The 118,564-nt window shown below is 42.0% G+C and overlaps 2 protein-coding genes across 3 annotated transcripts; both read right to left on the reverse strand.

Annotated features, from left to right (window-relative positions):
• Nucleotides 1-6,509: 6,509 nt before the first annotated feature.
• On the reverse strand, nt 6,510-26,892 carry LOC310924671 (SPARC-related modular calcium-binding protein 1-like; the record flags this gene model as incomplete). The annotated part of the gene is made up of 10 exons (XM_083886463.1): nt 6,510-6,849; nt 8,920-9,013; nt 9,192-9,271; nt 11,303-11,495; nt 11,603-11,662; nt 13,790-13,837; nt 14,076-14,111; nt 14,434-14,706; nt 16,618-16,792; nt 26,812-26,892. 10 exons carry the CDS (start codon nt 26,890-26,892, stop codon nt 6,510-6,512), a joined length of 1,380 nt encoding a protein of 459 aa, XP_083742589.1.
• Nucleotides 26,893-32,703: 5,811 nt separating this feature from the next.
• LOC310924897 (alpha-actinin-4-like) lies at nt 32,704-112,837 on the reverse strand. Of its 2 annotated transcripts, none has more exons than XM_083886746.1 (22): nt 112,492-112,837; nt 63,656-63,770; nt 62,918-63,037; nt 59,061-59,147; nt 56,192-56,279; nt 54,098-54,176; nt 53,911-53,992; nt 51,170-51,255; nt 49,335-49,427; nt 49,096-49,221; nt 48,905-49,009; nt 46,636-46,783; nt 46,390-46,540; nt 45,091-45,199; nt 44,242-44,382; nt 43,961-44,143; nt 41,247-41,381; nt 40,191-40,370; nt 38,699-38,845; nt 36,627-36,704; nt 33,852-34,010; nt 32,704-32,889 (listed from the first exon to the last, which is right to left on the reverse strand). In XM_083886746.1, exons 1-22 carry the CDS (start codon nt 112,615-112,617, stop codon nt 32,731-32,733), a joined length of 2,697 nt encoding a protein of 898 aa, XP_083742872.1. In that variant the 5' UTR covers nt 112,618-112,837; the 3' UTR covers nt 32,704-32,730. The 2 variants fall into 2 exon arrangements, with proteins under 2 accessions (XP_083742872.1, XP_083742873.1); XM_083886747.1 differs by lacking the exon at nt 51,170-51,255 and adding an exon at nt 51,821-51,906.
• Between the last annotated feature and the right edge of the window lie 5,727 nt (nt 112,838-118,564).

A 118,564-nucleotide genomic window follows, 5' to 3' on the forward strand; every position in this document is an offset into this window, starting at 1 on the left:
GATCTTGTTTAAAAAGTGCAGTGATGTGTGAACAAACAAACAGCACGAGAGTAAACTATCCTTCTTTCTATCTATATATATATATATATATACATATATATGTATATCTGTGGAAACAACATCCTGAGGATGTCACAGTTATCAAAGTTTAATGGAAAAAAAAAAAAACCTCCCTAAACTTTGAAGTTGTTTACTAATGTTTGTATTCATGAGATTATTTCACTTGATGATGAAACACAGATGAACGTGTCGGTCTAAACCAGGTCAATCTTCGGAAGCAGGAACGCGTCTCTCTTCCGTTTTTTTTTCCCTCCAGGCTTCGTTGTTTTGTTTGTTTTTTCTGTGCATAAATAAAAACAAGCAAACAAAGTGGAAAGGTTGCTTCGATTCCAACAGACCCATCTGTCGTATACGACCAGAAACATTCGGTGTTTAAACGCATATAACAACACAAGAAGGAGACACGTTCATTTAACTGAAACCATTTTTTTAATGAAACCATTTTGAGTGTTTGTCAGAATAATAACAACGGAAACCCCTGAAGTGTCTGGATAAAAAAAAAAAAGCACCGTAGACTGAAAACTGTGTCAAAAATAAAGAACTAAAGAAAACGATCAAATGTGAATGAAACAGAGAAGAAAGAAGGGATGACAAGGAGGAGGAGGAAGGGATTAAAGGAAGGAGGTGGGACAAAACCAGAGGAAATGGATAAAGAAAGAAAGAAAGACCAACAATCATCCTTGTGTTGAAAATGAGAAATAAATACTAAAAGCTTGTGTTTCTCACGTGGACAGGAAATGAACATTTTACATTTTTACTTCAGAATAAAAGGTGGATGAGTAAAAGTGTCCTGAGAGTCTGTCAGTGATGAGAAGAGGATCAGGTTTGGTCTCTGAATGAGACACTGACAGATAAACAGTGAAGGTGGTCGATGGAGACACGAGCTGGCGTCTGGTGGGTCTCGTCTCTGTGACCTTTGACCTTACAGAAAAACAGAAGAGAAGAGAAAAGCATTTAAAGGTCCAGTGTGTGTGTGTGTGTGTGTGTGTGTGAGAGAGAATGAGTGACATCTAATGGTGAGACTGCAGATTACTCCTCTCTTACCTAAGCATGCCAGGAAACTACGCTTTGAAATCCTTAGCATAGAAGAAAGAAAGGACGTTGTTGTTGTTCTTCTTCTCTGTGGCTGTTTTGTCCGTTTGAGCTGCTGCAGAAACACAACAGCGACACACGGTGTCTGCCCTAAAGCGAGAGTCGTTCTAAGTCCAAGAAACCGTTTTTATTTCACAGTGATCACAGACTGCTGTGGAGCATGTTCAGTTTCTGACAATAAACCTCTGAGATAAACAGCAGCTTCAGGTCCAGTGCGTTTTCTCTTGTGTTTTCATTTCATTTGTGTGTATTTGTCACAATTCTAATCATCCACAATTCTGAATCAATGCATTAACATTTTTTTATTTTCTATTTTGAAAAACCACACAAAACACCAGTTTGTGTTATTTGTGTACAGTTAAGCCTAAGCTTTTATTTATGCAAGTTATTTTTTACAGTAAGTAAGTTTTTATTTGTTTTGAACGAATAAATGTTAACTTTTGTCTTAAGTTTGCCTTTGTGTGATCACATTATCACATTATCTTATACAAACTGCATTGTTTTGATGCCATTATTTGCCTTAACACACTATGCATTGTATATCAATTTTTGAATTGAGAATCGTTTGAATCAAGAATCGTATGAATTGAATCTGTTGAATCGAGAATCGTGACCCTAAGAATCGGAATCGAATCCAATCGTGAGCCACCCAAACATTCACAAAATGAAAATTTTAGCGTAGTAACATTCTTACATGTGGTGCCTTTAAGTGACAAAAAGTCTGGAACTGTTGAGTCAAAGCAGACTTCTCTGATGTTTATTGTTGTTATTGTGCCACTGAAGAGCTGCGACATGAAATACGGACGTTTCAGTTTGCATCACGGCCAACATTATTAGTGTTCTCCGTCTCCTGCTCCACACTGCGACACTGTACAGTGTCTGAGTGCACGTCAGGACCCGAGCGGTGAAAACACTGCATTCTTTGTACGACCCAGATATTTTGTTTAGTGCAGGTCAACAGAAATATTATAAATACACAGAGAAAAAGCCTCTCTGTCGGGTCGGCGTGATTAGCGCGACGACGTCACGGCCGACCTGTGACCGATGGCTCGCTGACAAGGAGGCCGTTTTCACCGCTGAGCCCGCGTTTGTTTTGATTTCACGGAGGTAAACCAACGCTCAGACAGCTGTGGCTGTAATTTGTCTGGCAGCCGGCCTGAAACACAGCGCTCTCCTGGGATAGACGCGAGAGAAAAGAGGCTGTGAGAGCAGGCAGTGGACCAATGAGGACGCAGCGTGACACTGTGATGAGGAGAGGGTACTGTAGTACACACTGTGTGTGTGTGTGTGTGTGTGTGTGTGTGTGTTTACTTTGGTCATTACACAGACTTGTATTAATTTCCTGGAGACTAAACATGAACTCACCAACAACCACTGACCCAATAATCATGTTTTCCTTTCCCCCTAAAACGAGACTATTTTTCTCTTCATGTTGACAAAATGTTCCAAATTAACATACACACACACACACCGTACACACACACACATTCTTGTACTTGTTGCATACTGAGGACTGGGTTGCTGGCAAAGTAGGGACCATCATTTCCACTTTATAAATCAACATAATTACAATTATCTACAAAGAACTACTGGTTGCAGTACCATAAAATGTCTGCAGGTGGAGCCCCAGAGCAAAAAGGGCTGGACATTTTTTTTCGATTTTTAATTTTTGGTCCAAAATTTTGAACAAAAATGTTTAGTTCAAAATTTGACAAAAACGTCATACTATACTATGTTGTCCAAAAATTTTTTTTTTTAATACCATTTGAAAAAAATATTTGACCCAAAATTTGAAAAAAATATTTGACCCAAAATTTGAAAAAAATATTTGACCCAAAATTAGAAAAAAATATTTGACCCAAAATTTGAAAAAAAAAAATTGACCCAAAATTGTTGGCCAAAAATTTGACAAAAACGTCCTGTCGTCCAAAATTAGATTTTTTATTTTTTTTTTGACAAATTGAGTATAGCATGTTATAGCAACCTAAGGAAGTGATTTCAATGAAAACAAAGTGAGGACCGGACAAAATGTCCTCACTCTGTAAAAATGACCTCACTTTGTTGGTTAAAATCCCTCACTGGTCCTCAGGTCCTCCTTAGGTTTCGTTTTCAGACGTAACTGGCAACCCGTGGTTGATCCGCAGCTGAGATTCTACTGACTGCAATGATTGGTAGACAGTGGTAGGTGGCGCAACATGCCAAAACATGATTTCAAATCATAAACATGATTTCAAATCATAAACATGATTTGCAGTCTGCAAAATATTTTTTTTAATGCAAATATTTTGTCTGTACTGTTGTTGTTGGTGAGTTCAGTTTGTTATATGAACATTATTCCTGAGTCTCTGTGACATATTAGGAGGGTTTTATGGCCAGTCGCTTTAGATTTATTACATAATGCACCTATTATGTCAACTTATTGCCAAGACCCAATGCTAAACCTAAGCTAAATCTAACTCTTAAACTCTGAGCTTAAGCAGGAAACCTGAATTGTAAATGTTGACGTCAAATGTCTTTCTTTTACTTTTAATCACAAAACTTGACCACAAACTAACTCTGGCTGATTTGCTGATTCAAACATAACACGTCATTTATTTTATATTCAGTGTGAGACCACTGAAGCTCTGAGCACCAGCTGGAGGCAGAGCAGGGACTCGTGGGTTCTGCTGTTCATCCACCTGTAAGGGACCGGTGTACCAGTCTGTGGTTGTTGGCCAGCTTTATGTGGTGAAATGGCTCAGAACAGATGATACAGATGCAAACAGAGCGAGTAAGATCGTGTGCATGAGAGCAACACAATGAAAACATGCCAACTTTTATTATTTTTGTCTTGGCTTAGGTTTAAATTAGATTAGGGTTGTGAGCAGGTGTGAAGGCAGCACTGCCTGAGTTAGTGTAACATCATTCAATTTGGATTCAATTTATGTAGCTGGGACAAAATCAACTTTCTCTATGATGCACTAATGCATTAATGTTCCTTATTTTGTCAGAGAACAACTTTGAATCTATTTTAAAGCTGTAGAGCGTAACTTATAAACGTGAAAAACGAGCATCTCACACAGCGACATTCACAGGAACAAACTTAGGGGGTGTTTGGTTTCATGTCGAGACAGAGGCAACAGCAAGGTTGCACTAGCACAACGAGACAGATGACTGAAAACACAAGGAAGTGACGACTAAAAGTGTCAGAAGTTAGTTCTGCTGCTGAAAATACATGGTTGTTCAGCATTTTGACGAGATAAATGCTTCTCGTCTCCACCCGCCCCTGTGGTGCTGCTGTATACACACACAAACGCTCACTCTGTCAGGTCTGATAGTATTGCTTGACAGAGCCTGTTTTCAGATGAAGGACACAGCATGTAAAGAACAATATATCGTTTCATGAAAACAAAGCAAAGAAAAATAAGATAATCAAAAAAAAAAAATACACAAAACAAAAGTTGCGCACTAGAGCTTTAATTTACAATACTGTTCAAAAGTTTGGGCTCTCTTAGAAATGTCGTTATTTTTAAGGAAAAGCACTTTTTTTCCAATGAATATAACATTAAAATGAATCAGAAATACACTCTATAAATTGTTAATGTGGTATTTTGTAACTCTTTTGATGAATAAAAGTGTGACTTTTAACGGAAAGCACAATAAATTGTACAGTGAACCCAAACTTTTGAACGGTAATGTATGTGTTCAGGCCTCTTAATGAGACAGTTGATTTTAAATAAGGGATAAATAAAGGTGGAGTTTTCCCTCACTCGATGTGAGGATTCTAAGGATAGAGGGTGTCACTTGCTGTACGACTGTAAAGCCCTTTAAAGGTGAAGTAAGTAGTTTATAGTGCCATCTAGAGGAGAGGCTGCAATTTACAACAAAGAACTGCTCCTCTGCTCACCCCCTCCCTTCCCTGAGCGCTACGGTGTCCTCAGCAGGTCAAATGCCGTCCTTCTCCGTGTCAGCAGATGAGGTTCGTGAGGCGAGGGAGAGAGGGCGAGGGAGAGAGGGCGAGGGAGAGAGGGCGAGGGGGAGAGGGCGAGGGGGAGAGGGCGAGGGGGCAAGGGAGAGGGCGAGAGGGAGAGGGAGAGAGGGCGAGAGGAAAGGGAGAGGGAGAGAGGGCGAGGGAGAGAGGGCGAGGGGGCAAGGGACAGGGCGAGGGGGCAAGGGAGAGGGAGAGGGAGAGAGGGGGCGAGGGGGCAAGGGAGAGGGAGAGAGGGCGAGGGCGAGGGAGAGGGGGAGAGGGCGAGGGAGAGGGAGAGGGAGAGGGAGAGGGAGAGGGAGAGGGAGAGGGAGAGGGAGAGAGGGGGCGAGGGGGCAAGGGAGAGGGAGAGAGGGCGAGGGAGAGGGGGAGAGGGCGAGGGAGAGGGAGAGGGAGAGGGCGAGGGAGAGGGAGAGGGAGAGGGAGAGGGAGAGGGAGAGGGAGAGGGAGAGGGGGAGAGTGCGAGGGAGAGGGAGGGAGATAGGGAGAGGGAGAGAGGGCGAGGGCGAGGGAGAGAGGGAGAGGGAGAGGGAGAGAGGGCGAGGGGGCAACGGACAGGGCGAGGGGGCAAGGGACAGGGCGAGGGGGCAAGGGACAGGGCGAGGGGGCAAGGGACAGGGCGAGGGAGAGAGGGGGCGAGGGGGCAAGGGAGAGGGAGAGAGGGCGAAGGAGAGGGAGAGGGCGAGGGCGAGGGAGAGGGAGAGGGAGAGGGAGAGGGAGAGGGAGAGGGAGAGGGAGAGGGGGAGAGTGCGAGGGAGAGGGAGGGAGATAGGGCGAGGGAGAGAGGGAGAGGGAGAGAGGGCGAGGGCGAGGGAGAGAGGGAGAGGGAGAGGGAGAGGGAGAGAGGGCGAGTGAGAGGGAGAGAGGGCGAGGGGGAGAGGGCGAGGGAGAGAGCGAGGGAGAGGGTGAGGGCGAGGGAGAGAGGGCGAGGTAGAGAGGGAGAGGGAGGGGGCGAGGGAGAGGGAGGGGGCGAGGGAGAGGGAGGGGGCGAGGGAGAGGGAGAGGGCGAGCTACCACGCCCGTAGCAGATGAAGCGGAGAGAGTGGAGGCGGGGCTTCTGCTACAAGTAAAGAGACGCTTGATTAGTTCTCTCGCGTTTGTCCTTACAGGCTCCGGTAGAAACATGGCGTCTCTCTGCTAACAGTGGCTATGCAACCGCGGCCCGCGACCATGTTATTTTACATGACTTTTTGAAACACTACAAAAATGAAACAAAAACTATTATACAGCGACTAGACAATGCAGGAGCACATAATATGTATAAAAAAGTGGATTTTGGGTTATATAAACCCATAAATACTACATATTGTCCCTTTAAGGTAAATTGTGTGTGTGATGTTATGCTGTAAAAACTACATAAATTGACTTGAGTGTCTCTGCTTGACTCACCTCAGAGACCCAGACAGACCCTGAGCTCGTCCAGCGTCAGGCCTCGGTCTCCGTCCCTGTCGCAGTACTGAGCAAACTTTTTGGCGCAGCGTCGCGGCTTCAGCTTCCGCCGCAGGAACTGACGGAGCGGCCGAGCCTCGCGCTCGCTCAGCACGCCGCTGACGTCCACGTCCAGCTGACCGAAGTGCCACTGCAGCGCCTTCTCTGGGCTCGAGGAGTCTACGGCGCCGCCCTGAGCAGCAGAGGGAGCAGCATTCAGAGGTGAAGAAGAGGAGGAGGAGGAGGAGGATAAGGAAGGCGTCGTGGAGGAGGAGGAAGCGTTTGATGGTGTGTTTGAAGCCCTGGAGGAAAAAGATCAGACAATACATTTAGCTTCTTCTTTCAAATCACTTTCCATATTTTAAAAACTCAACGTTCTTTTCTGTTAGTTTCCGCCACATTGAGGATTTTTAGGTCAGCACTTTTGCCTGGTTTATTATTTACACCTCAGCATATATGTATATATATAACACCTGTATTCAGATTTCTGCTGACAACGTGTTCCTGAGTGTTGACAGTTTTAACGCTAAATTTAACGTCCTGAAGAACCCAATAAATATCCCATTTCACACGGACGTGGCGGCGGCACGCTGAAAAACCACATCACCATGGTGGATCCTGGGTTTCTTATCAATTATACAAAATGAAAAAAAAATAACATGGGTTAAATTTTTCTACACAAACTCAATTCCAAAGATATCAGGGAGGAAAACATGATGGAAACATTCCAGACCTTATGAGGACATTTTAAGGGCTTTTTAAGTGTTAAAACAGGTTCGAATAAGGCATTTAGTTGTGGTGTTTATTGTCAGGATAGTGAATTCATTATGTCCATGAGTGTCCTCACAAAAAATCCTGTGCAAGAATGTGTGTGTGTGTGTGTGTGTGTGTGTGTGTTTCTTGGATGTAACGGCACATTTTGGCTCAAAATTCTTGCTGTGAGTGGATTTTGGATGGTCCTCAAAGAGGCTTCTTTGAGGTTTAAGACATTAAGGTTTTAACACTGAAAAGGTTCAAGGGTTTAAATCCTGGTTCAACCCCCAGCACCATATTATGTGTGGAGTAGGCTTTCGTTTTCTCTGATATCAGTGTGTGTGTGTGTGTGTGTGGGGGGGGGGGTTTTCTCCACGTCCTGCTGCTTCCTCCCACCGTCCAAAAACATGCAAATTGGGGCTTAGGTAAAATTTGAGACTCTAAACTCACTATAGGTGTAAATGAGAGGCTGAACAGTTGTCAGTCTCTGACTGTTACATCCATACTGTTAAAGACGAACTGCATCCAGATGAGCTTTTAATGCGCCACGCGGCGTGTATGTAAATTCCCATGCTAGAAAAAGGCCCTGAACGCACCAGTGTAACTGCGGCTCCAACTGGTGTGTGGATCAACAACACGAGGAGAGAACGTGGAAACACGACAGAAAGGCAGCCTTTGGTTGAGAAGAAATGTAGGACAACATCTACATCTTTCTGCAGTGCTTTCAAACGCGTGCTCCTCATATCACCGATCCACACACACGCCACTCGCTAACCGCCGGCACATAACTGGTGCGTTCAAGGTGTCCCTCCAGCATAGGAATTTACATACACGATCAACAACAAAGGGCTTGTGAAGCTTGTGAACATTTTTTTCATAAATAAAATATATCCACTGGACACTAAAATCTTCTGAGGCTGGAAGTTTGTGTAAAACACTGTGCTCCGCTGTGCAGCCACTCTTCCTCCCTCGCCTGCAGTCTCGATTTCACAGGGACAAGGGGGAGCTACGGTGGAGCTGTGAAGTACTCTGTGAAGTACTCTGTGAAGTACTCTGTGAAGTACTCTGTGAAGAACTCTGTGAAGTACTCTGCCTGGCGGGGTGCCAACATTCACGGTGAAATATCCACACTGTCGTCATTTGGTCAGGAGGTGTAAACATCGCATGTTTTATCACCTATACTTACACAAAGTGGAACCACTAAAACATGACTTAGTCTTGTTTTTTCACATTTTGGGGACTGGTATGGCCCACTGAGTCCCAAATATAAGTACTAAAAGATTAAAAAGTTGTTTTTTCACAATAGGGGACCTTTAAACTCTGTGTGTGAAGGTGGGATTACATCAGGGATCAGCACTGAGCCCCTTTTTGTTTGCAGTGGTGATAAAGCGGTTGATGGATGAGGTCAGACAGGAGTCTCTGTGGACTATGATGTTTGCAGATGATCTGTGTAATCTGTAATCTATAGTGAGAGTAGAGAAGACTGTGAGAGGTGGAGGTCTGCACTGGAGACGAGAGGAATGAAGGAGATGAGGTCGAGAAAGTCTGAGAGTTTCACAGGTGTCTCTTAATCACTGCATTCCACAGAACCTGCTGTGATGTACAATAGATAGACTCACTGATAGAGACTCAGACTCCCAGCATGCTTTGCTTCCAGCTGCAGAGCTCTGACCAGAGTCTGTAGAAACTGCTCCTTACGAGCTCCAGGACATCCTGTGGACAGAGTAGAGAAGAATATGGAGACTGTTTGCTTCTATTCTCTTTTGAGACATTAAACTGGAGGTTTTTTTTTGTTTTGTTTTTTAAAGGATTTTTTTTCAAAATGACACATAAAACTTTAACTTTTCTATTTCGTCATTACATTTGCAAAGGTTTTTCTGATCATATTCACCAGGAAGAGGTTTTTCCATGAACTTCCTGTCTGGTCTGTCTGGATCGTCTTCTGCACCAGCGCAGTCTGGGATCCGATTCCTGCAAAGAGACACAAAAAAACAGCTAAAATGTCAAGAAATTTAACACAAAACACAACACACAGAGACAGAAAACACAGGAAATGTCAAAAATAAATAAATAAATAAAGATTAATTTTATATCCTATGAGACAATCACATGGCTTTACTACCAATGTCCTGCACAAAGTAAATTAAATCCAATGTGTAGCATTTAGGGAGAGTTTATTGGCATAAATTGAATATAGTGCTGGTATATAATCGCCTTAAAACACCATTCGTTTTGATTAGCCTTAGAACGACCCCTTAGAATTAAGTAACTAAGGCAGAGGCCTCGCTTCACATAGTCCGCGCTATCTCACACCGACATGTTTGTACAGCCAGAGCAGACGTGTGTTCTGAAGCAGAAACAGAACCAGCGAATAAACAAGATATGGCAGAGAAAGTGGAAGGAGTTGTTGGTACAGTGTGTGAGCAGAGGAGCGCTCCATTCTCAGACCATTAGATGTCACTAATTCTTACACAGTGGACCATTGAATAGTTCAGGGGTCTGCAACCTTTAGGATGAAAAGAGCCATTTTGTCGTCTCTCCACCCAAATAAAATTAATTTGGAGCCGCAAAAAAACCCCACAAGATGAAGATAATAACACATATAAAGGTTTTTATACAGACAAACTATATACAATAGTAATAGTCTCTTTCATTTATGACATTTAAGAACTACAACATGTTCAGTTTATACCCAACCTCTAGACCCTGTAGACCTGGTTCTTCCATTGGGACCGTATCTATGTTCCCCGGGTCCTATGTTCCCCGCTTTGTATGTGACTGGGGAACATAGGACCTTTTCTCTAACCCTAACCCTAACCCTACCCTTTTTCAAAAAAAGGGTCCCATGTTCCCCTGTCACATACAAAGTGGGGAACATAGGACCTTTTTTTGGGAAAACGGGGAACATAGGACCAGGGGAACATAGGTACGACCCCCTTCCATTGTTTCATTGTTTGTGGCAAATTAAAGAAATTAAAATGAACCCACTTTGAAATAAATGAAGCAAATATTTGGATTGTATGTTGTTCGTGCTCAAGAAAAACGGTATGTGGATCCAAAGATGGACAGGACGCATCCAAACATGTACTGAATATTGCATTTTACGTCGACATTGGATGTTGCACAAGATATTAAAAGACTTTTATTTGTCGCCTTGATCTCTAAAGCTACAAGGAGCCACTGCAGAGTGGCTGAAGAGCCACATGTGTCTCTAGAGCCGCAGGTTGCAGACCCCTGGAATAGTGGAAATAATCATCTAATAAACAAATAGATCTGGTCATAAAAAACTGTACTATCCACTAAGGAAGAAATACAGGAAATGTTTTATCTTATTTTAAAAATACAACTAGTGGGAGAGAGAGAAGGAGCATTATTATCATTATTATTATTATTATTATTATTATAATAAAGCTGCCCATCAGAAGGAAAAACTCAGATTTACAGCTTGAGGCCGCAGGGAGTTTTCCTCACACCACTGATCCGTAGAAAATCATCACATGAAAACATCCCAGACTTTCCTCTGAGGAGTGTGTGAGCAGCTGAGCGTCAACAACATTATTGAAACCTCCGGAGAACAAAAGAGTCTGAGAGTCCTCGCTTTGACGGGGAAACTCACTCAGGGAGCAGAAACAATAAGTGGTGCAAAACTATATAATTACCATTAAATGCCTTAGTGTGATTTACACCTGAGGTTATAGAAAACAGTCAGGTTTAAAGAGAGGGGGGGGGGGGGAAATAAAAGCAAAAGAAATTCAATTAAAGTAAAAGGTGGGAAAAGACTTACATAAAGCATTAGTATGTAACTTTTGACTAAAAACAAATGAGTCAAATGAGTTCGGCTCCACATTAACGCTCTGTTTTGTGTCTGTGGCGACATTACAGTGTTGTACATTGACCATTGCAGAGGTCACAGTGGTTTGGTATTTACCCAGAATTCCAAAGGCAGAGACAGCGCTTTAAAGTGAAAACATCACATGACCTGGACACCGGTGCAGCGATTACCTTGCAGAGGTGCCGGACAGTGGCCGGCCGCTGTCCACTCTCACGCACCAGCAGTAGCCCGTGGCCGTGTGACACTGCGCGGGGCTGTAGCGGCCGTCTGCGGTGCATTCTGGGATAAAACGCTCGTCCTGCCACACCGAGTGGACCCGTGAGAGGAGCGAGGCTCGCTCGCGCTCACACGTCTGAGGACTGTCTACACACGCAAACACAGTATTAATGTTTAGTTTGAAGAATATTGAAGAATATTGTTTCACAATCAAAAGTAAACATGACTTCAGCTTCACACCGGCGTTTGCTTACCAGTGGGTCGTCTGACGGAGTTCATGAGGATGGTCACCCAGATGGGTGGAGCTGTGAGCGCTGGACAAGAGAGTGTAACATTTAAGAGCTATGATGCACACACACAGACTGTAAAACACTAATACACATAGTTGTTGATATCTATCTATAAAGCAAGTTGCATCTGTCTGTCTGTGACAAGCATATCTCGCTGACCGTTATTCAGATCGCCCTAAGTCAGGGGTCTGCAACCTGCGGCTCTAGAGACACATGTGGCTCTTCAGCCACTCTGCAGTGGCTCCTTGTAGCTTTAGAGATCAAGGCGACAAATAAAAGTGTTTTAATATCTTGTGCAACATCCAATGTCGACGTAAAATGCAATATTCAGTACATGTTTGGATGCGTCCTGTCCATCTTTGGATCCACATACCGTTTTTTTTTAGCACGAACAACATACAATCCAAATATTTGCTTCATTTATTTCAAAGTGGGTTCATTTTAATTTCTTTAATTTGCCACAAACAATGAAACAATGGAAGGGGGTCGTACCTATGTTGCCCCGGGTCCTATGTTCCCCGTTTTCCCAAAAAAAGGTCCTATGTTCCCCACTTTGTATGTGACGGGGGAACATGGGACCCTTTTTTTGAAAAAGGGTAGGGTTAGGGTTAGGGTTAGAGAAAGGGTCCTATGTTCCCCAGTCACATACAAAGCGGGGAACATAGGACCCGGGGAACATACTGTAGATACGGTCCCAATGGAAGAACCAGGTCTACGGGGTCTAGAGGTTGGGTATAAACTGAACATGTTGTAGTTCTTAAATGTCATAAATGAAAGAGACTATTACTATTGTATATAGTTTGTCTGTATAAAAACCTTTATATGTGTTATTATCTTCATCTTGTGGGTTTTTTTGCGGCTCCAAATGAATTTTATTTGGGTGGAGAGACGACAAAAATGGCTCTTTTCATCCTAAAGGTTGCAGACCCCTGCCCTAAGTCTTTGGATATGGGTTGAGCATGGCCCGATGGTGTGCATCCTTGATTTTCACATTTTTTGGAGGAATTTTAATTTTTTGCTGATTTATCACGCTACACCAGGCGTTAGGCAGCGGCTCATCAGCAGCAGCTGCGCTGTCTGGAGGAGGGAGGTGGGTGAGACGTTGTCACACTGCGGTTCACCGCAGAACATGGTGTTATACTGAAACAACAAAGTCGGTGTGTCCACTCACCAATATGCGAGCACATATTTACTACCTGTTTCCAAAGGTAAGCTAGCGAGGCTACAATTAGCATTAGCGTAGGGCTAACATAATACAAACACTGTGCAACCTCATTTGGCACAATGCAAATGTTTTCATTTTTGATTAGCATTAGACAGTCACAAAACAGTTAGCTACGTTATTATGTTAAGGCCACATTATACTTCTCCGACTGCGTATGCGTTATCCGACTGCGTCACCACGGAGACGCCTCGAGCCTTTATACTTCTGCGTCGTGGTGACTGACACACGCTGCAATTTCCCGTCCGATCAGTAGGGGTCGCTGCGCAAGGTTGTTGTGCTTCAGGCTACAGTGAGCAATGGCGTCCGAGAAAGAAAGAGGGAGAAAGACTGTTGTTGTTGAAACAGTGGCCGTTTGTCACTTTTCTGTGTCACGGAACGCAGTTTTAAGATAATTTGAGGCGAGAAATTGGCCATTTAGAGTCTAAACATGTGCTGTGTGTGTTAAGATATGACGTATTTATAGTTTGGCAGCGACGTTCTCGGCGGGGATGAGCTCCGCGTCTGTGGACGCTCTGTGCTCACTGTGAGCCGGCACAGAGCAGCTTAGCTCGGCCTGTCCTGAGGACCAATCGCAGCTCTTGCCGTCTCCGTTGTCCCTTGACGGAGTGACGGACACTTAAAAAATATTTCGTGCAGTCGGAGACGACGCAGAGGCTCTTCGACAGGTTCTGCGTCGACGCAGATACGATGCGTAACCTACGCAGAGCACTTTGCGCAGAAGTATAAATTGGGCTTTAGCCTTTACGTTCCTTATCATGCATTACAATAACTGAAACATCTTCTTCAGCTCCCACTATAGGAATACATACTTCCTACGGGCACTGCACTAGTATTGATAAAATCATGAAGTCCCAGCCTCTTCAGTGCCATCACACAATATAATGATTTACACATTTTGATTGAATTATGTAAAAGATCTTCGTCACCTGCAGACTTTCTGGGCTCCACCGTCGCTGCAGGTTCACCAACTTCGTCTGGAACAAATGAGAAGACAGTGAACGCACCGTGAGTGAATGAGTGTCAGAGGAGACGACAGGGAAATTAGACGGACAGAGACGTTTCATCGGTGCGAAGTTGTCTGTGATGTTCGAGGACCTTCCCTCAGGCATACAGTATTTAAACGCAGATGCAGTATATTAAAGTTATGTTGCAGTATATGAAAATGTTAATCAGAGTAAAACAGACTGTATTTAGATAAAAAAACTGTCTCACCTTCGACTGGCGTCTGAGCAAACTTGGTGATATGATCTGTTCAGGATATTAAAACACACTCAGTCATTCGTGCAGATGAAGAGATTTAACAGAATCATGGCTTTGAATGTTTTCCCCAAAGATCACAGTGATTTTTACTGAGCAGAAACAATAGTCTACTCTGGACTCAGAGGAACAGTAATAATAATAATGACTTAATTTTAAAAAGTACAATAAAAGAAATCCTTGTTTGTTGATATTGTTGATAATATCATCATAAATGTAATCACCTTCATTAAAAACACACAATTTGACACTCAAGACCATTTAGATGCTACAGATGAAGTTAAATGGATGTATAGTTTAGTGAATGTCTGACCCGTGCAGCTGGGACTCAGGTGAAGGACTGACGTCCCACCGACAGGTTTACCGTCCGGTGTGGAGCACCAACAGTACCCGGTTTGGTTGTGGCACTGCACTGGAAGGAAGTGACCGTCTGGATGACACTCTGGCACAAACATGGCAGCTGCCGTGCTAAAATGGCTACCACCGCCGCCGCTGCTGCTGCTGCTGCTGCTGCTGCTGCTGCGGGCGTTAGCCTCCAGGGCCTGAGCCCGAGCCAGCTGACATTTGGACTGAGTCGGACTCAGATCTGAAACGACAGAGGAATCAGGGTTAATATGTACTTCCACTGATGGTGACGAGTATTTACTCACAGATAAACTCACAGTTATTGGTCTATTTTTCAAATGTTTCCATTAAAATGATCTACAAACAACTTTTGGTTGAGTCGTTTTCTTACACTAAATCCACAGGAATCTGTATTTCTATTCTATTCGTTTCATTGCGGTCAACTTTTCATGACATCATTCACATAATCTGTCTCTAAAAGCTAAAAGTTCCAGGGCACAAACTCCCTGTGAAACGTCAGAGTGAGGAAGGAAATATTAAGTCCCACTGGTTATTTGTCACCAATGGATCATGACTCATTGCCTTTTTCGCTGCATATTCTGTCACCAAAGTTCTCCCCTTAAAGCGCAAAAAAGACAAAGGTGAAGCCAATAAGCGTCAACAATGATGAACCCACGCTTCTTTCTGACATGATCAAACTCGGTCTTTTATTATTATATGGACTGAGAGACACCTAGTGGCAGAAATGACACAATCACAACAACATTGTAGAACTTTCTAGCAGTTGTTCAGCGCGTGCTGCGCGGAATCAGGGTGAGATTGTCATCAAAGCAGTCGCAATCAAAGCTCTAACATCAAGTCAATTCTTGTATATAGCTAATCCAGTGTTGCCAGGTGTACGATGTACGATCAATAATCCCAAAAAAGGCCAAATATACGATAATTTGACCATTCCGTGAATGTGTGGTTATAATCGGTTGTAATCAGCGTCGCAACTGTCTGTCGGAGTTTTTTTGTGAACCCTGAAGGCATCTGTTTCTGTTTCCATGTGACAAGTTTCCAGCCAATCGTGCTTTTCTAAATGTGAGCTACGAGTGACGTGCATTCGTTTGCCTCAGAACAACGGCCACGATTGGGCTGAATAGTCCGCTGCGCACGCCCCATGAGTGAGGAAAAGAAGAAAAAAAAAGAAATGAAGAAGAAGCAGAGTTGGTCTGGAAGAGGCGCGGAAAATGAGAGAACCTGTGGAAGGAGGAGGAGGAGGTGGAGAGGTTATGAAGACGGCGTGGCAGAGTCCAAGTAGGTTACATATGCACTTTATTTTAAGTTATAACCTGGTAGCAGGCACTTTTAAATTTGCATAAGTGCTGTTTTTGTTTATTTTATTAGTCGTTGTCGTTTTTGAGGACAGAGACGTGTTGTTGCTCTGAAAATAAAATGTTAATATGTGAAGCCAGATCTTTATTTTCTTGTCAGTTATCATGAATACTGTTTCTCTTGGTGCTATGTCTATTTCCTAACAGTAGGTGGCCTCCACCTCACGATTTGGTCTCATTAGATTACGGGGGACACTTTAGCCTAACGCAACTGTGGGGCTGCTGATGAATCCATTCTGTACCGACGCCACAAAGCTGTGAGTGCCTGTTAGACGCTATTCAACACTAGAGTGACTATAACGCATCAATAGATTTGTTATTTTGGTTATGACGGGTGTACGATAATTTTTCTCACTCAAAATACGATAATTTTATGTCTCTGGTACGATAATCCTACATTTCTCACCTGGCAACACTGAGCTAACCCCTTATTTGTTTGTCGTCTGGATCTGTAACTGATCATCAGAACCTGTACGCTTTGCCCGTTTACAACCTATTAGGTAGTGTATTGAGTTGTGTTTAGAATAAAACCTCTTAAAGACACTCGAGTTGTCCGCCATATTTGTTCTGGTCGACCCTTTCCAGAGGGAAGTTTATTGAGCTGTGAGAAGCAGCCGGTAAAAATCTGGACAAACATCCCAACACTGAAATGAAGGTAAAGCTGCTTTGACATCAATGTCACAAATAATATGTTTATATATATATATATACATATATACATATATGTATATATATGTTATTATATAGTAAATAGAGGTGTGTGTGTGTGTGTGTACCTGAGCAGTGTGCTCGTGGAGCGAGCCGTAGATGTGTGTTGATGCACTGAGCCCTCTGGAAGGCACACAGCGATTTGTACAACCTGCCGTTGCTGCCGCACACGGCTCTGTGGCGCCCCCTCTGGCAGTCCAGGACGCAGCCGCGAGGCCACATGTTCTCTGTGATCAAAAAGGGCTAGAGAGAAAAAAAAAAAATATTAACGTTTAGCGCTCAATCACGTGAAATTATGATTATTACGATTGTCGTTTTTGTTATCGTTTGCGTCGTCGTTCCCGTATTATATTGACACAAAACCGACAGGAGAGAGAGGCTGTTTCTGACGCCTGGTTGAGGCCGTGTGCACGAATAAAACTTGCAGGAAAAAGGCTTCGCTTTCTGCACGGTAGCATAAATATTGGCTTCGGTCTGGAAAACTGAGAGAAAGTGAAGAGGCAGAGAGAGAGAGAGAGAGGGAGGGAAAAACACATCTGACACATGAAAGCTTTTCAGGACGACTGAGCAGAAAGTGAGGGAAAGTCTCTATCTTTTTTAACTGTGACTGCACAAACTAATGAGGGGGATAAATGTCACTAACTGATGGAAGAACGGCAGAGTCTTCACCCGCACAAATACGATCCGTCTCCATTTCTGTCTGAGGTGAGCAGCAGTGACGGCGTTTGGCAGCACGACGCCGACACATGCGCGGCTCTTAAGAACTGTTCACAAACGTCACGCGAGTCTGTGACGGCAAAATATTTTGGGAAGAATCTTATATAAAAAAAATTAAGGGCTGTCAAAAGATTAAAATTTTTAATCAGATTAATCACAGGGTAGCTGTGGATTAATCGCGATTAATCACGATTAATTGCCATTCGTAAATATGCCAAAAAAATTCTAATTTTCTCTTTATATTGTTGTAGGAACGGAGAGATAAATAAAGTATGTGAAAATATAAAATGTAAAGAACAATAAAATACTGTAAATAACTTGTAAAATCCTATACAAACTTAGTAAAAAATAAACATTACATTGTAAAGAACCCACATTATAAGACAATATAAATAAAGAGAAAAAATAAAATGCTGTAAATAACTTTAAAAAAAACTACATTGCACTGTAAATAACTCACATTATAAACAAAATATAAAGTATAGAAGTTAAATAGTTTTCTTACTAAACTCACAGCAGGAAATTCCTCATCAGCACTTTGAAGCATCTGCTTCTACTAGTTAGCGTTAGCGTCAGCTAGCATTCTGACGCTAACGCTAGCTGCTGTCTGTGTCCCCGTTAGTTAGACAGTGACTGTTAATGTTATGATTATATCATTATCTGCACCAGTAGCTCCACTAGTTACAACTGTGTGTCTTTCTTTCTTTTTTCTTCATCCTCTTTTTTTCTTCATCCTCTAACTTCCTGATTGATAACTCCTCTTCATTTTCCTTCAGCTTCACTCAGGTTAACGTGAGGAGACGTGGGGCCTCTTTAGGGAGGTTTACTACTGAGGTGTCGTTGTTGTTTAAGGGGGACGTAAATATGTAAATCCTCCAAACAAGCAAAGAAAAAAACATTTCCTCCCCAAAGATTAACGATTAACAAACGTTTCCTTAATTATACACTGACCAATTCAGTTCTATGTCAAAGCGCTTCAAAGTGTAATAATTGTGAGTTTACCTAAGCGAGTAAAAAACCGTCGAGCGGATCGTTCGTCTCAGTGATGGATTTCATAAAAGCACCACACAAACGTATCAAAGAGGTTCAGAGGAGACTTTGAGGGAAATGTTTTGGTTGGAAGAAACATTTTCCATCACTTCTGAGCCTCTCTGGAGTCTCCAGGCACAAATCCATGAAAAATATTAACCTAGTGAAAAAAAAAAAAACCTGTCAGAATTTACTCCACAGAGATCAACCACTGCTCTGCTAACATCACAATCTACAGTGGACATTAAAAATATTACAGTTTCTGACCAAACTTTTGCCCTAACTGTCATTTAAAGGGACAATGTGTAGTATTTATGGGTTTATATAACCCAAAATCCACTTTTTTATACATATTATGTGCTCCTGCATTGTCTAGTCGCTGTATAATAGTTTTTGTTTCATTTTCGTAGTGTTTCAAAAAGTCATGTAAAATAACATGGTCGCGGGCCGCGGTTGCATAGCCACTGTTAGCAGAGAGACCGTCCCTTTTATGACTTTAAACCGGAGTCAGACCCAGAGTCAGAAGACACTGTCGCTCGTGAAACACCTCCACAACGGACGTTATTCTTCTTCTGCGGTTCAATGTACGCAACCGGATGTGCCCGGACTAGTGCCCGGAGCAGTTTCTACCGGAGCCTGTAAGGACAAACGCGAGAGAACAAATCAAGCGTCTCTTTACTTGTAGCGGAAGTCCCGCCTCCTCTCTCTCCGCTTCGTCTGCTACGGCCGCGGTAGCTCGCCCTCTCTCTCGCCCACTCCCTCTCCCTCTCACTCACCCTCTCCCTTTCTCTCGCCCTCTCCCTCGCCCTCTCTCGCCCTCTCTCCCTCGCCCTCTCCCTCTCTCTCCCTCTCCCTCTCTCTCTCCCTCGCCCTCTCCCACTCTTCCTCTCTCCCTCTCTCTGTCCCTTGCCCTCTCCCTCGCCCTCTCACTCACCCTCTCCCCCGCCCTCTCCCCCTCTCCCTCTCTCTTGCCCTCTCCCTCGCCCTCTCACTCACCCTCTCCCTCTCTCTCACCCTCTCTCTCGCCCTCTCTCCCTCGCCCTCTCCCTCTCTCTCTCCCTCGGCCTCTCACTCACCCTCTCCCTCGCCCTCTCCCACTCTTCCTCTCTCCCTCGCCCTCTCACTCACCCTCTCCCCCGCCCTCTCCCTCTCTCTGTCCCTTGCCCTCTCACTCACCCTCTCCCTCTCCCTCTCTCTCTCGTCCTCTCCCTCGCCCTCTCTCCCTCGCCCTCTCTCCCTTGCCCTCTCTCCCTCTCCCCCTCCGTCGCCCTCTCCCTCTCTCCCTCTCCCTCGCCCTCTCCCTCTCTCCCTTGCCCTCTCTCCCTCTCCCCCTCGCCCTCTCCCACTCTTCCTCTCTTCCTCGCCCTCTCTCCCGCCCTCTCCCTCTCTCCCTCGCCCTCTCTCTCTCCCTCACCCTCTCTCTCGCCCTCTCCCTCGCCCTCTCGCCCTCTCTCCCTCTCCCTCTCTCTCTCTCCCTCATCTGCTGACACGGAGAAAGACGACGAGGACGACATTTGACCGGCTGAGGACACCGTAGCGCTCAGGGAAGGGAGGGGGTGAGCAGAGGAGCAGTTCTTTGTTGTAAATTTCAGCCTCTCCTCTAGATGGCACTATAAACTACTTACTTCAGTTACCATAAGATCGTAGTAATTCGTACACACTGGAATAAGCATTTATTACTTTTCTTTATGTAATTTCTCTGGAATTTCTGCCCAAAAGTGCTATATCAAAAAAACAGAATGAATACAAAAGGCATTGCAATTAAAAATTACATTTACAATGGCGATAAACTGAAGATGTAGGACAATAATGTCATGTCCTGGAACAGACGATGCTAATTTTAAGATGCCCTGGTAAAAAAAAAATCTAATAAAAAAAAACAACACACCACCACTTGTGTGAGAAGAGGCGTGGTGAGCGTGATGATCTAAATGATTCCCACATGAGAAACAACATCGCCGTCTCAGCCCAGGATCACATGCAGCCTCGCGTACGTCTCCAAAATATACATCAGATTTGTCACGCTGCCACGCAGACTCTGTGAAAACACACACACAACTTAGTGCACACACACACACACACACACTGGGAAACACACTTTCTCTCTGAGCGGCACTGAGATACGTGGACAAACTGTGGGAGAGACAGGCAGAATGAGACATGTGTCCTCATGTCCACTATGGGGAAAGTGTTAAAGGTGCATTTTGTAATAAATCTAAAGCAACTGGTCATAAAATCCTCCTAATATGTCACAGAGACTCAGGAATAATGTTCATATAACAAACTGAACTCACCAACAACAACAGTACAGACAAAATATTTGCATTAAAACAATTTTTTTTGCAGACTGCAAATCATGTTTATGTTTTGAAATCATGTTTTGGCATGTGGCGCCACCTACCGCCTTCTACCAATCATTGCAGTCAGTAGAGTCTCAGCTGCCGAGCAACTGTGGGTTGCCAGTTACGTCTGAAAACGAAACCTAAAAGACCTCGGTATTTTGAATTTGAATGTAGTAACCGTTTTTGGCCACATTCTTACATATGGCGCCTTTAATATTGATCTGATTAAGGTAAAGTAATTAAACCCAGATTAACAATTTGTCCATTTAAATCTGTTGCACATCAGCACATGTATGTCTTGGACAGGAAGTCGAGTTAACACTTTATGGTACGCACCAAGAAAAAAGCAAAGGAAAAATGATTTCTTAGCATTTTTTATTATTTTATTTTATGTACTTATGATCTGAAGCACAGCGCCCCCCTCTGGAACGGTGGATGCACTGCTCCTCATTATCAAAACATTGTTTTAACAGTGTTTAAAAATAGCTTCTTCACGACTCCCCGCCACAGTCCCTTTATGACTTTAAACCGGAGTCAGACCCAGAGTCAGAAGACACTGTTGCTCGTGAAACACCTCCACAACGGACGTTATTCTTCTTCTGTGGTTCAATGTACGCAACCGGATGTGCCCGGACTAGTGCCCGGAGCAGGACGATCTGCTGTTCAGGAGAACCGCTGTTTACGTAACTATTACGGGATTTTCAGTGATCTCGTTGAGCCCCGAGATTACAATAAAACACAAAGTTCTCAGCAATGGCTGAACTGTTTGTTTAGAACCGTCAGGGCTTCATAAACAAGGTAATGACGCAGATACACACCAAAAAAACAGCGTTAATAGGAACTTCCGGTCTAGTTCTGCTTTAAAGAAAGGAGAAAGACGTCACTTCTGGTTGATTATGACGTTTTAATCGGTTACTATTTTCTGATATAGATCATAAATTACTAAGACATACTCTATAAGAGGTCAAGTTTTATCCAGCTTCAGTATAATGCAGTATGTTTTGAAATGATGGATTGAGTTGGAGGAGGAGGAGGAGGAGGAGGAGGAGGGAAGCAGTGCATGAAAAGTAAAGCTTCAATCCAAGCAAAGCAGAAAATAGCGTCTGGCCAAATCCTCCGTGAACCACACGGCTGCAGCCTAACTCGACAAACAGCTGACACGCTGAAAAATGCTCCGACTCGTTCAGATGAATATCTGTCTCGGTCGTGACACTCAAGGTAAAAATAATAAATGAAAGTGAATCAAACTGTCTGACGCGTCTCACCGGGGTTTGATTATATAAGCGTGAACGGGAAAGAGAAAAGTAGAGGATGATGGTATGGTTATGGAAGGTATGAAAGAGATGGGTGTGAGGGATAAAGGAATGGATATGGAAAATAAGGAGAGAGGGAGGGACAGACGGCTGCAGGACTCACAGATGTGGAAGAAAGGAATCGAAGACAGAGAAGCAGTGAAAGGGAAATTTTAATGAGGGCAGGAATGAAAGAATAGAAGAAAGATGAAACCAGAAAGAGAGTGAGTGTTGAAGTATGAAAGGAGGCACTCAAAGGAAAAAAAAGAAAGAAAGGAATTAAGAAAGGTGAATAGAGAAGGTAATTAAAGTCTGGGTGGAGTGAACACAAAGACTAGCGGAGGGCAGGAGTCCAGGTGCAAAGTGTTGGGCAGACGTGGGATTTCCTGTCAGTCAGGTAGAAAATCCACTGGCTACAATGTCCTCAGTGTTGAGACCATTAGCAGCAGAGTGTCTGCGCTTATAAAACATCAGCCATGAGTGTGTGAGTGTGAGGGAGGGAGGGGTCAGGAAGTGAGCGCGCAGCACACAACGCCAGAACAAGTCGCCACTGTCTCCTCGTGCCTCACACCTCCCAGATATATATAAAACACACGCATACACACACACACACACACATACACACACACACATTCTTGTACTTGCTCCATACTGAGGACTGGGTTGCTGTGAGGACCAGCATCTCCGCTTTATAAATCAACACAATTACAAATATCTACTTCGTGAATGACATCTACAAAGAATTACTGGTTGCAGTACAGTACCTTTTTTTTTTTTTTTTTTTTTTTGGTCCAAAATTTGACAAAAACGTCAAACTAATCTATGTCGTCCAAAATTTGAAAAAAAAAATTTGACCCAAAAATTTCGGTCCAAAATTTGACAAAAACATCATACTATACTATGTTGTCCAAAAGTTGAAAACATATTTGAAAAAAAAAATTTGGTCCAAAATTTGACAAAAACGGCATACTGTACTGTCGTCCAAAATTACAAAAAATCTTTGACAAAACATTTTTTGGTCCAAAATTTGACAAAAACGTCATACTAATCTATGTCGTCCAAAATTTGAAAAAAACAAATTGACCCGAAAATTTCGGTTTGGGTCAAAAAATGTTTTTTTAATTCTGGACGACATAATATAGTATGACGTTTGTGTCAAATTTTGGACCAAAGATATTGGGTCAAATTTTTTTTTACATTTTGGTCGACATAGTATAGTATGATGTTTTTGTCAAATTTTGGGTCAAAAATTTTTGGTTAAAATTTTTGGGTCAAATTTTTTTTTCAAATTTTGGACGACAGTATAGTATGACGCTTTTTGACACCTACATTTTTTTTTTACATTTTGGACAACATAATATAGTATGACGTGTGTGTCAAATTTTGGACCAAAGATTTTGGGTCAAATTTTTTTTTTGTGTGTCGACATGGTATAGTATGATGTTTTTTTTCAAATTTTGGGTCAAAAAGTTTTGGTAAAAAATTTTGGGTCAAATTTTTTTTTCAAAATCTGGACGACATAGAATAGTATGACGTTTTTTGACACCTAAATTTTTTTTTTTTAATTTTGGACAACATAATATAGTATGACGTTTGTGTCAAATTTTGGACCAAAGATTTTGGGTCAAATTTTTTTTTTAATTTTTGTCGACATGGTATAAATATGTTTTTTGTATAATTTTGGACCAAAAATAATAATAATAAAAAAAAAATCATAAAAGTTTTCCAGCCCTTTTTGCTCTGGGGCTCCACCTGCAGACATTTTATGGTACTGCAACCAGTAGTTCTTTGTAGATGTCATTCATGAAGTAGATATTTGGAATTGTGTTGATTTATAAAGTGGAAATGCTGGTCCTCACTTTGTCAGCGATCCAGTCCTCAGTATGCAGCAAGTACAAGAATGTGTGTGTGTGTGTTACCCTCTCCTCCTCCTCCAGGGAAAAGCAACCCTCTCTCACTCAAACGCGACAACTACTGAATCAAACATGAGATTTGTCTCTTTATCCTCAGACTCCATATCGTGGTCTTCTTCTCCACTGAATAACCTCAGAGCACAGTGTAAAGACCTGTGATGTCAACTCTGTTCACTTCAAGTGAACCAATTACAGGCCAAAGTCAATGTGACCTGACAAATTAGAGCCATTCCTGTGCACACGCTAACCAAATTAGACAGGTTTAAACCTTTATTTGCTGCGTGAATAAAGTAAATTAAAGCCGACAGCAGCTTCTCTTCATACTGAGGGTTTAAACTTTTACAGACGGTGGCGTTAAGACTTTGACTTAAGTTTGTTTCTACTAACCTACATCTATAAATAAATAAATAAACACTTTATTAGGTACACCTGCCTTGTACACAAATATCCTATCATCAATCACATGACGACAGATCAACGCAATTAGGTTTGACATGCTCACGTTGACCTGTTTAACTTCAAGTCGAGCACCAGAATGGATAAAAAGGTCATTAAAGTGACTTTGGAGGTGGTGTGGTAGTCCGTCGTTAGATCTACTATGACTTTAACTCACAATCGTCTCAGTGGTTTAACAGAGAATGTCTCTGAAGGTCCTCAGTCGTTGGTTGTAGGACACTGAAGAAGTCAAACGTCTTCAACTCAACTCGAGCAAGTCCAGTCGCCTACAGCCAACTACTGAAGGACACAAAGAATGGTCCACAAACACGAGAACATGTTCATTCAGTTCTCTGGGAGGTCACGCCTCGGCGATGTCAGAGGTCAGAGGAGAATGACTAAAGTGAAAAACAAGAAGAATTTAAAGGTCCCATATTATACCCTATTAACCCAAGTTAAACTAGGTCCTGGTGCACTAATGAACATGTCTGTGTCATGCTTTAGTCAAAATATCATAAGGATGAAGCACAATAGCAGTTCAATAACTCAATTATTCAATAAAATAGCCTTTTTTAAAACGCTCGGTTTTGTGCCTGATCATTTACATGTATATGTAAATTCCCATGCTAGAAAAAGACCCTGAACGCACCAGTGTAACTGCGGCTCCAACTGGTGTGTGGATCAACAACACGAGGAGAGAACGTGGAAACACGACAGAAAGGCAGCCTTTGGTTGAGAAGAAATGTAGGACAACATCTACATCTTTCTGCAGTGCTTTCAAACGCGTGCTCCTCATATCACTGATCCACACGTCACTCGCTAACCGCAGGCACGTAACTGGTGCGTTCAAGGTGTCCCTCCAGCATAGGAATTTACATACACGATCAACAACAAAGGGCTTGTGAAGCTTGTGAAAAATGTTTTCATAAATAAAATATATCCACTGGACACACAAATCCTCTGAGGCTAGAAGTTTGTGTAAAACACTGTGCTCCGCTGTGCAGCCGCTCTTCCTCCCTCGCCTGCAGTCTCGTATTTCACAGGGACAAGGGGGAGCTACGTTGGAGCTGTGAAGTACTCTGTGAAGTACTCTGTGAAGTACTCTGTGAAGTACTCTGTGAAGTACTCTGTGAAGTACTCTGTGAAGTACTCTGCCTGGCGGGGTGCCAACATTCACGGTGAAATGTCGTCACTTGGTCAGGAGGTGTAAACATTGCGTGTTTTATCGCCTATACTTACACAAAGTGAAACCACTAAAACATGACTGAGTCTTGTTTTTTCACATTTTGGGGACTGGTATGGCCCACTGAGTCCCAAATATAAGTACTAAAAGATTAAAAAGTTGATTTTGCACAATAGGGGACCTTTAAATAATCACGTCTTAAGATCAGGGTATGCAGAAGAACACACCAGGTGTCTCTTTCTTAGACGTACCCCTGTACCTAATAAAGTGATCAGTGAAGTCTCTCCATCACATTAATATGTTGGTTACAGCGCAGTTTCCCTCTAATCACAATAAGACTCTGACACAACTATCTTTACAGTAAAATATCATGATATCTTTTCATATACTTGAATCAAATCTTAACTTTTATTTTTGCCTCATATTTAAACAAACATGTCTAAGTAGACCATGTAACTGGTCACTCATCCCACATGCAAAATATATACACATATACACATATATATATACTGTATATGCATAATACACTTTACATAAGTGCAATATCTTGTGTTCAATCCTTGCTTATACTGCAAATATCAAGCCTGTACTGTATGGTACATTTTTTTTGGTGTATTTTTAATATCTTTCTTCTCATTTCACACATGGAAAAGTTTATTTATTATGTATTATATTTATTGAGTGCGTTTACATGCACACTAAAAACAAGTTTTTAAACAAACATGTCTAAGTAGACCACTTAACAGGTCACTCATCCCACATGCAATATATATGTATACATATATATGTATACATACACATACACATATTTATAGTATAAACTACATATACACATATATATATATATATATATACATATACATATACAAATACATATATAGTGTATAATGTAAATATCAAGCCCATATATGTATGGTAATTTTTTTTTGGTATATTGTTAATATCTTTCTTCTCATTTCACACATGTAAAAGTATATTTATTATGTATTATATTTATTGAGTGCGTTTACATTCACACTAAAAACGATTATTATCAGGTTTTGTAGTTATTTGGTTAATTCAAGTGCTCACGTAAACGGAATAAACCCATATCATTATCGGTTTATTGCCGTTATCGGTTTTAGAAAAACCCGTTTAACTCACCTAGGTTTCTGTCAATAATCTGATTTCTTAGAGACGCGTTTACACCTTAAACGGTTTATTCCAGTTACCCGATTATTGCCAGTAATCGGTTTGTTAGTGCGCAAGTAAACGCACTCACTGCGGGACCAAACTTCACTGTTATAGTGAGGTTTTCACATTATAAACGACAGTGTCTGTGTCAGTGAGTGTAATAAAGTTCGGCTCTTACCGCTGTTCTGTCGGAATGAACCGAACCACAGAGGAGGAGGAAGAGGAGCAGCGCGCGGCAGGTGAAGGTGAGCGCGAGCATCGTGTGCTGTTGGTCGGCGCGCGCGCAGGCGCAGGATTTTAGCTGCGGGACGGCCTGTAAACAAACAAAACAAACAAAACAAACAAAACAAACAAAACAAACAAAACAAAAACAAAAAATGCGGGTCCCGTCACGACTTGGCCGTCAAGTCTCGTGTCATCAGTGAACTGCTCATGTCGTCCTTCTCTCGCGGTCACGGCGCGAGTGCAGTTGCCGAGCCGAGATCTGCACGCGCACACTGGACTCCCCCCCCCCCTTCAGTGTAGTAGTTCTACCCATTTCCGGTGGGAGTTGAACAAGAAGTGACGGTTGAATGACATCAGCTTTGATTCATTAAAAACTACACTAAGAAAAGTACGAACAGTTTGGAAGAACATACAAAAACATCAGATAAAACATGTCAACATGAACTCAAATGTTTTTAGTCAGGGAAATCAGGGAGTTATTTTGTGTGTAGACTATCCCAGATTAACACGTTCTAACAATAATACCAATCATTTTGAACTCATTCACAGATGTGATTAAAAATATAGCAGATAGAAATACTTCAAATAAAACATTTAAAGGTGCATTATGTAATAAATGATAAAATCCTCCTAATATGTCACAGAGACTCAGGAATAATGTTCATATAACAAACTGAACTCACCAACAACAACAGTACAGACAAAATATTTGCATTAAAAAACATATTTTGCAGACTGCAAATCATGTTTATGTTTTGAAATCATGTTTTTGGCGTCATGTGGCGCCACCTACCGCCGTCTACCAATCATTGCACTCAGTAGAGCAGGGGTCTGCAACCTGCGGCTCTAGAGCCACATGTGGCTCTTCAAGCCTTCTGCTGTGGCTCCTTTGTAGTAACTTTAAATAAAAAAGTTAATTTTTTATTTCATATTCATTCTCTTCTTTCAAAGTGAACACCTAATATTTAGAAATCAAGGTGATAAAATGTGCATTTTGTGCATCACATCCAATGTCCTGTCCATCTTTGGACCCACATATTTACTGCATCTGTACTGTACTCCAAATATTGCATTATCTATTTCAAAGTGAGTTACTTTTAATTAAAATTTTAATTTACACAAACGGAATGGAATTCTGCGTTTTATTCCAAAGTATTTTTTTTTCTCCACTTAAATAAAATGTTGGCTGTAAACAGCAATGTGAACAGTTTTGTTATTGTAGTTCTTAATGCAACAAACTCATTATTTTGTATGTAGCATATCTGTATAAAAAGGTTATATGTGATATAATCTTAATTTTATGGGTCAAATGGGTTTTGTGGCTCCAGATTAATTTTATTTGGGTGGAGAGGGGACAAAAATGGCTCTTTTCATAGTAAAGGTTGCAGACCCCTGCAGTAGAGTCTCAGCTGCCGAGCAACCACGGGTTGCCAGTTACGTCTGAAAATGAAACCTCTGTATTTTGAATTTGAATGTAGTAACTGTTTTTGGCCACATTCTTACATATGGCACCTTTAATTACAGAAAATCACTTAAGTATACAAAGCCCCAGGCATGACATGGTCAAAAAAATGTAATTGTGGCCTCAAAATAGTATTTCGTGGCCACAATTTACAATTTTTTTTTACCATGTCATGTCTCTGTACAATTACAGTAATTAACAGTATTATTAATTTCAGAAAGTCAAAGTGACATAAATGCAATATATCATTGATGTGACGTAAAAATGAGCAACACGATCGTAAATCACAATATATCACGGCTGAATACTTTGAAACCCTGCTTTGAAAACGTATAAATGCAAACAATAACACATTAGCACACAGTGTTTGATATAACCTAAATTTACCCATTTTATTTTTGTCAAATCTTTATCACAAATAACAAATGTTAACCATCTACTGAAACTGGAAAGTCGCAAATCTCAAAAAAAAAAAAACACACCTCAAAACTAGTAATTTTGTTACTGAGAAATTACAATGTTTTTATAATTTCCTTAAAAGCTGGTGGAATTTTGTTGTATTTAAGAAATAATAATTAAATGTGTGTGTTTTTATTACCATAAAGTGATTCTCACCCTAACCCTAAAAATAATAGGCTGATGTCCTGACCAGGTCAAAATAACTTAAACTTTACTCTATACACACGAAAGTTTTACAGCCTCCAGCAATCATAACTGTAATTATAGAACCTAACCTAAACCTAATTCTAACCCTAAAACCAGGTCTTAATCCCCAAAAAGCCCATGGAAGTTGTCAAAAACAGCCAAAAATCTCCTCACAGTCAAAATGACCATAGATTTGTTTGACAACTGGTCAAGTATATTTAAGACATACAGTATATATATATGGATATGTATATATATGTGTATATATATATATATGGATATGTAAATATGTGTGTATAAATGTATATCTATATACATACATATACACATCTATACATATACCCACATGTATACATATACATATATATTCACATACATAACATATACACACACATACAAATCTATATATACACAAACATACACATACAAACAAGCATACATACACATGTACATACATACATATATATATACACGTATACATATATATATACACGTATACATATATATATACACGTATACATATATAATATACACACACATATTATACACACACACATTCTTGTACTTGCTGCATACTGAGGACTGGGTTGCTGACAAAGTGAGGAGGACCAGCATTTCCGCTTTATAAATCAACACAATTACAAATATCTACTTCATGAATGACGTCTACAAAGAATTACTGGTTGCAGTACCTTTTTTTTTTTTTAATTTTTGGTCTAAAATTTGACAAAAACGTCATACTATACCGTCGTCCAAAATTAAATAAAAATCTTTGACAAAAAAATTGTTGGTCCAAAATTTGACAAAAACATCATACTAATCTATGTCGTCCAAAATTTGAAAAAAAAAGTTTCAGTCCAAAATTTGACAAAAAACATCATACTATACTATGTCGACCAAACTTTAAAAAAAAAATTTGACCAAAAATTTTTGGTCCAAAATTTTACCAAAACGTCATACTATACCGTCGTCCAAAATTTGAAAAAAAAATTTGACCAAAAATTGTTGGTCCAAAATTTGACAAAAACGTCATACTATACTGTCGTCCAACATTTGAAAAAAAAATTTGACCCAACATTTTTGGTCCAAAATTTGACAAAAACGTCATACTAATCTATGCCGTCCAAAATTTGAAAAAAAAAATTTGACCCAAAAATTTGACAAAAACATAATACTATACAATGTCGACGGAAACTTTAAAAAAAAATTTGACTCAAAATGTTTGGTCCAAAATTTTACAAAAACGTCATACTAATCTATGCTGTTCAAAATTTGAAAAAAAAATTTGACCCAAAAATTTCGGTCCAAAATTTGACAAAAACATCATACTATACTATGTTGTCCAAAAGTTGAAAACAAATTTGAAAAAAAAAAATTGGGCCCAAAATTTGACAAAAAAGTCATACTATTCTATGTCGTCCAAAATTTGATATTTTATTTTTTTTGACAAATTGAGTATAGCATGTTAAAGCAACCTAAGGAAGTGATTTCAACACACACACACACACACACACCCACACACACCCACACAGAGTGAAAGAAAGACATGAAACAGCCGTGGTATTTTATAAGGAAACTTTTATGTGTGCTTTGTGAAACTCACTTATCATTAGCGACAGAAGGCGTTGCAGTTTCCAGTACAGCAGATAAGGTTTGATATTAAAGAGTACAAAAAAACGGAAAAAAATCACAACTCCAGAGTTCACTTTACTCCAACCTGGCAATGGAAACAAAAAGACAAAAAAAAAAGGAAAAGAAAAGAAAAACAAGGTTTTGGTCCGAGTCTTTCCTTCTCTGCTCCCTCCCTCTCTGTCCATCTGTCCGTCCCTCCGTCTCCGTCCATCTCCCTCTTTGACAGAATAGAAACACTGGAGAACTCTGTCCCGTTTTAATTTAGACAGGGGACATCGCAGCCTGATTGATAATCACATCTTTCCCCTGGACTCAGATATTCAACACATCATGATTGCATAGTTTTTTTTTGTTTTGTTTGTTTGTTTTTCATTTTTACACAACAATTTCCTTTTTTTTTTTTTTCTTTATATTTCTGTATTTGTAACGAATGGAATGTTTACATAAAGACACCTCCCTGATTTTTTTTTTTTTTTGCCTCCCTCTCTCCTTCTTTCTTTGCAGTAAATTTTCTTTTCCTTCTTTTCAGAGATAAACGAGGGGATGGAGGGATGAGGGGGAGAGCGAGGTAGGGAGAGAGTAAGAGAGAAGGACAGGGCTTCAGCCACCGACAGGCATTCGTTTGGTTCTTTTTGTTTTGTTTTTCCCTCCCTTTGCCGTTACCGTGGTTACAGTGGGGGGGGGGGGAAGTCCAAGGACAAACCTTCACCCTGTCAATCAAACGCATCCATGACACAGATCTGGTTCTAAAATGAGCTGTGGTACATAAAAGTCAACCCCACACAGACGACTCATCTTCGCGATCGTATAAACGTATAGTTTTGTATTTAAATAAGCACCTGATGCCCACAACTGGAGGAGAGTAGTTTCACAGAAGCAAATATTTGTGGATTATTATGGTATTGCCTGTCACGGGGATTTCATACGGAAAGGCCTCGTCACCATGGTGACAAAAACTTCTCTCCATTCATGTTTTTCCATTGATAAAAGAAACGAAAATGAGAAAAGACTTCCAGAAGCTCAAACCTATATCCACTGGTGAAACTGCTCTGTGTTTGCGATTGTTGTGATTTTTTTTTTTTTTTGTTGTTTTTTTTTTTTTTTTAAACTTATTTATCTTCTTTTTTTTTTATTAATAAATTTTCAATTTGCATAAACCCAACTGGAAACGCCTTTGATCACTTATTTCTCAACAACTGGGACTGTGTGTGTGTGTGTGTGTGTGTGTGTGTGTCTGTGTCGTTCCTCGCACTGAAAAAATAAGTATGTACAGCGCTGAACCCCCGCCCGCACGCCCGCCGACACAGGTCTACGCCGCGCCCACCCGAGCCCGCCACCCACCCGCTGCAGGAGAAAAGAGAAATAAATGAAGACAGGAGGAGGTTAAACAGGTCACCTTATCCAGCAACATGGGGGAATTATGGGTAAATATGTCGTTTTCATCTCTGGTTGATCGAAACCCTGCCCCTCCCTCCCTCCCCTCCTCCCCCCACAGCATATATCTCTCTAGGATCTAATACACAAACTTCGCCAGACACCACGTCAAACCCCATACTGCCCCCCCCCCCCCCTTCGCCTAATGCCCTGGACCCCCTGGCAAGAAGAAAAGTAATTATAATAAAATAAACAAAAAATTAGCATAAGTATCGGATTAGCTTTTGATGCCCCTCCCAAAAAAAAAATCCTAACCCACGTTTGACCCCCGCAAAGAAAAGGCAGAGAGGGTGAAGCTAAGGACCCCGCCCCCCCCCCCCCCCCCCCACGCAGCTGTTTCGCCACCACAGCTGCCCCTGGATATGCCCGTTCCAGCCAAGCTTTGAATCAAAATTTTTCGTTTCCGTCATCGTCGCCGCGTTTTTTCACGACAATAATTGGTGAGCCGGGGGGGGGAAAAGCGTTGAGAGCAGAGGCCAAACCTAACTACAGATCAATCAACAAGCTCACAGGTCACTTCTAAACCGGCACACACAGGGGCACCACCTCACAAACGCCACTCGCACACTTTCCCGGCACCTTTCTCCACCACGACGTGCAGAAGAACTCTCTACCTTTTTCCTTCCCCTCCTCCCCCCCCTCCTCCCCTCTCTCTTCTATCTAGCCCTCCTCTTCCTCACACCTGCTCCTCCTCCTCCTCTACAGGTCACTTTCTCCGTACAAGGCGGTGGAGAAGGACATGTAGTCGAGGGCGCCGGGCACGGCGTCCGGCCCCGAGTAGGGCGCCATGCGGGCGATGCAGTATTCTGCCTGGTCAGGAGGGAGCTCTCTCCTCAGCTCCTCAGGCATGATGTAGCTCTGATGGACACAGAGAGTGAGGATCAGTCAGTCGGGTTTAAAAAACCACAAACACATTTAATACTTTTATATATATATGTCTGTTAGCAACATAACTCAAAAAGTTATGGACGGATTTGGATGACAATTTCAGAAAATGTACGCAATGGGACCAGGAACAAGTGATTAAATTTTTGGCGAGATCCATTGGGGGGGGGGGGGGATGTTGAGCTGCCTTGGAGGAGGTCTGTGCTCTCCGAGTGCTTTTCTACTTTTTTTATTTAGTGTTTTGTCAACAACAGAGCAGCGTATACATTTTCTTCCCGCTCAATCCACCTGTAAGCAACATTTATACACATTATAACATTTATACACATTATAGCTCGATATCCACTCCAGATTAAATATAAGAATATACAAGTTTAGACGTGTATGTACAAGAATTATGTAAATAAAGCAGCAAGTAACAACAAAAATTTAAAATAACAGTGAGTTGAAGGGCTAGGGCCTTGCCTGTTGTATTAAATACTGAAATGAACATAAAATATGATAGCATAAGATGAATGGATTTAAAAAAAAAAAGTAATTTAAAGTTTATGTAGAAGGGACAGTGTGTGTTAAGGAATATTTCTAGAATGTAAAATCAGTCTAAAAGTCTAGTTTCCATCTGCTGTCACTAAAGATGTAAACAATATAGATTACAATACAGAAAATGCAGTCGGAACCAAACGTTCATCACCTTGAATATTAATTATTTTTTATACTCGATAATGTGTGAAATTGAATATTTTACTTTATCAGCCAATCGTAACGCAGAGTGGTCAGAGACAGACTGAATATTACATTTTTTATTAAGAGTTGGTTGTCACTGTTTGATACACAGGACGAGGAATAAATTCACCTCTATGACAACATTTAAGAAATACTGATGCTAAAAACACACACACACACACACACACACACACACACACACACACACTCACCTTATCAGCGGCCAGGATCTTGAAGGAGGCGATGACCTGGTCTGCAGTGTCTCTGTCAGTGGTTTCCGTGGACATGAAATCGATGAAGGCTTGGAAGGTGACGGCGCCGCTGCCGTTGGGGTCCACGATGCTCATGATGCGAGCAAACTCTGTGTCGCCCTGACAATAAAAAAAACAAAAACAAGAACAAGAAAACAGGTTAACCCGGAAAAGACGGCGCTCTAAACACACACGGACAGATATGCATAAAAAACCAACAGCGTCATCACAATGAAACACACAGAGATGATGATGATCCTGTAACAGACTTTAACACACGCTTGCATACAAGTAATTATCTACATGAAAAATGAATCAAAGCACAAAAGCAACAAAGGCACAAAGTAAGACAAACGGGGGGAGAACAGAGCGTCCACAGGTCCAACATCACTCACTCACTCAAAAAAACATTAGAAAATCAATCACAGTAAATGTGAAAACTAAATATAAATAAAAACCTGGATTTGTCTGTGTCCAAACATGACACTTTTGCTTTTTTTTCTTACCATTTAACTTGAATGCATAAATCAGCTATAACATAACTATGAAAAACTGTACATAATAGTTAAATAATACGGATTATGACAGATATTTGATTGCAGAATTTAAAAAAGAGAGTTCATTTCACATTAGCATATCAAGTCCCGATCATGAACAGATCAATTATTGAAAATAATCTTTAGCTGAATGAAAGCTTTGAAGTCTTGTGAGGCTTTTATTTTGAAAAACCGTTGGACGTGTGGACACCCCGACGGAGCGTCACGTCAGCAGCAGTACCAGACTGTATCCTGTAGAAATGAGTAGAGCCCGGAAATCATCTGAGACCATCTGTCCCGATCGCTTCTGTGGGCCACAGCACAGGCCGGAGGAAGAGGAGGAGGCGAGGAAGAGGAGGAAGAGGAGTGAAGGACAGAAATGGAAAAAGAGAGGAGCATGACAAACAGAAATAAAGACATATATGTAGAGGAAGTGATTTATGATTAGGAGGATAGAGGGGGAAAAAAAGAGATGAAAAAAAAAGCACAAACAGTTAACAGAGAAAGTCTCAGAGCAAAGTAAAACCTGACGGACGGCACAGGTGAGAGAGAGAGAGAAGAGCGGAGCGGCACAAAGCAACAGCGACCCCCAGTGGACAAAGAGGAGCACAGCAGCTCTGCTCTCGTGCTGATGGGACGACCAAGACCCTGCTGCCTGAACCGCAGCTGATGAAGGAGCAGGAGCGCAGAGACTGATCTCTGACCAGTTTAAAGTCTGTCAAACTAACACAGAAAGACTAGTTTTACCCTAATGATGATGTGTTGTTGCAGTAGTAATTCTATGTAAAATGTATTCAGATAGATAGACACAGCAACCCCCTCTGGTGGAGGATGAAGCGGTAGATAATGGATGGATGGATGGATGTATTCAGATTAGTGATGCGCGGGGGTTACGGGTCGGGTTGGGTCGGGTCAAGAAATGTTCACTTTATTGGCGGGGCGTGTGGGGCGGGTCATGAAGGATTAAATATGTCTGGTAAATCCACCTGCGACCTGACGTCACAAAAGCGCCAAGCAACGGCCACAACAAACCAGTGTCAAAAGAAGCGGGGAAGATGGAAGAAGTGAGGGGAAAGATTACGGTCGGGAGAATACAAAGTTAAAAGAAAAGAAGGACAAAATACTGCTAAATCTCATGTTTCGGACTGCAGCATTGGTTACGTGAAGTGCAATTCTTATGATACGCTACACGAGCATGAGAGCCACAAGACGGGTGCGTCCAGCATGACACGACATGTACCTAAAGACTAAACCCCCGGCACAGTTGATGCCATTCTTTTTTTGCACAGTGCCGCACGTTAAATGCCAATGCCTTCAAGAAAATAGCCATATTTATGTGGTACAGTTTATAATGTTATAATATAACATTATAAACTGTACCACATTCATTTCTTCCTTGGGTCATACATGCCTATAATATAGGCATGTATGACCCAAGGAAGAAATTTATAGATTTTATAGAATTTTATAGATTTCTTATATTATAAGAAACCTTTAGAAAACATGTGTAGCCTGTAGATCTGTTTTAGCCTATGTGGTTAATATGTTCTTTTATTCTTTTTATTGCAACTAATACTTACACAAGTGCAAGCCTATTTAATTATTATTTAATTATTTTATTATCTATTTATTGTTTATTTTATATATATATATATATATATATATTTTTTTTTTATTAAGATTTTAATTTGTCGTGTTCAAGCACATTTGTCAGACAGAATAAAAGCCTTGTTCAATGACATATTTAACGTGTATTTAATAGCAGCGGGGCGGGTTGTGAAAACAGATGCGTTTGTGCATGCGGGATGGTGCGGGTCACATGATTAAATAAACGCGGGACCCGCGGTTTGGAAAAAAACCCGACCCGCGCATCACTAATTCAGATACAATTATCTGTGTAATTTAGTTATGAGTTATCCATAATTTACCCGTTTTTGTTTATGCGTTTCTCTTTCTCTCTTTAATAATGCAAAGTCTAAACCTTTCTCTGTAAAATGCCTTGAATATTAAAATACATTTAATTGTATTTTAATGGAAAACTTCAATATATTACTCTTATAATACCTAAAAATAACAAATCCTTTTGCATTTGATTTTGACAGACTTTGACCTGCAGTGACCTCTGCTCCTCCGCTCACACGTTCCGACACAAACACACAGACTCGCTCCCCTAACGTCTTCCCCCTCCAGCGGCTCCTACCTTGTCGTTCTCCACATCGTAGCCCAGACTGATCAAACAGGCCTTGAACTCCTCAGCCATCAGGGCCCCACTGTGGTCCTGAGATCACGCCAAAAAAACGGCCAATGACAGAACATCGTGAGGATGAAGCGGTCACAACACGGGGGATGACGACGACGACGGTGGCGGTGGAGGAGGACGGTGACCATGCAATCCACGGCATGCAGGGAGATGATGACGTGGAGGATGGAGACAGACAGACAGACAGACAATCGTGGATTGTTTAGACCTTTGTCATCAGGCAGCGTTACAAATGTATGAAATGCTACAGTATGTTGTTTGTCGGTGACTTTAATACATCTATTCCGTAAAGGAAGAGGGAGAGTAACATCTGCACGACACAGAAGAAGAATAAACACAAAGGCTGAGAACTAAGCTTCATTATCAAATGTCATATCCTAACACTCGTAGAGTAGGAATTAAGTGCATTTCTTAGCATCGTTGCATACAGTGTGCAGCCTATGACATATTCAAACATTGAAGAAAAAGAAGCAGGTGTGTTATGACCACAGACACCTGAGGAGTGTGTGTACGAACCGCCACGACAACACAGTGACAAACACACACACACACACACACATGCTGTGGAGTGACATGGTGAACAGTGGGTGTGTGTCCTCCTCATCCTCATGAGGCACAAGATCTAAAAATGATCACTTTGACAACGACCACAGAAAAGGTTTGGTGGCATATTGTGTTTGTGTTGACACTATAATGAGCTTTATAAACAGAAGTTTCCCCACTGCGGGACTAATAAGGGAATCTTAATCTTAATAAAACATTAAAGGTGCATTATGTAATAAATCTAAAGCAACTGGCCATAAAATCCTCCTAATATGTCACAGAGACTCAGGAATAATGTTCATATAACAAACTGAACTCACCAACAACAACAGTACAGCGATTAAAAAAAATATTTTGCAGACTGCAAATCATGTTTATGTTTTGAAATCATGTTTTGGCGTCATGTGGCGCCACCTACCGCCGTCTACCAATCATTGCAGTCAGTAGAGTCTCTGCTGCCGAGCAACCGCGGGTTGCCTGTTACATCAGAAAACGAAACCTAAAAGACCTCGGTATTTATGAATTTGAATGTAGTAACTGTTTTTGGCCACATTCTTACATATGGCACCTTTAATCGTACAAGCAGCAGTGCTAGCATAATCCTACAGGCACCGGTGCTAGCTTAAAGGTGCATTATGTAATAAATATTAAGTAACTGGCCATAAAATCCTCCTAATATGTCACAGAGACTTAGGAATAATGTTCATATAACAAACTGAACTCACCAACAACAACAGTACAGACAAAATATTTGCGTTACACAAAATATTTTGCAGACTGCAAATCTTGTTTATGTTTTGAAATCATGTTTTGGCGTCATGTGGCGCCACCTACCGCCGTCTACCAATCATGGAGCTGATCATGTGAGCTCTACATCGCTCTACATAGAGCCTCAGCTGCAGAGCAACCACGGGTTGCCAGATACGTCTGAGCTACAATGGCGGAGAAAACGAAACCTTAAAGACCTCGGTGTTTTTGAATTTGTGAGCGCAGTAACCGATTTTGGTCACAGTCTTACATATGGCGCCTTTAATTTTACTATAAGAAAAACGACCTGGAGTAAAAGTGTAACCTCAGATTCGCTGAATTCATTATCTTTCCGTTGACCTCGACAAACACAGTTTACATCATTCTTTCTGAGATTTGAACGCCAACATCGTGTCGATGAAATAAACAAACATCTGTGTTCGTTCACATACTTTGTCGTCTGCTAATAACACTCCTCACGTCATCTCCTGCACAAACAGTGACAGTGTTCTCATCGTGTGTGATAAACACCAGGACGAATACTCGCACGTCTGGTTCCTCTCTCACCGCCGCTTAACGTCTAAACATTCATTCATTCGTGAAACTACACCAATGACATTCATTCACGTTGTATATAATGTGTCTTTGATAGATCATTACATATATACAGTGAGTGTGAAGAGTAAGACGCAGTAGAATAAGAGAAGGCTGTGACCCCTGACCTTGTCGAAGTGGTTGAAGGAGGCGCGGTACTCGTACAGCTGCTCCTGGCTGATGCCCTTGGCGTCACGCGTCAGGATCTGGTTCTCGACCTCGTTGATGGTTCTGGCGATCGTGGTCAGGAGCTGCTCCCAACCCACACGGAGGTGCTGCACGGGACAGGAGGAACATTTTATACCATTGGTTCTCAAAGCGCGGCCCCGGGGGGGCCAATGGCGGCCCGCAGGAACATTTCTGGCGGCCCCGCAATGAATTACAGTTGATTACAGTTTTAATCCAGGAGCTACTAAGCTTGTTAAATATTTATTGGACATTACTGGATACAGACCAATAAGTGTAAACAAAAATACTGGGTATTTACCTGGTTTCTATATGGTGAATTTTAGTGTATTATTGTGTTATAAGCTGGTAATAAGCAGGTAGCTACAGCCCCCAATTAGCTAGCTATTTACCAAGTAAATATATGGTAACAGAAATGTGTTACTTGGTATTAACCTGTAATTAGAAGGTAAGAACAATGGCCAAAATACTGGGTAATTACCCAATAAATTATAAAGCGTTATCATATTAACGCTTAAAGGTGACATAGAGTGGTCCTGTTGCACATAAATGTTAGTTATGGAGGTCTACTTACATACATTAACTTGTTTTTATGCTCAAAAACCTCCTAGTTGCTGTAAACGAGCCGATAGAAATCCTCTTTTCTGCCGCTGTTTTTCTGCTGCGATATTTCAGAGTGAACTTTCACCCCCAGAAGACAGAGTCTTGTGATTGGCCAGTACTATCCAGCACATCCGTTCTCAGAAGCGCAGCGCCCCCCTCTGGAACGGCGGATGCACTGCTCCTCATTATCAAAACATTGTTTTAACAGTGTTTAAAAATAGCTTCTTCACGACTCCCCGCCGCAGTCCCTTTATGACTTTAAACCGGAGTCAGACCCAGAGTCAGAAGACACTGTCGCTCGTGAAACACCTCCACAACGGACGTTATTCTTCTTCTGCGGTTCAATGTACGTAACCGGATGTGCCCGGACTAGTGCCCGGAGCAGGACGATCGGTTGTTCAGGAGAACCGCTGCTTACGTAGCTATTACGGGATTTTCAGTGATCTCGTTGAGCCCCGAGATTACAATAAAACACAACGTTCTCAGCAGTGGCTGAACTGTTTGTTTCGAACCGTCAGGGCTTCATAAACAAGGTAAGGACGCAGATACACACCAAAAAAACAGCGATAATAGGAACTTCAGGTCTAGTTCCGCTTTAAATTACTTTATATTAACGCTTATATTACTTAACGCTAAACTGTAGAACTGCAATCTGGTCATTAAAATGATTACAAATAGGATTTCTTTCTGTTGGCCCTCAGTCCAATGTTGGGTTCCTAAATTGGCCCTCAGGTATCAGAACTTTGAGAACCCCTGTTTTATACCATGTTGTATTTCGAGAGGTTTTAACATAAAAATGGATGAAATCCTGATTTAAAAGAGTGTTTTTACCTCCATGGTGTATTTAGTATACTGGTTGTCGAAGATGAGCGCCTCCTGAATGAGCTGGTGGCATCCTTCCAGCTTGTTGATCTCGGGCATGTACGACATGATGCTGGTCTGGTAATCCTTCAGGTTGGTCAGCTGGTCCTCCAGGGTGCCGTTCATCTCGATGGATATCCTGCCGATCTCCTGCCGACACACACACACACACACACACACACACACACACACACACACACACACACACACACACACACACACAGCATTAACACACAGGTGCAGACGTTCACACGCAGCGCAGCGTGAAATCTTTAGAAGACGCCGTGACCAAAACGATCAGCTATAAATTTGAGAAATTGAGTCTAAAAAAACATTTTATATCAAGGCAAATTGAGCAGAAATCTAGTGTAAAAAAATATTATTTTTTTTATATTTAATATTTCATCAGGGATATATTGTTTATTTGTGTTGTTTTTTATATTTTCTACAGGATTTTTATTGTTTTATCGTTTTTTTCTCAGGTCTATAAGGTTTTATTTATCTTACGTATTTATCTCTGATGAACAGCACTTTGTTTCAGCTGTTGTCGTTTTACAATGGGCTTTATAAATAAAGTTGGATTGGATATTTTGCATTATTTTTGTTAACATTTGATAGGCTTGTACGAAAGCTCGCTTTAGCAAAACAGTTCAACTCTAAAGATAATTATTCATACGTGCAGCAGAGAAAATAATAAAAAGGACCGTGTATAAGGCTTTTTTTTTTTTTTACGATAAATAAACACAAAGAGATTATAAATAGTAAAGTATAAAGTAAAAAAATAGATTATTGTTAATAATTATAATATTATTATTATTATAAGAAAAAGCTAAATCAGAACCCTCCTTGAAAAAAAAAAAATCTCTATCTCTCTCTCTATATATACATATATATACATATATAAATAGACATATATACGTAAATAGATATACACATATACACACATTTATACATATATACACACACGTATACATATACATACATTTTATTTCTCAGCTCCAGAATTCCATGGACTATAAACATTACCTCCATTTTGTCTTTGATGTAAGCGCCGACGGCGTTGGCCTGAGTGGCGAACGTGGCTCTCAGAGTGTCGTTGGACTTCTGCTTGTTCAGCTCTTCCTTCAGGGCGTTGTCACGCTGCGGCACCATGGCCATTGCCTACAAACACACACACACACACACACACACACAGATTAGAAACACTCGATAGTAATAGTCACTGAGAGCATGTCACTGCATCGGTGCAGCTCTGTTTGTAAACACTGCTCGACACAAATCAGCCAACGCGACACAAAAGAGCCGGCGTCTCCTCTTAACTAAAAGAAAAGTTATAAATATCAAATGTCAACAGATAGAACTTCATGTAAACATCAGCCTTTAGTGAGTTAAAATCAGAATATAACATATCCAATAAACTATTTTTTAAATACCTACAAACTCGAAGCATTACGCTCGCGCTCATTAAGGGAAAAAAATGACGGCTTGAGCTATCTGAAATGGAGGACACTTTGTTATCCTCAGATACAATAAAAGGAAAGATCAGTGAATTTTTCTAATATTTTAACAAGAGAAGGCCAATCTTCTTTCCAATCATTAAAGAAAATATGGGAGAAGGACTTGGGGAGAACCTTTGAGGATAATATATGGTTAAATATATGCAACAGAATTCACTTCCCATTTACAAGTAATAAAATTAAAGAAGCTAATTTCAAGTTCATTTACAAAACCTACTTAACTCCATCACAAATGCATAAAATATCAAAGGACATCTCACATTCAGACATATGTTTTGGGACTGAAACCTTTTAAATAGTTATTGGAGCTCAATCCACTCTTTTACTCAGTCAGTTATGGACATACAATTTGATTTGAGAAGCAGTTTATATTTATTAAATGACACACATAATTTACAGTTAGATCATAAAAAATGCAGGATACTCGTCTTGATGACTTATTTTGCAAAGAAATGCATACTTTTGTTTTGGAAGAATGATTCCCCTCCATCTTTCAAGATGTTCCTTGATCAACTGTCCTCATTCTTGCCCTTAGAAAAACTGACTTTGGAGAAATACCCTATACTTTTGGGAATGTCGAAAGCATGATCTTGAATATTGAGAAATTATCAATGAACTTGTATGTCAAGGGTTACGCTGTCCTTTTATTGTTATTTAGGGTATCATATCAGCTTGCCGATGTTTATATAGCTGCCCCATGTACTTTTTTTATTATTATTATTATTTATTCTTATTTTATATATATTTTTTATTATTATTATTATTATTATTATTCTTAATATTTCTTTCTTCCTTTTTTGATGGTTTATACCTCTAACCCCGGATTTCCACTGGACGCGGAATGGCCGCGGAACGGCAGTGTCACGGTTCTGCTTCGTCCTCTGCCCGGCGTCAATCCCCACCGGGAGCGTTACGGCAGCGGCGCGGAGCCTTGGGAGCCGGCGGGTATTCACGGAAGATCTCGAACGGACGCGAGTTCGCGAGATCGAGCGATAGACTGTGTGTATAAAGTATACAACAACAACAACAACAACAGCAGCTTCTTTTCATTCTCCGACGTGGAAGAACTGTTGATCTGGTGTCGTAAATTATTTTATGTTTCTCCACTTCAACAATCAGTCTCTCGTCGTACATTATGACTCTCAGAGACGCTCTGATTAATTGACTGTTTACCTGGCAGCAGCAGCGGTCACGACGTAATGTTGATGTGAAGATGTGACAGGCTGCATGACCTGCGTATTGTGTTTTATTTTGAAAGGGGGGCGGAAATGTTTTACTTTGATTCTGTGTCGGACTTCCTGTCTGGTGCGATCTGCTTCGTTTAAATTTACGAGGTTCAGCAGCGGCAACGGGAAAAAATAGAACTGATTCCTATCGATAGCGCTGCGGCGCGGCAAAGCCGCTTCTGGGACGCTGCTGAGACGCGCCGCGGCGCGGCCGGTGGGAATGCTCTCATTGATTAGAATGGAAGCGATTTGCAACGGCGACCGTTCCGCTGCCGTTCCGCGTCCAGTGGAAATCCAGGGTAAGAGTGGGGGTGGGAATAATACCCAAAAGAAAATTATAAACTGTAAGACCTGAGGATTAGTATCTTCATATGTTATCCGAATCATTTTCTTTTGAGAAATAAAAAGGGTAACGCTTTCTTTTACAGTCCCCTAATTACCTGGTATTTAGCTGGTAAATTCATGGTAACACTAAAGTGTTGCTAGGTAATTACCAAGGGTAATAAGATAAGTAAATACAGTGAAACCGTTGCCAAAATACTGGGTAATGCACGGTAATGTACTCGGTAAGTAAAGTAAAACTGTACTGTAAAAGAAAGCCAAGCTTGTTTCCATGTAATTACACACATTTTTAGGGTTAGGTTTGTTAGATTACCCCTTGGGTAAATAGCTAGTAATTAGGGGACTGTAGGTACCTGCTTATTACCAGTTTATAACCCAATAATACACTTACATTTACCATAGTTTTGCCATAGTTTAGCTGTACATACCTTCTTATTAACAGCAGTAATAACACGCTATAATTAACTATATAGTTACCAGGTAAATGCCCAGTATTTTGGCAACAGTTTCACTGTATTTACTTTCTTATTACAATTGGTAATTACCTAGTAACACTTTGGTGTTACCATGAATTTACCAGGTAAATACCTGGTAATTAGGGGACTGTAAAAGAAAGCGTTACCATAAAAGGATATTTAAAAAAACATCAGCCTACCCTTTCCCACTTGTTGTCAATGCTCTCAGGTGTGATGGTGGTGTAGGGGTTGGATCCGCTCAGCTTGATGCCGTTGCTCTGGGCGATCTTCTGCACCTCGGCCTGGATGGACTGGATGGCCTCGCGCTCATTGTTGGCCTCAGGCAGAGTGGACTTGAACTGCTCGTGGGCTGTGATCAGATCCTGAGAGGAAGAGCGAGGAGACGTTTGCTTTGACCTGCACACATGTAGAAAACCACACACACACACACGAACGACAGAGTCCACATTTCCACATTTACCTGAATCTCCACGATGTTGTGGACGATGAACATGTCCTGCAGGTCCTCCATGGCTCCCTCCATCCAGTTGTTGAAGGGCGCCGCCCTCTTGGCGTACTCCAGGTAAAGCTCATCTATCGACTCCAGCTGCTTCTCTGTCCTCTGTTCAAGGAGAAATGGGATTTATTCACAAAACGTGAATCATTGAGCGCGTTTACAAGACTTATAAAAGTAGAATTGTATTATTATATATCCTACAATGCTGCAATATCCATATCCTTATTTAATATCCTTATTTAATAGCTCAGCCTTGTTTCCTTACACTGTAAATACCATGTGCATACTGTGTATATTCTGCAGACCGGTTATAATGTACATTCTACATTCTATTTTTAAACCTATTTTTATAGTCAGTGTTAATATCTTTATATATTGTACTTTATATATTCTATTTCTTTTTGGTAATGCATGTTTATTATTTATTATCCTTATCCTTATTGTCTTGCTGCTGTAACACTGGAAATTTCCCCTATCTATCTATCTTATCTTATCTTATCTCTTCTAACACTGCAAAAATTGATTTCCAAAAAGTAAAATGTTGTTTCTATTTTTTAGCCTAAAAACAATGATTTTGACAAGCAAGAAAAATAATCTCAGATTAAGAGAACATATCTGATTCAGCTAGTTTTAAATATAAAATAATAGCCAAACAAAAGCCAAAAGTTTGCCTTCCCCAGATACATTTTAATGTTGTTTACGTCGATGTTCACGTCTAAACGTTCCACTCAACGATTAATTTTTGGATGTTTCATAGAGGCTACTATTCAAATCCAACCACAACCTTGGACCGAACACAACGGCGTCACGTACCTCGAGCGAATCTTTGCGGCTGTGGGTGAGCGCTCCCAGCGTGTCCCACTGATCGCAGATCTTCTGACAGCGAGCGTTGACGTTGGCGGCGTCGTAGTAATCCAGCTGACTGCAAATCGCACGGACACAGGAATTCAGTTTATGCTCAGACAAACAAACCGTCCTCTGCAGTGTTGGAAACGACTGTTTCTGCGCTGATGTCTAATCGATTATCACCACGTGACGAGAACACACAGAGGTCGCAGCTTTACTGCAGAAAATGTAATTTGTAAAGAAATGTTTACATTCATATTTAGTCACACACATTATTTGTCAGACTGCTTACACTGAATGATGAGAAGTAGCTATGTGCACAAACGTAGAAAAAAGGGATGTTGTCTGCTTTGCGAGTGAGCGCTCTGCATGTAAACGTTTCATTAATGTTTGTATATTTGTTTCAATCACTGAACGAAGCCTGTCATATTTGGGACAAGAGTCAGGACCTTAAATCACTTGCACAAAACTTTTGATCAGCACTCAGCATTTGTTTGTTTGTCATTTAAACCTGTGTGAGGAGAGAGAGAGAGGCATTGTTGGCACGGGGCGGGAGAGAGAGACACAGAGAGAGACAGAGAGAGAGAGAGAGAGAGAGAGAGAGAGAGAGAGAGAGAGAGAGAGAGAGAGAGAGAGGCAATTTACTTATTTGTGTGTAGGTACTATGTTGTGAAATATGTTTAAACTTAAATAAACTACACATACAGCTAGTGATTCGTTTTTGTATTTTCAGTTGTATATTGGATGTGAACAACATGGTTCCATAACACTGCACTTTTAAGATGTGTGTGAATATTCCACAGCATTATTTAGTTCTATTTTATAGTGGTAATCTGTTCAAAAAGTCACACTTTAAGTTATTATGTTCCATGGTAGCATGTTCAAATGTATCATGACAATTGTTTTTGTATTTTTATATATACACTTCTATTTTATAGTGATTAGTTTTGTATTTTTAGTTGGATATTGGATGTGAACTGATTGTATTTCTATGTTAAAATGTTCTATTAAAGAGAAAAGATGCAAAAATATATATCTTTCTGTATGCTGAAAAGTGGTTTAAAAAATTGAAATCGGAATCGGCTAAAATCGGTATCGGCAGGTCAAACTTCTTGAAAAATCGGAATCGGCCCCAAAAATGGCAATCGGTGCATCACTAGTAGAAAACAGAGACGCATCTCGACGCGAGATGGAATCAAATGTCTTCGAGAACCAATCAGGGCTCATGAACCACATCATATCACCATTTCTTCCGTCTCTTCTTACTTGAGCTCCTGTGCAATGGCGGCAATCTGCTCCACTCTGTCCTGATGGGCGGCCAGGTCGCTCTCAAAGGCCTCGTGTTTCTTTAGCAACGCCTTGACCTCGGCCAGGGTGGAAGTCTCGTAGTCTTTCTGGGTCAACATGGCCTCCTTACCTGCACAGAGACGCCAGATTTTAAACCGTACGAGTCATTTTGTTTGCATAAAGAGGAGTTCCAACTTCAGAAGATGTGACAGAACGTCGACATACCATCAGTCCAGGATTCATGGATGGCGGCCTTCTGGTGGAACTTCTCGGCCAGATGTTCCAGTCTCTCCAGACGTCTGATCTCGCTGAGGATCCACTCCTCGTAGCCTTTCTCCGCTCCTTCCAGAGTGTGCCACGCTCCGTTGATATCCTGAGACAGAGAAAAGAAGTTAGCAGTTAGAAAACAGTATATACAAACACCTGTGTTCTCCAACTGTGGGGTTTTCATGTATTGTGCAAAAATGTAAATAACATGTTTGTGAACTGATGAGGGATCTTCACATCTTATTCAGAGCAATGACCACAAAAAAAACCATCTTTCTATTTGACAAAAAAAAAAAGGCTTGGAGAAACGACAGAAACGCAAGTTTATAATAGATTCGCTGCGTGACTGAGGCTGAATCAAACACTGTCGTTTTACAAATAAATTAAAATACATATATATTATTTAGGGCTGTCAAAATTAACGCGTTAACGCAGGATGATTAATTTGTGGAATTAACGCGTTAATAAAGCACGTTCTCACTTTCATCGCGCTACGGGTAGACGTGCAGTTTATGAACAGGCAAGGCGGCGGGCAACTATAGGGGGTCTCCCGACACTCGGAGCCTAAATGCATCAGTGAGCAGCTGCATCCCCGTCTCCCTTAAACAACAATGGTTGATTTGCAATGACATCTCAGTAGGAAACCTCCCTAAAGAGGCCCCACGTCTCCTCATGTTAACCTGTGTGAAGCTGAAGGAAAATGAAGAGGAGTTATCAATCAGGAAGCTAACAGCTAACAGCTAACAGCAGCTAACATTAGCGTCAGAATGCTAGCTGACGCTGACGCTAACTAGTAGAAGCAGTGCTTCAAAGTGCTGATGAGGAATTTCCTGCTGTGGGTTTAGTAAGAAAACTATTTAACTTCCATACGTCATATTTTGTTTATAATGTGAGTTATTTACAGTGCAATGTATATATATTTTTTAAAGTTATTTACAGCATTTTATTTTTTCTATTTATTTATATTGTCTTATAATGTTTTTTTTTTTTTTTACAATGTAATGTTTATTTTTTACTAAGTTTGTATAGGTTTTTACAAGTTATTTACAGTATTTTATTGTTCTTTACATTTATATTTTCACATACTTTATTTATCTCTCCGTTCCTACAACAATATAAAGAGAAAATTTGAATTTTTTTGGCATATTTACGAATGGTAATTAATCGTGATTAATCGTGATTAATCCACAGCTACCCTGTGATTAATCTGATTAAAAATGTAAATCTTTTGACAGCCCTAATAATATTCAATAACTCTGAGGGATGTGACACTAGTGCGCTGGGAACTCTTCACCCGATGATCTAACCCTAACACTTCATTTAAGTGAAACTTTTGATCGTCCACTAAAACACGCCGATTCTCAAGGACCCCAAAAGAGTCAACATAGGTGTCCCTCTAACAGCCTGACCCAAAAAAAGAACGGGCTAACGAAAAGAGGTCCGATTAAAACTTTCAGATGGAGAAATTAAATTATATTTATCTTATTAAAGGTGACATAGAGTGGTCCTGTTGCACATAAATGTTAGTTATGGAGGTCTACTTACATATATTAACTTGTTTTTATGGTCAAAAACCTCCTAGTTGCTGTAAACGAGCCGATAGAAATCCTCTTTTCTGACGCTGTTTTTCTGCTGCGAGATTTCAGAGTGAACTTTCACCCCCAGAAGACAGAGTCTTGTGATTGGCCAGTACTATCCAGCACATCCGTTCTCAGTAGCGCAGCGCCCCCCTCTGGAAAGGTGGATGCACTGCTCCTCATTATCAAAACATTGTTTTAACAGTGTTTAAAAATAGCTTCGTCACGACTCCCCGCCGCAGTCCCTTTGATGACTTTAAACCGGAGTCAGACCCAGAGTCAGAAGACACTGTTGCTCGTGAAACACCTCCACAACGGACGTTATTCTTCTTCTGCGGTTCAATGTACGCAACCGGATGTGCCCGGACTAGTGCCCGGAGCAGGACGATCTGCTGTTCAGGAGAACCGCTGTTTACGTAACTATTACGGGTTTTTTCAGTGATCTCGTTGAGCCCCGAGATTACAATAAAACACAACGTTCTCAGCAGTGACTGAACTGTTTGTTTAGAACCGTCAGGGCTTCATAAACAAGGTAATGACGCAGATACACACTAAAAAAACAGCGATAATAGGAACTTCCGGTCTAGTTCCGCTTTAACGTGCTTGCATATTCTCAAATGGAATTGACAACATATATATTTGATACATACAGACACCATGCGTCCCTCTGACGGCATGAAGGCAGGCCTGTTGCTGAGTCTCAGTTTGGTCTGCAGAGTGTTGAAGCTGATCTCCAGCTGACATTTCTCTTGGACCTAAAAGGCAAAAAAATCAAGATTGTTTAAATTCAGCTAAGAACTCTAACTCTAACTTCTGCCACATTAAAGGAAGTCTCTGAAACCTTTGGTGGTTTGTGGACACAGCGGTAGTCCCTGAAGTCCTCCTGTTTCGCCTGCAAATCTTTGACCGTCTTCTCTTGGGTTCGGTTCTCCAGCCACGGGATGGTGCGGCGGATCCACTCCAGCAGCTGAACGACGAGGAGGAAACCACAAACCAGTCAGGTTAAAAAAAAAAACAAGCAGAGGGTCAAAGTTAATACAAGTGGATCTTGGGAACAAGACGGAAGTGCGATGAACTCACGTCACTGGCCAGCTTCTCGTAGTCCTCCATCATCTGCTCGTTCTCCTGGTTCACCGCCAGCACTTTGCAGATACGATTGGCGGCCGTCTCAGCCTATCAGGCGACAGAGTGATGAGCGCCACTCGCAGTAAAAACATCATCATCATCATCATCATCAGCATCACGGTGCAACGACGCTTAAGTGAGAGCATTCACTGAGGCTTTAAAATCAACCCATAAACTAATGGTTTTTTACTGCTTTCTTATTAGTAACTAGAACCTGAGATCACACACAGGCAGTGAACTGGAATAAACCTGAAAACACACGCGTTATTAAATCGTGTCTCAATCCTGTCAAACATGCTGCAGCTATTGGTGGTTAGTTTAATGTGCCAGAATCAGTGTGTGTGTGTGTGTGTGTGTGTGTGTGTGTTCTTGTACTTGCGGCATACTGAGGACCAGTGAGGGTTTTTTAACCAACAAAGTGAGGTCATTTTTACGGAGTGAGGACATTTTGGCCGTTCCCCACTTTGTTTTCATTGAAATCACTTCCTTAGGCTGTTATAACATGCTATACTCAATTTGTCAAAAAAAACAAAAAAAAACAAAAAAAACATTTTGGACGACATAGTACAGTATGATGTTTTGTCAAAAAAAATGTGTCAAAGATTTTTTCAAATTTTGTACGACGTAGTATTATATGACGGTTTTTTTAAATTTTGGACCAAAAATTACAACAACAACAAAAAAAATCGAAAAAGTTTTCCAGCCCTTTTTGCTCTGGGGCTCCACCTGCAGACATGTTATGGTACTGCAACCAGTAGTTCTTTGTAAATGTCATTCATGAAGTAGATATTTGTAACTGTGTTGATTTATAAAGTAAAGTGGAAATGCTGGTCCTCAGTATGCAGCAAGTACAAGAATGTGTGTGTGTGTGTGTGTGTGTGTGTGTGTGTGTGCGCGCTTTAAAGCTTCATGCGTTTTCCTGTCACAACTCAGGAGTCAAGTCCACACGTCTAGTTACAGGTTCATGGAGCTCTGTGGTCCACGTCTGTCTAGGATATTACACTACTGAACCACTGGAAATGGAAAGAAAACATCATCTCTGACAAGGTTGGATAGATTCTGTACAGTAAACGTCGACTTATTAGTGCTGCATGTGCTGCTTTTGGAGAATATTTAAGTCTAAACTAAGACATTTCATGTATAAATCATGACATAACACACAAAAAAAATGACATTTGGAATAGAAAAATGTTAATAGCTGAAAAGAAACTGGAAAGATGTCAACATGTGTTTCCCCCAAACAGTTTATTTTACATTTCTCACATTTTTATCTTATAATTATGCATTATTTACTGAACCAAATATGGAAAAAATAATCATGTTTAATTGTTTTCCCACTGGATAAATACACTTTACATTGTTTGTTCATGTATTCTGGATTATAAATAAATGTAAATATTAAAGTGTGGGGAAATTAAGTCCAGCCCATACTTTTTTTGTTGTTATTTTAGGGGAAACACAGTTTATGTATAAAAAATTGAAACAGAAGCATCGGAAAGCATTTGAGTCTAATGTCTCACATTGTCCTAGTCCTTAATAATCTAAAAAAAAAACTACTCTTAATGACACTAAACTTCAAACATTCAAACATTTCATAATATCCCTGTGATCTGACACATATTTTTTAACACTACCTGATATTTAATACATTACCCAGAAGGCCGATCTGTCCTGAATAACCCTCTCAAATCATAAAGCCTGTTGGAAACTATCATGTTTATAGTTATAAAAAGGAGATTTTTATTGCGTTAAGAAGTGTTGATGTGAGTCTAAAGGAGTGAGGAGCTCACCTTTTGTGCGCCAGAGAAGGCGTGATAGAAGGAGGACACATAGGTCATTATGGCCTTCTCGTCTGGCCTCAGAGTGCCCACGATGTCTACGCATCACCCAGCGGGGACAGAGAGAGAAGAAGCAGAAACAAGAGAGGGAGAGAAAAAAGAGTGAAGCAAACAAAGTAACCCAAAGCTGCGAGGACCTCGCCTCTCATGGGAACGTGAGCGTCTTTAGATCCACAGATTCGTCTTCCTCCTGCTACACCACCACACTGACGTGGTGGGATATACAAGGAAGGACGAGGGACAGGAGCAGGAGTGTCCTCTAGAGGGCAGCGTAGGGACGACGGAGCCACAACAAGGTCACGGTTGGGACACGAACGCATCAGCTGATGAATTTCTGTCAGTGTGACGTCAAACTACACGTCTCTGTCCTGCAATTTATTAGGATTTGATGATTTAAAAATGACTAATTCTTTACATCTCACAGAAACAATCCAACGTCAACACATCTGCGTTTGTGTCCCAACGAATCCGGTGCGTTTGTTTAACCGCGCCGTCGAGAGAGTGTGCGACGCCATGCTGGACAGGATAGAAGCGGCGCCATGTTAGTAACAGAGGGGGGGGGGGGGGGTGGTGGGGGTCAAAGGTCACGGGGTCAGAGGGTACCTTCTGTGCTCCAGAGAAGGCATGGTAGAAACTGGACACATAAGTCATAATGGCTTTCTCATCTGGACGAGCGGTGTTCACGATGTCTACGAAGGGGGGAAGGTTATGATACACACAGGCAAGATGGAGGACACGTGATTATACGCGACACACACACACATATATATTAAAACATACACTAACACTGAACAGGCTGGAGGAAATAAACACACAAACACACACATATAATAAGCTGCCATAGCTGTTAACAGCCATTCAGGACGATGACAGTCAAATTATAAAAATACACACAAGGACACACAAACGGATGACGTTCAAGCAAGGGTCAAACCACTGTAAACAAATCTGTGTTATTGTTCAGGAACAGTCCACTATACAAGAAGACAGAGGACGTGGACACACATTGAGACGGAGACACATGCTTTACAATCCACAGCATTAAAGGACACGAGGAGTTAGAATCAAAACTCAGGGAGAGGACGGAGACACGTCTGATCCTGACGTCTCGTCCCGATCACGTGACACAGCAACAGGTTCAACAGCTGAGTCCTTAAACACGAGCAGCGTCTACACGCACACGCCAACAACTGACTGATTTAGCTAAATCTGTGTGAACTGGAACGTTTATGCAGTTTAAGTTACTCAAATATATGGGTTTAATTCAATCTCCGGTATCTAAAATAACTTGCGCACGTGTACGAGTCGCAGTCACGTCGTCGCGTGCGTGTAAACGCAGTTTTTTGCAAACATTGTAGTGAATTAATTAAAAGGGCTGAACGATTAACAGTAAAACACAATATACAGCAGAGAAGCAAAGAATAAAGTATGTTCTTCAGACTAAAGGTAAACATTTTGCAGATTTCCCTGTGGGATAAATAAAGGATTATCTTAACTTATCTACTAAAAGCATCTCGTATCAAGATCATCAACTAGGGCTGCAACAACGAATCGATAAAAATCGATTACTAAAAGCGTTGGCAACGAATTTAATTATCGATTCGTTGAGTCGCGCGATTAATACGTCGCTCCGAGGCGCGGAACTGTTTACAGATGCCGACTGTCTCATGCGCGAATAGTCGAGCGTATAAGCGGTGCAGGGAAAGTTTTAGAGTGAGCGACAACTTATATTTTAGACTTTGAAACGTGGCGGAGGCGGAGAAAACCGTTCGGCCGAAATCTTCGAAAATGTGGGAACACTTTACCGTTCGTGAACCTGAAAAGTGTGTTAGCTGCAATCTTTGCAAGAGCGAAATGGCGTGACACGGGAGAACCACGGTGATTAACCAACACCTAAAAAGAAAACACGTCGGAGTCCTCCGTGACAAGGAAGGGAGTAAGGAAGTAAGGACATGTAGCATTAGTCGCTCATGTTTCTCGTTTAGTGGGTTAATTTATTCATTATTCAGCTTTACAAACACGAACAGTTTATTAAACTGACGAAAGCTGGTTAAAGTGTGTTAAAAACGAGTTTAAATACTACTATGATGTAATAATGTAATGAGTAAGTTTCAAGTGTACATTTTCTGTCGTAAGCAGGTGAGATTCAAGTGAGGTAGAACATTATGTCGTCAGACAGGGTCAAAATCAACATGTTAAATATACTTAAATTAGTATAAAAATACATGTGTACTTTAACCTGTGTGTGTATAAATTAATTAATTAATATCATAAAAAATGTGTCTCTTCTGTAAATGTATGTATATCATACCTTTTTTGTGTTATTCTAGTAAGTTTTGATTTTTTTTTTTTAATCATTTAATATTACTTTTTGATAGCTCAGAGACGTTGGAGCAATAACCAGTTGTTTTTTACACTTTAGTCTGCACTGTGAATCTGAAATGTTCCGTTTTTGAATAAAGATGCGGCAATTACAAATGTTTTTTTGTTTTTTTTTAACCGATTCGTCGATTAATCGAAAAAATAATCGACCGATTAATCGATTATTAAAATAATCGTTAGTTGCAACCCTAATCATAACATTTGCCACACTACTTAAAATATAGGTTTTCTTCGTGTTCAGCCCTGTATCCCGTAAATAAAATACAATTCAATTCACAAGCAGCACTTTGAAAAGAAGAAGTCACACGTACCTTCTGCGTCCAACATCTTAGGAATGTCCAGGTGCTTCTCAGCCACCTCGAAGGCGTTGTTCAGGTTAGTCACTGGGTCGTCCTAGGCAACCAATCACAGATGATACAGCAGTATAATCTAAGTTAAACGATTTAATACGATAGTTTCATAAGCAATAACACAAACGTCTCTGTTGCGCGCGCGTACCTTTCTGAGACTGTCGTAATCGATGAGATCGGGTCTGTGTCTGTGGATCAGAGCGTTGAACGCGAGGCCGTCCTTCCAGCTGTGGGTCAGGAAACGGGTGATTTGAGCGTCAGGGCAGAGGACGACAAACACGTGTGACGTCTATCTTCAAGAAGCTCTTGAAAACCAATCCAAATCCAAGAGCATCTTCTGTCCTAGCACTAACCCTAACCCCGTCCCATCTCCTTCTGCACTTGCATCCACCTCAGCACTCATACCCTCCATCGGTCCACTGTTCCTATCGAGTGGATTTCTTTCCAAGAACACTTCCATGTAGCTTACTCCTCTCTTGGATAAAAAAGCGTCTGCTAAATGTTTAAATTAGGGCTGTCAAAATTAACGCAGGATGATTAATTTGTGGAATTAACGTAATTAATACAATCATAACATTAACAGTCACTGTCTAACTAACGGGGACGCAGACAGCAGCTAACGTTAGTGTCTGAATGCTAGCTGACGCTAACGCTAACTAGCAGAAGCAGTGCTTCAAAGTGCTGATGAGGAATTTCCTGCTGTGGGTTTAGTAAGAAAACTATTTAACTTCTATACTTTATATTTTGTTTATAATGCGAGTTATTTACAGTGCAATGTATAGCTTTTTTAAAAAGTTTTCAAAAAGTTATTTACAGTATTTTATTTTTTCTATTTATTTCTATTGTCTTATAATGTGGGTTCTTTACAATGTAATGTTTATTTTTTTACTAAGTTTGTATAGGTTTTTACAAGTTATTTACAGTATTTTATTGTTCTTTACATTTATATTTTCACATACTTAATTTATCTCTCCGTTCCTACAACAATATAAAGAGAAATTGTGTTTTTTTCTGGCATATTTACGAATGGTAATTAATCGTGATTAATCGTGATTAATCCACAGCTACCCTGTGATTAATCTGATTAAAAATTGTAATCTTTTGACAGCCCTAGTTTAAATGTATATAAACTGACAATTTCATATTTTTAGGCCTCGACTAAAAAGTTGAAGCCTTTTCCTACTCTGACGAGCAAGGAAACATGTTCGGGTTCCTCCAGCAGGGGGCGACATTTACGTAGAATTACACTGGTCAGCACCAAATGTATTGTATATTATATTACTTATATTGTCTAAGTTTTTTTTTTATAGCTGATTTCAGATCATTTTGATGTGCTGAATACAAAAATCACATTGGTTTTGCTCAATCAGGTCAACTTTCTGAACAAAGCTACATATTTGTATTTATTTATGTATTTAACGTTTTTGTTTACATGTACAGGTATTTTCACGTCATATGATGCAAAGTTCTTTTTGCATGATTTTGCATGTGCCAACTTATGACTAATTGTTTGTTTTTTTTACTATTAAGTGAATGAAATACCTTCGACTAGATCTTGCAAAAATAAGCCTGACGTATTCCGTTACATTGCGGTGAATACACCATTGTTCCCAACAGGGATCTAGTCACAAGTTTCACAAAGCGTGCTTACCAATGCTTATTATGGTATTAAATGTGGTACAATGTCACAAAAATGGAATCAATTTAGTCAGAAGATTGGATTTTTCTAAATCAAATTAGCGTAAAAACCCTCATTTTTGGATTCAGCGGTGCAAAAATGGTCCTAAATCAGTTGAAAAGACAGACAACTTACACTTTCTTTTTTGGAACCCAGTGTTATGGTCAGTTATGTCAGGAATGACATGATAAAATGGTGTTCTGTGTGTTTAACAGACAGAATTATTGCTCATATATTGAACCTCCATTGTCTTACAAGTTCCCCGTAAAGCACAGTTCACCATTTATCACCATTTATCAGGGATTCGTCGGACACTTTAATTGTCAGGAGATTTTAAAGCTCCAACATTTTAAGTGAAAGTCACCAGCTTTCATATAGGGCTGCATTATTTGTCCATTTCTTGGTTTTAATGTTTTCAATAATGAAATTAAGACTTCTCGGCGCCTGAAACATGAATATTTTTTCGGTTTTCTTTGCTCCATATGACAAAGAAATGTCTGAAAATCATCATTTCAAAGCACCGGCGACAACTTATGATCAGTAAAAGTCGATTGTGTGTGTTACCTAATGTGGAAGTTCTGCACATTGACATTCTTGTAGGGAGCGGTCTTCCTCTGACACCACAGCAGAAGACCTTCCTTTGCAGACGTTTCTGCAGACAGAAGAGAAGGAGAGAGGGAGAGAGAGAGGAGGTGAATCAGGTGCAATTTGTTTTTTATTTCCAGCTCAAAATACTGCAGCGTCAGTTTCGACTGTGCTAAATATAAACCGCTCCTCGGTGAACTGCAGAGAGCACGGATGTTTTTGTTTTTACGACGTAAAAAAAAAGAAAGCAGCAGTTACTGGTGGGGAAACAAAATCTGACTCTGACGGTTCCTGATGGTGACTCAATCTCTGCTGAGTTAATGCAACACTGACAGCTTTAATTAGTCATCACAGTTCTAACAGAACACTGACTTTATCAGTGCAAGAACTAAAACACCGGGTGATTAACGGCTTGGCTCTTGGTTTATTTGCCGTTCTGTTTTTTTTTTTTACCTCAAATCCAAATTCGGGTCACGTCTTTGGACGAAGAAGAAAAACGTTTTCAAGTGGAGAAAAATGTACAGGTACATTCCACAAACCTGACCGTTATTGCATAGTCGTGTCTTGTAAATCTGTCACATGGTGACGTGTCACTGCCTCAGTGCTGTTATTGTTAATGTATCGCAACTATTATTGAATGTACATGACGCGGCAGCCCATGATCTAAATCTACATCAAATGTCCTAAACTAAATCATGACTACAACTCAATTATGTTTAGAGGGAAAATTCAGCTTAGCAAGGAAGAAATGGGAATGATTTAAAGGTCCCCTATTGTACAAAATCAACTTTTTAATCTTTAAGTACTTATATTTGGGACTCAGTGGGCCATACCAGTCCCCAAAATGTGAAGAAACAAGACTCAGTCATGTTTTAGTGGTTCCACTTTGTGTAAGTATAGGCGATAAAACATGCAATGTTTACACCTCCAGACCAAGTGACGACAGTGCGGACATTTCACCGTGTTCACAAGCTTCACAAGCCCTTTGTTGTTGATCGTGTGTGTAAATTCCTATGCTGGAGGGACACCTTGAACGCACCAGTTACGTGCCTGCGGTTATCGAGTGGCGTGTGTGGATCGGTGATATGAGGAGCACGCGTTTGAAAGCACTGCAGAAAGATGTAGATGTTGTCCTACATTTCTTCTCAACCAAAGGCTGCCTTTCTGTCGTGTTTCCACGTTCTCTCCTCGTGTTGTTGATCCACACACCAGTTGGAGCCGCAGTTACACTGGTGCGTTCAGGGTCTTTTTCTAGCATGGGAATTTACATACACGTCGCGCTGCGTATTAATCGTTTTTCTTCGATTTTTTTATGATCGCGAGAAGCCAACATTGTGGTCACTCTATGCATTACGGTGAAACGCAGTAACAACGGGTAAACGGACATTACTATGGGGTATATGGAGCGGGGGTTGTGACAACGCTGCATGACAATAGATGATAAGTGGCGACAGTTAGATCGACACTCCCCTGGAAGCAGTGGATGTGTGTTTACCTGGGTCTCATTCACATGTAAATGATCAGGCACAAAACCGAGCGTTTTGAAAAAGGCTGTTTTGGCAGAGTTATTGAACTGCTATTGTGCTTCATCCTTATGATATTTTGACTAAAGCATGACACAGACATGTTCATTAGGGCACCAGGACCTAGTTTAACTTGGGTTAATAGGGTATAATATGGGACCTTTAATTAATATTTTCATATTTCATGGACTATAGGGGCACTGAACCCAAATTGCTCCTTGCAGACAGGACCAGTGGCATGAGAATGATGCTGCCCATCAGCCTATACCTGCCGAACACAGAATACCAGGTCCTTTGTGTATAGTGTATTGTATATTGTGTACTGTGTCTAGCCTGAACTGACACCTTCCTACAACATCCGCAGGGAGTCGGCTCCCCGATACCCACAGTAGACAAAGAGGTGCGAAAACACCGCCTGGAATGGCAGACTCTTTGTCTATTGGAGGAATGCAAAAAGTTGCTCAGGTATAAATGTGGAGGTGCTCACGACGCTCTGGGTCTTTTTTCTCCAGCTACGATCGCTTCTGTGAAGACTGACCTTTTCCTTGCAACGAAAATAAAAACTTGTCGGCCAACAGAAGTTCTCCATTTCATTCTTCACCGACCGTGTCGTGACCAGTAGTCCACATGGAGACCGAAACCTGGTCCTAAAGAGGGCAAAACCTCAGCTCTGTGGAAAGTTTAAAGCTAAGATTCAAGGGTTAGGCATTAACTGGTAATGGTTAAGGATGACACTTTGTTTAGGTTGTCGAAATATTCCTGAAAAGAACGGCAGCTCAAAACTGTGTGTGTGTGTGTGTGTGTGTGTGTGTGTGTGTGTGTGTGTGTGTGTGTGTGTGTGTGTGTGTGTGTGTTCTTGTATGGGTATCTTTGTGAGCGCCAAAAAACTTGTATACCTAAAGGAGTGAGGACATTTTGGGAAAGTGAGGACATTTTGGCTGGTTCTCACTTTCTGGCACCTCTAAAAAAAATTATTTTTCAGGGTCAAGGCCTGGTTTTAGGTTTAGGGTTCGGGTAAAGGTCAGGGTTAGGCACTTAGTTGTGATGGTTAAGGTTAGGGTAAGGGTCAATGAACGTCGTCCTCACTATGAATGCTATACAAGCCCGAGTGTGTGTGTGTGTGTGTGTGTTTGTGAGAGAGAAAGAGCCGAGTTACTTCCACTCTAATTCCCACAGTGCTAATCTTTACTATGCGAGTAAGCGCCAGAAAAACAGTCAAAATCAGCCCATTAATCCCGTAAACGTGGCCGACATTCACACCGCCACTGTGCCCTTCAGCAAGGCACCGCACACTGCCGAGCCTCTGCTGGGTCTTTTAGCTTTACCTTCTACAGAGATGTCCTGGATGGCGAAGCGGAGGATGATGGTCCAGATCATTCCCAGCGTCATCTTCACGTTCCCGTCCACGATTTCTGCACAGCACACGAAAACAAAACTTTCACGTTCACGACTCTGGAGTGAAAACACCATCGTGTCCATCAGTGCGTGTTTGTGCAGTCTTACATCTGCTGCTCTGGTTTAATAACGCCAACACACCCACACAGGCGCACGTAGTGTTATACAGCAACTACGTCTCCAGGATTTTCAGGGTAAGTGTGATGATAATTACGTCTCTCGCTAAATACATTTAATTTTTGGCAGAAATAAACTGGCGTATGCAAGACGAGCCTACATATTTAATCCTGACACCTGAAATATCATTATGTCCTGTTAGGATAGAGATATTAGGCAAGTGAGTGAACACACTAGAGCTTCAGCTAACGATTATTTACATAGTCGATTAATCTGTCAATCGTTTGGTCCATTAAATGTCGGAAAATGTTTCAAATTGTGTCAAACTTGGAAATGACGATGTTCTGGAATGTCTCGTTTTTGTCCACGAACCAAAATGATTTGGTTTTAATTATTCCTTTGTTATGAAAATATTCACATTTAAGAAGCTAAAACAATCAGAAATCTTGTTTTAATCATGAAAAAAGCTTCAAACCGATTAATCAATTATCAAAATAGTTGACCATTAATTTAGTAATCAATTAATGGTTTCAGCTCCAGAACACACACTCGCACACTGACAAACACAACAGGACAGTAGAGCTGAAACAATTCATGGATTTTTAATCGACTACCAAATTAATCGTCAACTTTTTTGATTAACGATTAATCGGTCTGAAGCTTTTTTCATGATTTAAACAAGATTTATGATCGTTTTAGCTCCTTAAATGTGAATATTTTCTTCATTTCTTTGCTCCACATAAAGTAATCATTAAAACTGAATCATTTTGGTTTGTGGATAAAAGAAGACATTCAAGTACATCGTAATTTCCAGGTTTGACAAACACTGATCAACGTTTTTTGACATTTTATGACATTTTCTGGATTCGATTCATCGATTATAAACGATTATGAAGATAATGGTTAGTTGCAGCTCTGCAGGACACTCAGTCATGTGCAGTGATATATAAGTGTGCAGGTATGTAGACTGGGTCAGATTCCACTCATAGCTCAAACATACCTATAGTATGGGTGCTTTCATACTTTCACCTGCTCCGTCTTCTTCCAGTAGATCACTTACACTCACTCAGTCATCTGTCACTTTCATTCCATCCAGGTATTTCTGTTATTTTTTTGTAAATGTCATTTTTCATTTCCCGTTATTACAGTAAAGTCCTTTTAAAGGTCCCCTATTGTGCAAAATCAACTTTTTAATCTTTTAGTACTTATATTTGGGACTCAGTGGGCCATACCAGTCCCCCAAATGTGAAAAAACAAGACTCACTCATGTTTTAGTGGTTCCATTTTGTGTAAGTATAGGCAATAAAACATGCGATGTTGTCCCTGTGAAATACGAAACTGCAGGCGAGGGAGGAAGAGTGGCTGCACAGCGGAGCACAGTGTTTTACACAAACTTCCTGCCTCAGAAGATTTTTGTGTCCACTGGATATATTTTATTTATGAAAAAAATGTTGTTGTTGATCGTGTATGTAAATTCCTATGCTGGAGGGACACCTTGAACGCACCAGTTACGTGCCTGCAGTTAGCGAGTGACGTGTGTGGATCAGTGATATGAGGAGCACGCGTTTGAAAGCACTGCAGAAAGATGTAGATGTTGTCTTACATTTCTTCTCAACCAAAGGCTGCCTTTCTGTCGTGTTTCCACGTTCTCTCCTCGTGTTGTTGATCCACACACCAGTTGGAGCCGCAGTTACACTGGTGCGTTCAGGGTCTTTTTCTAGCATGGGAATTTATATACACGCCACGCCGCGCATTAATCGTTTTACTTCAATTTTTTTATGATCGCGAGAGGCCAAAATTGTGGTCACTCTATGCATAAACGGACATTACTATGGGGTATATGGAGCGGGGGTTGTGACGACGGTGTATGACAATAGGTGATAAGTGTAGACAGTTAGATCAACACTCCCCTGGAAGCAGTGGATGTGTGTTTACCTGGGTCTCATTCACATGTAAATGATCAGACACAAAACCGAGCGTTCTGAAAAAGGCTGTTTTGGCAGAGTTATTGAACTGCTATTGTGCTTCATCCTTATGATATTTTGACTAAAGCATGACACAGACATGTTCATTAGGGCACCAGGACCTAGTTTAACTTGGGTTAATAGGGTATAATATGGGACCTTTAAGATCAAACGGAGGCCTGGGAATGTGCCGACCTCATGTGTCCAGCAGATGACCTTCAGCCCGACTATAGAAGGCCAGAAAAATTGTTTGTGTGTGCGCGCATTGTTTTGAGTTCAATGGCGAGTCTGAGCTGCTCAATGCAGCAGGAATTTCACGTTTGTCCTGATAAAGAAGGTCAAAGGTCGTGTTCCTCCAGCTATTTCAGAGATTCTCTCAGTTAGACGTGTAATTATTTACTAGAGGTGAACAGACGTGAGTCTTTCTAAGTCGGGATATCGTCATTCGATGAATTTGCTGAACTTGAATCAACATTTATTTATCACACTTGTGGTCAGTCTCACCCACCTACACTGTCTGCACTGCAGCGGTCTTATATATTTTACATAAAATTTTAAAAAATATCACTTGAAGTATATCATTCATCAGTTTGCCCGACTGATTAACATCAGGGACAAACAGGTTAGTTAAGAGCTACCTTTCAAAAGTTTGGGGTCACTTAGAAATGTCCTTATTTTTGAAGGAAAAGCACTTTTTTTCAATGAATATAACATTAAATGAATCAGAAATACACTCTATTTAATGTGGTAAACTATGGAAGTAAATCTGTGCCATCTGAGTTTGAAAATCGAATTTCTAACACTGAATTTTTTTTGCATCGAAATTAGACTTTGAATTTTAAAAACCATCAAATTTAAAGCACATTTTTTTTTTGCCATTGATTTTTTTTCAACGTTGAAATAAATTCAGTGTAAAAAAATTCAATATCTCAAAAAATTCAGTTAAAAAAATTCACTTGCAAAAATTCAGTCGCAAAAATTTTTTTGAGACTGAATTTTTGCAAGTGAATTTTTTGAGACATCGAATTTTTTGCAACTGAATTTTTTTGAGACATTGATTTTTTTTACACTGAATTTATTTCAACGTTGAAAAAAAATCAATGGCAAAAAAAAAAACAGCGCTTGAAATTTGATGGTTTTTAAAATTCAAAGTCTAATTTCGATGCAAAAAAATTCAGTGTTAGAAATTGGAGTTCAAACTCAGATGGCACAGATTTACTTCCATAGTAAACGACTATTCTAGCTGCAAACGTCTGTTTTTTAATGGAATATGTACATAGGTGTATAGAGGCTCATTTCCAGTGTTCTAATGGTACATTGTGTTTGCTAATCGCGTTAGAAGGCTGTTGGAAAACCCTTGAACACCCTTGTGCAATGATGTTAGCACGGCTGAAAACAGTTTAGCTGGTTCTTTGACGAAGGCAATCTCATCTCTATTGATGAATAAAAGTGTGAGTTTTAATGGAAAACACAAACATTTGTATAGGTGACTTTTGAATGGTACTGTAGTTCACATCAGAGTGATTTTCTGTCGATTATTAAATTAGGTTTCTTGGTTCAATGGTCCAGTGTCGATCTGGTGTCTCTAAAGTCGTCCAAGTTGCATAGTGTTGCTTTAACTGGATGCATTAGGTGCAGCGTGTGTGCGTCAAGTCAACGCTCCGTGTTAGGCGAGTGTGTGCGTTTATGCGTGAGCGCATGCTTACCCTCTGCTCCAATAGACACCAGTTTTACTCCCTTGCTGGCGATGAAGTTCAGGGCTTTGTTTACGTTGTTGATTTTGTGGACCCTCATTTTGCCTCGCTCAGGTTTGGGTAACCGCTCGCCTGCACACACACAGGAATAGAGAGTGAACGCAAGTTTGTGAACTCCATGCTCAACAGAAAGACACTTTAACCGTCAGAGAACGGTTCAGAAACACAGCCGTGACATTAGCGTCGTTCAAAAACACTCGAGTGAATCTAAAAAAAAAAAATTTTAAAAAAGGATCCACATCAAAGCCCGAGCTTCAATATGAGAGGACAGTAGTTGCGATGATCTTGTGTGCCAACAGGAGCAGCTTCCCCCCAAAAAAACATCCTTAAGGGGTGAAACAGAGACACAGATGACAGATGTGAAGCAGGGTGTTCCCTAAAAACGCCTGTGGAACCAGTGAGCGACCACACCCTGAGGGTGAGGACGGCGAGGACGTGCGTCTTTATAACATCTGACGATATTTTTCCAGTCTTGATTGACAGCTCAGATGCAGCTTTGAAAATGAGGCCACTGCTCTTTGACTAATGAGTACGTGTGTGCGTGCGTGCGTGTGTGTTGTGGACAGTTTTTCCACATGTGGACTCTATATGAATCATTCCTAATCATTAATAATCAGATATCATCGCATCTGTTTCAATTTATCAAAAACACATCTTCTGGTGGCTCTGGAGATCGTACACATGTGTTACCTGAGATGACCTCGAGCAGCAACATGAGTTTGAGTCCGTCCCTGAAGTCCTCCTCGATGTTATCGATCTGCGTGCCGGACTTCCGTAGGTGGGAGTTGCACCACGCCGTGAACGTCTGCGCGAGAAACACAAAAAACGTGACGTGATTATTCTCGGCCCAGTGCCCTTTTTTTTTTTTTGTAGTTGTTAAAATAATAAACCGCTTTGAATCAAAGAAAAATGAAATTGAATGGGCAGGAAGGGAGGCCACAGAGTCGCTTTGATAAGACGGGAAGCAGCAGAAGAAAAGCACGAAAAAACTACTGAGAGAGTACAAGTTTATCTCCGTCACAAAGACGACTTCTTCTTCTCTGAAGCGACTCGAGGAAAACAACTTTCAATTTACCACCATGTGCTCCTTTACATTTTTAGTATAAAACCCACAAACAGAGTAAATAAATAGATTCGGCCTTTGTTGTATTTTTTCGGGCTCAGTCCCTCACGAAAAGAGAAAGAAAACACACAGCGTGTAACATCAGAAACTACCAGTGCGGAACCCACAGCGACATAAAGAGCCACAGGTTATAAAACGCTGCCATTAATCCCCAAAAAACCAAACACAGAGATCCCTCTGCCATCTAAAAACCTAACTGACAAACATCTGTGACACATGTAATTAAACATCAGAACGGTGCACCAAATCACAAACACACAACATCTGGGGAAAAGACACACACACACACACACCAGCACAACATCACACACATCAATAGCGGGGGTTGGAATCTGTGTTTTTGTGCTTCTGGTTAGCCCACATTCTTCACAAATGTGTTTTGAATCATTTTATTTTGAAGGAGTTTGTGGAACCAAGGTAAGGAACGGGACTGCGGAGAGGCGGGTGTGTGTGTGTGTGTGTGTTCTTGTACTTGTGGCATACTGAGGACCAGTGAGGGTTTTTAACCAACAAAGTGAGGTCATTTTTATGAAGTGAGGACATTTTGGCCGGTCCTCACTTTGTTTTCACTGAAATCAATTCCTTAGATCATAAACATGCTATAGTCTGTTTTTAACTAAGGTCCAATGAGTCTCTATGGTACGATATTTATTGCGATATTTTGAGAGTCTCTATGGTAAGATATTTATTGCGATATTTTGAGAGTCTCTATGGTACAATGTTTATTGTGATAGTTTGAGAGTCTATGATGTGATATTTATAACGATATTTTGAGAATCTCTATGGTACGATGTTTATTGCGATAATTTGACAGTCTCTATGGTACGATGTTTATTGTGATAGTTTGAGAGTCTATGATGTGATATTTATAACGATATTTTGAGAATCTCTATGGTACGATGTTTATTGCGATAATTTGACAGTCTCTATGGTACGATGTTTATTGCGATATTTTGAGAGTCTCTGTGGTACGATGTTTATTGCGATATTTTGAGAGTCTCTATGGTACGATGTTTATTGCGACAGTTTGAGAGTCTCTATGGTACGATGTTTATTGCGATATTTTGAGAGTCTCTATGGTACGATATTTATTGCCATATTTTGAGAGTCTCTATGGTACGATGTTTATTGCGATAGTTTGAGAGTCTCAACAGTACAATGTTTATTGCGAATTTTTGGAAAATCTCAATAGTACGATGTTTATTGCGGTAGTTTGAGAGTCTCAATAGTACGATGTTTATTGCGATATTTTGAGAATCTCAATAGTACGATTTTTATTGCAATATTTTGAGAGACTCAATAGTACGATGTTTATTGCTGTAGTTTGAGAGTCTCTATGGTACGATATTTATTGCTATATTTTGAGAGTCTCTATGGTACGATGTTTATTGCTATATTTTGAGAGTCTCTATGGTACGATATTTATTGCTATATTTTGAGAGTCTCTATGGTACGATGTTTATTGCGATATTTTGACAGTCTCTATGGTACGCTGTTTATTACAATATTTTGAGAGTCTCTATGGTACGATGTCTATTGCGATATTTTGAGAGTCTCTGTGGTACGATGTTTATTGCGATATTTTTAGAGTCTCTATGGTACGATGTTTATTGCGATATTTTGAGAGTCTCTATGGTACGATGTTTATTGCGATATTTTGAGAGTCTCTATGGTACGATGTTTATTGCGACAGTTTGAGAGTCTCTATGGTACGATGTTTATTGCGATATTTTGAGAGTATCTGGTACGATGTTTATTGCGATAGTTTGAGAGTCTCTATGGTACGATGTTTATTGCGACAGTTTGAGAGTCTCTATGGTACGATGTTTATTGCGATATTTTGAGAGTCTCTATGGTACGATATTTATTGCAATATTTTGAGATTCTCTAGTACGATGTTTATTGCGATATTTTGAGAGTCTCAATAGTACGATGTTTATTACGATATTTTGAGAGTCTCTATGGTACGATGTTTATTGCGATAAGGTCCCAGTAGTTCTTTATAGATGTCATTCATGAAGTAGATATTTGTAATTGTGTTGATTTATAAAGTGGAAATGCTGGTCCTCAGTATGCGGCAAGTACAAGAATGTGTGTGTGTGTGTCTGTGTGCGTGAGTTTTCCACCAGCTTTGTCACGCCACCCTGCACAGACTTCAGCTATGGAACCATCATCCATCAATGTAGTAAACACAGTCGAGAGGCATTGTGCTTCTGACCCATTACATCGTTTCAGTAAAATCTCTCCAAATGTCAAGAGCAAGAAAATACATGTTAAATATGGGAGTGAAGTTTGTTTTCCAGTTCTCCTTAAAAAAGGTCTCATGTCATTCACGCAAAGTGAAATAAATGCAGCAGAATCTGCAGAAGTGAAGGAGGGGAAGAGGACAGAGGATGTGACGGAAGACAAAGTGGGATTTATTCTTCCAGCTGGAAAACACAACTTTAAAGATCACAGTGACTTGTACACCGTACACACAAGAGCAGGTACAATTACAGCATTAATATTACGGCTGAATATCTCATCGTTTTCAAATCGTTTTCGCAATTTTAACGCAAAAAAACTAATGCTTTCGATTGTTCTATGCAGTTAAAAAAGTAACACGTGTGGGAACAATAGTGTTTCTCATCCTTATATTAGAGGAGTATAAATCTATAATGTATAATTTAATCTTGTTTTAAATCTAGGAACACAGTTAATATTTTACTGACGCTCAGCTTCAAATCAAAATCACACTTGTAATCCATGCCATAAAAAAACATTTTTAATCAAATTGTTCAGTCCTAATTCATATTTGGACATTTTTCAATATCCAGGCCAAACTGTAACTGTACTATTTGTTCTGTTTCTCACGTGTCCTGGTTATTCTTTTCTGTTGTCTATATGCATGTACTCCTTTTCTTTTGTTTTAATCCTAAAGTGTCTTTGGGAGTTTTAAACATGCTGTATAAATAAAATGTATTATTATTATTATTAGTATTACTAAAACAAAACGAGGCAAAAAAAAAGGCAGATTCCATCAACCTCTGTCAGTGATCAAGTACAAATAATTATTATTATTTGTTTTGTGTACATGCATATACACATATTGTGTAGATATATGATATTTTAAAGTGGGGGCAGGCCCAAAAAAAGCATTATGCTTCTGCCTGCTCCTTCTCAAATGCATAGATTATGTTTATTTTCTTTCTTTCTTTTTTTTTATTGACACAATTGATTAATCTCCTTTATTTTGTGTTTTCGGATTATTCTTATTTATTTATTTTATCTGTCACAGTATGTCGAGCGTTTGAGATATAAATTAAAAATCAAATCAAATCAATCAGTCACGTTCCTTTGTAAAAATATATCACAGTATTCTGAAACTTCACTACTTTTGGTAATCGATTAATCTGTCGATTATTTTCTCGATGAATCGTTTAGTCATAAAATGTCATAAAATGATAAAAAAAATGTTGATCAGTGTTTGTCAAAGCTGGAAATGACGATGTTCTCGAATGTCTTGTTTTGTTCACAAACCAAAATGATTCACTTTTAATGATTTCTTTGTTACGTGGAGCAAAGAAACCAAGAAAATATGCACTTTTAAGAAGCTAAAACAATCATAAATCTTGTTTCGATCATGAAAAAAAGCTTCAAACCGATTATCGATTATCAAAATAGTTGCCGATTAATTTAGTAATCGATTAATAATCGATTCATCGATTAATCGTTTCAGCTCTAACTTCAAATAAATACAATAGTGTGCTTGTTATTTTGTCGTGTGTCACATCAGCCAGTAAACTGAGACTCACATTAGCCACACAACTGCTTCCTCTCTGTACTTTGTCCTAACTGGACACAGAAATGCCTCGGGAGGAAAATCAGTGATAGTTCAAGAAGGGACGGACCAATCACAGTCACCCGTGCACCTCCTCTTTCCCTCCCTCCCTCCCTCTCTTCTGCACAGTCAGTGTTGGAAAACATTATGGCTGGTTGCTGCTCACTCACTCCCTGCACCCTCTCTCCTAACCGTCCCACCGCAGCCACCGGCACAAAGCTCCCATTGAAGCGAGGTGGATAATAGCAGCCTTCACTCTGCCCCCAAACCGTGCTCTCCCTCACTCAGTGACCCCCCCCCGTCCCTAGGCCAATAACAACCCCCCAACTCACACATTTACACACAATTACAGAGTCTCTGACACTGGACCAGGACAGGAGGAGGAGGAGGGTGGGGGGGGGGGGGGGGTGATATATTTAAACAAACAGATATACAGACAAAGTTAGGGGGCAGTGCAAAGACAACCCCCCCCCCCCCCTCCCTCACAGAGGTCAGGACAATGCAGCAGGAAGTGGGCCTGCAATGACAGGAAGTTCCAGCTAAAGGCCACATTATACTTCTCCGACTGCGTAATGCGTTATCCGTCTGCGTCACCACGGAGACGCCTCGAGCCGTTATACTTCTGCGTCGTGGTGACGGACACGCGCTGCAATTTCCCGCCCGATCAGTAGGGGTCGCTGCGCAAGGTTGTTGTGCTTTTGGCTACAGTGAGCAATGGCGTCCGAGAGAGAAAGCGAGAGAAAGACTGTTGTTGTTGAAACAGTGGCCGTTTCTCACTTTTCTGTGTGACGGAACGCAGTTTTAAGATAATTTGAGGCGAGAAATTGGCCATTTAGAGTCTAAACATGTGCTGTGTGTGTTAAGATATGACGTATTTATAGTTCGGCAGCGACGTTGTCGGCGGGGATCAGCTCCGCCTCTGTGGACGCTCGGTGTCCTGAGGACCAATCGTAGCTCTTGCCGTCTCCGTTGTCCCTTGACGGAGTGACGGACACTTAAAAAATATTTCGTGCAGTCGGAGACGATGCAGAGGCTCTTCGACAGGCTCTACGTCGACGCAGAGGACTCTGCGTAACCTACGCAGAGCACTTAAACTATAGACTATAAATTGGGCTTAAAGGGGAAATAAGTAGTTTATAGTGCCATCTAGAGGAGAGGCTGAAATTTACAACAAAGACCTGCTGCTCTGCTCACCCCCTCCCTTCCCTGAGCGCTACGGTGTCCTCAGCCGGTCAAATGTCGTCCTCGTCGTCTTTCTCCGTGTCAGCAGATGAGGTTCGTGAGGCGAGGGAGAGGGCGGAGCTACCGCGGCCGTAGCAGACGAAGCGGAGAGAGTGGAGGCGGGACTTCCGCTACAAGTAAAGCGACGCTTGATTTGTTCTCTCGCGTTTGTCCTTACAGGCTCCGGTAGAAACATGTCGTCTCTCTGCTAACAGTGGCTATGCAACCGCGGCCCGCGACCATGTTATTTGACATGACTTTTTGAAACACTACGAAAATGAAACAAAAACTATTATACAGCGACTAGACAATGCAGGAGCACATAATATGTTTAAAAAAGTGGATTTTGGGTTATATAAACCCATAAATACTACACATTGTACCTTTAAGTTTCTCTCTTCCAGAGTGAAGATGTATTCATCACCGTCACCGACTCAAACACTGATTGATTTTAGACTTTAGGTCTCTACTCTGTGTCCAACAATGCATTTAAAGTATTGGTTACTTATTAAAAAGTGACAGCTTACAGTTAAAAAACATAAACACTACCAAATACCAGATTATAGCGGAGAATAAAGTCACTGTAGTCTGTAGTTCCTCGGCAGGTCGAAACATGTAGTTCACAAAATGTATAGTACACAACAATTAAAGCGCATTGTAGATGTATTCTTGAAATTCTATTCTTCTATTTCTTCAGTTGAATCATGTCTTACAAACGATAAAAACAACAAGAAAATGTGATAATAAATATTACTTTGGACCATGAACATGAAGACCATGTTTAAAATGTGAATAAACCTTAAAGAAATTAAAAGAAGCTGAGAGAGATAAATAAATCATTTCACCTGTTAACTGTGACTGTGCCTTTTTATCAGACACGTTAGCATAATCTATTATACTTTAAATGTGATTCTGATTAGCAGAAGAAAACATGAACAACAGAACATGAACTGTATCAAAGAGCAGCTATGAACACACGCACAATTCTTTTGAGTGGCCACATGGCACACTTGAAACACACACATTTCTGAGTGTTCCTAAGTCTATGAGGAGGACCACTGCTGAAACTTTGACAGATCATCCACTGGGGGCAAAGGAGCTCATCCTGACATTTTCCTTGATGGGACCGGGCATTTTGTCCCTGCAGGGAAAAGTGTCCCCACAAGAAAGGTAGTTTGCCAAGGGGGGTGGTCCACACAAGCATAGCCAGGCAAGAGCGCACACACACACACTGACACAGGGAGTGGTGACAGCGACAGGCCAAGACTTGCAGGGAGTCAGAGAGTGAGTGTTCTGTATGAGTTAAACCAACATGTATCCAGTTCCAAACTATGTCTCTTTATCATAATTACTTGACTATATCGTGAAAAAAAAAAAACATGATGTGAAATGCAAATTTAAACACTTGGCCCTGTTCAAACCTGGTCTCCACATCCATCCTGAAGTGGAATGCTGTTAAGCCCAATTTATACTCCTGCGTAAAGTGCTCTACGTAGGTTACGCAGAGTCCTCTGTGTCGACGCAGAACCTGTCGAAGAGCCTCTGCGTCGTCTCCGGCTGCACGGGATATTTTTTAAGTGTCCGTCACTCCGTTAAAGGACAACGGAGACGGTAAGAGCTGCGATTGGTCCTCAGGACAGGCCGAGATAACGCTGCTCTGTGCCGGCTCACAGTGAGCACCGAGCGTCCACAGAGGGCGGAGCTGATCCCCGCCGACTTCGTCGCTGCCAAACTATAAATACGTCATATCTTAACACACACAGCACATGTTTAGACTCTAAATGGACAATTTCTCGGATCAAATTATCTTAAAACTGCGTTCCGTCACACAGAAAAGTGAGAAACGGCCACTGTTTCAACAACAACAGTCTTTCTCCCTCGGACGCCATTGCTCACTGTAGCCAAAAGCACAACAACCTTGCGCAGCGACCCCTACTGATCGGGCGGGAAATTGCAGCGCGTGTCCGTCACCACGACGCAGAAGTATAAAGGCTCGAGCGGTCTACGTGGTGACGCAGAAGGATAACGCATTACGCAGTCGGAGAAGTATAAGGTGGCCTTTACACTGTACAGGTGAAAACACTCCAGTTAAAGGTGAAGTAAGTAGTTTATAGTGCCATCTAGAGGAGAGGCTGAAATTTACAACAAAGAACTGCTGCTCTGCTCACCCCCTCCCTTCCCTGAGCGCTACGGTATCCTCAGAGGGTCAAATGTCGTCCTCGTCGTCTTTCTCCGTGTCAGCAGATGAGGTTCGTGAGGCGAGGGAGAGGGCGGAGCTACCGCGGCCGTAGCAGACGAAGCGGAGAGAGAGGAGGCGGGACTTCTGCTACAAGTAAAGAGACGCTTGATTTGTTCTCTCGCGTTTGTCCTTACAGGCTCCGGTAGAAACATGGCGTCTCGCTGCTAACAGTGGCTATGCAACCGCGGCCCGCGACCATGTTATTTTACATGACTTTTTGAAACACTACGAAAATGAAACAAAAACTATTATACAGCGACTAGACAATGCAGGAGCACATATGTATAAAAAAGTGGATTTTGGGTCAAATAAACCCATAAATACTACACATTGTCCCTTTAAGTACGAGCACATGAACTTTGATGTCAGTCGAGTTTGTGCTTTTTTTATTCAAAAGATATTCCCATTTTGTGAATTGGCCAAATTAAGAGTGAACCGAGCCCGAATCCAGGCCAGAGACACCAAACCTGTCCCTGTGACTGCTGTGTGTTAATGACTACACACATCAGATCACATCAGATCACATCAGATCAGAGGATTTCAGGGGCAGAGATAACAAGCTGATCGGCTGTGAGACACCAAAGAGAGCAAAGCTGGATCTGAGTATTAGGAACAGTTTATATTTTGGGCACGAAGCCAGTGCTCTCATCCCATTGTATAGGTTACGCAACACATGTAAAAACAGTGAAAGTTTAACCTTTAGTCTTAATCAAACGAACGTGTTTTAAAGCCCTTTTCGGAAAATGTGCATCGCTATTATGAACCCTTTGACTTTAAATGACATAAAACCCCTTTAATCGGATTAAACTGGGCACAGTTTACTCACGATTACTAAATGTGAGTCAGTCACCAACAACAAGCAGCTGTCGTCGTTTAAAATCACAGTCTGTGCAGCAGGATGTTTTTCGTCAACACCTTTAAAAGTCAACTAGGGTCAACTTTGATTAGCCAATCTGCAGAATAAAAACAACTGTGTCGGTTACTCATTTACTTTAAGTCACTAATTTAGCGAATAAAGCTAGTTAGTTTCCACTGGACACACGCAGGATTGTTGCCGGTGCAGAATGTCTGTCGTTTGTGTTGGTTGGAGAACCTGCGAGTGCGTCTGGAAGCGGTTAAGGCCTCCGTTACATTTTCACTGCCGCGTCTACACCGACAGCTGCAGGCACAACAGATATGCAACATATGTTTTCTCGTGCATTCTGCATAAAGGATGTGAAAAACAACAACAACGTGCATCAGCTTTTTCTTCCGTGGCGTTTGTTTTCTTTTAGAAAACGCAAACTGTAATAAGTGAGAACTCGCGGCACTGATTTTCGAACGCAGCGTCTGTTTTGACTTTCAGTTCACGCACAGACGGAACCTAATCAAGACCCACGAGAGAAAAACGCCAACGCGGGCTTAAGTTGTCCGACGTTTTAACCTCGCTGACAGAAATACAGCCGCCTCCTCGCTGCTTTACTGCGGCGGGTGTGGAACATAGAAGAAGCCTAATGGGGTCTGTTGGGGTCAACTGTTTGATCTGTTTTTTTTTTTTTAAAACACACACACAAGTACAAACCTGCACACACACACACACAGAGAGTGACCTCCACAGTCTTTCATCTCTCATCCCTAACTGGGCCCTACTGGGTCAAAGGTCAAGAGTCGCACCGGTTAACGCCAACATGTGGTCAGTGTCAAAGAGAGGATGAACGCACAAATATACAGGAGCGTGCGTGTGAAATTAAAACACAGAGACGGGGAGTTATGTAAACTAATGCTGTCCATCTGCATACACCGCTCCTTTGACAGGAATGTGCTCAACAGACACAGGAGTTCACATTAAACACACACACACACAAGTATTGTGTATACTTGTGTATACATACTGTGTCACAGTATAACTAATATATTCTGACTCAATCGTGCCAATTTTCTTAATACGGGGACAATTATCCGATAGGTACATTGATTTGCACATAGAATACGTTAGAATATAACTCTATTGAGCTCCTAGAGCAAGATTAGAAGAAGTAGAAGTAGGGGTGGGGGTAAAAAAATAATAAATTCACGCAAGAATCGCGATTCTAATAATTCACAATTCTGAATCGATTCAAAAACGTCACAAAACACCAGTTTGTGTTATTTGTGCACAGTTTATTTTTGTAACTTCTGGGAGAAATAGGCAGATAGTCCAAGCTTTTATTTATGCAAGTTATTTTCTTGTACAGTAAGTACGTTTTTATTTGTTTTGAATGAATAAACGTCAACTTTTGTCTTAAGTTTGCCTCTGTGTTATGACATCGTTGGAATCAGTTTATTTAAAATCACACCATCTTATACAAACTGTATTGTTTTGATGCCATAATTTGCCTTAACACACTATGCATTGTATCCATTTGTGAATCGAGAATCGTGACCCTAAGAATCGGAATCGAATCGTGAGACACCCAAATATTCACATCCCTAATTAGAAGTATAAACAAAATAACAAATAGACAATAATAACCATGTAACTCATACATAAAATACAAAAGTGTTACATGTTGCTGTATGACATTACACGGGACAGACACACACACACACACAACACAGATAAGGGTGTGTCCTTCTACACCTGAGAAGAATGAGCACAATGTTACCGCTCAGCTGCGTCACATTCTGTGCAATGTCAGCTGCGTGTGTGTGTGTGTGTGTGTGTGTGTGTGTGAGTGCGTGTTCTGTCGATTACATACATACTCCCTCATTCGTGTCAACACCAATGATCTCACACTCCCTTGCTTCTGAGTCCATCGGAGAACGTAGGACAAAAATAAGTTCCTCTCGTGTCATTTTTTGTGCACATCTCACACACAACGCGCATTGTTCGAAGAACTTTCATCACATCTCGTCATCTCGTAGTCACACACCCACATATACACACACACACACACACACACACACACACTCCCACCATCTTCACACAGATTATCAGTTGCACTCTCTCACGCAGGTTCAGGTGGACAGGCAGAGACACGCAGCGAGGGTGAGCTCACACAGCGGAAGCCTTTGTGAGATTGCATGACACGCGGCCAAGAAACGACAATATATCCATCTGCGCTTGTGCCGTTAAGTATTCATTTTCTAACCCTATAATCAATAACCTGGCAAAAACACAAAGGTAGATGGAAGAACGAAGCCAGCGACGCAGCCTCAGCACCTCACACAGCAGCGACCGATGTGTAAATATGGCCTTTACGTGAATGTGAAAGCATGGGTGTGACCCCCGTACAGCGTCAGGCAATGAAAAACACAAATGTAAAAGGGCAGCAAATGGTCGAAAGAGCCGTTTTACAACTGCGAGTATAAACGGAGTTATATATGTGGACGTGCTGGCAGGAGGTACAACCTCAAGGGACTTGGACAAAGCCTTACTAAACTGGACCAGACTCAGTTCAGCCAAAACCAAGCTGGTCTGGCCGTGTGAATAAAGCTCAGTTACTAGACTGGTCTGGTCTGGCCTGGTCTGACACAAAGCCTCCTATTCTTAGAGGGACGTCAATTAAAAAAGGGCTGTGGCGCAAAACCCAGTAGCACCGCTGGCTATTGTATCGTCACAGGCTTTTGCCTCAAATGCTCCAGAGAGGACAGGTTGGTGTTTTTGCACTCAACTCAGCAACAGAGCTGCAAACTAATGATTATTTTGTAATCGATTTAATGTGTCCATTACTTTCTCCATTCATCGTTTGGTCCAAAAAATGTTGTTGAAACGTCGACGGTGTTTGTCAAAACCTGGAAATGACGACGTTCTCAAATGTCCACGAACCAAAATGATTCAGATTTAATGATTTGTTATGTTTGTTATGTGGAGCAAAGGAACGAAGAAAACGTTCACATTTAAGGAGCTAAAACCATCAGGAATCTGGTTTTAATCGTGAAAAAAGCTTCAAAACAAAATAGTTGACGATTCATTCAGTAATGGATTAATTGTTTCAGCTCCACTCAGCAGCATACATATAGATGTAGGACGTATAACCGTTGGAGTAATCCATTAACCTCAGGTGCGTACTAACTTTGTAACTATTTCACCAACATCGGAGCTAAAACATTCACACAAACTCTTTCTTCAGTCACCCATATTCCCATTTTATCAAAACTAGAAAAGCACTCTGAGAGCGCAGAACTCGGCCCCCCGCAAAACAGGGATAAAAATAGTGATAGCGTCTATGGATCGCTTTTTTTAATCAATTGCTCTTGGTCCCATTGTGGACATATCCTGAAAATGTTATCCAAATCCATCCAAGACTTTTCGAGTTATGTTGCCAACAGACAGACAAACAAACATAACAACATATTCACAACAAGAAAACTGAGTTTACTGTGAGATTAACTTAAAAATAGGACTTTCTCATGGGGAAATAAAACAACAATTATCAGAATAATTGTAAGATTACGGTACAAGAATGTGTCCACAGACAGTCTGAGGAACGGAAGAACCGGTCCCCTGTTGCATAAATGAGTAAACAGCTGTTTTGCAGATCGACATTTTCCCACAAAAAACTGGCAGCATCTCTCAAAATGATTAATGATAACAAACTGGAATGCGGTGCCAAAGCCAAGTGTGGAGAGGTTCTGCAGAGAGAGAGAGAGAGACGCAGAAGCTGGCCACCAGGACGTCCATGTCCAACATACTAGTGGTCACCAGAGAGTGACCGCTGTTTACCATGAATCAACACAGCGAGGAAGGAGGAGGAGGAGGAGGAGGAGGAGACTGACGAAGCAGAGTCCCTGTTCTGGTCTAATTATCCTCTCTCATGTCCGGACAGGTGATCGTTAACATTTACACACAAATGGAGGAGGGAGCCTCCCTCTTGCTTCATGTGCTGACAGGTACAGTCAGGAAACCAGAACTGTAATATGGGGACATTGTGTCACCAAAGAACTCACTCACACACACACACACACACATTCTTGTACTTGCTGCATACTGAGGACCGGGTTGCTGACAAAGTGAGGACCAGCATTTCCACTTTATAAATCAACAATTACAAATATCTACTTCACGAATGACATATACAAAGAACTATAGGTTACAGTACCATAAAATGTCTGCAGGTGGAGCCCCAGAGCAAAAAGGGGTTGAAAACTTTTTCAATGTTTTTTTTTTTTTTGTGTAATTTTTGGTCCAAAATTTGTCAAATCGTCATATTATACTGTCGACCAAAATTTTAAAAAAAATTTGACCAAAAATGTTTAGTCCGAAATTTGACAAAAATGTCATACTATACTATGTCGTCCAAAATTTGAAAAACTTTTTACAAAAAAATGTTGGTCCAAAATTTTATAAAAATGTCATACTATACTATGTCGTCCAAAATTTGAAAAAACTTTTTACAAAAAAATTTTGGTCCAAAATTTTACAAAAATGTCATAGTATACTATGTCGTCCAAAATTTGAAAAAACTTTTTACAAAAATATTTTAGTTCAAAATTTTACAAAAACGTCATACTATACTGTCGTCCAAAATTTGAAAAACTTTTTACAAAAAAATGTTGGTCCAAAATTGTATAAAAACGTCATACTATACTATGTCGTCCAAAATTTGAAAAAACTTTTTACAAAAAAATTTTGGTCCAAAATTTTACAAAAATGTCATAGAATACTATGTCGTCCAAAATTTGAAAAAACTTTTTACAAAAATATTTTGGTCCAAAATTTTACAAATACGTCATCCAAATGTAAAAAAAAAATTTGACCCAAAATTTTTGGTTCAAAATTTGACAAAAACGTCATACTATACTATGTCGTCCGATTTTTATTTTTTTTGACAAATTGAGTATAGCATGTTATAGCAACCTAAGGAAGTGATTTCAGTGAAAACAAAGTGAGGACCGGCCAAAATGTCCTCACTCTGTAAAAATGACCTCACTTTGTTGGTTAAAAATCCTCACTGGTCCTCAGTATGCCGCAAGTACAAGAACACACACACACACGCACACACACACACACACACGCACACATCTCACAGAGCGAGCTGACACAACACGTCGATGCCTAATGCTCTTTTACATATTACAGTGTGTGAGGCAACGGCTTCACACCGACTGTTTTCAACAAGCTCCATCGACTGTGTCCAGTCAGACATACAACTCTCCGGAGAGGTGCCTTTAAATAGTAGCCAAGGTAAACAGAAGAAAAGGGAGGATTGTGGGAAGGAAGACGGGGAAGGGAAGGAGAGGAAATGCTAAGAGAAAGAGGAGATAAAAGATAAGAGGAAAAGTGACAAATATGAGAAAGAGGGGAAAGAAGTATAACAAATAAAAAAGTAGAAAAACATCGATCCCTAAATCCTAAATATCACAAACTGCTGAGCACAAGTAATTCGACGACAGGAAACGCAACTCTTCATGTAATAAATAGGTTGAAATAAAAAAAAGTAGGCGTGAGCTTCTCTAAATGAGAGGTCACAGAGGGATGAATGTGGGATAAGAGGATCAAATAATTAAAGCAGTTTGTCGAGATGAAAGATGGAGGCGCGAGGAAAGAGGAGAGGACGTTTATAAACGGCAAGTGACCTTTTGACCCCCCAGAGTTTGCTGCTCGGTGAGGACTCATCGAGGTAAGAGCGTAGTAGAGATTAGATCGGGCCCCAAACCCACACATCAACTGTAATCACGAGCACGATTTAAACCCGTCATTTTTTTTAATACGCGAGCCGTAAATGTACACGTACGTCCACGTCCTCCCCACAGCGGGAGCTTGTTGTACCTGCTGCCAATAACAGAGCCACTGAGATCCGCTTCCATGAACGCATATGTTGCTGATGACGACGCACTTCCTGGTTTTTAAATGATGCGTTCACGACCGCAGGTTTTTACTAGGGATGTGAATCTTTGGGTGGCTCACGGTTCGATTCGATTCCGATTCTCAGAGTCTCGATTCGATTCAAAAATCGATTCTCGAGTCGACCGATTCGATTCATACGATTCTCGATTCAAAAATGTATACAACGCATAGTGTGTTAAGGCAAATGATGGCATCTAAACAATACAGTTTGCATACGATAATGTGATGTCATCATCACACAAAGGCGAACTTAAAGGTGAAGTAAGTAGTTTATAGTGCCATCTAGAGGAGAGGCTGAAATTTACAACAAAGAACTGCTCCTCTGCTCACCCCCTCCCTTCCCTGAGCGCTACGGTGTCCTCAGCTGGTCAAATGTCGTCCTCGTCGTCTTTCTCCGTGTCAGCAGATGAGGTTCGTGAGGCGAGGGAGAGGGCGGAGCTACCGCGGAAGTAGCAGATGAAGCGGAGAGAGAGGAGGCGGGACTTCAGCTACAAGTAAAGAGACGCTTGATTTGTTCTCTCGCGTTTGTCCTTACAGGCTCCGGTAGAAACATGGCGTCTCTCTGCTAACAGTGGCTATGCAACCGCGGCCCGTGACCATGTTATTTTACATGACTTTTTGAAACACTACGAAAGTGAAACTAAAACTATTATACAGCGACTAGACAATGCAGGAGCACATAATATGTATAAAAAAGTGGATTTTGGGTTATATAAACCCATAAATACTACACAGTGTCCCTTTAAGACAAAAGTTAACATTTATTCATTCAAAACAAATAAAAACTTACTTACTGTAAAAGAAAATAACTTGCATAAATAATAGCTTAGGCTAGCTGCCTTTTTCTCCCAGAAGTTACAAAAATAAACTGTACACAAATAACACAAACTGGTGTTTTGTGTGGTTTTTCAAAATAGAATTTATTTATTTTTTCGATTTTTGAAGTTTATGAATCGATTCAGATTCGTGCATGATTAGAATCGCGATTTCCTATGTGAATCAATTTTTTTTCCCCCACCTCTGGTTTTTACACCTTCACGCAATACGACGTGCTGTAACTTTCCACGCAAACACGACGACGAGGGAGGAAAAACGCTTGAAATGCTTGATCAAGGGCCCGACTCGACCCAGCCCCGAGGACAGTGTCCCGGGAAATATGGGAGAATGTAAACTCTAGTAGGAGCAGACGGACTCACCATAGAGAACTGACACCTCTGTATCTGCCACACACACACACACAGAGATCTAACCTCCACTGGCTGCATCTTCCTCACACCATAAAAGCTTCACACATTTCTTGAACATTTTAAAAACCTCATTTGTCATTTTACCAGCAAAAAAACCCCCCAAACAAATCAACTGTTTTAAGAGGAGGTGGAGAGGAAGAGGAGGGAGGGAAGGTGGGAGGGAGGGAGGGAGGCAGGAAGAGGGCAGAGGAATAGAGGGAAGGGGGTTAAGTGTCAAGCAATGTGGTGATTTGTCCATTTATTTACGTCTCTTCCTGTCTTTGTTGTTCCAGAGTCCGGCCAAAGTCAAACCCAACAAGGTCCTGCGAATCATTTCAGTATCAACAGACATCACAAATATCAAATCATCATCTATGAGACAATTTCCCCTTTTGAGATTTACACTCGAACTGAATAACTGCTAACACATTTAAAAAGGTTCAGTGTGTAAGAACTGGAAAACTACAGTACGGTGGCCTTCACAGTGCAAAAAGGATGTTTTTTTCCCCTTCTCATTCAAAATGCAAAACGTTTTTATATGGTTGGCACAAGACAGCAGCCTCTATTAAGCAGGAGCCTTGCCTAAATATGTGTAAAAGCTTATTTTAAAGGTCCACTTTTGTGCAAAATCAACTTTTTAATCTTTTAGTACTTATATTTGGGACTCAGTGGGCCATACCAGTCCCCAAAATGTGAAAAAACAAGACTCGTCATGTTTTAGTGGTTCCACTTTGTGTAAGTATAGGTGATAAAACACGCGATGTTTACACCTCCTGACCAAGTGACGACAGTGCGGACATTTCACCGTGAATGTTGGCACCCCGCCAGGCAGAGTACTTCACAGAGTACTTCACAGAGTACTTCACAGCTCCACCGTAGCTCCCCCTTGTCCCTGTGAAATACGAGACTGCAGGCGAGGGAGGAAGAGTGGCTGCACAGCGGAGTAAAGTGTTTTACACAAACTTCCAGCCTCAGAAGATTTTTGTGTCCAGTGGATATATTTTATTTATGAAAAAAATGTTCACAAGCTTCACAAGCCCTTTGTTGTTGATCGTGTATGTAAATTCCTATGCTGGAGGGACACCTTGAACGCACCAGTTACGTGCCTGCGGTTAGCGAGTGGCGTGTGTGGATCGGTGATATGAGGAGCACGCGTTTGAAAGCACTGCAGAAAGATGTAGATGTTGTCCTACATTTCTTCTCAACCAAAGGCTGCCTTTCTGTCGTGTTTCCACGTTCTCTCCTCGTGTTGTTGATCCACACACCAGTTGGAGCCGCAGTTAAGCCCAATTTATACTCCTGCGTAAAGTGCTCTGCGTAGCTACGCAGAGTCCTCTGCGTCGACGCAGAACCTGTCGAAGAGCCTCTGCGTCGTCTCCGGGTGCACGGAATATTTTTTAAGTGTCCGTCACTCCGTCAAGGGACTACGGAGACGGCAAGAGCTGCGATTGGTCCTCAGGACAGGCCGAGCTAAGCTGCTCTGTGCCGGCTCTCAGTGCGCTCCGGGCGTCCTGACAGAGGCGGAGCTGATCCCCGCCGATAACGCCGCTGCCGAACTATAAATACGTCATATCTTTACACACACAGCACATGTTTAGACTCTAAATGGCCAATTTCTCGCCTCAAATTATCTTAAAACTGCGTTCCGTCACACAGAAAAGTGAGAAACGGCCACTTTTTCAACAACAACAGTCTTTCTCTCTCTTTCTTTCTCGGACGCCATTGCTCACTGTAGCCAGAAGCACAACAACCTTGCGCAGCGACCCCTACTGATCGGGCGGGAAATTGCAGCGAGTGTCCGTCACCACGACGCAGAAGTATAAATGCTCGAGGCGTCTCCGTGGTGACGCAGACGGATAACGCATACGCAGTCGGAGAAGTATAATGTGGCCTTTACACTGGTGCGTTCAGGGTCTTTTTCTAGCATGGGAATTTACATGCGCGGCGCATTAATTGTTTTTCTTCGATATTTTTATGATCGCGAGAAGCCAAAATCGTGGTCACTCACTATGCATTACGGTGTAACGCAGTAACAACAGGTAAACGGACATTACTATGGGGTATATGGAGCGGGGATTGTGACGACGCTGCATGACAATAGGTGATAAGTGGCGACAGTTAGATCAACACTCCCCTGGAAGCAGTGGATGTGTGTTTACCTGGGTCTCATTCACATGTAAATGATCAGGCACAAAACCGAGCGTTCTGAAAAAGGCTGTTTTGGCAGAGTTATTGAACTGTTATTGTGCTTCATCCTTATGATATTTTGACTAAAGCATGACACAGACATGTTCATTAGGGCACCAGGACCTAGTTTAACTTGGGGTAATAGGGTATAATATGGGACCTTTAAGGCTACAAAAACATTACATTTCAATTGTTTAAGTACTTAAAAATACACTTTGGTAAACATATGTATGGGTAATGTATTTTAGTTCTAAATAAACCCTCAAAACCCTAGTATTGCTTGTAACCCATTGTGTTTGCATATTTCAACATGACATGAGGACATCTTTGTCTTCCTGCTGTGTGTCAATAAAACCTGCTGTTGTCTTTGGGGACACATTGCTCCACACCACACAGTTCCACTGTTGCATAACGTGGACTGATGTTTGTCTCACTACAAAACTCTTTGACACAAATATAAATACATAAAATAAAACATTTAAGGAGTGTGTGTGTGTGTGTGTGTGAAGTGCCATCGTGGGGAGTTTTAAAATAGTGACACTGTTGTAGTGTGTCGTATATCACGAGTTAGGAAATCAGTATTTTGCTCCGTCGAAGTCCCGCCCTGTATTTAATCCAGACCACTGAGCTGTTTATACCAATGTCGCATGATTTGTTTTGTTTTGTTTGCTCTGACAAACGACAGTGGGGTGTGTGTGTGTGTGTGTGGGGGGGGGGGGGGGGGGGGGGTGGGTTAAATGACAGTCTTCCTGGGATTAATTAAATGAACGCGTAATATAACAAACTATTGTTCTATATTTATCTGCATGCAGACGTCAGCGATCCCGACTTCCCAGATTCAAAACTTTCACAGACAATAAAAGCTCACACTGCGTCGCGTGGAAATGATGAAGGAATGATGAAAAAGGAGGTAAAGAAGGTGAAAGAGAGGAGGAACAGAGAGAAGGATGGAGGAGACCGAGCGTCGTCAACCCTGCTGAACATGACAGAGATGCCAGGAATGTCAGCTATGCTCTTCCTGCCGCTCACTCCCTTTCTTTCTGCATCGCTCGTCTACTCCTCTCCTTTTTCTTTTGTGGATCATCTCAACTCTTCTTTCTCTCATAAATTTCCTGAAACCATTTGTAACACAGACAGTTATACAAACTACAGGGCAGTTAGTTCTCTGTCCCTGCAAATCATCTGATGAAGTTGTCTGGCAGCACCGTGAAGAGGACACTCGTCCAATCTGCATGTACTTAATATTTTAAAGGTCACATAGAGTGGTCCTGTTGCACATAAATGTTAGTTATGGAGGTCTACTTACAAAAACCTCCTAGTTGCTGTAAACGAGCCGATAGAAATCCTCTTTTCTGACGCTGTTTTTCTGCTGCGAGATTTCAGAGTGAACTTTCACCCGCAGAAGACAGAGTCTTGTGATTGGCCAGTACTATCCAGCACATCCGTTCTCAGAAGCGCAGCGCCCCCCTCTGGAACGGTGGATGCACTGCTCCTCATTATCAAAACATTGTTTTAACAGTGTTTAAAAATAGCTTCTTCACGACTCCCCGCCGCAGTCCCTTTATGACTTTAAACCGGAGTCAGACCCCTTTTGACAGCCCTAGTTGAAACTAGTGATTAAGTCCTAAGATAAACTCCTAGTATCAAGTAAAAAGTAGGATCATTTTCTCATCTACATACAAACCTATGGAGTCACTCCTCTGAAAGCCACTGAGGAGAATAGATGCACTTCCTCATTGGAATATGTAGCATAGCAGCAGTTTAAAGGGGTTTTATGTGCTTGTTTTCTGAGGCTTTTCATTCCTCCTGTCACCTCACAGCATGTGATGCCTCACGCATCATGAGACACAGGACGTTTTAAGAGAAAAGGAAGAAGGTGGTTAAGATCAAGAGATGAGAGCATGAGGGTTACTCAGCATTAGTGTGTGTCTCTCTCTCTCTCTCTCTCTCTCTCTCAGTTTTAGCGTGCATCTGTTTCTCTCATATCACGCCATCGCTTCTTTGACTCGGGCCAATCAGCAGCCAAACGAGTCCACTTCCTGTCTTTAGAGGCACAGCACAGGAAGCGGCGGCGGCGGCGGGGGCGGGGGCGGGAGGATGTCCATGTTAATTCTCCAGGAATGCAGTAAATGTATCCAACCGTACGCCATGTAAAACATTAACCCCCTGAAGCGAGAGGCGAGCGCTTTGTGGAGGATTTTTACAACTCGCCGTCGCGTCACAGCGATAACGGGCTCGACAAGGGGGAAGTGAACTGTTGGTTTGTGAAGCGCTGAGACACAGTGATGATTCAAATAACTGCAGTGACTCATGTAGGAAGATGAGTGAGGTCAGAGCGAATCAACCGACAGTTTTAGGGTAAAAATTAACCCGGATTTATTTCTGAATTAGAGGTTTTATGTCTTGATATCAAATAGTTCGTCTTATGAGCAGTTCATAGATCTGGATTATATTCTTCATCCTAATTAAGGCCAGTAAGGTTCAAAATACTGCATAAAAAGACATAAGCGTGTTATTTGATGGTGCCTGAGGTGAAGGTACTCTCACAGGAAACAACTCGGTGTGAAATGACTTCACAACGGTCACATTACAACTGTCTCTAATAGCAGCCACATAGGAAATACCCCAGCAAACACAGGAAAGCTGCAGAGTAAAAACACATATACTTGATAGACATCTCGCAGACGCCTCCTCTTACTGACAACAGTCAGCGTTACGGTTAGAAACCACACCTCAGACGCAGAGAAGGTCAAGTGAAAAAAGGTGTGGCTCAGTTAACAAGAACAGGTGCTGCAGAGAGCGACACCTCTTTACAATCGCGGGGGGGGGTTTTAAACGTCGCCCACGAGCAGCGGCTTTATGACTCAACCGGGCAATGATTTCTCAAGTTTGGAAAGATTGACACACAGACTGACACACAGCCATGCATGACTTCAGCTTTCACAAACACAAACACAAACACAAACACAGAGCCCCGATTCAACTGATTTATCCCAAACATATCACTTAGTAACCGTCTCTGAAATGTCACCCCTTCATTTAAACAAAGGTAAAACTCCCGGGTAACATAAATGTTCTGTTTTTCTACTCCTGGCTCTGTACACAGTTTAATCCAGATAAGAATCCAAATTTAGACTGCCTCTTTAAAAAAAAAACAAGCAACAGCCATGGCGACAGGCCCGTCACGATAACAAATTTTGCTGGACGATAAATTGTCTCAGAAATTATTGCGATAATCGATAATATTGTTGTTCTGAGATCATTTTCATCTAACACAATGATAATGGTATAATAATGCAGGTACGCCTTTTCAAAGAGAAATTAACTTTTATTTTTAAAGAATATTTAACACTAGAACACAATAAATTAACAAACAAGCAAAAGCAATAAATAAAATGGATTAGCTGCACTCTGCTGTGGTAGGCTAGTCACTGACATGAGGGTTCACACATCGTTACTCTGGCTTTACACGGCAACGCCCCCCGGTGGAAACCGACAAAATATTTTATCAGATGTGCCTTTCGTTTAGACGGCGACGGCGTTTTTGGGGCTTAAAAACGCAAAAAAAAAATGAACCCACCCTCCAGAGTGGAAATCTTAAAAACGCTCCGCTGTCGCGTTCCCGTCTAAACGGTTGAAAAACGCGAAAGTGTTTTCTGAGCTGCTCACGCTGGCACGACGCTGAAGTTGGCACCACATTCGACGCTGAAGTCGACTTCAGCGTCGAATGTGGTGCCAACTTCAGCGTCGTCACGCTGGCTATCCTCCTGTACGCTGACGTCAGATCCATGTGCCGTTACAGACAAACAACAACGAACATGTGGATTATAATCCATCAGTCGCACATTCAAGTCGCCTTAGCTGCTCTGATACCTATCCAGGAGTCATTTCAGCAATTACGATACTAGAGAGAAGTAGAAGGAAGTTTCAGCGCATGCGTGCGCTCCTGGTGTTGTTGTATGGCAGTGCTTCACAGCGCCACCTAGCCACCTGGCATGCATACTACATCAAATTAGGACCCGAGAGAGAGAGAGAGAGAGACGGGGAAAACTAAAAAAGCATGCAAATGGCATTTATCGCGGCCAGAAAAATGATCGAGCTAAATTTGATTATCGTGCGATTAATTGATTAATTGAATATCGCGACAGGCCTACATGGCGAACACCTGGAACCTGACAGGGGGATGCACCACAGACGCGGATGGAACAAACAGTTAGAGAGCACGTTTACTTCCAAATTCAACCAACAGTTAATATAATCGTCTGGGAGGAAAAGAACGGAATAAACACAATTAATAATTTTAATTCAGACCACAATCTAATGATTGGCCGCCATACGAAATACAGTCACAGTTCCACTACAGACGACAACGTCCAGAGCTTTAATAAGAGGGTTAACGGGTGCATCAGTTGCATTTAGTCGAATCGTGGCCTCTTATTGGCTCAGAAAACGTCAACAGTGATGACCTTGAGATCATTAGAGAGATTTGAGATTATCAAAAGTCAAGAGAGAGAGAGACAAACAGCAGGACTGCGAACTTGACAAACATTTCTCTATCTGTCCTACAGGAGTCGGTGTGAATGAACGGTAAAGGCCACATCAGTAGGGGTCGCAACGCAAGGTTGTTGCTGAATATAACATTGAACCGGTGGCCGTTTCTCACTTTTCTGTGTCCCGGAACGCAGTTTTAAGATCATTTGAGGCGAGAAATTGGCCATTTAGAGTCTAAACATGTGCTGTGTGTGTTAAAGGGGAAGTAAGTAGTTTATAGTGCCATCTAGAGGAGAGGCTGAAATTTACAACAAAGACCTGCTCCTCTGCTCACCCCCTCCCTTCCCTGAGCGCTACGGTGTCCTCAGCCGGTCAAATGTCGTCCTCGTCGTCTTTCTCCGTGTCAGCAGATGAGGTTCGTGAGGCGAGGGAGAGGGCGGAGCTACCGCGGCCGTAGCAGACGAAGCGGAGAGAGAGGAGGCGGGACTTCCGCTACAAGTAAAGCGACGCTTGATTTGTTCTCTCGCGTTTGTCCTTACAGGCTCCCGTAGAAACATGGCGTCTCTCTGCTAACAGTGGCTATGCAACCGCGGCCCGCGACCATGTTATTTTACATGACACTTTGAAATACTACGAAAATGAAACAAAGAATATTATACAGCGACTAGACAATGCAGGAGCACATAATATGTATAAAAAAGGGGATTTTGGGTTATATAAACCCATAAATACTACACATTGTCCCTTTAAGATATGACGTTTTTATAGTTTGGCAGCGGCGTTGTCGGCGGTGATCAGGACGCTCGGTGCGCACAGTGGCCGGCGCAGAGCAGCTTTATCTCGGACTGTCCTGAGGACCAATCGCAGCCCTTTGCCGTCTCCGTCGTCCCTTGACGGAGTGACGGACACTTTAAAAATATTTCATGCAGCCGGAGACGACGCAGAGGCTCTGCGTCGACGTAGAGGGGTCTCCTTAACCTACGTAGAGCCCTTTACGCAGGAGTATAAATTGGGCTTAAGAAAGCAGCAGTAGCCAGAGCTTCTTCTTTCACCAGCCTGACCTCCCATTTACAAAACCAGAGCCCTACAATCACTGAATGAGATGAGGTCATTATTATTACATCCACACTTTTCTCTGTGTGAGTGTGTGTGTTTTTTTTTTTTACAGTCCCAATCAGGAGCTTGGCAGGCCTGAGAGCAGTTGGCAGAGGCCGAGCCTCAGCTGTTTGTGTCTTTGGGCCTTTTATTTTAACTGCTGGCTGAATCCTTCCAGATCTCCAGGACAGTTGTGCGGTTGTGTTGTTAATCAGAGCAGGCAGCAGGAAACTCCACCAATCTGCCAGCTCTGTTAAAAAAAAAAAGGCCTGCAGTTCTCCTGACACCACACTGAGTGACAGCAGCTACGGCGGCGTTTGTTTTAGCATTTTAGCACATGATAAGGTGTTTTAAGATGTGCAACTACTGGGGAAATCACTGTTTATCTAGTACTTTTGTCTTCATAAATACAATATTCAATGCTAATGTGATTTGTTTGGGCTCAGAATTACATTCAGATGACGCCGAGTGCGATTCACGAGACGACTCTGCAAGCTCCATTAGAGCCGCGGCGAATCGAGTCTGTGTCAGCGCAGCAGAAAATAAACTGAGAGACTTAATTATTACGGGAATTTGTTTGTTTTCTGAACTGTGTGTGTTTCGGAAAACATGTGAAAGTTATTTTCTCTGTGCATGTGTGTGCGTGTGTGTGTGTGTGTGTGTGTGTGTGTGTGTGTGTGTGTAATCACAGTGTCACCCTTAATGTCAGGACAGAGGGAGGGAGTGAGCGCATGAACTTAATGTGGGATGATGATAATATCGTGATTAAATGACAACAACTCAGAGAACACACTATCAGCATTTACTGCTCATCATCACAGGATCAGCTCAGACAGTCACACACACACACACACATTCTGGTACTTGCTGAATACTGAGGACCAGCATTTCCACTTTATAAATCAACACAATTACAAATATCTACTTCATACTACTAATACTATAAAGATCTACGGGGTGCAGTACCATAAAATGTCCGCAGGTGGAGCCCCAGAGCAAAAAGCATGTGAAAGACCATGGCTGGAAAACAGGTTCTGTTACCAAAATGAGGACCTGTGTTAAAAACAGAGTATAGCGTGTTGACAACCTAAGGAAGTGATTTTAATGAAAACAAAGTGAGGACCGACCAAAATGTCCTCACTTCGTAAAAATGACCTCACTTTGTTGGTTAAAAACCCCTCACTGGTCCTCAGTGTGCCGCAAGTACAAGAACACACACACACGCACATCACAGAGTTAGAAGAGAGTTATTGAGTTGTGTTGCTTTTGTTTACAAGCGTTTAATACCATGAGCATTTGGCTACATATAAAGAAAAAATAGCTTCTATTGGAGCTGCAACCAACGATTATTTTAGTCATCGATTATTTTCTCGATCAATCGATTGGTCCATAAAATGTCAGAAAACGTTAAAAAGCCTTGATCAGCGTTTGTCAAACCTGGGAATGACGATGTTCTCGGTTTTCTCGTTTTTGTCCACAAACCCAAATGATTCAGTTTTTAATGATTTCCTCGTTACGTGGAGCAAAGAAACAAAGAAAATATTCACATTTAAGAAGCTAAAACGATCAGAAATCTTGTTTTCATCATGAAAAAAGCTTCAAACCGATTATTAGATGATCAAAATAGTTGACGACAGACCACAGTGTGTGTGCACTGTTAGTTTTCAGCTTGATAATGATGAGGATTGTTATTACGTTATTAACAAAGATGTCAGTCCTTTTGTGTCATCTTCGTCGTTTCTGCAATGTCATGCAACCATTTTACAACACAGGCCTTTGTTTTTGGGAACTGTGTCGTAAAAAACCTGCAGACGTGTCGGGGAAACCAGAGCTGAGGTTTTCTTCATACCACCGAGTCTATTTCAAAGAGCGACTGATAAAAAAAAAAAAAAAAACATTTGAAATAACTGAAGCGCGTTAGAGGAAGTTATTGGTCAAAAAGCAGAAGTAGTTGTTATCAGAGTACAAAGCATGAGAAAAGGGAGCGTGTGCATCGAGAGGCAACAATCACAACGTTCTACAAATATTAGACAATAAATCTTTAAAATGCTTCGTCTTTCCTCGTCGCTGTCAGGTGTGTGTGTGTGTGTGTGTGTGTGTGTGCGTGAGAATACGCCACTATAGATAAAAATGAGTAAGTGCTAAACTCAGCACTCGAGACAGAGTTACTCAGCAGCAGCACTGGGTAATTTTAATCATTACAGGGTAAAAAATAAACTCGTCTATACACACACACTCACACACACACACACACACACACACACCAGAGACACAACCGGCTGAGCTGGCAGCATCACTTCATCGAGCTTCATCAGCGAAAAAACCACACAACACACAACTGCAAATACAGATCCTGAGAGTCGCCGTGATGGTGTTTCTCGAGGGTGGAGAAGGAAAAGAACTAAAAGCAAATCTGAAAATCGCCAATATGTGTGAAACACAGACGACAAGGACTGAAAATGCACGAGAATATTTTCCCAAAAATCCAAAACCAATTACCACCTCCATTAAATAATTTAATCATTTAATTTAACACCAATTGGGAGACAGTGTGTGTGTTCGTGTGTGTGTTTGGGTATGTGTGTGTGTGTGTGTGAAAGAAAATGTGGCCAAACGGGAGATTCAGGCCGGCCCTGTTGCCTGGCAGCTGACAGCATTGTCACGGTAACAGGCTCTTCCTGTCCCTCCTCCTTTGTACGCTTTCACCTTATAAGGCAACGCAGTTAAACGGCTCGTCACGGCGACAATTGTGATGCAACAGGGCAGCAAGGTGTGCAGCCACACACACACACACACACACACACACACACGCACGCACGCACACACAATTGAATATGAATGAAGGGTTTTAAGACGTATATGTAGAAAAACATACACTTTCAGGATCGCACAGTTGATCCTTTTAAGTTACACGTCTGCGTGTGTGTCTGCGTGTGTGTGTGTGTGTGTGTGCGCGCGCTCAATGAAGTGCAGGAATGTGAAACATGACACACACAAACACCTCCTTTTCTTCCCACAGTGCTTCCTATGAAGCAGCAGAAACAAACAGGAAAGGCGACACATACAGGAAGTGAGACGACAGGTTAACGCAGATGAAATAAAGAAATAGCGGCTTTGGTCACTCGTTTTAAGGAAGTTAGTTACTGAGTGTTTTTAGGAAGTCCGATATTATATATATATAAGTTTTGCGGTTGCAAAATCACCATATTACCGTCTACTCAATATTACAATCTCCAGACTTTTTGACCGTTTGGTTGTGAGACGAGAGTTGGGCCTGTTTTATTTGAACTGACAGGATGACGGAGGCTCTGCTATTAACTGGATGCAGATTAAATACAATTTTTTAATGTTTTAATCCAGATATTCAATTACTGCGGAAATTGTTGCAATAAAATTGTTTTTTCTGGGTTAATGGCGGGAAAAATGTGATCAGATGAGATAAGGTCACGTCGCCAAATCATGCAAACCAGTTTCCAGACTTTTCAGAGACTTCCTGAAGTCGCGAGTCATTAGGAGAGGAGGGAGGGGAGGGAGGGGAGGAAGGGAGGAAGGAAGGAGACCTCGTAAAAGAAAGGGTCCAGATCCAGTGCAAGGAGCAACTCATTGTTTGTTCCTCTGAGTTTGCACTTGTTGATGGACCCCTGCAACACACACAGGTTTGTCCAGCTATTCTTCTGAGGACACTGCACTGACTTCCATTCATTTGGACAGCCTAAAAAAAAGGCGTTATCCCACACCGTATCCATGATTGGTGATTGCCTAACCCTAATGCGAACCCTAACCCTACTCAAATCCTCTGACCAGTTCCTCAGAAACCAGGTCCTGCCTCATTAAGACCAGATTTTAGTCTCCACTGGTCCTGACAAGGTCAAGATTTATACTAGAAAAGGTCCTAAAAGAGGTTAACAAAATGAAGTACACACACACACACACACACACACAGAGAGATCTGTCACACATTCCAGAGCTCACCCTGCCCTCTATGGCTTCATGACTCACTGGCTGCACTCCTGTCTGACACACACACAGTCGGGCGGATGCCAAAGCAAATCACCATGCAAATGGACATTAATCAACCGCTGAGAGTGTCACATCAGAGAGCAGCGGTCAGGCCCTTTTCCAGTCAGACGGTTTCATTCAAACATCCGCGACGCTACTCGGAAAGGAAACTGCCGTCTGTTTCGCAGCGTAAATATATCACCGTAACCAGCGATTATATTCAGCAACAATTTGTTTGATTAAATTTCGGGGGAGAAATGTTTTCCCCACCGCGACACAGAACGTAAACAGCATCTGTCTTTCATACAGTGTTGGTAAAGGATTCGCTCTTCATCCAAACACACAAACAACACAAACCTAACGTTTGTCATACAGTGATCTTCGTGCCATGTGCAGGTCGTGGACTGCAGTGGTCAAAAATGTCAGTGATTCAGTGACGATCTGATCCTCTGAATGCCTTCAGTCGGTCTGAAAGAAAAAGAAAACGATGCATCCAGTCTGAATGAACTGCTGCAGCAACTGTGAAATACACAACTACAGTATGAGCAGGTTGACGGGTAAAGACGACCAAGTATGTCTGGACTGGACTGATGGTTATTATATGCGACTTTGTTGCTTACTCCAGCCATCATAAAAATCACTTCCTCAGCATCAAATTATAGAAAAGTATCAGTCAAAGTATTGATTACATAGCTGCATCAATAAGCAGTACCGATATCAGTACGGATATCAGTAAAATCCTAACAATATCCAACCCTAATGAGGGAGAATGATGTAGAAATAATACGAAGACATTAAAAAAAAACAGGTTTCAACAAGTTCCTTCCACTTTAAAGAATAAGGAGACGTCTGTGGGTGAAATAGTCACTTCTCTTTTTTTTTTTTTTTCTCACCAAATATTTCACACATTAAACGCAAGTGCTTCTGCATCTCTGCTTTCAATTGAGATTTTCTGTTGCACTACAGTAGTGGCATTGCACGTGTGATATTTGCAGATTTTGAAGGATATCACAGCTTCCATTTTAGAACCCTAACCCTGTCTTTGGGGGGGGGGGGGGCGTTCAGCTTAAGCGGGATTTTTAAAAAAAATCCACCGTTGACTCGTGAAATCGTGAGATTGAGCTTTTAAATGACGCCCGATCTCACTGCTGCTCTTACAAGAGATGAAGCCACGTGAGGGGAATAGTGACCACCAGGACTGAAGGCAGACGTCTGGTTTCAGAAAGCGTTCTCAGAGAATCCCTTTAACATCTAAATCGAAAACGGAAACTTTGCGCTTCAGAATCAAATAGGTTTGAGATGTCGGTGGTGATACCTGGCCCTTTTGGAAGGTGTGAAGTACTGCATCTGTGTTCAAACGTGTGTTCACACAGAAACTGCAGTTTCTGCACTAACGGGCACACTCGGCAGGAAAACCACGGGCAGCGCGACTCTCGCACTGCAGCGTCGAGTCGTCGCGTCTCCACTACAGCGGTGTCAAAACCAGAGCGCTGAGCTCATTCACACGTACAACAACAGAGGAAACTGTTCTGCTGTGATGTGAAGCTGCTGCTGCTGCTGCTGCTGCTGCTGCTGCTGCAGGGTACCAGGGTCTGCGTTCACCCTGCATGCATGCATGCATGCATGCATGCCACTGTGCACTCACTACAGCCAAACAGAGGAGGCTTTGTTAGCTCGGGGAGACGCTAGCTAAATAATCCTCTTCGGGCTAGTTTTGATTGGATCAGACGGGAGAGAAGGCTCGACTTTCCTGACTCGCATTAAGACGCAGCAGCAGTCAACAACAGCTCAGAGGGTATTTTTTTATACAATAAACACTTTCACAAACAAAAAATATACAGTCAGGATGGATGTATGTATGTACGGAGAGTCTTTGCGGACAATTCCCGACTGTGGCCTTTAGCTTAGCATCTTGAATTACAAAGAAGAAGAAGAATTGGCTGCTCTGCACTCATTCCCTTCCGTCTTGATTTGTCATCTTGCACATTAAGGCGGGAGTCACCCACACACACACACACACACACACACACACCCAAGCTCCAGCCTCGCTCACAGGCCACACCTGACTGTTTGCCAGAGTGGTGACTTTATATCTGGAGCCACAGAAACCTCAGCACCTCCCTTTCTTCCTCTCTCTCTCTCTCTCTCTCTCTCTCTGCAGCTGAAAGAGGAGAACGAACACAGCTCTGCAGTCACTCATCAACACCTCGATTAAAGGCCACATTATACTTCTCCGACTGCGTAATGCGTTATCCGTCTGCGTCACCTGCGTAGACCACTCGAGCCTTTATACTTCTGCGTCGCGGTGACGGATAGGCGCTGCAATTTCCAGCCCGATCAGTAGGGGTCGCTGCGCAAGGTTGTTGTTCTTTTGGCTACAGTGAGCAATGGTGTCCGAGAGAGAAAGACTGTTGTTGTTGAAACAGTGGCCGTTTCTCACTTTTCTGTGTGACGGAACGCAGTTTTAAGATAATATGAGGCGAGAAATTGTCCATTTAGAGTCTAAACATGTGCTGTGTGTGTTAAGATATGACGTATTTATAGTTTGGCAGCGACAAAGTCGGCGGTGATCAGCTCCGCCCTCTGTGGACGCTCGGTGCTCACTGTGAGCCGGCACAGAGCAGCTTCGCTCGGCCTGTCCTGAGGACCAATCGCAGCTCTTGCCGTCTCCGTTGTCCCTTGACGGAGTGACGGACACTTAAAAATTATTCCGTGCAGCCGGAGACGACGCAGAGACTCTACGACAGGTTCTGCGTCGACGCAGAGCACTTTACGCAGGAGTATAAATCGAGCTTCACTCCAAGTCTCACTCCGTCCCCGTCTCATACACGTTTCCACCAAGAGCTTCTTATTCGGAAACATCAAAATTCAGTAGTCAGATTTATCAACACAGCCAACTACATTCAATATTTATTATTCCATCGTCTTCATGTTACCACCTCCTGGAAAGATGTTCTGCTCTCACTGGGTTAAAAAAAAAAAAAAATATGAGAAGCAACAACAGAAAAAGAAAAAAACAGGGAAGACGAAAAAGAATCCTCCTGTTTTCCATTTTCATTTCAGACCCTGAGGCCTTCAGCAGGAGCGCTGGATCTGGATCGTCTGTGCTTTCAGCTGCGTAAACTGGCAGCGAAACCTGCAGTAAGTGTTGCTCGGCCATCTGTCTCCAGCTCAGTGCATTGCTCTCAATGCCGTTTTTACACATGCAGGCTGCATAACCTCCCCAAATTATATCAGATTATTTTGAGAGCCAAAACATTCAGATACAGTATAAGTTCACTTTAAAGCTGGGGTTAGCAACATATCTTTAGTGGTCAATAATTGAGATCAATAAAAATCTTTCGGCGTAATATGAACAAAGTGCTCTAGAACCAGACGTCTGCGACTGAGAGTTCGTTTCCAGCCATGACCGGAGCCTGACCAATGATTCCATCATCATCATCTTTGAGCTCAAACATCTGATGAGATGAGATTCCACAGCCCTGAGAGAAGAAAAACTTCACCCGTCCATTCGTCTTCCACATAGAAGCCTCTCGGCCTGGAGTCTCACAGGGAGATCAAGACTAAAACAGGACTGAAGTTATGAAGAGGATCAACAAAGGCTGGAGCTGGAGGAGCATCCCAACATTGAGCAGACAGAGCCCCGAGCTAAACCACTATATCACACACACACACAAGGAAAACAATTTGGCATCACAACACCAATGGTTAAATGTAAACTCCTCAAAATAGCAGCACACAAACGCACACTCCAGAGACGACTTCTTTTTCTGAGCCTGTTTCCTTAACAACTGTGGCAAAGACCAGAGAGAGAGAGAGTGATGTAGTAGCTGCTGCTGCTACAGTGGGATTAGCTCTAAATGTGAGAAACTAGCACGGGAAACCTGAAGGCCACAACCTGCACAACCCCTAAATATTTAATGCTGCACTGAAACCAACACTGGTTGCTTCATTCATCCATTCATCCATGTTCCTGCTCTTCGTGTACAGACCCGTTCAGAAAGGTTCCACATGAATAGTTTAGAGCATTGGTTCTCAAAATGCGGCTCGGGGGCCAATGGCGGCCCGCAGAAACATTTCTGGCGGCCCCGCAATGAATTACAGTTGATAGTTTCAATCCAGGAGCGACTAAGCTTGTTAAATGTTTATTGGACATTACTGGATACAGACCAATAAGTGTAAACAAAAATACTGGGTATTTACCTGGTTTCTATATGGTGAATTTTAGAGTATTATTGTGTTATAAGCTGGTAATAAGCAGGTAGCTACAGCCCCCAATTACTAGCTATTTACCCAGTAAATATATGGTAACAGAAATGTGTTACTTGGTATTAACCTGTAATTAGAAGGTAAGAACAATGGCCAAAATACTGGGTAATTACCCAGTAAATTATAAAGCGTTATTATATTAATGCTTAAATTACATTATATTAATGCTTATATTACAATCTGGTCATTAAAATTATTACAAATGAGATTTCTTTCTGTTTTTTTTTCCTTTGGCGGCCCTCAGTCCAATGTTGGGTTCCTAAATTGGCCCTCAGGTATCAAAACTTTGAGAACCCCTGGTTTAGAGGATGGTTTTTACCATTTTTGTTCCGTTCTCCTTACAAATATCAGTATTATGAGGTTTTTATTTGTGCCGTTTCAGTGTCTGAATGATTTTCTAGAGCAAAAATACAGTAGTATTCAAGTGTTGTTGTGCACATATACTATAAAAAGTCAAATTCAAGCAAGATCAAAAAAACACTTTATCTGCACTGTGTTGGCTGCACAGAAATGCACTTAAATAACTGTATGTACACCATGTGTGTGTGTGTGTGTGTGTGTGTGTGTGTGTGTGTGTGTCAGTGTGGCCTCTCCTCTTCACCTCTTCGCCCAATGCCCCAGTTTGAAAGCTCTTAAATAATACAACAGACGCTCGTTGAGGAAATCAGAGATAGCCGCAGAGGAAACGAACACACACACACACACACTTTGGTCTATTTGTTCACCGTCACCTGTGTTACAAAGTTTAAAAACTCACTGTGAAGGATAAAGGGTTTTGTCATGAGACGACAACAAACTCTTGTCAATGCCTACAATTGCCAGCAGCCTGCAGCGGGCGACTCCCAGAGCAAATTCAGACCATTTTCACACAAGACAAAAGCAAAGTGAAGTCTAATCAGGTCACAAATGGCAAATAAATCAAATGTTAAGCAAGAGTCAAACTCTAAATCAAACATTTTCTGATAGCGAGGGTTAATGATCACATTTCCAGCGTTACTGTCGAGTAGCTGCATCATCCAGCAGAACTTAAACATAGATTATTTTTAATATCACGCGGTCAAGGGTGGAATAAGATCTGTGGATTATTATCAGAGTGACTGTTGAAAGCCGAGTGCAGAGGCCTGGTGTGGTCGCTGATCACAGATGTGCGACTCTCACGTAGTAGCACTGACTGAACCGGCCCAGGATGCCCTCTCCAGATGCCTGATGCTGCTGCTGAGTGTGTGCAAACATGTTCCAGATCTAACATGAGGACTTTTACTGTGTCTCAGCTCAGCCTTTTACTACCAGACTCTGCTGTTGTCTGTCACTCACACACTCACACACTCACACACGCCCAGCCCCGAGGGAGAAGAACCTGTTTAGGTGTGGCCATGCATGCACAAGTGCATCAAGGATAATTCTGGAACAACATTATTATTATTAGAAGAAGAAGAAGAAGAACAACGTGGTTTTGCTATGAGTGTGTGTGTGTGGAGGCACAGAAGAAAACCAAGATCATACATTAGTTCTGAGTGCTTTTGAGCTACGCTAGTCATCCTGCTAATGTTTAAATGGTTTAACATTCTACGTCTAATTAAAGCTGCAGTCAGTGCATCATTTTTAAATACAAATTAACGCCTTTTTCATTCAAGTTATCGTCAAGTAATTGAGTTTTAAACGACTATAAAGGAAGATAAATGGACACAATTGGTCTGAAAATGTCAGGACAAGTTTCACTGGTGGATTCTACTGATAAAAAACCGTCTGTTCAGGAGTTTGACACAAAATAAACGCCGATTACGACCGATTAAGCAGAGGTTTAGGGGCGGTGGTGTAACCAACATCACAAGGAGACACCAGAGTTTGGGTCAGTATTCAGAATTCCTTTGGGCAGCGGCAGAAGTTACATGCTGGTGCTTTAAGCCCAATTTATACTCCTGCGTAAAGTGCTCTGCGTAGGTTACGCAGAGACTCTGCGTCGACGCAGAGCCTGTCGAAGAGCCCTATGCGTCGTCTCCGACTGCACAAAATATTTATATATATATAATATAAGTGTCCGTCACTCCGTCAAGGGACAATGGAGACGGCAAGAGCTGCGATTGGTCCTCAGGACAGGCCGAGATAGCGCTGCTCTGTGCCGGCTCACAGTGAGCACCGAGCGTCCACAGAGGCGGAGCTGATCACCGCCGATAACGACGCTGCCAAACTATAAATACGTCATATCTTAACACACACAACACATGTTTAGACTCCAAATGGCGCCTCAAATGATCTTAAAACTGCGTTCCGTCACACAGAAAAGTGAGAAACGGCCACTGTTTCAACAACAACAACAGTCTCTCTCTCTCGCACAACAACCTTGCGCAGCGACCCCTACTGATCGGGCGGGAAATTGCAGCGCGTGTCCGTCACCACGACGCAGAAGTATAAAGGCTCGAGGCGTCTCCGTGGTGACGCAGTCGGATAACGCATTACGCAGTCGGAGAAGTATAATGTGGCCTTTAGTTTGAAGAAGCTGAATCTGTGACGAAGTGCTACCTTTATCGGGTCTCGAGGACATGAGCCATTTGAGATGATACGTTATAGGAGACGTGATGAGTGATAAGATAAAAAAAAAAACGTATATGACACAATACACGAAACGTCAGCAAGTTTACACAACAAGAGTTAGGGTTAGCCAACTACAAGCGTCGATAGAATGACCCTACACACATGAAACCAAGTCCAAATCGAAATCCAGAACAAACAAACAAACAAATAAATAATCTGCCCATCACTCTCTCCGGAGCCGACCACAACCCCCAAATGACACGTATTTCACATATTACACAACCAGTGATAAGAAGTGTTGCACAAGTCCTGCAGCTAAGCAACATTAATGAAAGCCACGAAGGCACAAACGAGGTTTAAATGAGGTCGTGTTGACGCTGGCTTCATTTCTATAGTCTCTGAAAGGAGAATGAGAGGAATATTCTCTGTGCTCGCCTCAAATTTTGAAACAAACAGTGAGATTGTTGTCGCCTTCACGCTGACATTCCATACCTGACTATGTGGTGTCACAGTCAGGGTGGTGGTAGAATTAAAAACATAATCCTCTGGTCTAATTCTACCCTTAATCTTTGTGTAGGCAAAGATAATCTCTGCTGCAAATGAGTACATTTGCAGATTATATAGATGACACTGCCTTTGATACATGTGCGATACAAGCTTAGTTATTGTTATCTCTGCTCCCACAAACGATTCATTAAATAACAATTAATTACCCGGACTGAAAGAAATCAGCAGCCACATTCATACGTATGATAATATGCTACATGTATGATCATCCCCTACTTTTATGGCATATTGGCGTGTAATCTGGCAATGAGAGCTGGGAAGATAATCTCTTTGTTGACCGAATAGATTAAGGACAGTTTCAGACGCTGAACAATACATCCTCAGTGTGCGCACACACACACACGTATACACACAAGCTGATGAAAGTATGCTGTCCACCATGTGGAATTTTATTAAAAAAAATATGCATGTGCATGCATATTAATGTGATCTATGCAGGAAGAACATTAAATCGTCTAAAAATAAATCTCACATATGGTCAAGAGCGACACCGAAACGGCAAAGCAGCAGCTCGCCCACCGACACCTTCATATGCTTTACATAAAGAGGTTGGAAATAAGTGCGATGACTGTGTAGGCAACGCATTATCTGCATTAACAATGAACTCCTGAAGACAAAGCAGAGTACAAGAAAAAAACAAGATCGTCAACACCGTTTCTTCTTATTTTCTAGTTCTGCGTCTAGTTTTCATCGAATTTGACCACACACACGCATCTTCCTCTGTGCTGCAGGAAGACAGCAGAGCTGTGAAGCTCTGTTTCCAAAAATACACACAGCCGTGTAAGAAGAAGAAGAAGAAGAAGAAGAAGAGAGGCTGCAGCCTTGCAGACACATGTACTATGAACACTATCTGCAGCCATGGAGACGGCACTGAGAGGGAAAGGGTCCACAGAGATGCTTAAAGACACGTTATTAGACAACAGGTCGACGCACAACACCGGCACATTCTCATTAAACGGCCGCAGTGACAACGCTGATGTATCGTATCGTATCTTGTGTATCTTGTGTTGTACATGAAGACAATGATGAGGTAATGGTGGTCAGTGGAGAGGCCAAACTTGGAAAAATCTTGGACATACAAGATCTACTGTAACAGCAGAAAAAAAGATTTCTTTGATGATAAACACGTAAAATGTATATTTTTCAATCTAAACCCAATCAAGTTCAGAAGAAAACCAACTGAATCCAAGCTAAACCCGGTGCTATCGCATCCTCCATCTAAGATAGCTTAGGTCTATGACACAGCTAATATTAGCCCATTAACGCCAGGAGCGCGGCTGCATAATTCTAGTATAGACGGCGGGAAAGCGGCGACGTCAATTTTCGGGGGGGTATAAGAGTTCCTCGTGACATTGAATTGAAATTTCTTGGAGGATTTCTCAAGGCAGTAATTTAGGGTAATTTTTAGCAATTTTTTTATAATTGTTTGAAGACGACGAGGTCGGCGATAACGACGATGAGTTTCAAGGTTTTGAAAGTGACGGAAGACGGAGAATTACCACCGTAATCGTAATTGAACCGCACACCCAGGGGGGTGACAGTGGATTTACCTGCAGATGCCACAGCGCTGTAAACACCATCAACGCCACATGTGAAGCAGACTGTTACAGTCACTACATGCTGTTCTTGTTCTTCACAGAACATCAGGACTAAATCAAGGCACTGACGTAAGTTGATATTACTTTATTTTCTTGCTGTTTTTTTTTTTTTAAATTTAAAATAATTATTCGTGGGGTCCCACGGTTGGTGTAGTGGTTAGCACTCTCGCCTTTGCAGCAAGAAGACCCGGGTTCCTGGGTTCGAGCCCCGTTTGGAACATCTTCGGAACAAGGGCCTTTCTTTGCAGAGTTGTGTGTGATCTGCAAAACCACAGCGGTGAATACAGCATGGTGTTGTTTATTTTTTTGTCATCATAGCTGCAGCCAAATTACACACCCACAGACGATGTGGGAGGGTGTGTGATGTTTTTGTAAACTGCAGCTTTGTCGTTCTCACTATTATATTTCCCTGCATGGTAAACGAAGCAAAAGAAGATGCGCAATAACTTCAGGAGGGGAAAAAAAAAAAAAAAAAAAGGTAATCGAATTCAAGCGCTCAGGCGTGCGAGGACACACCTGTGCAGTAGGTGTTTAATTGCACTGTGTTTACCAACAGCCACAGACAGACAAACCCACATTAATGTGTCTCTGCAGGAAAGCCAGAGGAGGGGCCCAACCTCACTCTTAAACTGCAATCATCGCCCCCTCCCCAAGACCCATAATATAATGGTGCACACACACACACACACACACACACACACACACACCCCTCCTTCACCCTCACACACACATAAACACAGGCATTTAAACACAAACACCTGAACACACATCCCTTTCATACAAACACTGCCTCCTCCTACACATTCTCTAACGCACTGGGGTCTGCATGAGAGCGCACACAGAAACAACAACATCAGGAGAAACTGGGTGTGTGTTCTGGGAGCATAGACGTGGTCCTGGAGTAGGGAAATTTCAACGCACCACTGTTGCATTTCCATGTATACAACCAATATACACTCCCCCCCCCCCCCCCCTTTGCTCTTGCGTTCACTGTCTCTACCTTTATTGTCGTCTTCTGGAGTTTGGAAGTAGTTTGGTCCATTAGCTTTACGATCATTTATTTTCTTACCGTAGTCCCCCCTAGCATGAGAGTGCCAGAATAGCAGCTCAACAACACCTTCACATCCATAATAGCTCAACAAATTAATCTACACTACCGTTCAAAAGTTTGGAGTCACTTCATAATGTCCTTATTTTTGAAGGAAAAGCATTTTTTCTCCAATGAATATAACATCAAATGAATCGTTAACGTGGTAAACGACTATTCTAGCTGAAAACGTCTGGTTTTTAATGGAATATGTACATAGGTGTATAGAGGCCCATTTCCAGTGTTCTAATGGTACATTGTGTTTGCTAATCGCGTCAGAAGTCTATTGGATGATTAGAAAAGACTTGAAAACCCTTGTGCAATGATGTTAGCACAGCTGAAATCAGTTTTGCTGGTTCTTTGGCGAAAGGGCAATAAAAATCATTATTTCTAATCTTGTCAATGTCTCGATTATATTTTCTATTCATTTTGCAACTCTTTTGATGAATAAAAGTGTGACTTTTGATGGAAAACACAAAGCAACTTGTGTAGGTGAGCCCAAACTTTTGAACGCTAGTGTATGTAGTTACTGCAACAACGGTAGCGATGGCACATTAACTGTTTAAGGCCACATTATACTTCTCCGACTGCGTAATGCGTTATCCGTCTGCGTCACCACGTAGACCACTCGAGCCTTTATACTTCTGCGTCCTAATTTCCAGCCCGATCAGTAGGGGTCGCTGCGCAAGGTTGTTGTGCTTTTGGCTACAGTGAGCAATGGTGTCCGAGGGAGAAAGACTGTTGTTGTTGAAACAGTGGTCGTTTGTCACTTTTCTGTGTCCCGCAACGCAGTTTTAAGATAATTTGAGGCGAGAAATTGGCCATTTAGAGTCTAAACATGTGCTGTGTGTGTTAAGATATGACGTATTTATAGTTCGGCAGCGACGAAGTCGGCGGTGTTAAGCTCCGCCCTCTGTGGACGCTCGCTGCTCACTGTGAGCCGGCACAGAGCAGCGTTAGCTCGGCCTGTCCTGAGGACCAATCGCAGCTCTTGCCGTCTCCGTTGTCCCTTGACGGAGTGACGGACACTTAAAAAATATTCCGTGCACCCGGAGACGACGCAGAGGCTCTACGACAGGTTCTGCGTCGACGCAGAGGACTCTGCGTAGCCTACGCAGAGCACTTTACGCAGGAGTATAAATTGGGCTTTAGTCTACATATGGAGAAAGGCCTCAGTGCCCTGGACAACATATTTGGGCCTAATAAAGACTAAAAGCAGGAAGTAATACAGTGATCAATTGATCAGTTTGAGATCTTCTTAATCAAATGGGTTTTAGCCCATGGTTAGCAATGGTTTGCCCTCTGAGTCTGAGGAAAGTTCCTGAAAGTGCTTTAGTAAGTGGACCAACAAGAGATGAAGTCAATGAACTCCTTTAAAACCCATGTTTAGGACACACTTGAAGACATGTGAAGAGGGGGAGGAGGTGGAGGAGATGGGGGTCTGAGCTTCTTGCTAAAACCATCAACAAGAATATTGGCAGCCAACCAAAAGGACATTCTTAGCCCTTGTTGTTGCCAATTTCAATTCATCAGAGGGAAATGCCATTTAGCAAAATCCCCACGGCTGTACACAATGGCCAAGATGTGAGCCTGTGAACGGCCGCAGTTTTAATCGGCCACAAAGCGAATCCAGAGATTTGCGGCCGCAGTGACACTCGAACGCACCCAACGAGGTCCGCTCCTCTCTGCCCCCCCACCCACCAAAATGGAACATGCACAAAGAGAATGGGAGAGGAAACAGACCGTGAAGAAATCTCATAGAAAGAGAGGACGCATTAGGCTGCGGCACCTCGGCACACAAACACACTCGGGCTAACACAGTAGCCGCCGCGGCCTCTCGGATGACTTCAGTCACGTGGTTGGTTGGTGCCTGAAAACTTTCCTGCGACACAACAAACACGCAGCGCAACACTTTGGCGCCAGAACTTCCGGCTGGAAACGAAAGCTTCTCCCGAGAGAGCGAGCGGAGGATTCACCCTCTCTCTCTCTCTCTCTCTCGTCTCCACCTCACCGACCACATCTGCAATTCCTGCAGAACTACGCCCACCCCTGCCTCCCCTCTCCATCCTCCCCCCGAGCTGGGCAGAAAAAAAAACAGGACACCCCGCCTCCCCTTTAGCAAAAAGTCACCGCCCACTAGCCTAGCAGGCTATAATGGGCCACCAAAGGAATGTCTCTCTCTCTCTCACCAAAGGCAGAACATAGAGAAACAGACGGGGGGGGGGGGGGGTGAGAGGGCTTACATTCCTCTGTCCTCTCGCTGCCTGTCTGCAGTGACTGACTGCTTTCGTTGTTTAGGTCCACAAGCTGATTCTGGACGGCGGTCAGCTGAGGCAGTGGGCTTTCCCACAGCTGGCCTGGAATCAGCTGGCAGAGAGCGGGGACGACCGAAGACCGACTAAACTTCCATTATCTCATAAACCCCAAAATACATGATTAGGGGAGGGGGGGGAGGGGGTGGGGGGATGTTAAAACTATTAAGTCTCAAAGTTCATGAGCTGTTAAAAGCTGCTAATTTGTTCCTTAACAGGGTGAAAAAATATATATAAATAACAACATATCCACGTCCTGACTCGTAAAATAAGAGCACCGATATTCTGGCTCCACATATGGATGTTTAAATCTCCGTTAACAGATTTCCTCACCGGTGTCACTACTTCATGATGGGATTATCACGGGGATGAGGGGCAACAAGAACAGAAGTTAACAGACTGAAGAGGTCGACAGTGAAGATACTTGCAGACACAACAGTGGAGAGAACGCAACTTCGCTAAAATCCTGTACTTGGTTAATTTGACAGATGTCATTGTCAAGGAAAATGGTCTGTATTTATATTTAATATGGGGCTTTTCTAGTCGCGATGACCACTCAGAGCTGCTTCACACAGTACCGTTTTTGGCAGTCGCACTAATTTCATCACACATTCAGACGCTGAAGTGTCTCTTGGCCAAAGACGCATCAGGAACCGAACCAACAATCTTCCTCTACCGTGATTGTCGTGCGATATATCGAATCACTGTATTGTGACATTATCCTGCCGTGTGTCTCTTATTGTACTGTATCACGAGTTACCCTACAAACCTAATATGAACTAATCGTCTCGTCAGTTTTTAACTTCCAGTACAAAGTTAATCAAAGTCGATTACAAATGACACTTGCAGGAGGACGATACTGTGTACACAGACCTCAAAAAGGTGTTTGCAATCTCTCATGAATACACTTTCTTTGACACACATCAGTCTGTGGTTAAGAGCTACCTGACCTCACAGTTCAAAAAAAAAACCTTAATATTCGTTAAGTTAATCTGCTAAATCACAACATCAGCTTTTATTTTCCTCTCGCCTCAGTCCGGTTGGTTTGCGCTCCAGTGCAGCAGTCGAATCACACAAAGATCAATCCATCACTATTTGTTTCCTTCCTTCACTCTCTACAAACAAACTATTGTCCATTTGTCTGGTCAGGTCAACCTTCCTCAGACTGACTGGCAGGAAGTGAAGTGGCCCCGGCCAGCATCTTAGCCAGTGTAGTAAAAGCCCACAGGATGCATCGTTTTGGTCCATTCGTCCTGGAAAAAAAACACGTCACTAGCGTCGCTGCTGCTGCTGCTGGTCCTGACTGAGCCAACACAGACCATCTGAACCAGCGCGGCCTGCCTGCCCGCCTGCTCACTCAGAAAGCATGTGAAAGTGGGCGCTAAAAGAACAAACCAACACTGTGTCCCTGCTGCCCACCTTGACTTCAACGGAAAAAGAACTGTGTCTGTGTTGGACGTGAAGACAATGATGAGGTAATGGTGGTCAGCGGAGGCCAAACTTGGAAAAAATCTTGGACATACAAGATCTACTGTAACAGCAGCAAACAAGATTTCTTTGATGATAAACACAAATGTATATTTTTCAATCTAAACCCAATCAAGTTCAGAAGAAAACCAACTGAATCCAAGCTAAACCCGGTGCTATCGCATCGTCCATCTAAGATAGATTAGGTCTATGACACAGCCAATATTAGCCCATTAACTCCAGGAGCATAGACGCCGGGAAAGCGGATATGTCAATTTTCGGCAGGTATAAGGGTTCCTCGTGACTAGAGCTGCAACTAACGGTTATTTTCGTAATCGATTAATCTGTCGACTATTTTCTCGATTAATCGATGAATCGTTTGGTCCATAAAATGTCATAAAATGTTAAAAAACGTTGATCAGTGTTCGTCAAACCTGGAAATGACGATATTCTTGAATGTCTTGTTTTGTCCCCAAACCAAAATGATTCAGTTTTAATGATTTCTTTGTTTATGTGGAGCAAAGAAACCAAGAAAATGTTCACATTTAAGAAGCTAAAACAGTCAGAAATCTTGTTTCAATCATGAAAAAAGCTTCAAACCGATTATCGATTATCAAAATAGTTGGCGATTAATTTAGTAATCGATTAATAATCGATTCATCGATTAATCGTTTCAGCTCTACTCGTGACATTGTTTTGAAACTTTGACAGCGAAGAGATTTCTAAAGGCAGAGATTTTGAGTCATTTTTAGCAATTTTTTGATAATCGTTATAAACGAAGATGAGTTTCAAGGTTTTGAAAGCGACGGAAGACGGAGAATTACCACCGTAATCGTAATTCAACCGCACATCCAGGGGGCGACAGTGGATTTACCTGCAGATGCCACAGCGTCACATGTGAAGCAGACTGTTACGGTCACTACATGCTGTTCTTGTTCTTCACCCTCCATCAGGACTAAATCAAGGCACTGACATAAGTTGATATTACTTTATTTTCTTACTGTTTTTTTTTATTTGAAATAATTACTCGTGGGGGCCCACAGTTGGTGTAGTGGTTAGCACTCTCGCCTTTGCAGCAAGAAGACCCGGGTTCCTGGGTTCGAGCCCCGTTTGGAACATCTTCGGAACAAGGGCCTTTCTGCAAGGAGTTTGCATGTTCTCCCCGTGTGTGCGTGGGTTTCCTCCGGGTTCTCCGGCTTCCTCCCACAGTCCAGAAACATGCTATATCGGGGATTAGGTGAATTGGTCACTCTAAATTGACCGTAGGTGTGAGAGTGTGAGTGAATGGTTGTTTGTCTCTATATGTGGCCCCGTGATGGACTGGCGAACTGTCCAGGGTGTAGCCCGCCTATCGCCCAATGTCTGCCGAGATAGGCACAGCACCCCCCCGCGACCCTCTGGTGGAGGATAAAGCGGTAGATAATGGATGGATAATTATTCACTTTACTTTTAACTTTTTTGTGTGACGGTGTATCTAAATAAAGCCTCAGGTGTAAGCTCTCAAATACTTTTGGAACTGTGTTCCTACATCTGCTACAGAGGCTGAGAAATCAGTCATTTAGTCAGCATTGAACCTCAGGATTTAGAGGTCCTTTCTGCAATCAAACCATAGGTTTGACGGGCATTTTTTTCCCCCAGGCGTTTCAGGCCTTAATGGGTTAACAGAAGATCCATTTGTTTTTATTCATGTATTTAATGCACCATAACAAGAACGCTTACTCGCTCAGCTACTGTGAACAAAGTGCTCGAGTGTCCTCTTCCTCTTCTTTTGAGCGCCGTACACAAACTGACCACCGGAGGTGATTTTGAAGAACATATAAAATCACATTATTACGTTGACCTTTCCGTCTCTTACAAATGTTCTACTACATCACAGTCCGTTTCTAACAGAGCCGTGCAAACAGACCTGAGATGGCTGTCAGTATAAGAAAATAAAGGCAGATAAAACACACTGTAACAGCTGCTTTTTATGAGAACAATGCATCTACGATCACTGCTGCACACTCTCGATGCAAGCCCAAGACTGAGGGAATAAAGCGACGACTCTGATACGAATCTAGTTGCATTTTGCTCGGACCACAACTATGCCGATTTGCATAGTTAACAGTGACCACACACACACACTGACTGAACGACCGCGTGTACGGTTTCTAACCCAACACGGCTGCTGCATCAGAGGGGAAACATCACAACAAGTGGCAGCGATTTCAAAAATGCATCACCTTGACAAATGAGGCCCTGGTTTGTGTGCTTTCACTCCTCATCCACTCTCTCCTCGAAACCACGACACGATAAACGGTGAACGCCGAAGCCGACCCGTCGCCGGAAAAAACCACCGCCAACACTCGCGTCACGGCGTACTTTGACATGTCTGAACCTGTGGAGGATCCCTGAGCACGGAGACTTAATAACATGTTTGTCAGGAGGGAAGCTTTGCCTGTAACAAACCGTTGTTAACTGGACTCTGCTGCTTTACTGCCGCTCAGTCCACTCCACTCTGGGGTGGTGTTGGGGAAACGTGGAACTGGAAACACACACACACACACACACACACACACACACACACCGCAAGGACAAGGTCTTTGCCAGAGAAACACACATTCACACTGTTCAACTCCGGAAACATCTAAATGACGAGAGACTCCTAAAACAAGCGAGACGTTGGAGCCAAACATCTTCCTACTGAGCAGATAAAGTCAGACGAGCTCTGCCTGCGCCGTGTACGACTTTCTAATGTTTGCACAGTTATAGTTACACAGTGTTCTGAGTTCAAATGTCAAAACGAGGCTTTGGTCACATGACTCCCCTGCTCACTTTTTCCTGTCGCTGCACTGAGGCAAAAACACGCACAAGAGGCAGTGCCGCCTTTTTCCTTCTCCCCCTCTTGTGTTACTCAACATGGTGAATGTGCAAAAGTCAGTGCGATAGAAAAAACCTGCCAACGACAAACCACTCCCTTTTCTTGACTTTACAGACTCACCCCCTCACACACACACACTCACACACACACACATTACAAGGACAAGCTCATTCCCACACTCATTAGATCCACTTCTCTGTGGATGTTCCTGCAGGAGGCGTTTGCTTTTCCCCTTTTGTGCAATAACTGGCACAGTGAGCGTGAATACACTGCAGGAATTCGCCTTTAGTTCACCCAGCTCAAAACTTTACAGTGGGACGCGTCGTGTCGTGTCGCCCGCCGGGCTCCGTCCACCGCGCAAGCCATCAGCGTCTGACACCGATGAGTGTGCGTGGGGGGAATGCAGGAGTGGACCTCAGCCCAGGTTTACACAACCAGCCCCGACTCTGTTAATGATTGGCAGGGTAAAGTTTCCTTTTAGGGAAAACTTTGACCCCGCGTGAGACAAATATGCAGAGGTTGCACGGTTGACTCAACTGGCATCGGGTAACGTCTGAGGACGTGTGGACCGGTGGACATACCAGGTGTGATGCTCATCAACAGCAGGAATGTCTCACGTCCGTGGCTAAACTGCCGAGCGGCCCCGATAAGTATGCAAAATTCAACGCTTGGCGCGGCGGTATGTTGTCACGCCAATGGAAAGTATGCCAGTCATCCGACTGGTTAGAGAACAAATAGGGTGATTTAGCCTGGTTAGCAGACAAACACAAACACACACACACAAATACACACCCTCTTAAATCATTCAACACTGTCGAGCAGTGATTCTTCTTCGATATACTGCCTCTCCGCGCCCTTTTGAGACTTAGGGCCCCCGTCCAAAAACCTCCCCTAACCCTACATTTTTGCCCTAATCCTAAATTGTGCGCGTTCACGTGTGAAGTGCGATTTTGTCGTTATAATAAACCCTCAAAACGAAGCGAGCTCCGATGCGGGCTTCAAACGAAGTGAAAGATGAAATTACCCGCGATGCTTTGCGAATTCAGCGAGCCGGCTGATATTTTTCAACAAAGATGGCGGCCAACATCTGCCGAGGAACTGTTTCGTTGTAATAAATTTTCTCAAATAAGCGCGTTACGATGTCGAAATGTGTCGGAATATGTTGGTTTGATGCACATCCACGGGACCGTTGAGCTTTGAACACCAATGTCGGAAAACTGAGAGCTAGCGAACGAGCTAACTAGCGGCTATTTGCCGAGTGCTTCGAGAGTGTTTGCCCGTCATGTAGAGCTACATGACGGGCGAACTCTCAAAGCACTCGGCAAATAGCCGCTAGGTAGCTCTGCTACAAGAGTGCTTCGAGAGCGTTCGCCCGTCATGTAGCTCTACATGACGGGCGAACGCTCTCGAAGCACTCGGCAAATAGCCGCTCGCTAGCTCTGCTACAAGAGTGCTTCAAGAGCGTTCGCCCGTCATGAAGCTCTACATGACGGGCGAACGCTCTCGAAGCACTCGGTAAATAGCCGCTAGCTAGCTCTGCTACAAGAGTGCTTCGAGAGCGTTCGCCCGTCATGTAGAGCTACATGACGGGCGAACGCTCTCGAAGCACTCGGCAAATAGCCGCTAGCTAGCTCTGCTACAAGAGTGCTTCAAGAGCGTTCGTCCGTCATGTAGCTCTACATGACGGGCGAACTCTCTCGAAGCACTCGGCAAATAGCCGCTAGCTAGCTCTGCTACAAGAGTGCTTCGAGAGCGTTCGCCCGTCATGTAGCTCTACATGACGGGCGAACGCTCTCGAAGCACTCGGCCAATAGTCGCTAGCTCTGCTACATCTGGGTAGTTTTGTCAGTGTTTTGGATGTGTGCAACAGCGTTTACTTGAACACGAAAACCCTGGATTTCAGATTTCAATATAGCGTAGCGATATAGCGTAGCGATATAGCGTAGCGTTTACGAGGACGGAGAAAAACAAACACAGCCAACAGGCAACAGGCAACAGGCAACACAACGGCTGGATCCGCCGGCATTTTCCCTGAATGAAAATAGTAGCACGCTCCACCGGTAGAATTGTCAACATGTGACGTAGGTTAGCACGTTCGTTGCATTCTATACGCTAATTTGCCACTTCCCTTTACGAGGGGGAATTTACGGTCAAGGTTACTCAAAACCAAGTGGGAAAAAAAATATGTTGTATTGGGACGAGGCCTTAAAAATCTGATGTAGGCCACGAGTGGTGTTGTAAAGTCACGAAGGTATGTTTACGATATATACATTTTATCAGGATTGGCCCCTTTAAACATTCCCAGTGTGAAAACCACTCCTCTGTATTTCTGACAGGTTTCTTCTTGGGGGAATGTTCATTCAGCATGGCGGCTGCCTGAAGGGGAAAAAAACGCTGCGTTGGAAAACTAGGTCACCTTAGTCTAGTAAATTTTAGTGGATGGCTTTTATTGCCATCCTGGGGGAAAGTGCACACAGGTTGTAAAGTATTGCAGCACACAGTGGCATCAATCACAGCCCGGCAGCATCTATTACACAAAAACAAGACGAGCAAAGGGGGAAAGGCGTGGATGAAGACGGGGGGGGAAAGAGTGCAGCAGCGTGGATGGATGTTTGGGGGATAGCGTTAGGGCCAAAAAGGCCGAAACGCACAGGACTCTGTGCACAATGTGGTGCCAAGTGGTTTGGTGTCAGAATTTCCTGCGTTTCACACAGCACACAAACTCAACGCCCACTTGCTCTGCTGCAGATTTCTTAACTGCTCAAATGTTCGGACTCTTACGCGACACCAAATATGACCACAGCAACGCGGGCAGGCATCGCTAAAACGTTAGCCGCGACATCTTTTCCCACCAGCGAGGAGGTATTTTCGTGTGCGAGATCGTAAGAGTAACCGAAACAGAACCGGTTCGAGAACCACAGATCGTTTTATGAAGAAGAAGAAGGTGTTGGTCTGTAAACGCGTTACTGTCATTCTTCTCTCGTGGATTTTTTGAATAGTTAACATAGCTGCGATGCTTCTAATACTCTGAGGTTTGAAAAGGTTCTTGAGAATGTCTGGAATTTGGTTCAATGACTTAAGCTTTACGTTTCACCCCGGTTGCAGTTTGACTCTCTCCACAACAGAATTTAGACGCGTTAACCTCTGGCTTTACATTAAATCGGGATGGGGACGTAGGAATCGCGACAGCCGTTATAAATCACTTTCAAAAATAAAAGCCAATTGGTTTCTTTCTTTCCAGCCAAAGAATAAAAACTTTACATGTTCTCCAGACGAGGGCCTTGCTTTACGACGGCCACCATCTTGTACCAACATGTTTCTACAGCAGCCCGACTGGACGTGCGCTACGTTATTAGCCTGCACAACTTTACAACCCAACACAAACTGAACTGTACTGCTTTGTGTTGAGGTGCTTCCTGCTACCTGGTGATCAGGCTACACCCATACTAGTCCTTTCTTTGATTATTATTTTAAAAAAACACACACAACCTTTGCTCTCCGTCCACACAACTCTAGTATTAAACAGTTAAAAGTACCATATGCAAGAATGTGGCCAAAAACAGTGACTACATTCAAATTCAAAAACACAGAGAATCTTTTAGGTTTCCTTTTCTGACGTAACTGGCAACCCGTGGTTGCTCGGCAGCTGAGACTCTACTGACTGCAATGACGGCGGGAGCTGTGTTTCAATCTAAATGGACGAAAAGTGACCAGGTTTTTCTTTTCTTTTTTGACACATTTATCTGCGTTCACTTCCTGTACGTTCTCATCGTCCAAAAACTTGAACATCGACTGTAAATGAAAGGCTCCATTCATTCAAAACAAGTACTTTCTTACAGTGAACCATGCATTATCATGTATGCGGACGATACACGCGTGTTCAGAAGCACAGCTGAAATGCTCATCTGTACACACAATTTTTTTTATTATCTATATTTTTCAAAATAAAACGTAATAGAATTTGTCTCGATTTGACTTGGATGAATCAAAGTCCCGGAGTGTAAATATCGGCCTCGACAAAGGTGGTATCGGTCAGATTTGTCAGCCTCGCCTCACTCTTATCAAGTGGGCCAAGCTGCTGCTGCTGCTGCTGCTACACCCTTCACAAACACGCCGTTTCACTCACACAATCACTATTTTTGGGGCTTTTTTTCGTGCAACAATGGGGCGACCTGTTTCCGGCCAGAGAGCCAGAGAAGGAGGGTGAAGGGGGTGAAGGGTGAATAAATCACGTTTGACAGAAAGCAGAAAACAGCAGCTTTACAACCGCGTACTTTTTTTTCCATTCAGACCAAGAAGCTAATCAGCGGCTGATCAGTGGAAAGAGACGCAGAGGGCGAGGGGGGGGAGAGCGGGGAGAGCGGGGAGGGGGAGCCGGGCTGTGAGGAGTCGGTACACGGGTGACATAAAGTGGGACAGTGGTGGGTGCAGCTGTGGGGTTTATAGAGCAAATCCGAGGCCCGTAGTCTTTGGCTCTGACCTCCACTCCCCATCCCATCCCATCCCTCCCCTGCCATTTTCTTTCCGCCCGCTGCTGCTGCCGCCGCCACCGCCACCGCCACCGCCTCCTCTCAGCCCGGCTAGGTTCGATCCCAGCTGGGCCCCCGGGCTCCGGTCGAGCTTACCTTTCTCTGCTGTCTCTCCCAGGCCGGGTCCAGGAGCAGGTCCCGGTCCCAATCGTTCTCTTGCTCCATGTAGGTCTGCACTGCGCCGGACGACGACTGGTTATTGGCAGCGTGATAATCTACCATGTCAGCACAAGAAACCCGAGTACGCGACACACACACTCTGACAGAGAAGGGAAAACGTTCTCAATAATAAAAAAAAATGTTTTTATAATAAAATATAAAAAAAAAAAAACGGGGGGAGGGGAGGGAGGGAGGCAAATACGTCCTCAAAACTGAAAGGAGGGACGGGGACGGTACACGACCGAGAAAAAGTGTCCTTGTTTTCTGAGCCGTGAGTGCGCGGTTTCCTGTGATGAATAGCCGGTGTGTGCGGTGAGAAAGCCCCGCTGCTGCTGTGAGAAGAAAAGCTTTCTGCACCGAGAGGCTGCCGGGAAGAGCCGAGCGACAAGCTGCCCGCGGTGAGCAGAGGCACTTCCGGTTCGACCCTTCACAATAAGAGAGAGATAGTTAGCTTGCTAGCAGATAGATAGATAGATAGATAGATAGATAGATAGATAGATAGATAGATAGATAGATAGATAGATAGATAGATAGATAGATAGATAGATAGATAGATAGATAGATAGATAGATAGATAGATAGATAGATAGATAGATAGATAGATAGATGGATAGTTAGCTTGCTAGCAGATAGATAGATAGATAGATAGATAGATAGATAGATAGATAGATAGATAGATAGATAGATAGATAGATAGATAGATAGATAGATAGATAGATAGATAGTTAGCTTGCTAGCAGATAGATAGATAGTTAGCTTGCTAGCAGATAGATAGATAGATAGATAGATAGATAGATAGATAGATAGATAGATAGATAGATAGATAGATAGATAGATAGATAGATAGATAGATAGATAGATAGTTAGCTTGCTAGCAGATAGATAGATAGTTAGCTTGCTAGCACATAGATAGATAGATAGATAGATAGATAGATAGATAGATAGATAGATAGATAGATAGATGGATGGATGGATGGATGGATGGATGGATGGATGGATGGATGGATGGATGGATGGATAGATAGATAGATAGATAGATAGATAGATAGATAGATAGATAGATAGATAGATAGATAGATAGATAGATAGATAGATAGATAGATAGATAACATATAACAATACAAATAAAATGGAAATAATCAAGCCAAATTTTGATCATACCAACCAAAAATATCTGATTATCAGGGCCGGCCCAAGGCATAAGCGAACTAAGCCGATTAGGGCCCTGTGACCACTAGAGGGCCCCCAAGTGCAATTAAATTAAAAAAAAAAAAAAAGAAAGAGAAAAGTCTGGATTGCTGTAGATTATTTCGAATTTTTCTCCCCATTTTTACCAAAGCTTTTTCACAGTTTTTACATCGTTGTCAGATGTGATTTAACTTTATATTTCATTTATTAACCATTTTTATTACCTTGTTCCGAGTGCCTCTGTTGATTTACATTATTACTTTTTTACTACTATTACTATTTGTTTGATATTATTTTATTTAATGCTGTGTTTTTTTTACATATAAAAGTCGAATCTTTGTATTACAGGAGTGTATTTTGAGTATCTTGAATTCTGTGTCGCCAGTAGGGGGAGTTGCTGATTTTGCCAAATATTAATTGAAAGATTTTTCTGTAAATTTGCAAATCTGGTATCTGCTTCCATGCAACAAAAAGTTTGTGACAGAGTATAATAAGTAGAGTACCTTTAGTATAGTAGGTATCTGAATGATCAATAATCATTATTATTAGCAGTAACAGAGGGTCCCAAAATCAAATTTTGCTTAGGGCCCCATGGAGGCTTGAGCCGGCCCTGCTGATTATTTTCCTCAAAGTCCCTATACATTTTCACTATTATTATTATTTAATTCTACATCAGCAGTTACACTGGGCGACACTGGGCTTTCTCAAATGAAGCAATGACATTTTATTTTGAAGGCGTCGTCGACTACTTCCTTGTTATAAATGTATGTATGTGGAAATCTCACACGCAGCCTCTCCAGCCCCAGACACCTTATGAATATTCAGGTCGCGCTTGTACGTGAGCTGCTGCTGAGACAACGACTATGTTATAAATGTGAAATATTAAAGCTGCAGCACTCTGCAGGAAACTGTTTCAGAAATTCAGTATAAAACAAACACATAAATGATCCTCTAACATGAAGAAGCAAAGTTTGGAATATTCAAAACTTTTTTTTACATACACAATTCTTTATTTTAAGAACATTTTAATCTTTAAAAATCCTCATTTTAAGCAATTGCATTAGTACACTTTGAAAAAAAATCCTCCTGGATCAATACAACATTCTTGATTCTGCTGCTTAAATCCCAACTAGGCTTTTCCGTGCTGTGTTTTTGCAACTGTAAATGACATTTTCCTGCCATTCCGGTTACCATTTGTTTCCATTCAGCTCAGTAGTTGGAGTAGAATTCACTTTCATGAAGAACTACACCCACTTTGGGAACTAGAATGAGGGTTATTTTATCACATTTATGAGCTCTCATGTTAAGAAGATGCTGAATTGCAGGGAGAAAACAAACATCTGCATTATTGAAAGTGTCCCAGCCTCCTCTGATACGTGAAAATAAAACAAACAAACAACGCAATCAGGGAAAATCGGTCTTTCGTGGGTGATTTGCGTGCAGCCTGCGACCATAAAGAGTCTCGACGCAAACATTTTAGAAGCACTGACCCAGAGGAGTGACATCGTAAACACAGCAGAGAGCCTGAGCCGCAGTATCATCCATTACATCTGCCCCGGCCTCAGAGCGACCGTCCTGTCTGCAGGAGCCACCTACAGAAGTAGGTCACGCTCAGGCTGTCCTGGTCCATTAGTGTCACCACAGCAGCAGCAGCAGCAGAGCAGCACATACTGTAACTGTAGACTTCAGCGCAGCCATTAGCAGCTCCGTGATTGGTCACAACGGCTAAGGAATCATCGTGTCCCTGCTGAAAACAAACCATTTATGAATTCACTGAACACAGCGAGTCTCCATTATAGTTGATGATGTTCACACAAGGAGGAAAAAAAACTAATTTTAACATATTTAAATGTGATTGTGCAAAAACAAGACAACGCCGCCCCCATAAAAACACCATAATATAGTCAAAGGAGAGTCTTAAAAGTCCTTAACTTGACTGTTATGTATCATACATTGAGTTCTTTTCTGGAAATACATGACATGTTGGTGAACTATATTTAAATGTTATGTCACAAAGCTGACGGCACCGCACAACTGAAACTCTGTAAAGCCGTGCAATCTTTGAAACGTATTTTTTACGAAAGGCAATAAGGAAATCTGAGAGACAGTATGTCAGGGTGTGGCCGATGTGCGTGATTATTACACACTGTCCTTAAACGTCTCACACACACACACACACACACACAGAGAGAGAGAGCGTCTCCATGACTTCAGAGGAAATCTTTCACTTACATTCATTTCCTCGAGACTCACCCTAATCTTAAAATATGCCTTCGCGTTACAGGAACGGGGACGTACACTTTGTCCTTTATAAGTCCCTAAAAATGTGACGGTGAACAGATTTCTAAGAGACCCCTCCCTTACCTCCTTGTTAGGACTCTACATTGACACCTGAGCCAAATAAATACTCCTTAACTTTATCTAGTTCCTCAGAAATTCACTAGAAGAGTCCAAAGCCCAAGCCTAACCTTTAACCCTAAACTTCAGCACTTCCTCAGAAAGACGGTGCTGGTTTTGTTTTTCCATGAGAAAAAGCTCCTGAAGAAGTAACAAATAAAACTACACACACATACACACACACACACACACACACATTCTTGTACTTGCTGCATACTGAGAACCGGGTATAAGTGCTGACAAAGTGAGGACCAGCATTCCCACTTTATAAATCAACACAAGTACAAATATCTACTTCATGAATGACACAAATAAAGAACTACTGGGTGCAGCAGTACCATAAACTGTCGGCAGGTGGAGCCCCAGAGCAAAAAGTGTGTGAAACACCATGGCTGGAAAACGGGCTTTCGTACCAAATTGAGGACCTCTGTTAAAATCAGAGTATAGCATGTTTACAACCTAAGGAAGTGATTTCAATGAAGACAAAGCGAGGACCGGCCAAAATGTCCTCACTTTGTAAAAATGACCTCACTTTGTTGTTTAAAAACCCTCACTGGACCTCAGTATGCCGTAAGTACAAGAACACACACAAACACACATGTTCTTGTACTTGCTGCACACTGCGAACCGGTTAAAAGTGCTGACAAAGTGAGGACCAGAATTTCCACTTTATAAATCAACACAATTATAAAATATCTACTTCATGAATGACATCTATGAATAACTACTGGGTGCAGCAGTACCATAAACTGTCGGCAGGTGGAGCCCCAGAGCAAAAAGTATGTGAAACACCATGGTTTTTGTACCAAATTGAGGACCTCTGTTAAAATCAGAGTATTTCATGTTTACAACCTAAGGAAGTGATTTCAATGAAGACAAAGCGAGGACCGGCCAAAATGTCCTCACTTTGTAAAAATGACCTCACTTTGTTTTATTAAAAACCCTCACTGGTCCTCAGTATGCCGTAAGTACAAGAACACACACACACACACACACATATTCTTGTATTTGCTGCATACTGAGAACCGGGTATAAGTGCTGACAAAGTGAGGACCAGCATTTCCACTTTATAAATCAACACAAGTACAAATATCTACTTCATGAATGACACAAATAAAGAACTACTGGGTGCAGCAGTACCATAAACTGTCGGCAGGTGGAGCCCCAGAGCAAAAAGTGTGTGAAACACCATGGTTTTTGTACCAAATTGAGGACCTCTGTTAAAATCAGAGTATAGCATGTTTACAACCTAAGGAAGTGATTTCAATGAAGACAAAGCGAGGACTGGCCTAAATGTCCTCACTTTGTAAAAATTACCTCACTTTGTTGTTTAAAAACCCTCACTGGTCCTCAGTATGCCGTAAGTACAAGAACACACACACACACACACACATATTCTTGTACTTGCTGCACACTGAGAACCGGGTATAAGTGCTGACAAAGTGAGGACCAGCATTTCCACTTTATAAATCAACACAAGTACAAATATCTACTTCATGAATGGCACAAATAAAGAACTACTTGGTGCAGCAGTACCATAAACTGTCGGCAGGTGGAGCCCCAGAGCAAAAAGTATGTGAAACACCATGGTTTTTGTACCAAATTGAGGACCTCTGTTAAAATCAGAGTATAGCATGTTTACAACCTAAGGAAGTGATTTCAATGAAGACAAAGCGAGGACCGGCCTAAATGTCCTCACTTTGTAAAAATGACCTCACTTTGTTTTATTAAAAACCCTCACTGGTCCTCAGTATGCCGTAAGTACAAGAACACACACACACACACACACACACACACACACACACATATTCTTGTACTTGCTGCATACTGAGAACCGGGTATAAGTGCTGACAAAGTGAGGACCAGCATTTCCACTTTATAAATCAACACAAGTACAAATATCTACTTCATGAATGACACAAATAAAGAACTACTGGGTGCAGCAGTACCATAAACTGTCGGCAGGTGGAGCCCCAGAGCAAAAAGTATGTGAAACACCATGGTTTTTTGTACCAAATTGAGGACCTCTGTTAAAATCAGAGAATAGCATGTTTACAACCTAAGGAAGTGATTTCAATGAAGACAAAGCGAGGACCGGCCTAAATGTCCTCACTTCATAAAAATGACCTCACTTTGTTGTTTAAAAACGCTCACTGGTCCTCAGTATGCGACAAGTTTAAGAACACACACACACACACACACACACACACACACAGCAAACCTCTGGTATGTGTGTATCGCTGACCGTTCTCACTTTAAAGAACGATGCTGGAGACGGATATTTACACATACCAGACTCCAGCAGACAATCGTTTCTCATAATATTCCCTGTGGTCAGGGTCACTGTGGAGACTGAGGCTGAAAGAGAAAAACAGGAATAATAATAATAATAATAATTATAATAATAATAACGCATACACATTTA

Source organism: Microchirus variegatus, assembly GCF_963457635.1.
Source record: "Microchirus variegatus genome assembly, chromosome: 3".
Lineage (NCBI taxonomy): Eukaryota > Metazoa > Chordata > Actinopteri > Pleuronectiformes > Soleidae > Microchirus > Microchirus variegatus.

What these genes read in the sequence shown, in the direction of transcription:
- LOC310924897 (XM_083886746.1), bottom strand. Translation starts at nt 112,617, where the DNA reads ATGGTAGATTATCACGCTGCCAATAACCAGTCGTCGTCCGGCGCAGTG. An exon ending in GCCGCAAAGATTCGCTCGAG is followed by an intron (nt 44,383 to 45,090) that starts GTACGTGACGCC and finishes CTCCTTGAACAG; the next exon opens with AGGACAGAGAAGCAGCTGGA. An exon ending in ACATCAAAGACAAAATGGAG is followed by an intron (nt 40,371 to 41,246) that starts GTAATGTTTATA and finishes GTGTGTCGGCAG; the next exon opens with GAGATCGGCAGGATATCCAT.